This window comes from Schistocerca nitens, chromosome 2 (genome assembly GCF_023898315.1).
Source record: "Schistocerca nitens isolate TAMUIC-IGC-003100 chromosome 2, iqSchNite1.1, whole genome shotgun sequence".
NCBI classification, from domain to species: Eukaryota; Metazoa; Arthropoda; class Insecta; order Orthoptera; family Acrididae; genus Schistocerca; species Schistocerca nitens.
Genome location: NC_064615.1, coordinates 1,137,514,536 through 1,137,658,714, shown reverse-complemented (window position 1 = coordinate 1,137,658,714; position 144,179 = coordinate 1,137,514,536).

Below are 144,179 nucleotides of genomic sequence, written 5' to 3'. Positions count from 1 at the left end.
AAATCGAGATACGTTTCTACGGAAACGTTAGGATTTTCTTTGGTGTTCCGTGTATCGCTTATCCGATGCATTATTCCTCCTTTACTGCATCCCTCGCTCGCTCACATTGACGAATTAACAAACAATTTGCGTCCATATGGAATACTCTGGATTCCCTGCATTGTCCTTCTAAATCGAGATACGTTTCTACGGAAACGATAGGATTTTCTTTGGGGTTCCGAGTATCTCTTTTCCGATACATTATTCCCCCTTTACTGCATACCTCGCTCCCTCACATTGCCGAATTAACACACAATTTGCGTCCATATGAAATACTCTGGATTCCCTGCATTGTCCTTCTAAATCGAGATACGTTTCTACGGAAACGATAGGATTTTCTTTGTGGTTCCGAGTATCTCTTTTCCGAAGCATTATTCCTCCTTTACTTCATCCCTCGCTCCCTCACATTGACGAATTAAGACACAATTTGCGTCCATATAAATACTCTGGATTCCCTGCATACTCCTTCTAAATCGAGATACATTTCTACGGAAACGATAGGATTTTCTTTGGGGTTCCGAGTATCTCTTTTCCGAAGCATTTTTCCTCATCCACTGCATCCCTCGCTCCCTCACATTGACGAATTAACACACAATTTGCGTCCATATGAAATACTCTGGATTCCCTGCATTGTCCTTCTAAATCGAGGTACGTTTCTATGGAAACGATAGGATTTTCTTTGGGGTTCCGAGTATCTCTTTTCCGATGCATTATTCCTCCTTTACTGCATCCCTCGCTCCCTCACATTGACGAATTAAAACACAAATTGCGTCCATATGAAATACTCTGGATTCCCTGCATTGTCCTTCTAAATCGAGATACGTTTCTACGGAAACAATAGGATTTTCTTTTGGGAGTCGAGTATCTCTTTTCCGATGCATTATTCCTCCTTTACTGCATCCCTCGCTCCCTCACATAGACGAATTAACACACAATTTGCGTCCATATGATATACTCTGGATTCCCTGCATTGTCCTTCTAAATCGAGATACGTTTCTACGGAAACGATAGGATTTTCTTTGGGGTTCCGAGTATCTCTTTTCCAATGCATTATTCCTCCTTTACTGCATTTCTCGCTCCCTCACATTGACGAATTAACACACAATTTGCGTCCATATGAAATTCTCTGGATTCCCTGCATTGTCCTTCTAAATCGAGATACGTTTCTACGGAAACGATAGGATTTTCTTTGGGGTTCCGCGTATCGCTTATCCGATGCATTATTCCTCCTTTACTGCATCCCTCGCTCCCTCACATTGACGAATTAACAAACAATTTGCGTCCATATGGAATACTCTGGATTCCCTGCATTGTCCTTCTAAATCGAGATACGTTTCTACGGAAACGATAGGATTTTCTTTGGGGTTCCGAGTATCTCTTTTCCGATGCATTATTCCCCCTTTACTGCATACCTCGCTCCCTCACATTGACGAATTAACACACAATTTGCGTCCATATGTAATACTCTGGATTCCCTGCATTGTCCTTCTAAATCGAGATACGTTTCTACGGAAACGATAGGATTTTCTTTGGGGTTCCGAGTATCTCTTTTCCGAAGCATTATTCCTCCTTTACTTCATTCCTCGCTCCCTCACATTGACGAATTAACACACAATTTGCGTCCATATGAAATACTCTGGATTCCCTGCATTGTCCTTCTAAATCGAGATACGTTTCTACGGAAACTATAGGATTTTCTTTGGGGTTCCGAGTATCTCTTTTCCGATGCATTATTCCTCCTTTACTGCATCCCTCGCTCCCTCACATTGACGAATTAACGCACAATTTGCGTCCATATGAAATACTCAGGATTCCCTGCTTTGTCCTTCTAAATCGAGATACGTTTCTATGGAAACGATAGGATTTTCTTTGGGGTTCCGAGTATCTCTTTTCCGATGCATTATTCCTCCTTTACTGCATCCCTCGCTCCCTCACATTGACGAATTAACACACAATTTGCGTCCATATGAAATACTGTGGGTTCCCTGCATCGTCCTTCTAAATCGGGATTCGTTTCTACGGAAACGATAGGATTTTCTTTGGGGTTCCGAGTATCTCTTTTCCGATGCATTATTCCTCCTTTACTGCATCCCTCGCTCCCTCACATTGACGAATTAACACACAATTTGCGTCCATATGAAATACTCTGGGTTCCCTGCATCGTCCTTCTAAATCGGGATTCGTTTCTACGGAAACGATAGGATTTTCTTTGGGGTTCCGAGTATCTCTTTTCCGATGCATTATTCCTCCTTTACTGCATCCCTCGCTCCCTCACATTGACGAATTAAAACACAATTTGCGTCCATATGAAATACTCTGGATTCCCTGCATTGTCCTTCTAAATCGAGATACGTTTCTAAGGAAACGATAGGATTTTCTTTTGGGAGTCGAGTATCTCTTTTCCGATGCATTATTCCTCCTTTACTGCATCCCTCGCTCCCTCACATAGACGAATTAACACACAATTTGCGTCCATATGATATACTCTGGATTCCCTGCATTGTCCTTCTAAATCGAGATACGTTTCTACGGAAACGATAGGATTTTCTTTGGGGTTCCGAGTATCTCTTTTCCGATGCATTATTCCTCCTTTACAGCATCCCTCGCTCCCTCACATTGACGAATTAACACACAATTTGCGTCCATATGATATACTCTGGATTCCCTGCATTGTCCTTCTAAATCGAGATACGTTTCTACTGAAACGTTAGGAATTTCTTTGGTGTTCCGAGTATCTCTTTTCCGATGCATTATTCCTCCTTTACTGCATCGCTCACTCCCTCACATTGACGAATTAACACACAATTTGCGTCCATATGAAATACTCTGGATTCCCTGCATTGTCCTCCTAAATCGAGATACGTTTCTACGGAAACGATAGGATTTTCTTTGGGGTTCCGAGTATCTCTTTTCCGATGCATTATTCCTCCTTTACTGCATTCCTCGCTCCCTCACATTGACGAATTAACACACAATTTGCGTCCATATGAAATACTCAGGATTCCTTGCATTATCCTTCTAAATCGAGATACGTTTCTACGGAAACGATAGGATTTTCTTTGGGGTTCCGAGTATCTCTTTTCCGATGCATTATTCCTCCTTTACTGCATCCCTCGCTAACTCACATTGACGAATTAACACACAATTAGCATCCATATGAAATACTCTGGATTCCCTGCATTGTCCTTCTAAATTGAGATACGTTTCTACGGAATCGATAGGATTTTCTTTGGGGTTCCGCGTATCTCTTTTCCGATGCATTATTCCTCCTTTACTGCATCTCTCGCTTCCTCACATTGACTAATTAACACACAATTTGCGTCCATATGAAATACTCTGGATTCCCTGCATTGTCCTTCTAAATCGAGATACGTTTCTACGGAAACGATAGGATTTTCTTTTGGGAGTCGAGTATCTCTTTTCCGATGCATTATTCCTCCTTTACTGCATCCCTCGCTCCTTCACATTGACGAATTAACACACAATTTGCGTCCATATGAAATACTCCGGATTCCCTGCATTGTCCTTCTAAATCGAGATATGATTCTACGGAAACGATAGGATTTTCTTTGGGGTTCCGAGTATCTCTTTTCCGATGCATTATTCCTCCTTTACTGCATCCCTCGCTCCCTCACATTGACGAATTAACACACAATTTGCGTCCATATGATATACTCTGGATTCCCTGCATTGTCCTTCTAAATCGAGATACGTTTCTACGGAAACGATAGAATTTTCTTTGGGGTTCCGAGTATCTCTTTTCCGATGCATTATTCCTCCTTTACTGAATCCCTCGCTCCCTCACATTGACGAATTAACACACAATTTGCGTCCATATGAAATACTCTGGATTCCCTGCATTGTCCTTCTAAATCGAGATACGTTTCTACGGAAACGATAGGATTTTCTTTGGGGTTCCGCGAATCTCTTTTCCGATGCATTATTCCTCCTTTACTGCATCTCTCGCTTCCTCACATTGACGAATTAACTCACAATTTGCGTCCATATGAAATACTCTGGATTCCCTGCATTGTCCTTCTAAATCGAGATACGTTTCTACGGAAACGATAGGATTTTCTTTGGGGTTCCGAGTATTTCTTTTCCGATGTATTAATCCTCCCTTACTGCATCAATCGCTCCCTGACATTGACGAATTAACACACAATTTGCGTCCATATGAAATACTCTGGATTCCCTGCATTGTCCTTCTAAATCGAGATACGTTTCTACGGAAACGATAGGATTTTCTTTGGGGTTCCGAGTATCTCTTTTCCGATGCATTATTCCTCCTTTGCTGCATCCCTCGCTCCCTCACATTGACGAATTAACACACAATTTGCGTCCATATGAAATACTCTGGGTTCCCTGCATTATCTTTCTAAATCGAGATACGTTTCTACGGAAACGATAGGATTTTCTTTTGGGAGTCGAGTATCTCTTTTCCGATGCATTATTCCTCCTTTACTGCATCCCTCGCTCCCTCACATTGACGAATTAACACAATTTGCGTCCATATGAAATACTCTGGATTCCCTGCATTGTCCTTCTAAATCGAGATACGTTTCTACGGAAACGGTAGGATTTTCTTTGGGGTTCCGAGTATCTCTTTTCCGATGCATTATTCCTCCTTTACTGCATCCCTCGCTCCCTCACATTGCCGAATTAACACACAATTTGCGTCCATTTGAAATACTCTGCATTCCCTGCATTGTCCTTCTAAATCAAGATACGTTTCTACGGAAACGATAGGATTTTCTTTGGGGTTCCGAGTATCTCTTTTCCGATGCATTATTCCTCCTTTACTGCATCCCTCGCTCCCTCACATTGACGAATTAACACACAATTTGCGTCCATATGAAATACTCTGGATTCCCTGCATTGTCCTTCTAAATCGAGATACGTTTCTACGGAAACGATAGGATTTTCTTTGGGGTTCCCCGTATCTCTTTTCCGATGCATTATTCCTCCTTTACTGCATCCCTCGCTTCCTCACATTGACGAATTAACACACAATTTGCGTCCATATGAAATACTCTGGATTCCCTGCATTGTCCTTCTAAATCGAGATACGTTTCTACGGAAACGATAGGATTTTCTTTTGGGAGTCGAGTATCTCTTTTCCGATGCATTATTCCTCCTTTACTGCATCCCTCGTTCCCTCACATTGACGAATTAACACACAATTTGCGTCCATATGACATACTCTGGATTCCCTGCATTGTCCTTCTAAATCGAGATACGTTTCTACGGAAACGATAGGATTTTCTTTTGGGAGTCGAGTATCTCTTTTCCGATGCATTATTCCTCCTTTACTGCATCCCTCGCTCCCTCACATAGACGAATTAACACACAATTTGCGTCCATATGATATACTATGGATTCCCTGCATTGTCCTTCTAAATCGAGATACGTTTCTACGGAAACGATAGGATTTTCTTTGGTGTTCCGAGTATCTCTTTTCCAATGCATTATTCCTCCTTTACTGCATTTCTCGCTCCCTCACATTGACGAATTAACACACAATTTGCGTCCATATGAAATACTCTGGATTCCCTGCATTGTCCTTCTAAATCGAGATTCGTTTCTACGGAAACGATATGATTTTCTTTGGGGTTCCGTGTATGGCTCATCCGATGCATTATTCCTCCTTTACTGCATCCCTCGCTCCCTTACACTGACGAATTAACACACAATTTGCGTCCATATGGAATACTCTGGATTCCCTGCATTGTCCTTCTAAATCGAGATACGTTTCTACGGAAACGATAGGATTTTCTTTGGGGTTCCGAGTATCACTTTTCCGATGCATTATGCCCCCTTTACTGCATTCCTCGCTCCCTCACATTGACGAATTAACACACAATTCGCGTCCATATGAAATACTCTGGATTCCCTGCATTGTCCTTCTAAATCGAGATACGTTTCTACGGAAACGAAAGGATTTTCTTTGGGGTTCCGAGTATCTCTTTTCCGATGCCTTATTCCTCCTTTACTGCATGCCTCGGTCCCTCACACTGACGAATAAAGACACAATTTGCGTCTATATGAAATACTCTGGACTCCCTGCACAGTCCTTCTAAATCGAGATACGTTTCTACGAAAACAATAGGATTTTCTTTGGGGTTCCGAGTATCTCTTTTCCGAAGCATTATTCCTCCTTCACTGCATCCCTCGCTCCCTCACATTGACGAATTAACACACAATTTGCGTCCATATGAAATACTGTGGATTCCCTGCATTGTCCTTCTAAATCGAGATACGTTTCTACGGAAACGATAGGATTTTCTTTGGGGTTCCGAGTATCTCTTTTCCGATGCATTATTCCTCCTTTACTGCATCCCTCGCTCCCTCACATTGACGAATTAACACACAATTTGCGTCCATATGAAATACTCTGGATTCCCTGCATTGTCCTTCTAAATCGAGATACGTTTCTACGGAAACGAAAGGATTTTCTTTGGGGTTCCGCGAATCTCTTTTCCGATGCATTATTCCTCCTTTACTGCATCTCTCGCTTCCTCACATTGACGAATTAACTCACAATTTGCGTCCATATGAAATACTCTGGATTCCCTGCATTGTCCTTCTAAATCGAGATACGTTTCTACGGAAACGATAGGATTTTCTTTGGGGTTCCGAGTATTTCTTTTCCGATGTATTAATCCTCCCTTACTGCATCAATCGCTCCCTGACATTGACGAATTAACACACAATTTGCGTCCATATGAAATACTCTGGATTCCCTGCATTGTCCTTCTAAATCGAGATACGTTTCTACGGAAACGATAGGATTTTCTTTTGGGAGTCGAGTATCTCTTTTCCGATGCATTATTCCTCCTTTACTGCATCCCTCGCTCCCTCACATAGACGAATTAACACACAATTTGCGTCCATATGATATACTATGGATTCCCTGCATTGTCCTTCTAAATCGAGATACGTTTCTACGGAAACGATAGGATTTTCTTTGGGGTTCCGAGTATCTCTTTTCCAATGCATTATTCCTCCTTTACTGCATTTCTCGCTCCCTCACATTGACGAATTAACACACAATTTGCGTCCATATGAAATACTCTGGATTCCCTGCATTGTCCTTCTAAATCGAGATTCGTTTCTACGGAAACGATAGGATTTTCTTTGGGGTTCCGTGTATGGCTCATCCGATGCATTATTCCTCCTTTACTGCATCCCTCGCTCCCTCACACTGACGAATTAACACACAATTTGCGTCCATATGGAATACTCTGGATTCCCTGCATTGTCCTTCTAAATCGAGATACGTTTCTACGGAAACGATAAGATTTTCTTTGGGGTTCCGAGTATCTCTTTTCCGATGCATTATGCCCCCTTTACTGCATTCCTCGCTCCCTCACATTGACGAATTAACACACAATTCGCGTCCATATGAAATACTCTGGATTCCCTGCATTGTCCTTCTAAATCGAGATACGTTTCTACGGAAACGAAAGGATTTTCTTTGGGGTTCCGAGTATCTCTTTTCCGATGCCTTATTCCTCCTTTACTGCATGCCTCGGTCCCTCACACTGACGAATAAAGACACAATTTGCGTCCATATGAAATACTCTGGACTCCCTGCACAGTCCTTCTAAATCGAGATACGTTTCTACGGAAACAATAGGATTTTCTTTGGGGTTCCGAGTATCTCTTTTCCGAAGCATTATTCCTCCTTCACTGCATCCCTCGCTCCCTCACATTGACGAATTAACACACAATTTGCGTCCATATGAAATACTGTGGATTCCCTGCATTGTCCTTCTAAATCGAGATACGTTTCTACGGAAACGATAGGATTTTCTTTGGGGTTCCGAGTATCTCTTTTCCGATGCATTATTCCTCCTTTACTGCATCCCTCGCTCCCTCACATTGACGAATTAACACACAATTTGCGTCCATATGAAATACTCTGGATTCCCTGCATTGTCCTTCTAAATCGAGATACGTTTCTACGGAAACGATAGGATTTTCTTTGGGGTTCCGCGAATCTCTTTTCCGATGCATTATTCCTCCTTTACTGCATCTCTCGCTTCCTCACATTGACGAATTAACTCACAATTTGCGTCCATATGAAATACTCTGGATTCCCTGCATTGTCCTTCTAAATCGAGATACGTTTCTACGGAAACGATAGGATTTTCTTTGGGGTTCCGAGTATTTCTTTTCCGATGTATTAATCCTCCCTTACTGCATCAATCGCTCCCTGACATTGACGAATTAACACACAATTTGCGTCCATATGAAATACTCTGGATTCCCTGCATTGTCCTTCTAAATCGAGATACGTTTCTACGGAAACGATAGGATTTTCTTAGGGGTTCCGAGTATCTCTTTTCCGATGCATTATTCCTCCTTTGCTGCATCCCTCGCTCCCTCACATTGACGAATTAACACAATTTGCGTCCATATGAAATACTCTGGATTCCCTGCATTGTCCTTCTAAATCGAGATACGTTTCTACGGAAACGATAGGATTTTCTTTTGGGAGTCGAGTATCTCTTTTCCGATGCATTATTCCTCCTTTACTGCATCCCTCGTTCCCTCACATTGACGAATTAACACACAATTTGCGTCCATATGAAATACTCTGGATTCCCTGCATTGTCCTTCTAAATCGAGATACGTTTCTACGGAAAGGATAGGATTTTCTTTTGGGAGTCGAGTATCTCTTTTCCGATGCATTATTCCTCCTTTACTGCATCCCTCGCTCCCTCACATAGACGAATTAACACACAATTTGCGTCCATATGATATACTATGGATTCCCTGCATTGTCCTTCTAAATCGAGATACGTTTCTACGGAAACGATAGGATTTTCTTTGGGGTTCCGAGTATCTCTTTTCCAATGCATTATTCCTCCTTTACTGCATTTCTCGCTCCCTCACATTGACGAATTAACACACAATTTGCGTCCATATGAAATACTCTGGATTCCCTGCATTGTCCTTCTAAATCGAGATTCGTTTCTACGGAAACGATAGGATTTTCTTTGGGGTTCCGTGCATCGCTCATCCCATGCATTATTCCTCCTTTACTGCATCCCTCGCTCCCTCACACTGACGAATTAACACACAATTTGCGTCCATATGGAATACTCTGGATTCCCTGCATTGTCCTTCTAAATCGAGATACGTTTCTACGGAAACGATAGGATTTTCTTTGGGGTTCCGAGTATCTCTTTTCCGATGCATTATTCCTCCTTTACTGCATCCCTCGCTCCCTCACATTGACGAATTAACACAATTTGCGTCCATATGAAATACTCTGGATTCCCTGCATTGTCCTTCTAAATCGAGATACGTTTCTACGGAAACGGTAGGATTTTCTTTGGGGTTCCGAGTATCTCTTTTCCGATGCATTATTCCTCCTTTACTGCATCCCTCGCTCCCTCACATTGCCGAATTAACACACAATTTGCGTCCATTTGAAATACTCTGCATTCCCTGCATTGTCCTTCTAAATCAAGATACGTTTCTACGGAAACGATAGGATTTTCTCTGGGGGTTCCGAGTATCTCTTTTCCGATGCATTATTCCTCCTTTCCTGCATCCCTCGCTCCCTCACATTGACGAATTAACACACAATATGCGTCCATATGAAATACTCTGGATTCCCTGCATTGTCCTTCTAAATCGAGATACGTTTCTACGGAAACGATAGGATTTTCTTTGGGGTTCCCCGTATCTCTTTTCCGATGCATTATTCCTCCTTTACTGCATCCCTCGCATCCTCACATTGACGAATTAACACACAATTTGCGTCCATATGAAATACTCTGGATTCCCTGCATTGTCCTTCTAAATCGAGATACGTTTCTACGGAAACGATAGGATTTTCTTTTGGGAGTCGAGTATCTCTTTTCCGATGCATTATTCCTCCTTTACTGCATCCCTCGTTCCCTCACATTGACGAATTAACACACAATTTGCGTCCATATGAAATACTCTGGATTCCCTGCATTGTCCTACTAAATCGAGATACGTTTCTACGGAAAGGATAGGATTTTCTTTTGGGAGTCGAGTATCTCTTTTCCGATGCATTATTCCTCCTTTACTGCATCCCTCGCTCCCTCACATTGACGAATTAACACACTTAGCGTCCATATGAAATACTCTGGATTCCCTGCATTGTCCTTCTAAATCGAGATACGTTTCTACGGAAACGATAGGATTTTCTTTTAGGAGTCGGGTATCTCTTTTCCGATGCATTATTCCTCCTTTACTGCATCCCTCGTTCCCTCACATTGACGAATTAACACACAATTTGCGTCCGTATGAAATACTCTGGATTCCCTGCATTGTCCTTCTAAATCGAGATACGTTTCTACGGAAAGGATAGGATCTTCTTTTGGGAGTCGAGTATCTCTTTTCCGATGCATTATTCCTCCTTTACTGCATCCCTCGCTCCCTCACATAGACGAATTAACACACAATTTGCGTCCATATGATATACTATGGATTCCCTGCATTGTCCTTCTAAATCGAGATACGTTTCTACGGAAACGATAGGATTTTCTTTGGGGTTCCGAGTATCTCTTTTCCAATGCATTATTCCTCCTTTACTGCATTTCTCTCTCCCTCACATTGACGAATTAACACACAATTTGCGTCCATATGAAATACTCTGGATTCCCTGCATTGTCCTTCTAAATCGAGATTCGTTTCTATGGAAACGATAGGATTTTCTTTGGGGTTCCGTGTATCGCTCATCCGATGCATTATTCCTCCTTTACTGCATCCCTCGCTCCCTCACACTGACGAATTAACACACAATTTGCGTCCATATGGAATACTCTGGATTCCCTGCATTGTCCTTCTAAATCGAGATACGTTTCTACGGAAACGATAGGATTTTCTTTGGGGTTCCGAGTATCTCTTTTCCGATGCATTATTCCTCCTTTACTGCATCCCTCGCACACTCACATTGCCGAATTAACACACAATTTGCGTCCATTTGAAATACTCTGCATTCCCTGCATTGTCCTTCTAAATCAAGATACGTTTCTACGGAAACGATAGGATTTTCTTTGGGGTTCCGTGTATCTCTTTTCCGATGCCTTATTCCTCCTTTACTGCATGCCTCGGTCCCTCACACTGACGAATAAAGACACAATTTGCGTCCATATGAAATACTCTGGACTCCCTGCATAGTCCTTCTAAATCGAGATACGTTTCTACGGAAACAATAGGATTTTCTTTGGGGTTCCGAGTATCTCTTTTCCGTAGCACTATTCCTCCTTCACTGCATCCCTCACTCCCCCACATTGACGAATTAACACACAATTTGCGTCCATATGAAATACTCTGGATTCCCTGCATTGTCCTTCTAAATCGAGATACGTTTCTACGGAAACGAGAGTATTTTCTTTGGGGTTCAGAGTATCTCTTTTCCGATGCATTATTCCTCCTTTACTGCATCCCTCGCTCCCTCACATTGACGAATTAACACACAATTTGCGTCCATATGAAATACTCTGGATTCCCTGCATTGTCCTTCTAAATCGAGATACGTTTCTACGGAAACGATAGGATTTTCTTTGGGGTTCCGAGTGTCCCTTTTCCGATGCATTTTTCCTCCTTTACTGCATCCCTCGCTCCCTCACATTGACGAATTAACGCACAATTTGCGTCCATATGAAATACTCTGGATTCCCTGCATTGCCCTTCTAAATCGAGATACGTTTCTATGGAAACGATAAGATTTTCTTTGGGTTTGCGAGTATCTCTTTTCCGATGCATTATTCCTCCTTTACTGCATCCCTCGCTCCCTCACATTGACGAATTAACACACAATTTGCGTCCATATGAAATACTCTGGGTTCCCTGCATTGTCCTTCTAAATCGAGATACGTTTCTACGGAAACGATAGGATTTTCTTTGGGGTTCCGAGTATCTCTTTTCCGATGCATTATTCCTCCTTTACTGCATCTCTCGCTTCCTCACATTGACGAATTAACTCACAATTTGCGTCCATATGAAATACTCTGGATTCCCTGCATTGTCCTTCTAAATCGAGATACGTTTCTACGGAAACGATAGGATTTTCTTTGGGGTTCCGAGTATTTCTTTTCCGATGTATTAATCCTCCCTTACTGCATCAATCGCTCCCTGACATTGACGAATTAACACACAATTTGCGTCCATATGAAATACTCTGGATTCCCTGCATTGTCCTTCTAAATCGAGATACGTTTCTACGGAAACGATAGGATTTTCTTAGGGGTTCCGAGTATCTCTTTTCCGATGCATTATTCCTCCTTTGCTGCATCCCTCGCTCCCTCACATTGACGAATTAACACAATTTGCGTCCATATGAAATACTCTGGATTCCCTGCATTGTCCTTCTAAATCGAGATACGTTTCTACGGAAACGATAGGATTTTCTTTTGGGAGTCGAGTATCTCTTTTCCGATGCATTATTCCTCCTTTACTGCATCCCTCGTTCCCTCACATTGACGAATTAACACACAATTTGCGTCCATATGAAATACTCTGGATTCCCTGCATTGTCCTTCTAAATCGAGATACGTTTCTACGGAAAGGATAGGATTTTCTTTTGGGAGTCGAGTATCTCTTTTCCGATGCATTATTCCTCCTTTACTGCATCCCTCGCTCCCTCACATAGACGAATTAACACACAATTTGCGTCCATATGATATACTATGGATTCCCTGCATTGTCCTTCTAAATCGAGATACGTTTCTACGGAAACGATAGGATTTTCTTTGGGGTTCCGAGTATCTCTTTTCCAATGCATTATTCCTCCTTTACTGCATTTCTCGCTCCCTCACATTGACGAATTAACACACAATTTGCGTCCATATGAAATACTCTGGATTCCCTGCATTGTCCTTCTAAATCGAGATTCGTTTCTACGGAAACGATAGGATTTTCTTTGGGGTTCCGTGCATCGCTCATCCCATGCATTATTCCTCCTTTACTGCATCCCTCGCTCCCTCACACTGACGAATTAACACACAATTTGCGTCCATATGGAATACTCTGGATTCCCTGCATTGTCCTTCAAAATCGAGATACGTTTCTACGGAAACGATAGGATTTTCTTTGGGGTTCCGAGTATCTCTTTTCCGATGCATTATTCCTCCTTTACTGCATCCCTCGCTCCCTCACATTGACGAATTAACACAATTTGCGTCCATATGAAATACTCTGGATTCCCTGCATTGTCCTTCTAAATCGAGATACGTTTCTACGGAAACGGTAGGATTTTCTTTGGGGTTCCGAGTATCTCTTTTCCGATGCATTATTCCTCCTTTACTGCATCCCTCGCTCCCTCACATTGCCGAATTAACACACAATTTGCGTCCATTTGAAATACTCTGCATTCCCTGCATTGTCCTTCTAAATCAAGATACGTTTCTACGGAAACGATAGGATTTTCTCTGGGGGTTCCGAGTATCTCTTTTCCGATGCATTATTCCTCCTTTCCTGCATCCCTCGCTCCCTCACATTGACGAATTAACACACAATATGCGTCCATATGAAATACTCTGGATTCCCTGCATTGTCCTTCTAAATCGAGATACGTTTCTACGGAAACGATAGGATTTTCTTTGGGGTTCCCCGTATCTCTTTTCCGATGCATTATTCCTCCTTTACTGCATCCCTCGCATCCTCACATTGACGAATTAACACACAATTTGCGTCCATATGAAATACTCTGGATTCCCTGCATTGTCCTTCTAAATCGAGATACGTTTCTACGGAAACGATAGGATTTTCTTTTGGGAGTCGAGTATCTCTTTTCCGATGCATTATTCCTCCTTTACTGCATCCCTCGTTCCCTCACATTGACGAATTAACACACAATTTGCGTCCATATGAAATACTCTGGATTCCCTGCATTGTCCTACTAAATCGAGATACGTTTCTACGGAAAGGATAGGATTTTCTTTTGGGAGTCGAGTATCTCTTTTCCGATGCATTATTCCTCCTTTACTGCATCCCTCGCTCCCTCACATTGACGAATTAACACACTTAGCGTCCATATGAAATACTCTGGATTCCCTGCATTGTCCTTCTAAATCGAGATACGTTTCTACGGAAACGATAGGATTTTCTTTTAGGAGTCGGGTATCTCTTTTCCGATGCATTATTCCTCCTTTACTGCATCCCTCGTTCCCTCACATTGACGAATTAACACACAATTTGCGTCCGTATGAAATACTCTGGATTCCCTGCATTGTCCTTCTAAATCGAGATACGTTTCTACGGAAAGGATAGGATCTTCTTTTGGGAGTCGAGTATCTCTTTTCCGATGCATTATTCCTCCTTTACTGCATCCCTCGCTCCCTCACATAGACGAATTAACACACAATTTGCGTCCATATGATATACTATGGATTCCCTGCATTGTCCTTCTAAATCGAGATACGTTTCTACGGAAACGATAGGATTTTCTTTGGGGTTCCGAGTATCTCTTTTCCAATGCATTATTCCTCCTTTACTGCATTTCTCTCTCCCTCACATTGACGAATTAACACACAATTTGCGTCCATATGAAATACTCTGGATTCCCTGCATTGTCCTTCTAAATCGAGATTCGTTTCTACGGAAACGATAGGATTTTCTTTGGGGTTCCGTGTATCGCTCATCCGATGCATTATTCCTCCTTTACTGCATCCCTCGCTCCCTCACACTGACGAATTAACACACAATTTGCGTCCATATGGAATACTCTGGATTCCCTGCATTGTCCTTCTAAATCGAGATACGTTTCTACGGAAACGATAGGATTTTCTTTGGGGTTCCGAGTATCTCTTTTCCGATGCATTATTCCTCCTTTACTGCATCCCTCGCACACTCACATTGCCGAATTAACACACAATTTGCGTCCATTTGAAATACTCTGCATTCCCTGCATTGTCCTTCTAAATCAAGATACGTTTCTACGGAAACGATAGGATTTTCTTTGGGGTTCCGAGTATCTCTTTTCCGATGCCTTATTCCTCCTTTACTGCATGCCTCGGTCCCTCACACTGACGAATAAAGACACAATTTGCGTCCATATGAAATACTCTGGACTCCCTGCATAGTCCTTCTAAATCGAGATACGTTTCTACGGAAACAATAGGATTTTCTTTGGGGTTCCGAGTATCTCTTTTCCGTAGCACTATTCCTCCTTCACTGCATCCCTCACTCCCCCACATTGACGAATTAACACACAATTTGCGTCCATATGAAATACTCTGGATTCCCTGCATTGTCCTTCTAAATCGAGATACGTTTCTACGGAAACGAGAGTATTTTCTTTGGGGTTCAGAGTATCTCTTTTCCGATGCATTATTCCTCCTTTACTGCATCCCTCGCTCCCTCACATTGACGAATTAACACACAATTTGCGTCCATATGAAATACTCTGGATTCCCTGCATTGTCCTTCTAAATCGAGATACGTTTCTACGGAAACGATAGGATTTTCTTTGGGGTTCCGAGTGTCCCTTTTCCGATGCATTTTTCCTCCTTTACTGCATCCCTCGCTCCCTCACATTGACGAATTAACGCACAATTTGCGTCCATATGAAATACTCTGGATTCCCTGCATTGCCCTTCTAAATCGAGATACGTTTCTATGGAAACGATAAGATTTTCTTTGGGTTTGCGAGTATCTCTTTTCCGATGCATTATTCCTCCTTTACTGCATCCCTCGCTCCCTCACATTGACGAATTAACACACAATTTGCGTCCATATGAAATACTCTGGGTTCCCTGCATTGTCCTTCTACATCGGGATTCGTTTCTACGGAAACGATTGGATTTTCTTTGGGGTTCCGAGTATCTCTTTTCCGATGCATTATTCCTCCTTTACTGCATCCCTCGCTCCCTCACATTGACGAATTAACACACAATTTGCGTCCATATGAAATACTCTGGATTCCCTGCATTGTCCTTCTAAATCGAGATACGTTTCTACGGAAACGATAGGATTTTCTTAGGGGTTCCGAGTATCTCTTTTCTGATGCATTATTCCTCCTTTACTGCATATCTCGCTCCCTCACATTGACAAATTAACACAAAATTTGCGTCCATATGAAATTCTCTGGATTCCCTGCATTGTCCTTCTAAATCGGGATTCGTTTCTACGGAAACGAAAGGATATTCTTTGGGGTTCCGAGTATCTCTTTTCCGATGCATTATTCCTCCTTTACTGCATCCCTCGCTCCCTCACATTGACGAATTAACACACAATTTGCGTCCATATGAAATACTCTGGATTCCCTGCATTGTCCTTCTAAATCGAGATACGTTTCTACGGAAACGATAGGATTTTCTTAGGGGTTCCGAGTATCTCTTTTCTGATGCATTATTCCTCCTTTACTGCATATCTCGCTCCCTCACATTGACAAATTAACACAAAATTTGCGTCCATATGAAATTCGCTGGATTCCCTGCATTGTCCTTCTAAATCGGGATTCGTTTCTACGGAAACGATAGGATTTTCTTTGGGGTTCCGAGTATCTCTTTTCCGATGCATTATTCCTCCTTTACTGCATCCCTCGCTCCCTCACATTGACGAATTAACACAATTTGCGTCCATATGAAATACTCTGGATTCCCTGCATTGTCCTTCTAAATCGAGATACGTTTCTACGGAAACGGTAGGATTTTCTTTGGGGTTCCGAGTATCTCTTTTCCGATGCATTATTCCTCCTTTACTGCATCCCTCGCTCCCTCACATTGCCGAATTAACACACAATTTGCGTCCATTTGAAATACTCTGGATTCCCTGCATTGTCCTTCTAAATCAAGATACGTTTCTACGGAAACGATAGGATTTTCTTTGGGGTTCCGAGTATCTCTTTTCCGATGCATTATTCCTCCTTTACTGCATCCCTCGCTCCCTCACATTGGCGAATTAACACACAATTTGCGTCCATATGAAATACTCTGGATTCCCTGCATTGTCCTTCTAAATCGAGATACGTTTCTACGGAAACGATAGGATTTTCTTTGGGGTTCCCCGTATCTCTTTTCCGATGCATTATTCCTCCTTTACTGCATCCCTCGCTTCCTCACATTGACGAATTAACACACAATTTGCGTCCATATGAAATACTCTGGATTCCCTGCATTGTCCTTCTAAATCGAGATACGTTTCTACGGAAACGATAGGATTTTCTTTTGGGAGTCGAGTATCTCTTTTCCGATGCATTATTCCTCCTTTACTGCATCCCTCGTTCCCTCACATTGACGAATTAACACACAATTTGCGTCCATATGAAATACTCTGGATTCCCTGCATTGTCCTTCTAAATCGAGATACGTTTCTACGGAAAGGATAGGATTTTCTTTTGGGAGTCGAGTATCTCTTTTCCGATGCATTATTCCTCCTTTACTGCATCCCTCGCTCCCTCACATTGACGAATTAACACAATTTGCGTCCATATGAAATACTCTGGATTCCCTGCATTGTCCTTCTAAATCGAGATACGTTTCTACGGAAACGATAGGATTTTCTTTTGGGAGTCGGGTATCTCTTTTCCGATGCATTATTCCTCCTTTACTGCATCCCTCGTTCCCTCACATTGACGAATTAACACACAATTTGCGTCCATATGAAATACTCTGGATTCCCTGCATTGTCCTTCTAAATCGAGATACGTTTCTACGGAAAGGATAGGATTTTCTTTTGAGAGTCGAGTATCTCTTTTCCGATGCATTATTCCTCCTTTACTGCATCCCTCGCTCCCTCACATAGACGAATTAACACACAATTTGCGTCCATATGATATACTATGGATTCCCTGCATTGTCCTTCTAACTCGAGATACGTTTCCACGGAAACGATAGGATTTTCTTTGGGGTTCCGTGTATCTCTTTTCCAATGCATTATTCCTCCTTTACTGCATTTCTCGCTCCCTCACATTGACGAATTAACACACAATTTGCGTCCATATGAAATACTCTGGATTCCCTGCATTGTCCTTCTAAATCGAGATTCGTTTCTACGGAAACGATAGGATTTTCTTTGGGGTTCCGTGTATCGCTCATCCGATGCATTATTCCTCCTTTACTGCATCCCTCGCTCCCTCACACTGACGAATTAACACACAATTTGCGTCCATATGGAATACTCTGGATTCCCTGCATTGTCCTTCTAAATCGAGATACGTTTCTACGGAAACGATAGGATTTTCTTTGGGGTTCCGAGTATCTCTTTTCCGATGCATTATTCCTCCTTTACTGCATCCCTCGCTCCCTCACATTGACGAATTAACACAATTTGCGTCCATATGAAATACTCTGGATTCCCTGCATTGTCCTTCTAAATCGAGATACGTTTCTACGGAAACGGTAGGATTTTCTTTGGGGTTCCGAGTATCTCTTTTCCGATGCATTATTCCTCCTTTACTGCATCCCTCGCTCCCTCACATTGCCGAATTAACACACAATTTGCGTCCATTTGAAATACTCTGCATTCCCTGCATTGTCCTTCTAAATCAAGATACGTTTCTACGGAAACGATAGGATTTTCTTTGGGGTTTCGAGTATCTCTTTTCCGATGCCTTATTCCTCCTTTACTGCATGCCTCGGTCCCTCACACTGACGAATAAAGACACAATTTGCGTCCATATGAAATACTCTGGACTCCCTGCATAGTCCTTCTAAATCGAGATACGTTTCTACGGAAACAATAGGATTTTCTTTGGGGTTCCGAGTATCTCTTTTCCGAAGCATTATTCCTCCTTCACTGCATCCCTCGCTCCCTCACATTGACGAATTAACACACAATTTGCGTCCATATGAAATACTCTGGATTCCCTGCATTGTCCTTCTAAATCGAGATACGTTTCTACGGAAACGAGAGTATTTTCTTTGGGGTTCAGAGTATCTCTTTTCCGATGCATTATTCCTCCTTTACTGCATCCCTCGCTCCCTCACATTGACGAATTAACACACAATTTGCGTCCATATGAAATACTCTGGATTCCCTGCATTGTCCTTCTAAATCGAGATATGTTTCTACGGAAACGATAGGATTTTCCTTGGGGTTCCGAGTGTCCCTTTTCCGATGCATTGTTCCTCCTTTACTGCATCCCTCGCTCCCTCACATTGACGAATTAACGCACAATTTGCGTCCATATGAAATACTCTGGATTCCCTGCATTGCCCTTCTAAATCGAGATACGTTTCTATGGAAACGATAGGATTTTCTTTGGGTTTGCGAGTATCTCTTTTCCGATGCATTATTCCTCCTTTACTGCATCCCTCGCTCCCTCACATTGACGAATTAACACACAATTTGCGTCCATATGAAATACTCTGGGTTCCCTGCATTGTCCTTCTACATCGGGATTCGTTTCTACGGAAACGATAGGATTTTCTTTGGGGTTCCGAGTATCTCTTTTCCGATGCATTATTCCTCCTTTACTGCATCCCTCGCTCCCTCACATTGATGAATTAACACACAATTTGCGTCCATATGAAATACTCTGGATTCCCTGCATTGTCCTTCTAAATCGAGATATGTTTCTACGGAAACGAGAGGATTTTCTTAGGGGTTCCGAGTATCTCTTTTCTGATGCATTATTCCTCCTTTACTGCATATCTCGCTCCCTCACATTGACAAATTAACACAAAATTTGCGTCCATATGAAATTCTCTGGATTCCCTGCATTGTCCTTCTAAATCGGGATTCGTTTCTACGGAAACGATAGGATTTTCTTTGGGGTTCCGAGTATCTCTTTTCCGCTGCATTATTCCTCCTTTACTGCATCCCTCGCTCCCTCACATTGCCGAATTAACACACAATTTGCGTCCATATGAAATACTCTGGATTCCCTGCATTGTCCTTCTAAATCAAGATACGTTTCTACGGAAACGATAGGATTTTCTTTGGGGTTCCGAGTATCTCTTTTCCGATGCATTATTCCTCCTTTACTGCATCCCTCGCTCCCTCACATTAACGAATTAACACACAATTTGCGTCCATATGAAATACTCTGGATTCCCTGCATTGTCCTTGTAAATCGAGATACGTTTCTACGGAAACGATAGGATTTTCTTTGGGGTTCCGCGTATCTCTTTTCTGATGCATTATTCCTCCTTTACTGCATCCCTCGCTTCCTCACATTGACGAATTAACACACAATTTGCGTCCATATGAAATACTCTGGATTCCCTGCATTGTCCATTTAAATCGAGATACGTTTCTACGGAAACGATAGGATTTTCTTTGGGGTTCCGAGTATCTCTTTTCCGATGCATTATTCCTCCTTTACTGCATCCCTCGCTCCCTCACATTGACGAATTAACACACAATTTGCGTCCATATGAAATACGCTGGATTCCCTGCATTGTCCTTCTAAATCGCGATATGTTTCTACGGAAACGATAGGATTTTCTTTGGGGTTCCGAGTATCTCTTTTCCGATGCATTATTCCTCCTTTACTGCATCCCTCGCTCCCTCACATTGACGAATTAACACACAATTTGCGTCCATATGAAATACTCTGCATTCCTTGCATTATCCTTCTAAATCGAGATACGTTTCTACGGAAACGACAGGATTTTCTTTGGGGTTCCGAGTATCTCTTTTCCGATGCATTATTCCTCCTTTACTGCATCCCTCGGCCCCTCACATTGCCGAATTAACACACAATTTACGTCCATATGAAATACTCTGGGTTCCCTGCATTATCTTTCTAAAACGAGATACGTTTCTACGGGAACGATAGGATTTTCTTTTGGGAGCCGAGTATCTCTATTCCGATGCATTATTACTCCTTTTCTGCATCTATTCCTCCTTTACTGCATCCCTCGCTCCCTCACATTGACGAATTAACACACAATTTGCGTCCATATGAAATACTTCGGATTCCCTGCATTGTCCGTCTATATCGAGATACGTTTCTACGGAAACTATAGGATTTTCTTTGGGGTTCCGCGTATCTCTTTTCCGATGCATTATTCCACCTTTACTGCATCCCTCGCTTCCTCACATTGACGAATTAACACACAATTTGCGTCCATATGAAATACTCTGGATTCCCTGCATTGTCCTTTTAAATCGAGATACGTTTCTACGGAAACGATAGGATTTTCTTTGGGGTTCCGAGTATCTCTTTTCCGATGCATTATTCCTCCTTTACTGCATTCCTCGCTCCCTCACATTGACGAATTAACACACAATTTGCGTCCATATGAAATACTCTGGATTCCCTGCATTGTCCTTCTAAATCGAGATACGTTTCTACGGAAACGATAGGATTTTCTTTGGGGTTCCGCGTATCTCTTTTCCGATGCATTATTCCTCCTTTACTGCATCCCTCGCTTCCTCACATTGACGAATTAACATACAATTTGCGTCCATATGAAATACTCTGGATTCCCTGCATTGTCCTTTTAAATCGAGATACGTTTCTACGGAAACGATAGGATTTTCTTTGGGGTTCCGAGTATCTCTTTTCCGATGCATTATTCCTCCTTTACTGCATCCCTCGCTCCCTCACATTGACGAATTAACACACAATTTGCGTCCATATGAAATACTCTGGATTCCCTGCATTGTCCTTCTAAATCGAGATACGTTTCTACGGAAACGATAGGATTTTCTTTGGGGTTCCGAGTATCTCTTTTCCGATGCATTATTCCTCCTTTACTGCATCCCTCGCTCCCTCACATTGACGAATTAACACACAATTTGCGTCCATATGAAATACTCTGCATTCCTTGCATTGTCCTTCTAAATCGAGATACGTTTCTACGGAAACGATAGGATTTTCTTTGGGGTTCCGAGTATCTCTTTTCCGATGCATTATTCCTCCTTTACTGCATCCCTCGGTCCCTCACATTGACGAATTAACACAATTTGCGTCCATATGAAATACTCTGGATTCCCTGCATTGTCCTTCTAAATCGAGATACGTTTCTACGGAAACGATAGGATTTTCTTTTGGGAGTCGGGTATCTCTTTTCCGATGCATTATTCCTCCTTTACTGCATCCCTCGTTCCCTCACATTGACGAATTAACACACAATTTGCGTCCATATGAAATACTCTGGATTCCCTGCATTGTCCTTCTAAATCGAGATACGTTTCTACGGAAAGGATAGGATTTTCTTTTGGGAGTCGAGTATCTCTTTTCCGATGCATTATTCCTCCTTTACTGCATCCCTCGCTCCCTCACATAGACGAATTAACACACAATTTGCGTCCATATGATATACTATGGATTCCCTGCATTGTCCTTCTAAATCGAGATACGTTTCTACGGAAACGATAGGATTTTCTTTGGGGTTCCGAGTATCTCTTTTCCAATGCATTATTCCTCCTTTACTGCATTTCTCGCTCCCTCACATTGACGAATTAACACACAATTTGCGTCCATATGAAATACTCTGGATTCCCTGCATTGTCCTTCTAAATCGAGATTCGTTTCTACGGAAACGATAGGATTTTCTTTGGGGTTCCGTGTATCGCTCATCCGATGCATTATTCCTCCTTTACTGCATCCCTCGCTCCCTCACACTGACGAATTAACACACAATTTGCGTCCATATGGAATACTCTGGATTCCCTGCATTGTCCTTCTAAATCGAGATACGTTTCTACGGAAACGATAGGATTTTCTTTGGGGTTCCGAGTATCTCTTTTCCGATGCATTATTCCTCCTTTACTGCATCCCTCGCTCCCTCACATTGACGAATTAACACAATTTGCGTCCATATGAAATACTCTGGATTCCCTGCATTGTCCTTCTAAATCGAGATACGTTTCTACGGAAACGGTAGGATTTTCTTTGGGGTTCCGAGTATCTCTTTTCCGATGCATTATTCCTCCTTTACTGCATCCCTCGCTCCCTCACATTGCCGAATTAACACACAATTTGCGTCCATTTGAAATACTCTGCATTCCCTGCATTGTCCTTCTAAATCAAGATACGTTTCTACGGAAACGATAGGATTTTCTTTGGGGTTCCGAGTATCTCTTTTCCGATGCCTTATTCCTCCTTTACTGCATGCCTCGGTCCCTCACACTGACGAATAAAGACACAATTTGCGTCCATATGAAATACTCTGGACTCCCTGCATAGTCCTTCTAAATCGAGATACGTTTCTACGGAAACAATAGGATTTTCTTTGGGGTTCCGAGTATCACTTTTCCGAAGCATTATTCCTCCTTCACTGCATCCCTCGCTCCCTCACATTGACGAATTAACACACAATTTTCGTCCATATGAAATACTCTGGATTCCCTGCATTGTCCTTCTAAATCGAGATACGTTTCTACGGAAACGGGAGTATTTTCTTTGGGGTTCAGAGTATCTCTTTTCCGATGCATTATTCCTCCTTTACTGCATCCCTCGCTCCCTCACATTGACGAATTAACACACAATTTGCGTCCATATGATATACTCTGGATTCCCTGCATTGTCCTTCTAAATCGAGATACGTTTCTACGGAAACGATAGGATTTTCTTTGGGGTTCCGAGTGTCCCTTTTCCGATGCATTGTTCCTCCTTTACTGCATCCCTCGCTCCCTCACATTGACGAATTAACGCACAATTTGCGTCCATATGAAATACTCTGGATTCCCTGCATTGCCCTTCTAAATCGAGATACTTTTCTATGGAAACGATAGGATTTTCTTTGGGTTTGCGAGTATCTCTTTTCCGATGCATTATTCCTCCTTTACTGCATCCCTCGCTCCCTCACATTGACGAATTAACACACAATTTGCGTCCATACGAAATACTCTGGGTTCCCTGCATTGTCCTTCTACATCGGGATTCGTTTCTACGGAAACGATAGGATTTTCTTTGGGGTTCCGAGTATCTCTTTTCCGATGCATTATTCCTCCTTTACTGCATCCCTCGCTCCCTCACATTGACGAATTAACACACAATTTGCGTCCATATGAAATACTCTGGATTCCCTGCATTGTCCTTCTAAATCGAGATACGTTTCTACGGAAACGATAGGATTTTCTTAGGGGTTCCGAGTATCTCTTTTCTGATGCATTATTCCTCCTTTACTGCATATCTCGCTCCCTCACATTGACAAATTAACACAAAATTTGCGTCCATATGAAATTCTCTGGATTCCCTGCATTGTCCTTCTAAATCGGGATTCGTTTCTACGGAAACGAAAGGATTTTCTTTGGGGTTCCGAGTATCTCTTTTCCGCTGCATTATTCCTCCTTTACTGCATCCCTCGCTCCCTCACATTGCCGAATTAACACACAATTTGCGTCCATACGAAATACTCTGGATTCCCTGCATTGTCCTTCTAAATCAAGATACGTTTCTACGGAAACGATAGGATTTTCTTTGGGGTTCCGAGTATCTCTTTTCCGATGCATTATTCCTCCTTTACTGCATCCCTCGCTCCCTCACATTAACGAATTAACACACAATTTGCGTCCATATGAAATACTCTGGATTCCCTGCATTGTCCTTGTAAATCGAGATACGTTTCTACGGAAACGATAGGATTTTCTTTGGGGTTCCGCGTATCTCTTTTCTGATGCATTATTCCTCCTTAACTGCATCCCTCGCTTCCTCACATTTACGAATTAACACACAATTTGCGTCCATATGAAATACTCTGGATTCCCTGCATTGTCCTTTTAAATCGAGATACGTTTCTACGAAAACGATAGGATTTTCTTTGGGGTTTCGAGTATCTCTTTTCCGATGCATTATTCCTCCTTTACTGCATCCCTCGCTCCCTCACATTGACGAATTAACACACAATTTGCGTCCATATGAAATACTCTGGATTCCCTGCATTGTCCTTCTAAATCGCGATATGTTTCTACGGAAACGAAAGGATTTTCTTTGGGGTTCCGAGTATCTCTTTTCCGATGCATTATTCCTCCTTTACTGCATCCCTCGCTCCCTTACATTGACGAATTAACACACAATTTGCGTCCATATGAAATACTCTGCATTCCTTGCATTATCCTTCTAAATCGAGATACGTTTCTACGGAAACGACAGGATTTTCTTTGGGGTTCCGAGTATCTCTTTTCCGATGCATTATTCCTCCTTTACTGCATCCCTCGGTCCCTCACATTGCCGAATTAACACACAATTTGCGTCCATATGAAATACTCTGGGTTCCCTGCATTATCTTTCTAAAACGAGATACGTTTCTACGGGAACGATAGGATTTTCTTTTGGGAGTCGAGTATCTCTATTCCGATGCATTATTACTCCTTTACTGCATCTATTCCTCCTTTACTGCATCCCTCGCTCCCTCACATTGACGAATTAACACACAATTTGCGTCCATATGAAATACTTCGGATTCCCTGCATTGTCCGTCTATATCGAGATACGTTTCTACGAAAACGATAGGATTTTCTTTGGGGTTCCGCGTATCTCTTTTCCGATGCATTATTCCTCCTTTACTGCATCCCTCGCTTCCTCACATTGACGAATTAACACACAATTTGCGTCCATATGAAATACTCTGGATTCCCTGCATTGTCCTTTTAAATCGAGATACGTTTCTACGGAAACGATAGGATTTTCTTTGGGGTTCCGAGTATCTCTTTTCCGATGCATTATTCCTCCTTTACTGCATTCCTCGCTCCCTCACATTGACGAATTAACACACAATTTGCGTCCATATGAAATACTCTGGATTCCCTGCATTGTCCTTCTAAATCGAGATACGTTTCTACGGAAACGATAGGATTTTCTTTGGGGTTCCGCGTATCTCTTTTCCGATGCATTATTCCTCCTTTACTGCATCCCTCGCTTCCTCACATTGACGAATTAACATACAATTTGCGTCCATATGAAATACTCTGGATTCCCTGCATTGTCCTTTTAAATCGAGATACGTTTCTACGGAAACGATAGGATTTTCTTTGGGGTTCCGAGTATCTCTTTTCCGATGCATTATTCCTCCTTTACTGCATCCCTCGCTCCCTCACATTGACGAATTAACACACAATTTGCGTCCAAATGAAATACTCTGGATTCCCTGCCTTGTCCTTCTAAATCGAGATACGTTTCTACGGAAACGATTGGATTTTCTTTGGGGTTCCGAGTATCTCTTTTCCGATGCATTATTCCTCCTTTACTGCATCCCTCGCTCCCTCACATTGACGAATTAACACACAATTTGCGTCCATATGAAATACTCTGCATTCCTTGCATTGTCCTTCTAAATCGAGATACGTTTCTACGGAAACGATAGGATTTTCTTTGGGGTTTCGAGTATCTCTTTTCCGATGCATTATTCCTCCTTTACTGCATCCCTCGGTCCCTCACATTGACGAATTAACACAATTTGCGTCCATATGAAATACTCTGGATTCCCTGCATTGTCCTTCTAAATCGAGATACGTTTCTACGGAAACGATAGGATTTTCTTTTGGGAGTCGGGTATCTCTTTTCCGATGCTGTATTCCTCCTTTACTGCATCCCTCGTTCCCTCACATTGACGAATTAACACACAATTTGCGTCCATATGAAATACTCTGGATTCCCTGCATTGTCCTTCTAAATCGAGATACGTTTCTACGGAAAGGATAGGATTTTCTTTTGGGAGTCGAGTATCTCTTTTCCGATGCATTATTCCTCCTTTACTGCATCCCTCGCTCCCTCACATAGACGAATTAACACACAATTTGCGTCCATATGATATACTATGGATTCCCTGCATTGTCCTTCTAAATCGAGATACGTTTCTACGGAAACGATAGGATTTTCTTTGGGGTTCCGAGTATCTCTTTTCCAATGCATTATTCCTCCTTTACTGCATTTCTCGCTCCCTCACATTGACGAATTAACACACAATTTGCGTCCATATGAAATACTCTGGATTCCCTGCATTGTCCTTCTAAATCGAGATTCGTTTCTACGGAAACGATAGGATTTTCTTTGGGGTTCCGTGTATCGCTCATCCGATGCATTATTCCTCCTTTACTGCATCCCTCGCTCCCTCACACTGACGAATTAACACACAATTTGCGTCCATATGGAATACTCTGGATTCCCTGCATTGTCCTTCTAAATCGAGATACGTTTCTACGGAAACGATAGGATTTTCTTTGGGGTTCCGAGTATCTCTTTTCCGATGCATTATTCCTCCTTTACTGCATCCCTCGCTCCCTAACATTGACGAATTAACACAATTTGCGTCCATATGAAATACTCTGGATTCCCTGCATTGTCCTTTTAAATCGAGATACGTTTCTACGGAAACGATAGGATTTTCTTTGGGGTTCCAAGTATCTCTTTTCCGATGCATTATTCCTCCTTTACTGCATTCCTCGCTCCCTCACATTGACGAATTAACACACAATTTGCGTCCATATGAAATACTCTGGATTCCCTGCATTGTCCTTTTAAATCGAGATACGTTTCTACGGAAACGATAGGATTTTCTTTGGGGTTCCGAGTATCTCTTTTCCGATGCATTATTCCTCCTTTACTGCATTCCTCGCTCCCTCACATTGACGAATTAACACACAATTTGCGTCCATATGAAATACTCTGGATTCCCTGCATTGTCCTTCTAAATCGAGATACGTTTCTACGGAAACGATAGGATTTTCTTTGGGGTTCCGCGTATCTCTTTTCCGATGCATTATTCCTCCTTTACTGCATCCCTCGCTTCCTCACATTGACGAATTAACATACAATTTGCGTCCATATGAAATACTCTGGATTCCCTGCATTGTCCTTTTAAATCGAGATACGTTTCTACGGAAACGATAGGATTTTCTTTGGGGTTCCGAGTATCTCTTTTCCGATGCATTATTCCTCCTTTACTGCATCCCTCGCTCCCTCACATTGACGAATTAACACACAATTTGCGTCCAAATGAAATACTCTGGATTCCCTGCCTTGTCCTTCTAAATCGAGATACGTTTCTACGGAAACGATTGGATTTTCTTTGGGGTTCCGAGTATCTCTTTTCCGATGCATTATTCCTCCTTTACTGCATCCCTCGCTCCCTCACATTGACGAATTAACACACAATTTGCGTCCATATGAAATACTCTGCATTCCTTGCATTGTCCTTCTAAATCGAGATACGTTTCTACGGAAACGATAGGATTTTCTTTGGGGTTTCGAGTATCTCTTTTCCGATGCATTATTCCTCCTTTACTGCATCCCTCGGTCCCTCACATTGACGAATTAACACAATTTGCGTCCATATGAAATACTCTGGATTCCCTGCATTGTCCTTCTAAATCGAGATACGTTTCTACGGAAACGATAGGATTTTCTTTTGGGAGTCGGGTATCTCTTTTCCGATGCAGTATTCCTCCTTTACTGCATCCCTCGTTCCCTCACATTGACGAATTAACACACAATTTGCGTCCATATGAAATACTCTGGATTCCCTGCATTGTCCTTCTAAATCGAGATACGTTTCTACGGAAAGGATAGGATTTTCTTTTGGGAGTCGAGTATCTCTTTTCCGATGCATTATTCCTCCTTTACTGCATCCCTCGCTCCCTCACATAGACGAATTAACACACAATTTGCGTCCATATGATATACTATGGATTCCCTGCGTTGTCCTTCTAAATCGAGATACGTTTCTACGGAAACGATAGGATTTTCTTTGGGGTTCCGAGTATCTCTTTTCCAATGCATTATTCCTCCTTTACTGCATTTCTCGCTCCCTCACATTGACGAATTAACACACAATTTGCGTCCATATGAAATACTCTGGATTCCCTGCATTGTCCTTCTAAATCGAGATTCGTTTCTACGGAAACGATAGGATTTTCTTTGGGGTTCCGTGTATCGCTCATCCGATGCATTATTCCTCCTTTACTGCATCCCTCGCTCCCTCACACTGACGAATTAACACACAATTTGCGTCCATATGGAATACTCTGGATTCCCTGCATTGTCCTTCTAAATCGAGATACGTTTCTACGGAAACGATAGGATTTTCTTTGGGGTTCCGAGTATCTCTTTTCCGATGCATTATTCCTCCTTTACTGCATCCCTCGCTCCCTCACATTGACGAATTAACACAATTTGCGTCCATATGAAATACTCTGGATTCCCTGCATTGTCCTTCTAAATCGAGATACGTTTCTACGGAAACGGTAGGATTTTCTTTGGGGTTCCGAGTATCTCTTTTCCGATGCATTATTCCTCCTTTACTGCATCCCTCGCTCCCTCACATTGACGAATTAACACACAATTTGCGTCCATATGAAATACTTCGGATTCCCTGCATTGTCCGTCTATATCGAGATACGTTTCTACGAAAACGATAGGATTTTCTTTGGGGTTCCGCGTATCTCTTTTCCGATGCATTATTCCTCCTTTACTGCATCCCTCGCTTCCTCACATTGACGAATTAACACACAATTTGCGTCCATATGAAATACTCTGGATTCCCTGCATTGTCCTTTTAAATCGAGATACGTTTCTACGGAAACGATAGGATTTTCTTTGGGGTTCCGAGTATCTCTTTTCCGATGCATTATTCCTCCTTTACTGCATTCCTCGCTCCCTCACATTGACGAATTAACACACAATTTGCTTCCATATGAAATACTCTGGATTCCCTGCATTGTCCTTCTAAATCGAGATACGTTTCTACGGAAACGATAGGATTTTCTTTGGGGTTCCGCGTATCTCTTTTCCGATGCATTATTCCTCCTTTACTGCATCCCTCGCTTCCTCACATTGACGAATTAACATACAATTTGCGTCCATATGAAATACTCTGGATTCCCTGCATTGTCCTTTTAAATCGAGATACGTTTCTACGGAAACGATAGGATTTTCTTTGGGGTTCCGAGTATCTCTTTTCCGATGCATTATTCCTCCTTTACTGCATCCCTCGCTCCCTCACATTGACGAATTAACACACAATTTGCGTCCAAATGAAATACTCTGGATTCCCTGCATTGTCCTTCTAAATCGAGATACGTTTCTACGGAAACGATAGGATTTTCTTTGGGGTTCCGAGTATCTCTTTTCCGATGCATTATTCCTCCTTTACTGCATCCCTCGCTCCCTCACATTGACGAATTAACACACAATTTGCGTCCATATGAAATACTCTGCATTCCTTGCATTGTCCTTCTAAATCGAGATACGTTTCTACGGAAACGATAGGATTTTCTTTGGGGTTCCGAGTATCTCTTTTCCGATGCATTATTCCTCCTTTACTGCATCCCTCGGTCCCTCACATTGACGAATTAACACAATTTGCGTCCATATGAAATACTCTGGATTCCCTGCATTGTCCTTCTAAATCGAGATACGTTTCTACGGAAACGATAGGATTTTCTTTTGGGAGTCGGGTATCTCTTTTCCGATGCATTATTCCTCCTTTACTGCATCCCTCGTTCCCTCACATTGACGAATTAACACACAATTTGCGTCCATATGAAATACTCTGGATTCCCTGCATTGTCCTTCTACATCGAGATACGTTTCTACGGAAACGATAGGATTTTCTTTTGGGAGTCGAGTATCTCTTTTCCGATGCATTATTCCTCCTTTACTGCATCCCTCGCTCCCTCACATAGACGAATTAACACACAATTTGCGTCCATATGATATACTATGGATTCCCTGCATTGTCCTTCTAAATCGAGATACGTTTCTACGGAAACGATAGGATTTTCTTTGGGGTTCCGAGTATCTCTTTTCCAATGCATTATTCCTCCTTTACTGCATTTCTCGCTCCCTCACATTGACGAATTAACACACAATTTGCGTCCATATGAAATACTCTGGATTCCCTGCATTGTCCTTCTAAATCGAGATTCGTTTCTACGGAAACGATAGGATTTTCTTTGGGGTTCCGTGTATCGCTCATCCGATGCATTATTCCTCCATTACTGCATCCCTCGCTCCCTCACACTGACGAATTAACATACAATTTGCGTCCATATGGAATACTCTGGATTCCCTGCATTGTCCTTCTAAATCGAGATACGTTTCTACGGAAACGATAGGATTTTCTTTGGGGTTCCGAGTATCTCTTTTCCGATGCATTATTCCTCCTTTACTGCATCCCTCGCTCCCTCACATTGACGAATTAACACAATTTGCGTCCATATGAAATACTCTGGATTCCCTGCATTGTCCTTCTAAATCGAGATACGTTTCTACGGAAACGGTAGGATTTTCTTTGGGGTTCCGAGTATCTCTTTTCCGATGCGTTATTCCTCCTTTACTGCATCCCTCGCTCCCTCACATTGCCGAATTAACACACAATTTGCGTCCATTTGAAATACTCTGCATTCCCTGCATTGTCCTTCTAAATCAAGATACGTTTCTACGGAAACGATAGGATTTTCTTTGGGGTTCCGAGTATCTCTTTTCCGATGCCTTATTCCTCCTTTACTGCATGCCTCGGTCCCTCACACTGACGAATAAAGACACAATTTGCGTCCATATGAAATACTCTGGACTCCCTGCATAGTCCTTCTAAATCGAGATACGTTTCTACGGAAACAATAGGATTTTCTTTGGGGTTCCGAGTATCTCTTTTCCGAAGCATTATTCCTCCTTCACTGCATCCCTCGCTCCCTCACATTGACGAATTAACACACAATTTTCGTCCATATGAAATACTCTGGATTCCCTGCATTGTCCCTCTAAATCGAGATACGTTTCTACGGAAACGGGAGTATTTTCTTTGGGGTTCAGAGTATCTCTTTTCCGATGCATTATTCCTCCTTTACTGCATCCCTCGCTCCCTCACATTGACGAATTAACACACAATTTGCGTCCATATGAAATACTCTGGATTCCCTGCATTGTCCTTCTAAATCGAGATACGTTTCTACGGAAACGATAGGATTTTCTTTGGGGTTCCGAGTGTCCCTTTTCCGATGCATTGTTCCTCCTTTACTGCATCCCTCGCTCCCTCACATTGACGAATTAACGCACAATTTGCGTCCATATGAAATACTCTGGATTCCCTGCATTGCCCTTCTAAATCGAGATACGTTTCTATGGAAACGATAGGATTTTCTTTGGGTTTGCGAGTATCTCTTTTCCGATGCATTATTCCTCCTTTACTGCATCCCTCGCTCCCTCACATTGACGAATTAACACACAATTTGCGTCCATACGAAATACTCTGGGTTCCCTGCATTGTCCTTCTACATCGGGATTCGTTTCTACGGAAACGATAGGATTTTCTTTGGGGTTCCGTGTATCTCTTTTCCGATGCATTATTCCTCCTTTACTGCATCCCTCGCTCCCTCACATTGACGAATTAACACACAATTTGCGTCCATATGAAATACTCTGGATTCCCTGCATTGTCCTTCTAAATCGAGATACGTTTCTACGGAAACGATAGGATTTTCTTAGGGGTTCCGAGTATCTCTTTTCTGATGCATTATTCCTCCTTTACTGCATATCTCGCTCCCTCACATTGACAAATTAACACAAAATTTGCGTCCATATGAAATTCTCTGGATTCCCTGCATTGTCCTTCTAAATCGGGATTCGTTTCTACGGAAACGAAAGGATTTTCTTTGGGGTTCCGAGTATCTCTTTTCCGATGCATTATTCCTCCTTTACTGCATCCCTCGCTCCCTCATATTGCCGAATTAACACACAATTTGCGTCCATATGAAATACTCTGGATTCCCTGCATTGTCCTTCTAAATCAAGATACGTTTCTACGGAAACGATAGGATTTTCTTTGGGGTTCCGAGTATCTCTTTTCCGATGCATTATTCCTCCTTTACTGCATCCCTCGCTCCCTCACATTAACGAATTAACACACAATTTGCGTCCATATGAAATACTCTGGATTCCCTGCATTGTCCTTGTAAATCGAGATACGTTTCTACGGAAACGATAGGATTTTCTTTGGGGTTCCGCGTATCTCTTTTCCGATGCATTATTCCTCCTTTACTGCATCCCTCCCTCCCTCACATTGACGAATTAACACACAATTTGCGTCCATATGAAATACTCTGGATTCCCTGCATTGTCCTTCTAAATCGCGATACGTTTCTACGGAAACGATAGGATTTTCTTTGGGGTTCCGAGTATCTCTTTTCCGATGCATTATTCCTCCTTTACTGCATCCCTCGCTCCCTCACGTTGACGAATTAACACACAATTTGCGTCCATATGAAATACTCTGCATTCCTTGCATTATCCTTCTAAATCGAGATACGTTTCTACGGAAACGACAGGATTTTCTTTGGGGTTCCGAGTATCTCTTTTCAGATGCATTATTCCTCCTTTACTGCATCCCTCGGTCCCTCACATTGCCGAATTAACACACAATTTGCGTCCATATGAAATACTCTGGGTTCCCTGCATTATCTTTCTAAAACGAGATACGTTTCTACGGAAACGATAGGATTTTCTTTTGGGAGTCGAGTATCTCTATTCCGATGCATTATTCCTCCTTTACTGCATCTATTCCTCCTTTACTGCATCCCTCGCTCCCTCACATTGACGAATTAACACACAATTTGCGTCCATATGAAATACTTCGGATTCCCTGCATTGTCCGTCTATATCGAGATACGTTTATACGGAAACGATAGGATTTTCTTTGGGGTTCCGCGTATCTCTTTTCCGATGCATTATTCCTCCTTTACTGCATCCCTCGCTTCCTCACATTGACGAATTAACACACAATTTGCGTCCATATGAAATACTCTGGATTCCCTGCATTGTCCTTTTAAATCGAGATACGTTTCTACGGAAACGATAGGATTTTCTTTGGGGTTCCGAGTATCTCTTTTCCGATGCATTATTCCTCCTTTACTGCATTCCTCGCTCCCTCACATTGACGAATTAACACACAATTTGCGTCCATATGAAATACTCTGGATTCCCTGCATTGTCCTTCTAAATCGAGATACGTTTCCACGGAAACGATAGGATTTTCTTTGGGGTTCCGAGTATCTCTTTTCCGATGCATTATTCCTCCTTTACTGCATCTCTCGCTCCCGCACATTGACGAATTAACACACAATTTGCGTCCACATGAAATACTCTGGATTCCCTGCATTGTCCTTCTATATCGAGGTACGTTTCTACGGAAACGATAGGATTTTCTTTGGGGTTCCGAGTATCTCTTTTCCGATGCATTATTACTCCTTTACTGCATCGCTCGCTCCCTCACATTCACGAATTAACACACAATTTGCGTCCATATGAAATACACTTAATTCCCTTTATTGTCCTTCTAAATCGAGATACGTTTCTACGGAAACGATAGGATTTTCTTTGGGGTTCCGAGTATCTCTTTTCCGATGCATTATTCCTCCTATACTGCATCCCTCGCTCCCTCACATTGACGAATTAACATACAATTTGCGTCCATATGAAATACTCTGGATTCCCTGCATTGTCCTTCTAAATCGAGATACGTTTCTAAGGAAACGATAGGATTTTCTTTGGGGTTCCGAGTATCTCTTTTCCGATGCATTATTCCTCCTTTACTGCATCCCTCGCTCCCTCACATTGACGAATTAACACACAATTTGCGTCCATATGAAATACTCTGCATTCCTTGCATTGTCCTTCTAAATCGAGATACGTTTCTACGGAAACGATAGGATTTTCTTTGGGGTTCCGAGTATCTCTTTTCCGATGCATTATTCCTCCTTTACTGCATCCCTCGCTCCCTCACATTGCCGAATTAACACACAAATTGCGTCCATATGAAATACTCCGGGTTCCCTGCATTATCTTTCTAAAACGAGATACGTGTCTACGGAAACGATAGGATTTTCTTTTGGGAGTCGAGTATCTCTTTTCCGATGCATTATTCCTCCTTTACTGCATCCCTCGCTCCCTCACATTGACGAATTAACACACAATTTGCGTCCATATGAAATACTCTGGATTCCCTGCATTGTCCTTCTCAATCGAGATACGTTTCTACGGAAACGACAGGATTTTCTTTGGGGTTCCGAGTATCTCTTTTCTGATGCATTATTCCTCCTTTACTGCATCCCTCGCTAACTCACATTGACGAATTAACACACAATTTGCGTCCATATGAAATACTCTGGATTACCTGCATTGTCCTTCTAAATCGAGATACGTCTCTACGGAAACGATAGGATTTTCTTTGGGGTTCCCAGTATCTCTTTTCCGATGCATTATTCCTCCTTTACTGCATCCCTCGTTCCCTCACATTGACGAATTAACACACAATTTGCGTCCATATGAAATACTCTGGATTCCCTGCATTGTCCTTCTAAATCCGGATTCGTTTCTACGGAAACGATAGGATTTTCTTTGGGGTTCCGAGTATCTCTTTTCCGATGCATTATTCCTCCTTTACAGCATCCCTCGCTCCCTCACATTGACGAATTAACACACAATTTGCGTCCATATGATATACTCTGGATTCCCTGCATTGTCCTTCTAAATCGAGATACGTTTGTACGGAAACGTTAGGAATTTCTTTGGTGTTCCGAGTATCTCTTTTCCGATGCATTATTCCTCCTTTACTGCATCGCTCACTCCCTCACATTGACGAATTAACACACAATTTGCGTCCATATGAAATACTCTGGATTCCCTGCATTGTCCTCCTAAATCGAGATACGTTTCTACGGAAACGATATTATTTTCTTTGGGGTTCCGAGTATCTCTTATCCGATGCATTATTCCTCCTTTACTGCATTCCTCGCTCCCTCACATTGACGAATTAACACACAATTTGCGTCCATATGAAATACTCAGGATTCCTTGCATTATCCTTCTAAATCGAGATACGTTTCTACGGAAACGATAGGATTTTCTTTGGGGTTCCGAGTATCTCTTTTCTGATGCATTATTCCTCCTTTACTGCATCCCTCGCTAACTCACATTGACGAATTAACACACAATTTGCATCCATATGAAATACTCTGGATTCCCTGCATTGTCCTTCTAAATTGAGATACGTTTCTACGGAATCGATAGGATTTTCTTTGGGGTTCCGCGTATCTCTTTTCCGATGCATTATTCCTCCTTTACTGCATCACTCGCTTCCTCACATTGACGAATTAAAACACAATTTGCGTCCATTTGAAATACTCTGGATTCGTTGCATTGTCCTTCTAAATCGAGATACGTTTCTACGGAAGCGATAGGATTTTGTTTTGGGAGTCGAGTATCTCTTTTCCGATGCATTATTCCTCCTTTACTGCATCCCTCGCTCCCTCACATTGACGAATTAACACACAATTTGCGTCCATATGAAATACTCCGGATTCCCTGCATTGTCCTTCTAAATCGAGATACGTTTCTACGGAAACGATAGGATTTTCTTTGGGGTTCCGAGTATCTCTTTTCCGATGCATTATTCCTCCTTTACTGCATCCCTCGCTCCCTCACATTGACGAATTAACACACAATTTGCGTCCATATGATATACTCTCGATTCCCTGCATTGTCCTTCTAAATCGAGATACGCTTCTACGGAAACGATAGGATTTTCTTTGGGGTTCCGAGTATCTCTTTTCCGATGCATTATTCCTCCTTTACTGCATCCCTCACTCCCTCACATTGACGAATTAACACACAATTTGCGTCCATATGAAATACTCTGGATTCCCTGCATTGTCCTTCTAAATCGAGATAGGTTTCTACGGAAACGATAGTATTTTCTTTGGGGTTCCGCGAATCTCTTTTCCGATGCATTATTCCTCCTTTACTGCATCTATCGCTTCCTCACATTGACGAATTAACACACAATTTGCGTCCATATGAAATACTCTGGGTTCCCTGCATTATCTTTCTAAATCGAGATACGTTTCTACGGAAACGAAAGGATTTTCTTTGGGGTTCCGAGTATCTCTTTTCCGATGCCTTATTCCTCCTTTACTGCATCCCTCGCTCCCTCACATTGACGAATTAACACAATTTGCGTCCATATGAAATACTCTGGATTCCCTGCATTGTCCTTCTAAATCGAGATACGTTTCTACGGAAACGGTAGGATTTTCTTTGGGGTTCCGAGTATCTCTTTTCCGATGCATTATTCCTCCTTTACTGCATCCCTCGCTCCCTCACATTGCCGAATTAACACACAATTTGCGTCCATTTGAAATACTCTGCATTCCCTGCATTGTCCTTCTAAATCAAGATACGTTTCTACGGAAACGATAGGATTTTCTTTGGGGTTCCGAGTATCTCTTTTCCGATGCATTATTCCTCCTTTACTGCATCCCTCGCTCCCTCACATTGACGAATTAACACACAATTTGCGTCCATATGAAATACTCTGGATTCCCTGCATTGTCCTTCTAAATCGAGATACGTTTCTACGGAAACGATAGGATTTTCTTTGGGGTTCCCCGTATCTCTTTTCCGATGCATTGTTCCTCCTTTACTGCATCCCTCGCTTCCTCACATTGACGAATTAACACACAATTTGCGTCCATATGAAATACTCTGGATTCCCTGCATTGTCCTTCTAAATCGAGATACGTTTCTACGGAAACGATAGGATTTTCTATTGGGAGTCGAGTATCTCTTTTCCGATGCATTATTCCTCCTTTACTGCATCCCTCGGTCCCTCACATTGACGAATTAACACACAATTTGAGTCCATATGAAATACTCTGGATTCCCTGCATTGTTCTTCTAAATCGAGATACGTTTCTACGGAAAGGATAGGATTTTCTTTTGGGAGTCGAGTATCTCTTTTCCGATGCATTATTCCTCCTTTACTGCATCCCTCGCTCCCTCACATAGACGACTTAACACACAATTTGCGTCCATATGATATACTATGGATTCCCTGCATTGTCCTTCTAAATCGAGATACGTTTCTACGGAAACGATAGGATTTTCTTTGGGGTTCCGAGTATCTCTTTTCCAATGCATTATTCCTCCTTTACTGCATTTCTCGCTCCCTCACATTGACGAACTAACACACAATTTGCGTCCATATGAAATACTCTGGATTCCCTGCATTGTCCTTCTAAATCGAGATTCGTTTCTACGGAAACGATAGGATTTTCTTTGGGGTTCCGTGTATCGCTCATCCGATGCATTATTCCTCCTTTACTGCATCCCTCGCTCCCTCACACTGACGAATTAACACACAATTTGCGTCCATATGAAATACTCTGGATTCCCTGCATTGTCCTTCTAAATCGAGATACGTTTCTACGGAAACGATAGGATTTTCTTTGGGGTTCCGAGTATCCCTTTTCCGATGCATTGTTCCTCCGTTACTGCATCCCTCGCTCCCTCACATTGACGAATTAACGCACAATTTGCGTCCATATGAAATACTCTGGATTCCCTGCATTGCCCTTCTAAATCGAGATACGTTTCTATGGAAACGATAGGATTTTCTTTGGGTTTGCGAGTATCTCTTTTCCGATGCATTATTCCTCCTTTACTGCATCCCTCGCTCCCTCACATTGACGAATTAACACACAAATTGCGTCCATATGAAATACCCTGGGTTCCCTGCATTGTCCTTCTACATCGGGATTCGTTTCTACGGAAACGATAGGATTTTCTTTGGGGTTCCGAATATCTCTTTCCCGATGCATTATTCCTCCTTTACTGCATCCCTCGCTCCCTCACATTGACGAATTAACACACAATTTGCGTCCATATGAAATACTCTGGATTCCCTGCATTGTCCTTCTAAATCGAGTTACGTTTCTACGGAAACGATAGGATTTTCTTAGGGGTTCCGAGTATCTCTTTTCTGATGCATTATTCCTCCTTTACTGCATATCTCGCTCCCTCACATTGACAAATTAACACAAAATTTGCGTCCATATGAAATTCTCTGGATTCCCAGCATTGTCCTTCTAAATCGGGATTCGTTTCTACGGAAACGAAAGGATTTTCTTTGGGGTTCCGAGTATCTCTTTTCCGATGCATTATTCCTCCTTTACTGCATCCCTCGCTCCCTCACATTGCCGAATTAACACACAATTTGCGTCCATATGAAATACTCTGGATTCCCTCCATTGTCCTTCTAAATCAAGATACGTTTCTACGGAAACGATAGGATTTTCTTTGGGGTTCCGAGTATCTCTTTTCCGATGCATTATTCCTCCTTTACTGCATCCCTCGCTCCCTCACATTGACGAATTAACACACAATTTGCGTCCATATGAAATACTCTGGATTCCCTGCATTGTCCTTGTAAATCGAGATACGTTTCTACGGAAACGATAGGATTTTCTTAGGGGTTCCGAGTATCTCTTTTCTGATGCATTATTCCTCCTTTACTGCATCCCTCGCTAACTCACATTGACGAATTAACACACAATTTGCATCCATATGAAATACTCTGGAGTCCCTGCATTGTCCTTCTAAATTGAGATACGTTTCTACGGAATCGATAGGATTTTCTTTGGGGTTCCGCGTATCTCTTTTCCGATGCATTATTCCTCCTTTACTGCATCACTCGCTTCCTCACATTGACGAATTAAAACACAATTTGCGTCCATTTGAAATACTCTGGATTCGTTGCATTGTCCTTCTAAATCGAGATACGTTTCTACGGAAGCGATAGGATTTTCTTTTGGGAGTCGAGTATCTCTTTTCCGATGCATTATTCCTCCTTTACTGCATCCCTCGCTCCCTCACATTGACGAATTAACACACAATTTGCGTCCATATGAAATACTCCGGATTCCCTGCATTGTCCTTCTAAATCGAGATACGTTTCTACGGAAACGATAGGATTTTCTTTGGGGTTCCGAGTATCTCTTTTCCGATGCATTATTCCTCCTTTACTGCATCCCTCGCTCCCTCACATTGACGAATTAACACTCAATTTGCGTCCATATGATATACTCTCGATTCCCTGCATTGTCCTTCTAAATCGAGATACGTTTCTACGGAAACGATAGGATTTTCTTTGGGGTTCCGAGTATCTCTTTTCCGATGCATTATTCCTCCTTTACTGCATCCCTCACTCCCTCACATTGACGAATTAACACACAATTTGCGTCCATATGAAATACTCTGGATTCCCTGCATTGTCCTTCTAAATCGAGATAGGTTTCTACGGAAACGATAGTATTTTCTTTGGGGTTCCGCGAATCTCTTTTCCGATGCATTATTCCTCCTTTACTGCATCTATCGCTTCCTCACATTGACGAATTAACACACAATTTGCGTCCATATGAAATACTCTGGGTTCCCTGCATTATCTTTCTAAATCGAGATACGTTTCTACGGAAACGAAAGGATTTTCTTTGGGGTTCCGAGTATCTCTTTTCCGATGCCTTATTCCTCCTTTACTGCATCCCTCGCTCCCTCACATTGACGAATTAACACAATTTGCGTCCATATGAAATACTCTGGATTCCCTGCATTGTCCTTCTAAATCGAGATACGTTTCTACGGAAACGGTAGGATTTTCTTTGGGGTTCCGAGTATCTCTTTTCCGATGCATTATTCCTCCTTTACTGCATCCCTCGCTCCCTCACATTGCCGAATTAACACACAATTTGCGTCCATTTGAAATACTCTGCATTCCCTGCATTGTCCTTCTAAATCAAGATACGTTTCTACGGAAACGATAGGATTTTCTTTGGGGTTCCGAGTATCTCTTTCCCGATGCATTATTCCTCCTTTACTGCATCCCTCGCTCCCTCACATTGACGAATTAACACACAATTTGCGTCCATATGAAATACTCTGGATTCCCTGCATTGTCCTTCTAAATCGAGATACGTTTCTACGGAAACGATAGGATTTTCTTTAGGGTTCCCCGTATCTCTTTTCCGATGCATTGTTCCTCCTTTACTGCATCCCTCGCTTCCTCACATTGAAGAATTAACACACAATTTGCGTCCATATGAAATACTCTGGATTCCCTGCATTGTCCTTCTAAATCGAGATACGTTTCTACGGAAACGATAGGATTTTCTATTGGGAGTCGAGTATCTCTTTTCCGATGCATTATTCCTCCTTTACTGCATCCCTCGGTCCCTCACATTGATGAATTAACACACAATTTGCGTCCATATGAAATACTCTGGATTCCCTGCATTGTTCTTCTAAATCGAGATACGTTTCTACGGAAAGGATAGGATTTTCTTTTGGGAGTCGAGTATCTCTTTTCCGATGCATTATTCCTCCTTTACTGCATCCCTCGCTCCCTCACATAGACGAATTAACACACAATTTGCGTCCATATGATATACTATGGATTCCCTGCATTGTCCTTCTAAATCGAGATACGTTTCTACGGAAACGATAGGATTTTCTTTGGGGTTCCGTGTATCGCTCATCCGATGCATTATTCCTCCTTTACTGCATCCCTCGCTCCCTCACACTGACGAATTAACACACAATTTGCGTCCATATGAAATACTCTGGATTCCCTGCATTGTCCTTCTAAATCGAGATACGTTTCTACGGAAACGATAGGATTTTCTTTGGGGTTCCGAGTATCCCTTTTCCGATGCATTGTTCCTCCTTTACTGCATCCCTCGCTCCCTCACATTGACGAATTAACGCACAATTTGCGTCCATATGAAATACTCTGGATTCCCTGCATTGCCCTTCTAAATCGAGATACGTTTCTATGGAAACGATAGGATTTTCTTTGGGTTTGCGAGTATCTCTTTTCCGATGCATTATTCCTCCTTTACTGCATCCCTCGCTCCCTCACATTGACGAATTAACACACAAATTGCGTCCATATGAAATACCCTGGGTTCCCTGCATTGTCCTTCGACATCGGGATTCGTTTCTACGGAAACGATTGGATTTTCTTTGGGGTTCCGAATATCTCTTTTCCGATGCATTATTCCTCCTTTACTGCATCCCTCGCTCCCTCACATTGACGAATTAACACACAATTTGCGTCCATATGAAATACTCTGGATTCCCTGCATTGTCCTTCTAAATCGAGTTACGTTTCTACGGAAACGATAGGATTTTCTTAGGGGTTCCGAGTATCTCTTTTCTGATGCATTATTCCTCCTTTACTGCATATCTCGCTCCCTCACATTGACAAATTAACACAAAATTTGCGTCCATATGAAATTCTCTGGATTCCCAGCATTGTCCTTCTAAATCGGGATTCGTTTCTACGGAAACGAAAGGATTTTCTTTGGGGTTCCGAGTATCTCTTTTCCGATGCATTATTCCTCCTTTACTGCATCCCTCGCCCCCTCACATTGCCGAATTAACACACAATTTGCGTCCATATGAAATACTCTGGATTCCCTGCATTGTCCTTCTAAATCAAGATACGTTTCTACGGAAACGATAGGATTTTCTTTGGGGTTCCGAGTATCTCTTTTCCGATGCATTATTCCTCCTTTACTGCATCCCTCGCTCCCTCACATTGACGAATTAACACACAATTTGCGTCCATATGAAATACTCTGGATTCCCTGCATTGTCCTTGTAAATCGAGATACGTTTCTACGGAACCGATAGGATTTTCTTTGGGGTTCCGCGTATCTCTTTTCCGATGCATTATTCCTCCTTTACTGCATCCCTCGCTTCCTCACATTGACGAATTAACACACAATTTGCGTCCATATGATATACTCTGGATTCCCTGCATTGTCCTTTTAAATCGAGATACGTTTCTACGGAAACGATAGGATTTTCTTTGGGGTTCCGAGTATCTCTTTTCCGATGCATTATTCATCCTTTACTGCATCCCTCGCTCCCTCACATTGACGAATTAACACACAATTTGCGTCCATATGAAATACTCTGGATTCCCTGCATTGTCCTTCTAAATCGAGATACGTTTCTACGGAAACGATAGGATTTTCTTTGGGGTTCCGAGTATCTCTTTTCCGATGCATTATTCCTCCTTTACTGCATCCCTCGCTCCCTCACATTGACGAATTAACACACAATTTGCGTCCATATGAAATACTCTGCATTCCTTGCATTGCCCTTCTAAATCGAGATACGTTTCTACGGAAACGACAGGATTTTCTTTGGGGTTCCGAGTATCTCTTTTCCGATGCATTATTCCTCCTTTACTGCATCCCTCGGTCCCTCACATTGCCGAATTAACACACAATTTGCGTCCAAATGAAATACTCTGGGTTCCCTGCATTATCTTTCTAAAACGAGATACGTTTCTACGGAAACGATAGGATTTTCTTTTGGGAGTCGAGTATCTCTATTCCGATGCATTATTCCTCCTTTACTGCATCTATTCCTCCTTTACTGCATCCCTCGCTCCCTCACATTGACGAATTAACACACAATTTGCGTCCATATGAAATACTTCGGATTCCCTGCATTGTCCGTCTATATCGAGATACGTTTCTACGGAAACGATAGGATTTTCTTTGGGGTTCCGCGTATCTCTTTTCCGATGCATTATTCCTCCTTTACTGCATCCCTCGCTTCCTCACATTGACGAATTAACACACAATTTGCGTCCATATGAAATACTCTGGATTCCCTGCATTGTCCTTTTAAATCGAGATACGTTTCTACGGAAACGATAGGATTTTCTTTGGGGTTCCGAGTATCTCTTTTCCGATGCATTATTCCTCCTTTACTGCATCCCTCGCTCCCTCACATTGACGAATTAACACACAATTTGCGTCCATATGAAATACTCTGGATTCCCTGCATTGTCCTTGTAAATCGAGATACGTTTCTACGGAAACGATAGGATTTTCTTTGGGGTTCCGCGTATCTCTTTTCCGATGCATTATTCCTCCTTTACTGCATCCCTCGCTTCCTCACATTGACGAATTAACACACAATTTGCGTCCATATGATATACTCTGGATTCCCTGCATTGTCCTTTTAAATCGAGATACGTTTCTACGGAAACGATAGGATTTTCTTTGGGGTTCCGAGTATCTCTTTTCCGATGCATTATTCATCCTTTACTGCATCCCTCGCTCCCTCACATTGACGAATTAACACACAATTTGCGTCCATATGAAATACTCTGGATTCCCTGCATTGTCCTTCTAAATCGAGATACGTTTCTACGGAAACGATAGGATTTTCTTTGGGGTTCCGAGTATCTCTTTTCCGATGCATTATTCCTCCTTTACTGCATCCCTCGCTCCCTCACATTGACGAATTAACACACAATTTGCGTCCATATGAAATACTCTGCATTCCTTGCATTGCCCTTCTAAATCGAGATACGTTTCTACGGAAACGACAGGATTTTCTTTGGGGTTCCGAGTATCTCTTTTCCGATGCATTATTCCTCCTTTACTGCATCCCTCGGTCCCTCACATTGCCGAATTAACACACAATTTGCGTCCATATGAAATACTCTGGGTTCCCTGCATTATCTTTCTAAAACGAGATACGTTTCTACGGAAACGATAGGATTTTCTTTTGGGAGTCGAGTATCTCTATTCCGATGCATTATTCCTCCTTTACTGCATCTATTCCTCCTTTACTGCATCCCTCGCTCCCTCACATTGACGAATTAACACACAATTTGCGTCCATATGAGATACTTCGGATTCCCTGCATTGTCCGTCTATATCGAGATACGTTTCTACGGAAACGATAGGATTTTCTTTGGGGTTCCGCGTATCTCTTTTCCGATGCATTATTCCTCCTTTACTGCATCCCTCGCTTCCTCACATTGACGAATTAACACACAATTTGCGTCCGTATGAAATACTCTGGATTCCCTGCATTGTCCTTTTAAATCGAGATACGTTTCTACGGAAACGATAGGATTTTCTTTGGGGTTCCGAGTATCTCTTTTCCGATGCATTATTCCTCCTTTACTGCATCCCTCGCTCGCTCACATTGACGAATTAACACACAATTTGCGTCCATATGAAATACTCTGGATTCCCTGCATTGTCCTTCTAAATCGAGATACGTTTCTACGGAAACGATAGGATTTACTTTGGGGTTCCGTGTATCTCTTTTCCGATGCATTATTCCTCCTTTACTGCATCCCTCGCTTCCTCACATTGACGAATTAACACACAATTTGCGTCCATATGAAATACTCTGGATTCCCTGCATTGTCGTTTTAAATCGAGATACGTTTCTACGGAAACGATAGGATTTTCTTTGGGGTTCCGAGTATCTCTTTTCCGATGCGTTATTCCTCCTTTACTGCATCCCTCGCTCCCTCACATTGACGAATTAACACACAATTTGCGTACATATGAAATACTCTGGATTCCCTGCATTGTCCTTCTAAATCGAGATACGTTTCTACGGAAACGATAGGATTTTCTTTGGGGTTCCGAGTATCTCTTTTCCGATGCATTATTCCTCCTTTACTGCATCCCTCGCTCCCTCACATTGACGAATTAACACACAATTTGCGTCCATATGAAATACTCTGCATTCCTTGCATTGTCCTTCTAAATCGAGATACGTTTCTACGGAAACGACAGGATTTTCTTTGGGGTTCCGAGTATCTCTTTTCCGATGCATTATTCCTCCTTTACTGCATCCCTCGGTCCCTCACATTGCCGAATTAACACACAATTTGCGTCCATATGAAATACTCTGGGTTCCCTGCATTAACTTTCTATAACGAGATACGTTTCTACGGAAACGATAGGATTTTCTTTTGGGAGTCGAGTATCTCTATTCCGATGCATTATTCCTCCTTTACTGCATCTATTCCTCCTTTACTGCATCCCTCGCTCCCTCACATTGACGAATTAACACACAATTTGCGTCCATATGAAATACTTCGGATTCCCTGCATTGTCCGTCTATATCGAGATACGTTTCTACGGAAACGATAGGATTTTCTTTAGGGTTCCGAGTATCTCTTTTCCGATGCATTGTTCATCCTTTATTGCATCACTCGCTCCCTCACATTGACGAATTAACACACAATTTGCGTCCATATGAAATACTCTGAATTCCCTGCATTGTCCTTCTAAATCGAGATACGTTTCTACAGAAACGATAGGATTTTCTTTGGGGTTCCGAGTATCTCTTTTCCGATGCATTATTCCTCCTTTACTGCATCCCTCGCTCCCTCACATTGACGAATTAACACACAATTTGCGTCCATATCAAATACTCTGGATTCCCTGCATTGTCCTTCTAAATCGAGAAACGTTTCTACGGAAACGAAAGGATTTTCTTTGGGGTTCCGAGTATCTCTTTTCCGATGCCTTATTCCTCCTTTACTGCATGCCTCGGTCCCTCACACTGACGAATAAAGACACAATTTGCGTCCATATGAAATACTCTGGACTCCCTGCATAGTCCTTCTAAATCGAGATACGTTTCTACGGAAACAATAGGATTTTCTTTGGGGTTCCGAGTATCTCTTTTCCGAAGCATTATTCCTCCTTCACTGCATCCCTCGCTCCCTCACATTGACGAATTAACACACAATTTGCGTCCATATGAAATACTCTGGATTCCCTGCATTGTCCTTCTAAATCGAGATACGTTTCTACGGAAACGAGAGTATTTTCTTTGGGGTTCCGAGTATCTCTTTTCCGATGCATTATTCCTCCTTTACTGCATCCCTCGCTCCCTCACATTGACGAATTAACACACAAATTGCGTCCATATGAAATACTCTGGGTTCCCTGCATTGTCCTTCTACATCGGGATTCGTTTCTACGGAAATGATAGGATTTTCTTTGGGGTTCCGAGTATCTCTTTTCCGATGCATTATTCCTCCTTTACTGCATCCCTCGCTCCCTCACATTGACGAATTAACACACAATTTGCGTCCATATGAAATACTCTGGATTCCCTGCATTGTCCTTCTAAATCGAGATACGTTTCTACGGAAACGATAGGATTTTCTTAGGGGTTCGGAGTATCTCTTTTCTGATGCATTATTCCTCCTTTACTGCATATCTCGCTCCCTCACATTGACAAATTAACACAAAATTTGCGTCCATATGAAATTCTCTGGATTCCCTGCATTGTCCTTCTAAATCGGGATTCGTTTCTACGGAAACTAAAGGATTTTCTTTGGGGTTCCGAGTATCTCTTTTCCGATGCATTATTCCTCCTTTACTGCATCCCTCGGTCCCTCACATTGCCGAATTAACACACAATTTGCGTCCATATGAAATACTCTGGATTCCCTGCATTGTCCTTCTAAATCAAGATACGTATCTACGGAAACGATAGCATTTTCTTTGGGGTTCCGAGTATCTCTTTTCCGATGCATTATTCCTCCTTTACTGCATCCCTCGCTCCCTCACATTGACGAATTATCTCACAATTTGCGTCCATATGAAATACTCTGGATTCCCTGCATTGTCCTTGTAAATCGAGATACGTTTCTACGGAAACGATAGGATTTTCTTTGGGGTTCCGCGTATCTCTTTTCCGATCCATTATTCCTCCTTTACTGCATCCCTCGCTTCCTCACATTGACGAATTAACACACAATTTGCGTCCATATGAAATACTCTGCATTCCTTGCATTGTCCTTCTAAATCGAGATACGTTTCTACGGAAACGACAGGATTTTCTTTGGGGTTCCGAGTATCTCTTTTCCGATGCATTATTCCTCCTTTACTGCATCTCTCGGTCCCTCACATTGCCGAATTAACACACAATTTGCGTCCATATGAAATACTCTGGGTTCCCTGTATTATCTTTCTAAAACGAGATACGTTTCTACGGAAACGATAGGATTTTTTTTTGAGAGTCGAGTATCTCTATTCCGATGCATTATTCCTCCTTTACTGCATCTATTCCTCCTTTACTGCATCCCTCGCTCCCTCACATTGACGAATTAACACACAATTTGCGTCCATATGAAATACTTCGGATTCCCTGCATTGTCCTTTTAAATCGAGATACGTTTCTACGGAAACTATAGGATTTTCTTTGGGGTTCCGAGTATCTCTTTTCCGATGCATTATTCCTCCTTTACTGCATCCCTCGCTCCCTCACATTGACGAATTAACACACAATTTGCGTCCATATGAAATACTCTGGATTCCCTGCATTGTCCTTCTAAATCGAGATACATTTCTACGGAAACGATAGGATTTTCTTTGGGGTTCCGCGTATCTCTTTTCCGATGCATTATTCCTCCTTTACTGCATCCCTCGCTTCCTCACATTGACGAATTAACACACAATTTGCGTCCATATGAAATACTCTGGATTCCCTGCATTGTCCTTTTAAATCGAGATACGTTTCTACGGAAACGATAGGATTTTCTTTGGGGTTCCAAGTATCTCTTTTCCGATGCATTATTCCTCCTTTACTGCATCCCTCGCTCCCTCACATTGACGAATTAACACACAATTTGCGTCCATATGAAATACTCTGGATTCCCTGCATTGTCCTTCTAAATCGAGATACGTTTCTACGGAAACGATAGGATTTTCTTTGGGGTTCCGAGTATCTCTTTTCCGATGTATTATTCCTCCTTTACTGCATCCCTCGCTCCCTCACATTGACGAATTAACACACACTTTGCGTCCATATGAAATACTCTGCATTCCTTGCATTGTCCTTCTATATCGAGATACGTTTCTACGGAAACGACAGGATTTTCTTTGGGGTTCCGCGTATCTCTTTTCCGATGCATTATTCCTCCTTTACTGCATCCCTCGCTTCCTCACATTGACGAATTAACACACAATTTGCGTCCATATGAAATACTCTGGATTCCCTGCATTGTCCTTTTAAATCGAGATACGTTTCTACGGAAACGATAGGATTTTCTTTGGGGTTCCGAGTATCTCTTTTCCGATGCATTATTCCTCCTTTACTGCATCCCTCGCTCCCTCACATTGACGAATTAACACACAATTTGCGTCCATATGAAATACTCTGGATTCCCTGCAATGTCCTTGTAAATCGAGATACGTTTCTACGGAAACGATAGGATTTTCTTTGGGGTTGCGCGTATCTCTTTTCCGATGCATTATTCCTCCTTTACTGCATCCCTCGTTTCCTCACATTGACGAATTAACACACAATTTGCGTCCATATGAAATACTCTGGATTCCCTGCATTGTCCTTCTAAATCCGGATTCGTTTCTACGGAAACGATAGGATTTTCTTTGGGGTTCCGAGTATCTCTTTTCCGATGCATTATTCCTCCTTTACTGCATCCCTCGCTCCCTCACATTGCCGAATTAACACACAAATTGCGTCCATATGAAATACTCCGGGTTCCCTGCATTATCTTTCTAAAACGAGATACGTTTCTACGGAAACGATAGGATTTTCTTTTGGGAGTCGAGTATCTCTTTTCCGATGCATTATTCCTCCTTTACTGCATCCCTCGCTCCCTCACATTGACGAATTAACACACAATTTGCGTCCATATGAAATACTCTGCATTCCTTGCATTGTCCTTCTAAATCGAGATACGTTTCTACGGAAACGACAGGATTTTCTTTGGGGTTCCGAGTATCTCTTTTCCGATGCATTATTCCTCCTTTACTGCATCCCTCGCTTCCTCACATTGACGAATTAACACACAATTTGCGTCCACATGAAATACTCTGGATTCCCTGCATTGTCCTTTTAAATCGAGATACGTTTCTACGGAAACAATAGGATTTTCTTTGGGGTTCCGAGTATCTCTTTTCCGATGCATTATTCCTCCGTTACTGCATCCCTCGCTCCCTCACATTGACGAATTAACACACAATTTGCGTCCATATGAAATACTCTGGATTCCCTGCATTGTCCTTCTAAATCGAGATACGTTTCTACGGAAACGATAGGATTTTCTTTGGGGTTCCGCGTATCTCTTTTCCGATGCATTATTCCTCCTTTACTGCATCCCTCGCTTCCTCACATTGACGAATTAACACACAATTTGCGTCCATATGAAATAATCTGGATTCCCTGCATTGTCCTTTTAAATCGAGATACGTTTCTACGGAAACGATAGGATTTTCTTTGGGGTTCCGAGTATCTCTTTTCCGATGCATTATTCCTCCTTTACTGCATCCCTCGCTCCCTCACATTGACGAATTAACACACAATTTGCGTCCATATGAAATACTCTGGATTCCCTGCATTGTCCTTCTAAATCGAGATACGTTTCTACGGAAACGATAGGATTTTCTTTGGGGTTCCGAGTATCTCTTTTCCGATGCATTATTCCTCCTTTACTGCATCCCTCGCTCCCTCACATTGACGAATTAACACACAATTTGCGTCCATATGAAATACTCTGCATTCCTTGCATTGTCCTTCTAAATCGAGATACGTTTCTACGGAAACGACAGGATTTTCTTTGGGGTTCCGAGTATCTCTTTTCCGATGCATTATTCCTCCTTTACTGCATCCCTCGGTCCCTCACATTGCCGAATTAACACACAATTTGCGTCCATATGAAATACTATGGGTTCCCTGCATTATCTTTCTAAAACGAGATACGTTTCTACGGAAACGATAGGATTTTCTTTTGGGAGTCGAGTATCTCTATTCCGATGCATTATTCCTCCTTTACTGCATCTATTCCTCCTTTACTGCATCCCTCGCTCCCTCACATTGACGAATTAACACACAATTTGCGTCCATATGAAATACTTCGGATTCCCTGCATTGTCCGTCTATATCGAGATACGTTTCTACGGAAACGATAGGATTTTCTTTAGGGTTCCGAGTATCTCTTTTCCGATGCATTCTTCATCCTTTAATGCATCACTCGCTCCCTCACATTGACGAATTAACACACAATTTGCGTCCATATGAAATACTCTGAATTCCCTGCATTGTCCTTCTAAATCGAGATACGTTTCTACAGAAACGATAGGATTTTCTTTGGGGTTCCGAGTATCTCTTTTCCGATGCATTATTCCTCCTTTACTGCATCCCTCGCTCCCTCACATTGACGAATTAACACACAATTTGCGTCCATATGAAATACTCTGGATTCCCTGCATTGTCCTTCTAAATCGAGATACGTTTCTACGGAAACGATAGGATTTTCTTTGGGGTTCCGCGTATCTCTTTTCCGATGCATTATTCCTCCTTTACTGCATCCCTCGCTTCCTCACATTGACGAATTAACACACAATTTGCGTCCATATGAAATATTCTGGATTCCCTGCATTGTCCTTTTAAATCGAGATACGTTTCTACGGAAACGATAGGATTTTCTTTGGGGTTCCGAGTATCTCTTTTCCGATGCATTATTCCTCCTTTACTGCATCCCTCGCTCCCTCACATTGACGAATTAACACACAATTTGCGTCCATATGAAATACTCTGGATTCCCTGCATTGTCCTTCTAAATCGAGATACGTTTCTACGGAAACGATAGGATTTTCTTTGGGGTTCCGAGTATCTCTTTTCCGATGCATTATTCCTCCTTTACTGCATCCCTCGCTCCCTCACATTGACGAATTAACACACAATTTGCGTCCATATGAAATACTCTGCATTCCTTGCATTGTCCTTCTAAATCGAGATACGTTTCTACGGAAACGACAGGATTTTCTTTGGGGTTCCGAGTATCTCTTTTCCGATGCATTATTCCTCCTTTACTGCATCCCTCGGTCCCTCACATTGCCGAATTAACACACAATTTGCGTCCATATGAAATACTCTGGGTTCCCTGCATTATCTTTCTAAAACGAGATACGTTTCTACGGAAACGATAGGATTTTCTTTTGGGAGTCGAGTATCTCTATTCCGATGCATTATTCCTCCTTTACTGCATCTATTCCTCCTTTACTGCATCCCTCGCTCCCTCACATTGACGAATTAACACACAATTTGCGTCCATATGAAATACTTCGGATTCCCTGCATTGTCCGTCTATATCGAGATACGTTTCTACGGAAACGATAGGATTTTCTTTAGGGTTCCGAGTATCTCTTTTCCGATGCATTCTTCATCCTTTAATGCATCACTCGCTCCCTCACATTGACGAATTAACACACAATTTGCGTCCATATGAAATACTCTGAATTCCCTGCATTGTCCTTCTAAATCGAGATACGTTTCTACAGAAACGATAGGATTTTCTTTGGGGTTCCGAGTATCTCTTTTCCGATGCATTATTCCTCCTTTACTGCATCCCTCGCTCCCTCACATTGACGAATTAACACACAATTTGCGTCCATATGAAATACTCTGGATTCCCTGCATTGTCCTTCTAAATCGAGATACGTTTCTACGGAAACGATAGGATTTTCTTTGGGGTTCCGAGTATCTCTTTTCCGATGCATTATTCCTCCTTTACTGCATCCCTCGCTCCTTGACATTGACGAATTAACACACAATTTGCGTCCATATGAAATACTCTGGATTCCCTGCATTGTCCTTCTAAATCGAGATTCGTTTCTACGGAAACGATAGGATTTTCTTTGGGGTTCCCAGTATCTCTTTTCCGATGCATTATTCCTCCTTTACTGCATCCCTCGTTTCCTCACATTGACGAATTAACACACAATTTGCGTCCATATGAAATACTCTGGATTCCCTGCATTGTCCTTCTAAATCCGGATTCGTTTCTACGGAAACGATAGGATTTTCTTTGGGGTTCCGAGTATCTCTTTTCCGATGCATTATTCCTCCTTTACTGCATCCCTCGCTCCCTCACATTGCCGAATTAACACACAAATTGCGTCCATATGAAATACTCCGGGTTCCCTGCATTATCTTTCTAAAACGAGATACGTTTCTACGGAAACGATAGGATTTTCTTTTGGGAGTCGAGTATCTCTTTTCCGATGCATTATTCCTCCTTTACTGCATCCCTCGCTCCCTCACATTGACGAATTAACACACAATTTGCGTCCATATGAAATACTCTGGATTCCCTGCATTGTCCTTCTAAATCGAGATACGTTTCTACGGAAACGATAGGATTTTGTTTGGGGTTCCGAGTATCTCTTTTCCGATGCATTATTCCTCCTTTACTGCATCCCTCGCTCCCTCACATTGACGAATTAACACACAATTTGCGTCCATATGAAATACTCTGGATTCCCTGCATTGTCCTTCTAAATTGAGATACGTTTCTACGGAAACGATAGGATTTTCTTTGGGGTTCCGAGTATTCTTTTTCCGATGCATTATTCCTCCTTTACTGCATCCCTCGCTCCCTCACATTGACGAATTAACACACAATTTGCGTCCATATGAAATACTCTGGATTCCCTGCATTGTCCTTCTAAATCGAGATACGTTTCTACGGAAACGATAGGATTTTCTTTGGGGTTCCGAGTATCTCTTTTCCGATGCATTATTCCTCCTTTACTGCATCCCTCGCTCCCTCACATTGACGAATTAACACACAATTTGCGTCCATATGAAATACTCTGCATTCCTTGCATTGTCCTTCTAAATCGAGATACGTTTCTACGGAAACGACAGGATTTTCTTTGGGGTTCCGCGTATCTCTTTTCCGATGCATTATTCCTCCTTTACTGCATCCCTCGTTTCCTCACATTGACGAATTAACACACAATTTGCGTCCATATGAAATACTCTGGATTCCCTGCATTGTCCTTTTAAATCGAGATACGTTTCTACAGAAACGATAGGATTTTCTTTGGGGTTCCGAGTATCTCTATTCCGATGCATTATTCCTCCTTTACTGCATCCCTCGCTCCCTCACATTGACGAATTAACACACAATTTGCGTCCATATGAAATACTCTGGATTCCCTGCAATGTCCTTGTAAATCGAGATGCGTTTCTACGGAAACGATAAGATTTTCTTTGGGGTTCCGCGTATCTCTTTTCCGATGCATTATTCCTCCTTTACTGCAACCCTCGCTTCCTCACATTGACGAATTAACACACAATTTGCGTCCATATGAAATACTCTGGATTCCCTGCATTGTCCTTTTAAATCGAGATACGTTTCTACGGAAACGATAGGATTTTCTTTGGGGTTCCGAGTAATCTTTTCCGATGCATTATTCCTCCTTTACTGCATCCCTCGCTCCCTCACATTGACGAATTAACACACAATTTGCGTCCATATGAAATACTCTGGATTCCCTGCATTGTCCTTCTAAATCGAGATACGTTTCTACGGAAACGATAGGATTTTCTTTGGGGTTCCGAGTATCTCTTTTCCGATGCATTATTCCTCCTTTACTGCATCCCTCGCTCCCTCACATTGACGAATTAACACACAATTTGCGTCCATATGAAATACTCTGCATTCCTTGCATTGTCCTTCTAAATCGAGATACGTTTCTACGGAAACGACAGGATTTTCTTTGGGGTTCCGAGTATCTCTTTTCCGATGCATTATTCCTCCTTTACTGCATCCCTCGCTTCCTCACATTGACGAATTAACACACAATTTGCGTCCACATGAAATACTCTGAATTCCCTGCATTGTCCTTTTAAATCGAGATACGTTTCTACGGAAACGATAGGATTTTCTTTGGGGTTCCGAGTATCTCTTTTCCGATGCATTATTCCTCCGTTACTGCATCCCTCGCTCCCTCACATTGACGAATTAACACACAATTTGCGTCCATATGAAATACTCTGGATTCCCTGCATTGTCCTTCTAAATCGAGATACGTTTCTACGGAAACGATAGGATTTTCTTTGGGGTTCCGCGTATCTCTTTTCCGATGCATTATTCCTCCTTTACTGCATCCCTCGCTTCCTCACATTGACGAATTAACACACAATTTGCGTCCATATGAAATATTCTGGATTCCCTGCATTGTCCTTTTAAATCGAGATACGTTTCTACGGAAACGATAGGATTTTCTTTGGGGTTCCGAGTATCTCTTTTCCGATGCATTATTCCTCCTTTACTGCATCCCTCGCTCCCTCACATTGACGAATTAACACACAATTTGCGTCCATATGACATACTCTGGATTCCCTGCATTGTCCTTCTAAATCGAGATACGTTTCTACGGAAACGATAGGATTTTCTTTGGGGTTCCGAGTATCTCTTTTCCGATGCATTATTCCTCCTTTACTGCATCCCTCGCTCCCTCACATTGACGAATTAACACACAATTTGCGTCCATATGAAATACTCTGCATTCCTTGCATTGTCCTTCTAAATCGAGATACGTTTCTACGGAAACGACAGGATTTTCTTTGGGGTTCCGAGTATCTCTTTTCCGATGCATTATTCCTCCTTTACTGCATCCCTCGGTCCCTCACATTGCCGAATTAACACACAATTTGCGTCCATATGAAATACTCTGGGTTCCCTGCATTATCTTTCTAAAACGAGATACGTTTCTACGGAAACGATAGGATTTTCTTTTGGGAGTCGAGTATCTCTATTCCGATGCATTATTCCTCCTTTACTGCATCTATTCCTCCTTTACTGCATCCCTCGCTCCCTCACATTGACGAATTAACACACAATTTGCGTCCATATGAAATACTTCGGATTCCCTGCATTGTCCGTCTATATCGAGATACGTTTCTACGGAAACGATAGGATTTTCTTTAGGGTTCCGAGTATCTCTTTTCCGATGCATTCTTCATCCTTTAATGCATCACTCGCTCCCTCACATTGACGAATTAACACACAATTTGCGTCCATATGAAATACTCCGAATTCCCTGCATTGTCCTTCTAAATCGAGATACGTTTCTACAGAAACGATAGGATTTTCTTTGGGGTTCCGAGTATCTCTTTTCCGATGCATTATTCCTCCTTTACTGCATCCCTCACTCCCTCACATTGACGAATTAACACACAATTTGCGTCCATATGAAATACTCTGGATTCCCTGCATTGTCCTTCTAAATCGAGATACGTTTCTACGGAAACGATAGGATTTTCTTTGGGGTTCCGAGTATCTCTTTTCCGATGCATTATTCCTCCTTTACTGCATCCCTCGCTCCTTGACATTGACGAATTAACACACAATTTGCGTCCATATGAAATACTCTGGATTCCCTGCATTGTCCTTGTAAATCGAGATATGTTTCTACGGAAACGATAGGATTTTCTTTGGGGTTCCCAGTATCTCTTTTCCGATGCATTATTCCTCCTTTACTGCATCCCTCGTTCCCTCACATTGACGAATTAACACACAATTTGCGTCCATATGAAATACTCTGGATTCCCTGCATTGTCTTTCTAAATCCGGATTCTTTTCTACGGAAACGATAGGATTTTCTTTGGGGTTCCGAGTATCTCTTTTCCGATGCATTATTCCTCCTTTACTGCATCCCTCGCTCCCTCACATTGCCGATTTAACACACAAATTGCGTCCATATGAAATACTCCGGGTTCCCTGCATTATCTTTCTAAAACGAGATACGTTTCTAAGGAAACGATAGGATTTTCTTTTGGGAGTCGAGTATCTCTTTTCCGATGCATTATTCCTCCTTTACTGCATCCCTCGCTCCCTCACATTGACGAATTAACACACAATTTGCGTCCATATGAAATACTCTGGATTCCCTGCATTGTCCTTCTAAATCGAGATACGTTTCTACGGAAACGATAGGATTTTGTTTGGGGTTCCGAGTATCTCTTTTCCGATGCATTATTCCTCCTTTACTGCATCCCTCGCTCCCTCACATTGACGAATTAACACACAATTTGCGTCCATATGAAATACTCTGGATTCCCTGCATTGTCCTTCTAAATCGAGATACGTTTCTACGGAAACGATAGGATTTTCTTTGGGGTTCCGAGTATTCTTTTTCCGATGCATTATTCCTCCTTTACTGCATCCCTCGCTCCCTCACATTGACGAATTAACACACAATTTGCGACCATATGAAATACACAGGATTCCCTGCATTGTCCTTCTAAATCGAGATACGTTTCTACGGAAACGATAGGATTTTCTTTGGGGTTCCGAGTATCTCTTTTCCGATGCATTATTCCTCCTTTACTGCATCCCTCGCTCCCTCACATTGACGAATTAACACACAATTTGCGTCCATATGAAATACTCTGGATTCCTTGCATTGTCCTTCTAAATCGAGATACGTTTCTACGGAAACGATAGGATTTCCTTTGGGGTTCCGAGTATCTCTTTTCCGATGCATTATTCCTCCTTTACTGCATCCCTCGCTCCCTCACATTGCCGAATTAACACACAATTTGCGTCCTTATTAAATACTCTGGGTTCCCTGCATTATCTTTCTAAAACGAGATACGTTTCTACGGAAACGATAGGATTTACTTTTGGGAGTCGAGTATCTCTTTTCCGATGCATTATTCCTCCTTTACTGCATCCCTCGCTCCCTCACATAGACGAATTAACACACAATTTGCGTCCATATGATATACTCTGGATTCCCTGCATTGTCCTTCTAAATCGAGATTCGTTTCTACGGAAACGATAGGATTTTCTTTGGGGTTCCCAGTATCTCTTTTCCGATGCATTATTCCTCCTTTACTGCATCCCTCGTTTCCTCACATTGACGAATTAACACACAATTTGCGTCCATATGAAATACTCTGGATTCCCTGCATTGTCCTTCTAAATCCGGATTCGTTTCTACGGAAACGATAGGATTTTCTTTGGGGTTCCGAGTATCTCTTTTCCGATGCATTATTCCTCCTTTACTGCATCCCTCGCTCCCTCACATTGCCGAATTAACACACAAATTGCGTCCATATGAAATACTCCGGGTTCCCTGCATTATCTTTCTAAAACGAGATACGTTTCTACGGAAACGATAGGATTTTCTTTTGGGAGTCGAGTATCTCTTTTCCGATGCATTATTCCTCCTTTACTGCATCCCTCGCTCCCTCACATTGACGAATTAACACACAATTTGCGTCCATATGAAATACTCTGGATTCCCTGCATTGTCCTTCTAAATCGAGATACGTTTCTACGGAAACGATAGGATTTTGTTTGGGGTTCCGAGTATCTCTTTTCCGATGCATTATTCCTCCTTTACTGCATCCCTCGCTCCCTCACATTGACGAATTAACACACAATTTGCGTCCATATGAAATACTCTGGATTCCCTGCATTGTCCTTCTAAATTGAGATACGTTTCTACGGAAACGATAGGATTTTCTTTGGGGTTCCGAGTATTCTTTTTCCGATGCATTATTCCTCCTTTACTGCATCCCTCGCTCCCTCACATTGACGAATTAACACACAATTTGCGTCCATATGAAATACTCTGGATTCCCTGCATTGTCCTTCTAAATCGAGATACGTTTCTACGGAAACGATAGGATTTTCTTTGGGGTTCCGAGTATCTCTTTTCCGATGCATTATTCCTCCTTTACTGCATCCCTCGCTCCCTCACATTGACGAATTAACACACAATTTGCGTCCATATGAAATACTCTGGATTCCCTGCATTCTCCTTCTAAATCGAGATACGTTTCTACGGAAACGATAGGATTTTCTTTGGGGTTCCGAGTATCCCTTTTCCGATGCATTATTCCTCCTTTACTGCATCCCTCGCTCCCTCACATTGACGAATTAACGCACAATTTGCGTCCATATGAAATACTCTGGATTCCCTGCATTGCCCTTCTAAATCGAGATACGTTTCTACGGAAACGATAGGATTTTCTTTGGGGTTCCGAGTATCTCTTTTCCGATGCATTATTCCTCCTTTACTGCATCCCTCGCTCCCTCACATTGACGAATTAACACACAATTTGCGTCCATATGAAATACTCTGGATTCCTTGCATTGTCCTTCTAAATCGAGATACGTTTCTACGGAAACGACAGGATTTTCTTTGGGGTTCCGAGTATCTCTTTTCCGACGCATTATTCCTCCTTTACTGCATCCCTCGGTCCCTCACATTGCCAAATTAACACACAATTTGCGTCCATATGAAATACTCTGGGTTCCCTGCATTATCTTTCTAAAACGAGATACGTTTCTACGGAAACGATAGGATTTTCTTTTGGGAGTCGAGTATCTCTATTCCGATGCATTATTCCTCCTTTACTGCATCTATTCCTCCTTTACTGCATCCCTCGCTCCCTCACATTGACGAATTAACACACAATTTGCGTCCATATGAAATACTTCGGATTCCCTGCATTGTCCGTCTATATCGAGATACGTTTCTACGGAAACGATAGGATTTTCTTTAGGGTTCCGAGTATCTCTATCCGATGCATTGTTCATGCTTTAATGCATCACTCGCTCCCTCACATTGACGAATTAACACACAATTTGCGTCCATATGAAATACTCCGAATTCCCTGCATTGTCCTTCTAAATCGAGATACGTTTCTACAGAAACGATAGGATTTTCTTTGGGGTTCCAAGTATCTCTTTTCCGATGCATTATTCCTCCTTTACTGCATCCCTCGCTCCCTCACATTGACGAATTAACACACAATTTGCGTCCATATGAAATACTCTGGATTCCCTGCATTGTCCTTCTAAATCGAGATACGTTTCTACGGAAACGATAGGATTTTCTTTGGGGTTCCGAGTATCTCTTTTCCGATGCATTATTCCTCCTTTACTGCATCCCTCGCTCCTTGACATTGACGAATTAACACACAATTTGCGTCCATATGAAATACTCTGGATTCCCTGCATTGTCCTTGTAAATCGAGATATGTTTCTACGGAAACGATAGGATTTTCTTTGGGGTTCCCAGTATCTCTTTTCCGATGCATTATTCCTCCTTTACTGCATCCCTCGTTCCCTCACATTGACGAATTAACACACAATTTGCGTCCATATGAAATACTCTGGATTCCCTGCATTGTCTTTCTAAATCCGGATTCGTTTCTACGGAAACGATAGGATTTTCTTTGGGGTTCCGAGTATCTCTTTTCCGATGCATTATTCCTCCTTTACTGCATCCCTCGCTCCCTCACATTGCCGATTTAACACACAAATTGCGTCCATATGAAATACTCCGGGTTCCCTGCATTATCTTTCTAAAACGAGATACGTTTCTACGGAAACGATAGGATTTTCTTTTGGGAGTCGAGTATCTCTTTTCCGATGCATTATTCCTCCTTTACTGCATCCCTCGCTCCCTCACATTGACGAATTAACACACAATTTGCGTCCATATGAAATACTCTGCATTCCTTGCATTGTCCTTCTAAATCGAGATACGTTTCTACGGAAACGACAGGATTTTCTTTGGGGTTCCGAGTATCTCTTTTCCGATGCATTATTCCTCCTTTACTGCATCCCTCGCTTCCTCACATTGACGAATTAACACACAATTTGCGTCCACATGAAATACTCTGGATTCCCTGCATTGTCCTTTTAAATCGAGATACGTTTCTACGGAAACAATAGGATTTTCTTTGGGGTTCCGAGTATCTCTTTTCCGATGCATTATTCCTCCGTTACTGCATCCCTCGCTCCCTCACATTGACGAATTAACACACAATTTGCGTCCATATGAAATACTCTGGATTCCCTGCATTGTCCTTCTAAATCGAGATACGTTTCTACGGAAACGATAGGATTTTCTTTGGGGTTCCGCGTATCTCTTTTCCGATGCATTATTCCTCCTTTACTGCATCCCTCGCTTCCTCACATTGACGAATTAACACACAATTTGCGTCCATATGAAATATTCTGGATTCCCTGCATTGTCCTTTTAAATCGAGATACGTTTCTACGGAAACGATAGGATTTTCTTTGGGGTTCCGAGTATCTCTTTTCCGATGCATTATTCCTCCTTTACTGCATCCCTCGCTCCCTCACATTGACGAATTAACACACAATTTGCGTCCATATGAAATACTCTGGATTCCCTGCATTGTCCTTCTAAATCGAGATACGTTTCTACGGAAACGATAGGATTTTCTTTGGGGTTCCGAGTATCTCTTTTCCGATGCATTATTCCTCCTTTACTGCATCCCTCGCTCCCTCACATTGACGAATTAACACACAATTTGCGTCCATATGAAATACTCTGCATTCCTTGCATTGTCCTTCTAAATCGAGATACGTTTCTACGGAAACGACAGGATTTTCTTTGGGGTTCCGAGTATCTCTTTTCCGATGCATTATTCCTCCTTTACTGCATCCCTCGGTCCCTCACATTGCCGAATTAACACACAATTTGCGTCCATATGAAATACTATGGGTTCCCTGCATTATCTTTCTAAAACGAGATACGTTTCTACGGAAACGATAGGATTTTCTTTTGGGAGTCGAGTATCTCTATTCCGATGCATTATTCCTCCTTTACTGCATCTATTCCTCCTTTACTGCATCCCTCGCTCCCTCACATTGACGAATTAACACACAATTTGCGTCCATATGAAATACTTCGGATTCCCTGCATTGTCCGTCTATATCGAGATACGTTTCTACGGAAACGATAGGATTTTCTTTAGGGTTCCGAGTATCTCTTTTCCGATGCATTCTTCATCCTTTAATGCATCACTCGCTCCCTCACATTGACGAATTAACACACAATTTGCGTCCATATGAAATACTCTGAATTCCCTGCATTGTCCTTCTAAATCGAGATACGTTTCTACAGAAACGATAGGATTTTCTTTGGGGTTCCGAGTATCTCTTTTCCGATGCATTATTCCTCCTTTACTGCATCCCTCGCTCCCTCACATTGACGAATTAACACACAATTTGCGTCCATATGAAATACTCTGGATTCCCTGCATTGTCCTTCTAAATCGAGATACGTTTCTACGGAAACGATAGGATTTTCTTTGGGGTTCCGCGTATCTCTTTTCCGATGCATTATTCCTCCTTTACTGCATCCCTCGCTTCCTCACATTGACGAATTAACACACAATTTGCGTCCATATGAAATATTCTGGATTCCCTGCATTGTCCTTTTAAATCGAGATACGTTTCTACGGAAACGATAGGATTTTCTTTGGGGTTCCGAGTATCTCTTTTCCGATGCATTATTCCTCCTTTACTGCATCCCTCGCTCCCTCACATTGACGAATTAACACACAATTTGCGTCCATATGAAATACTCTGGATTCCCTGCATTGTCCTTCTAAATCGAGATACGTTTCTACGGAAACGATAGGATTTTCTTTGGGGTTCCGAGTATCTCTTTTCCGATGCATTATTCCTCCTTTACTGCATCCCTCGCTCCCTCACATTGACGAATTAACACACAATTTGCGTCCATATGAAATACTCTGCATTCCTTGCATTGTCCTTCTAAATCGAGATACGTTTCTACGGAAACGACAGGATTTTCTTTGGGGTTCCGAGTATCTCTTTTCCGATGCATTATTCCTCCTTTACTGCATCCCTCGGTCCCTCACATTGCCGAATTAACACACAATTTGCGTCCATATGAAATACTCTGGGTTCCCTGCATTATCTTTCTAAAACGAGATACGTTTCTACGGAAACGATAGGATTTTCTTTTGGGAGTCGAGTATCTCTATTCCGATGCATTATTCCTCCTTTACTGCATCTATTCCTCCTTTACTGCATCCCTCGCTCCCTCACATTGACGAATTAACACACAATTTGCGTCCATATGAAATACTTCGGATTCCCTGCATTGTCCGTCTATATCGAGATACGTTTCTACGGAAACGATAGGATTTTCTTTAGGGTTCCGAGTATCTCTTTTCCGATGCATTCTTCATCCTTTAATGCATCACTCGCTCCCTCACATTGACGAATTAACACACAATTTGCGTCCATATGAAATACTCTGAATTCCCTGCATTGTCCTTCTAAATCGAGATACGTTTCTACAGAAACGATAGGATTTTCTTTGGGGTTCCGAGTATCTCTTTTCCGATGCATTATTCCTCCTTTACTGCATCCCTCGCTCCCTCACATTGACGAATTAACACACAATTTGCGTCCATATGAAATACTCTGGATTCCCTGCATTGTCCTTCTAAATCGAGATACGTTTCTACGGAAACGATAGGATTTTCTTTGGGGTTCCGAGTATCTCTTTTCCGATGCATTATTCCTCCTTTACTGCATCCCTCGCTCCTTGACATTGACGAATTAACACACAATTTGCGTCCATATGAAATACTCTGGATTCCCTGCATTGTCCTTCTAAATCGAGATTCGTTTCTACGGAAACGATAGGATTTTCTTTGGGGTTCCCAGTATCTCTTTTCCGATGCATTATTCCTCCTTTACTGCATCCCTCGTTTCCTCACATTGACGAATTAACACACAATTTGCGTCCATATGAAATACTCTGGATTCCCTGCATTGTCCTTCTAAATCCGGATTCGTTTCTACGGAAACGATAGGATTTTCTTTGGGGTTCCGAGTATCTCTTTTCCGATGCATTATTCCTCCTTTACTGCATCCCTCGCTCCCTCACATTGCCGAATTAACACACAAATTGCGTCCATATGAAATACTCCGGGTTCCCTGCATTATCTTTCTAAAACGAGATACGTTTCTACGGAAACGATAGGATTTTCTTTTGGGAGTCGAGTATCTCTTTTCCGATGCATTATTCCTCCTTTACTGCATCCCTCGCTCCCTCACATTGACGAATTAACACACAATTTGCGTCCATATGAAATACTCTGGATTCCCTGCATTGTCCTTCTAAATCGAGATACGTTTCTACGGAAACGATAGGATTTTGTTTGGGGTTCCGAGTATCTCTTTTCCGATGCATTATTCCTCCTTTACTGCATCCCTCGCTCCCTCACATTGACGAATTAACACACAATTTGCGTCCATATGAAATACTCTGGATTCCCTGCATTGTCCTTCTAAATTGAGATACGTTTCTACGGAAACGATAGGATTTTCTTTGGGGTTCCGAGTATTCTTTTTCCGATGCATTATTCCTCCTTTACTGCATCCCTCGCTCCCTCACATTGACGAATTAACACACAATTTGCGTCCATATGAAATACTCTGGATTCCCTGCATTGTCCTTCTAAATCGAGATACGTTTCTACGGAAACGATAGGATTTTCTTTGGGGTTCCGAGTATCTCTTTTCCGATGCATTATTCCTCCTTTACTGCATCCCTCGCTCCCTCACATTGACGAATTAACACACAATTTGCGTCCATATGAAATACTCTGCATTCCTTGCATTGTCCTTCTAAATCGAGATACGTTTCTACGGAAACGACAGGATTTTCTTTGGGGTTCCGCGTATCTCTTTTCCGATGCATTATTCCTCCTTTACTGCATCCCTCGTTTCCTCACATTGACGAATTAACACACAATTTGCGTCCATATGAAATACTCTGGATTCCCTGCATTGTCCTTTTAAATCGAGATACGTTTCTACAGAAACGATAGGATTTTCTTTGGGGTTCCGAGTATCTCTATTCCGATGCATTATTCCTCCTTTACTGCATCCCTCGCTCCCTCACATTGACGAATTAACACACAATTTGCGTCCATATGAAATACTCTGGATTCCCTGCAATGTCCTTGTAAATCGAGATGCGTTTCTACGGAAACGATAGGATTTTCTTTGGGGTTCCGCGTATCTCTTTTCCGATGCATTATTCCTCCTTTACTGCATCCCTCGCTTCCTCACATTGACGAATTAACACACAATTTGCGTCCATATGAAATACTCTGGATTCCCTGCATTGTCCTTTTAAATCGAGATACGTTTCTACGGAAACGATAGGATTTTCTTTGGGGTTCCGAGTAATCTTTTCCGATGCATTATTCCTCCTTTACTGCATCCCTCGCTCCCTCACATTGACGAATTAACACACAATTTGCGTCCATATGAAATACTCTGGATTCCCTGCATTGTCCTTCTAAATCGAGATACGTTTCTACGGAAACGATAGGATTTTCTTTGGGGTTCCGAGTATCTCTTTTCCGATGCATTATTCCTCCTTTACTGCATCCCTCGCTCCCTCACATTGACGAATTAACACACAATTTGCGTCCATATGAAATACTCTGCATTCCTTGCATTGTCCTTCTAAATCGAGATACGTTTCTACGGAAACAACAGGATTTTCTTTGGGGTTCCGAGTATCTCTTTTCCGATGCATTATTCCTCCTTTACTGCATCCCTCGCTTCCTCACATTGACGAATTAACACACAATTTGCGTCCACATGAAATACTCTGAATTCCCTGCATTGTCCTTTTAAATCGAGATACGTTTCTACGGAAACGATAGGATTTTCTTTGGGGTTCCGAGTATCTCTTTTCCGATGCATTATTCCTCCGTTACTGCATCCCTCGCTCCCTCACATTGACGAATTAACACACAATTTGCGTCCATATGAAATACTCTGGATTCCCTGCATTGTCCTTCTAAATCGAGATACGTTTCTACGGAAACGATAGGATTTTCTTTGGGGTTCCGCGTATCTCTTTTCCGATGCATTATTCCTCCTTTACTGCATCCCTCGCTTCCTCACATTGACGAATTAACACACAATTTGCGTCCATATGAAATATTCTGGATTCCCTGCATTGTCCTTTTAAATCGAGATACGTTTCTACGGAAACGATAGGATTTTCTTTGGGGTTCCGAGTATCTCTTTTCCGATGCATTATTCCTCCTTTACTGCATCCCTCGCTCCCTCACATTGACGAATTAACACACAATTTGCGTCCATATGACATACTCTGGATTCCCTGCATTGTCCTTCTAAATCGAGATACGTTTCTACGGAAACGATAGGATTTTCTTTGGGGTTCCGAGTATCTCTTTTCCGATGCATTATTCCTCCTTTACTGCATCCCTCGCTCCCTCACATTGACGAATTAACACACAATTTGCGTCCATATGAAATACTCTGCATTCCTTGCATTGTCCTTCTAAATCGAGATACGTTTCTACGGAAACGACAGGATTTTCTTTGGGGTTCCGAGTATCTCTTTTCCGATGCATTATTCCTCCTTTACTGCATCCCTCGGTCCCTCACATTGCCGAATTAACACACAATTTGCGTCCATATGAAATACTCTGGGTTCCCTGCATTATCTTTCTAAAACGAGATACGTTTCTACGGAAACGATAGGATTTTCTTTTGGGAGTCGAGTATCTCTATTCCGATGCATTATTCCTCCTTTACTGCATCTATTCCTCCTTTACTGCATCCCTCGCTCCCTCACATTGACGAATTAACACACAATTTGCGTCCATATGAAATACTTCGGATTCCCTGCATTGTCCGTCTATATCGAGATACGTTTCTACGGAAACGATAGGATTTTCTTTAGGGTTCCGAGTATCTCTTTTCCGATGCATTCTTCATCCTTTAATGCATCACTCGCTCCCTCACATTGACGAATTAACACACAATTTGCGTCCATATGAAATACTCCGAATTCCCTGCATTGTCCTTCTAAATCGAGATACGTTTCTACAGAAACGATAGGATTTTCTTTGGGGTTCCGAGTATCTCTTTTCCGATGCATTATTCCTCCTTTACTGCATCCCTCACTCCCTCACATTGACGAATTAACACACAATTTGCGTCCATATGAAATACTCTGGATTCCCTGCATTGTCCTTCTAAATCGAGATACGTTTCTACGGAAACGATAGGATTTTCTTTGGGGTTCCGAGTATCTCTTTTCCGATGCATTATTCCTCCTTTACTGCATCCCTCGCTCCTTGACATTGACGAATTAACACACAATTTGCGTCCATATGAAATACTCTGGATTCCCTGCATTGTCCTTGTAAATCGAGATATGTTTCTACGGAAACGATAGGATTTTCTTTGGGGTTCCCAGTATCTCTTTTCCGATGCATTATTCCTCCTTTACTGCATCCCTCGTTCCCTCACATTGACGAATTAACACACAATTTGCGTCCATATGAAATACTCTGGATTCCCTGCATTGTCTTTCTAAATCCGGATTCGTTTCTACGGAAACGATAGGATTTTCTTTGGGGTTCCGAGTATCTCTTTTCCGATGCATTATTCCTCCTTTACTGCATCCCTCGCTCCCTCACATTGCCGATTTAACACACAAATTGCGTCCATATGAAATACTCCGGGTTCCCTGCATTATCTTTCTAAAACGAGATACGTTTCTACGGAAACGATAGGATTTTCTTTTGGGAGTCGAGTATCTCTTTTCCGATGCATTATTCCTCCTTTACTGCATCCCTCGCTCCCTCACATTGACGAATTAACACACAATTTGCGTCCATATGAAATACTCTGGATTCCCTGCATTGTCCTTCTAAATCGAGATACGTTTCTACGGAAACGATAGGATTTTGTTTGGGGTTCCGAGTATCTCTTTTCCGATGCATTATTCCTCCTTTACTGCATCCCTCGCTCCCTCACATTGACGAATTAACACACAATTTGCGTCCATATGAAATACTCTGGATTCCCTGCATTGTCCTTCTAAATCGAGATACGTTTCTACGGAAACGATAGGATTTTCTTTGGGGTTCCGAGTATTCTTTTTCCGATGCATTATTCCTCCTTTACTGCATCCCTCGCTCCCTCACATTGACGAATTAACACACAATTTGCGACCATATGAAATACACAGGATTCCCTGCATTGTCCTTCTAAATCGAGATACGTTTCTACGGAAACGATAGGATTTTCTTTGGGGTTCCGAGTATCTCTTTTCCGATGCATTATTCCTCCTTTACTGCATCCCTCGCTCCCTCACATTGACGAATTAACACACAATTTGCGTCCATATGAAATACTCTGGATTCCTTGCATTGTCCTTCTAAATCGAGATACGTTTCTACGGAAACGATAGGATTTCCTTTGGGGTTCCGAGTATCTCTTTTCCGATGCATTATTCCTCCTTTACTGCATCCCTCGCTCCCTCACATTGCCGAATTAACACACAATTTGCGTCCTTATTAAATACTCTGGGTTCCCTGCATTATCTTTCTAAAACGAGATACGTTTCTACGGAAACGATAGGATTTACTTTTGGGAGTCGAGTATCTCTTTTCCGATGCATTATTCCTCCTTTACTGCATCCCTCGCTCCCTCACATAGACGAATTAACACACAATTTGCGTCCATATGATATACTCTGGATTCCCTGCATTGTCCTTCTAAATCGAGATTCGTTTCTACGGAAACGATAGGATTTTCTTTGGGGTTCCCAGTATCTCTTTTCCGATGCATTATTCCTCCTTTACTGCATCCCTCGTTTCCTCACATTGACGAATTAGCACACAATTTGCGTCCATATGAAATACTCTGGATTCCCTGCATTGTCCTTCTAAATCCGGATTCGTTTCTACGGAAACGATAGGATTTTCTTTGGGGTTCCGAGTATCTCTTTTCCGATGCATTATTCCTCCTTTACTGCATCCCTCGCTCCCTCACATTGCCGAATTAACACACAAATTGCGTCCATATGAAATACTCCGGGTTCCCTGCATTATCTTTCTAAAACGAGATACGTTTCTACGGAAACGATAGGATTTTCTTTTGGGAGTCGAGTATCTCTTTTCCGATGCATTATTCCTCCTTTACTGCATCCCTCTCTCCCTCACATTGACGAATTAACACACAATTTGCGTCCATATGAAATACTCTGGATTCCCTGCATTGTCCTTCTAAATCGAGATACGTTTCTACGGAAACGATAGGATTTTGTTTGGGGTTCCGAGTATCTCTTTTCCGATGCATTATTCCTCCTTTACTGCATCCCTCGCTCCCTCACATTGACGAATTAACACACAATTTGCGTCCATATGAAATACTCTGGATTCCCTGCATTGTCCTTCTAAATTGAGATACGTTTCTACGGAAACGATAGGATTTTCTTTGGGGTTCCGAGTATTCTTTTTCCGATGCATTATTCCTCCTTTACTGCATCCCTCGCTCCCTCACATTGACGAATTAACACACAATTTGCGTCCATATGAAATACTCTGGATTCCCTGCATTGTCCTTCTAAATCGAGATACGTTTCTACGGAAACGATAGGATTTTCTTTGGGGTTCCGAGTATCTCTTTTCCGATGCATTATTCCTCCTTTACTGCATCCCTCGCTCCCTCACATTGACGAATTAACACACAATTTGCGTCCATATGAAATACTCTGGATTCCCTGCATTCTCCTTCTAAATCGAGATACGTTTCTACGGAAACGATAGGATTTTCTTTGGGGTTCCGAGTATCCCTTTTCCGATGCATTATTCCTCCTTTACTGCATCCCTCGCTCCCTCACATTGACGAATTAACGCACAATTTGCGTCCATATGAAATACTCTGGATTCCCTGCATTGCCCTTCTAAATCGAGATACGTTTCTACGGAAACGATAGGATTTTCTTTGGGGTTCCGAGTATCTCTTTTCCGATGCATTATTCCTCCTTTACTGCATCCCTCGCTCCCTCACATTGACGAATTAACACACAATTTGCGTCCATATGAAATACTCTGGATTCCTTGCATTGTCCTTCTAAATCGAGATACGTTTCTACGGAAACGACAGGATTTTCTTTGGGGTTCCGAGTATCTCTTTTCCGACGCATTATTCCTCCTTTACTGCATCCCTCGGTCCCTCACATTGCCAAATTAACACACAATTTGCGTCCATATGAAATACTCTGGGTTCCCTGCATTATCTTTCTAAAACGAGATACGTTTCTACGGAAACGATAGGATTTTCTTTTGGGAGTCGAGTATCTCTATTCCGATGCATTATTCCTCCTTTACTGCATCTATTCCTCCTTTACTGCATCCCTCGCTCCCTCACATTGACGAATTAACACACAATTTGCGTCCATATGAAATACTCTGGATTCCCTGCATTGTCCTTCTAAATCGAGATACGTTTCTACGGAAACGATAGGATTTTCTTTGGGGTTCCGAGTATCTCTTTTCCGATGCATTATTCCTCCTTTACTGCATCCCTCGCTCCTTGACATTGACGAATTAACACACAATTTGCGTCCATATGAAATACTCTGGATTCCCTGCATTGTCCTTGTAAATCGAGATATGTTTCTACGGAAACGATAGGATTTTCTTTGGGGTTCCCAGTATCTCTTTTCCGATGCATTATTCCTCCTTTACTGCATCCCTCGTTCCCTCACATTGACGAATTAACACACAATTTGCGTCCATATGAAATACTCTGGATTCCCTGCATTGTCTTTCTAAATCCGGATTCGTTTCTACGGAAACGATAGGATTTTCTTTGGGGTTCCGAGTATCTCTTTTCCGATGCATTATTCCTCCTTTACTGCATCCCTCGCTCCCTCACATTGCCGATTTAACACACAAATTGCGTCCATATGAAATACTCCGGGTTCCCTGCATTATCTTTCTAAAACGAGATACGTTTCTACGGAAACGATAGGATTTTCTTTTGGGAGTCGAGTATCTCTTTTCCGATGCATTATTCCTCCTTTACTGCATCCCTCGCTCCCTCACATTGACGAATTAACACACAATTTGCGTCCATATGAAATACTCTGGATTCCCTGCATTGTCCTTCTAAATCGAGATACGTTTCTACGGAAACGATAGGATTTTGTTTGGGGTTCCGAGTATCTCTTTTCCGATGCATTATTCCTCCTTTACTGCATCCCTCGCTCCCTCACATTGACGAATTAACACACAATTTGCGTCCATATGAAATACTCTGGATTCCCTGCATTGTCCTTCTAAATCGAGATACGTTTCTACGGAAACGATAGGATTTTCTTTGGGGTTCCGAGTATTCTTTTTCCGCTGCATTATTCCTCCTTTACTGCATCCCTCGCTCCCTCACATTGACGAATTAACACACAATTTGCGACCATATGAAATACTCAGGATTCCCTGCATTGTCCTTCTAAATCGAGATACGTTTCTACGGAAACGATAGGATTTTCTTTGGGGTTCCGAGTATCTCTTTTCCGATGCATTATTCCTCCTTTACTGCATCCCTCAATCCCTCACATTGACGAATTAACACACAATTTGCGTCCATATGAAATACTCTGGATTCCTTGCATTGTCCTTCTAAATCGAGATACGTTTCTACGGAAACGATAGGATTTCCTTTGGGGTTCCGAGTATCTCTTTTCCGATGCATTATTCCTCCTTTACTGCATCCCTCGCTCCCTCACATTGCCGAATTAACACACAATTTGCGTCCTTATTAAATAATCTGGGTTCCCTGCATTATCTTTCTAAAACGAGATACGTTTCTACGGAAACGATAGGATTTTCTTTTGGGAGTCGAGTATCTCTTTTCCGATGCATTATTCCTCCTTTACTGCATCCCTCGCTCCCTCACTTAGACGAATTAACACACAATTTGCGTCCATATGATATACTATGGATTCCCTGCATTGTCCTTCTAAATCGAGATACGTTTCTACGGAAACGATAGGTTTATCTTTGGGGTTCCGAGTATCTCTTTTCCAATGCATTATTCCTCCTTTACTGCATTTCTCGCTCCCTCACATTGACGAATTAACACACAATTTGCGTCCATATGAAATACTCTGGATTCCCTGCATTGTCCTTCTAAATCGAGATTCGTTTCTACGGAAACGATAGGATTTTCTTTGGGGTTCCGTGTATCGCTCATCCCATGCATTATTCCTCCGTTACTGCATCCCTCGCTCCCTCACATTGACGAATTAACACACAATTTGCGTCCATATGGAATACTCTGGATTCCCTGCATTGTCCTTCTAAATCGAGATACGTTTCTACGGAAACGATAGGATTTACTTTGTGGTTCCGAGTATCTCTTTTCCGATGCATTGTTCCCCCTTTACTGCATACCTCGCTCCCTCACATTGACGAATTAACACACAATTTGCGCCCATATGAAATACTCTGGATTCCCTGCATTGTCCTTCTAAATCGAGATACGTTTCTACGGAAATGAAAGGATTTTCTTTGGGGTTCCGAGTATCTCTTTTCCGATGCATTATTCCTCCTTTACTGCATCCCTCGCTCCCTCACATTGACGAATAAAGACACAATTTGCGTCCATATGAAATACTCCGGACTCCCTGCATACTCCTTCTAAATCGAGATACGTTTCTACGGAAACAATAGGATTTTCTTTGGGGTTCCGAGTATCTCTTTTCCGAAGCATTATTCCTCCTTCACTGCATCCCTCGCTCCCTCACATTGACGAATTAACACACCATTTGCGTCCATATGAAAAACTCTGGATTCCCTGCATTGTCCTTCTAAATCGAGATACGTTTCTACGGAAACGAGAGTATTTTCTTTGGCGTTCCGAGTATCTCTTTTCCGATGCATTATTCCTCCTTTACTGCATCCCTCGCTCCCTCACATTGACGAATTAACACACAATTTGCGTCCATATGAAATACTCTGGATTCCCTGCATTGTCCTTCTAAATCGAGATACGTTTCTACGGAAACGATAGGATTTTCTTTGGGGTTCCGAGTATCCCTTTTCCGATGCATTATTCCTCCTTTACTGCATCCCTCGCTCCCTCACATTGACGAATTAACGCACAATTTGCGTCCATATGAAATACTCTGGATTCCCTGCATTGCCCTTCTAAATCGAGATACGTTTCTACGGAAACGATAGGATTTTCTTTGGGGTTCCGAGTATCTCTTTTCCGATGCATTATTCCTCCTTTACTGCATCCCTCGCTCCCTTACATTGACGAATTAACACACAATTTGCGTCCATATGAAATACTCTGGATTCCTTGCATTGTCCTTCTAAATCGAGATACGTTTCTACGGAAACGACAGGATTTTCTTTGGGGTTCCGAGTATCTCTTTTCCGACGCATTATTCCTCCTTTACTGCATCCCTCGGTCCCTCACATTGCCAAATTAACACACAATTTGCGTCCATATGAAATACTCTGGGTTCCCTGCATTATCTTTCTAAAACGAGATACGTTTCTACGGAAACGATAGGATTTTCTTTTGGGAGTCGAGTATCTCTATTCCGATGCATTATTCCTCCTTTACTGCATCTATTCCTCCTTTACTGCATCCCTCGCTCCCTCACATTGACGAATTAACACACAATTTGCGTCCATATGAAATACTTCGGATTCCCTGCATTGTCCGTCTATATCGAGATACGTTTCTACGGAAACGATAGGATTTTCTTTAGCGTTCCGTGTATCTCTTTTCCGATGCATTGTTCATCCTTTACTGCATCACTCGCTCCCTCACATTGACGAATTAACACACAATTTGCGTCCATATGAAATACTGTGAATTCCCTGCATTGTCCTTCTAAATCGAGATACGTTTCTACAGAAACAATAGGATTTTCTTTGGGGTTCCGAGTATCTCTTTTCCGATGCATTTTTCATCCTTTACTGCATCCCTCGCTCCCTCACATTGACGAATTAACACACAATTTGCGTCCATATGAAATACTCTGGATTCCCTGCATTGTCCTTCTAAATCGAGATACGTTTCTACGGAAACGATAAGATTTTGTTTGGGGTTCCGAGTATCTCTTTTCCGATGCATTATTCCTCCTCTACTGCATCCCTCGCTCCCTCACATTGACGAATTAACACACAATTTGCGTCCATATGAAATACTCTGGATTCCCTGCATTGTCCTTCTAAATCGAGATACGTTTCTACGGAAACGATAGGATTTTCTTTGGGGTTCCGAGTATTCTTTTTCCGATGCATTATTCCTCCTTTACTGCATCCCTCGCCCCCTCACATTGACGAATTAACACACAATTTGCGTCCATATGAAATACTCAGGATTCCCTGCATTGTCCTTCTAAAACGAGATACGTTTCTATAGAAACGATAGGATTTTCTTTGGGGTTCCGAGTATCTCTTTTCCGATGCATTGTTCATCCTTTACTGCATCAGTCGCTCCCTCACATTGACGAATTAACACACAATTTGCGTCCATATGAAATACTCTGAATTCCCTGCATTGTCCTTCTAAATCGAGATACGTTTCTACAGAGACAATAGGATTTTCTTTGGGGTTCCGAGTATCTCTTTTCCGATGCATTATTCATCCTTTACTGTATCCCTCGCTCCCTCACATTGACGAATTAACACACAATTTGCGTCCATATGAAATACTCTGGATTCCCTGCATTGTCCTTCTAAATCGAGATACGTTTCTACGGAAACGATAAGATTTTGTTTGGGGTTCCGAGTATCTCTTTTCCGATGCATTATTCCTCCTTTACTGCATCCCTCGCTCCCTCACATTGACGAATTAACACACAATTTGCGTCCATATGAAATACTCTGGATTCCCTGCATTGTCCTTCTAAATCGAGATACGTTTCTACGGAAACGATAGGATTTTCTTTGGGGTTCCGAGTATTCTTTTTCCGATGCATTATTCCTCCTTTACTGCATCCCTCGCTCCCTCACATTGACGAATTAACACACAATTTGCGTCCATATGAAATGCTCAGGATTCCCTGCATTGTCCTTCTAAAACGAGATACGTTTCTATAGAAACGATAGGATTTTCTTTGGGGTTCCGAGTATCTCTTTTCCGATGCATTATTCCTCCTTTACTGCATCCCTCGCTCCCTCACATTGACGAATTAACACACAATTTGCGTCCATATGAAATACTCTGGATTCCCTGCATTGTCCTTCTAAATCGAGATACGTTTCTACGGAAACGATAGGATTTTCTTTGGGGTTCCGAGTATCTCTTTTCCGATGCATTATTCCTCCTTTACTGCATCCCTCGCTCCCTCACATTGACGAATTAACACACAATTTGCGTCCATATGAAATACTCTGGATTCCCTGCATTGTCCTTCTAAATCGAGATTCGTTTCTACGGAAACGATAGGATTTTCTTTGGGGTTCCGTGTATCGCTCATCCGATGCATTATTCCTCCGTTACTGCCTCCCTCGCTCCCTCACATTGACGAATTAACACACAATTTGCGTCCATATGGAATACTCTGGATTCCCTGCATTGTCCTTCTAAATCGAGATACGTTTCTACGGAAACGATAGGATTTTCTTTGGGGTTCCGAGTATCTCTTTTCCGATGCATTATTCCCCCTTTACTGCATACCTCGCTCCCTCACATTGACGAATTAACACACAATTTGCGTCCATATGAAATACTCTGGATTCCCTGCATTGTCCTTCTAAATCGAGATACGTTTCTACGAAAATGAAAGGATTTTCTTTGGGGTTCCGAGTATCTCTTTTCCGATGCATTATTCCTCCTTTACTGCATCCCTCGCTCCCTCACATTGACGAATAAAGACACAATTTGCGTCCATATGAAATACTCCGGACTCCCTGCATACTCCTTCTAAATAGAGATACGTTTCTACGGAAACAATAGGATTTTCTTTGGGGTTCCGAGTATCTCTTTTCCGAAGCATTATTCCTCCTTCACTGCATCCCTCGCTCCCTCACATTGACGAATTAACACACAATTTGCGTCCATATGAAATACTCTGGATTCGCTGCATTGTCCTTCTAAATCGAGATACGTTTACGGAAACGAGAGTATTTTCTTTGGGGTTCCGAGTATCTCTTTCCGATGCATTATTCCTCCTTTACTGCATCCCTCGCTCCCTCACATTGACGAATTAACACACAATTTGCGTCCATATGAAATACTCTGGATTCCCTGCATTGTCCTTCTAAATCGAGATACGTTTCTACGGAAACGATAGGATTTTCTTTGGGGTTCCGAGTTTCTCTTTTCCGATGCATTATTCCTCCTTTACTGCATCCCTCGCTCCCTCACATTGACGATTTAACACACAAATTGCGTCCATATGAAATACTCTGGGATCCCTGCATTGTCCTTCTACATCGGGATTCGTTTCTACGGAAACGATAGGATTTTCTTTGGGGTTCCGAGTATCTCTTTTCCGATGCATTATTCCCCCTTTACTGCATACCTCGCTCCCTCACATTGACGAATTAACACACAATTTGCGTCCATATGAAATACTCTGGATTCCCTGCATTGTCCTTCTAAATCGAGATACGTTTCTACGGAAATGAAAGGATTTTCTTTGGGGTTCCGAGTATCTCTTTTCCGATGCATTATTCCTCCTTTACTGCATCCCTCGCTCCCTCACATAGACGAATAAAGACACAATTTGCGTCCATATGAAATACTCCGGACTCCCTGCATACTCCTTCTAAATCGAGATACGTTTCTACGGAAACAATAGGATTTTCTTTGGGGTTCCGAGTATCTCTTTTCCGAAGCATTATTCCTCCTTCACTGCATCCCTCGCTCCCTCAGATTGACGAATTAAAACACAATTTTCGTCCATATGAAATACTCTGGATTCGCTGCATTGTCCTTCTAAATCGAGATACGTTTACGGAAACGAGAGTATTTTCTTTGGGGTTCCGAGTATCTCTTTTCCGATGCATTATTCCTCCTTTACTGCATCCCTCGCTCCCTCACATTGACGAATTAACGCACAATTTGCGTCCATATGAAATACTCTGGATTCCCTGCATTGCCCTTCTAAATCGAGATACGTTTCTATGGAAAAGATAGGATTTTCTTTGGGGTTCCGAGTATCTCTTTTCCGATGCATTATTCCTCCTTTACTGCATCCCTCGCTCCCTCACATTGACGATTTAACACACAAATTGCGTCCATATGAAATACTCTGGGATCCCTGCATTGTCCTTCTACATCGGGATTCGTTTCTACGGAAATGATAGGATTTTCTTTGGGGTTCCGAGTATCTCTTTTCCGATGCATTATTCCTCCTTTACTGCATCCCTCGCTCCCTCACATTGACGATTTAACACACAAATTGCGTCCATATGAAATACTCTGGGATCCCTGCATTGTCCTTCTACATCGGGATTCGTTTCTACGGAAACGATAGGATTTTCTTTGGGGTTCCGAGTATCTCTTTTCCGATGCATTATTCCTCCTTTACTGCATCCCTCGCTCCCGCACATTGACGAATTAACACACAATTTGCGTCCATATGAAATACTCTGGATTCCCTGCATTGTCCTTCTAAATCGAGATACGTTTCTACGGAAACGATAGGATTTTCTTAGGGGTTCCGAGTATCTCTTTTCTGATGCATTATTCCTCCTTTACTGCATATCTCGCTCCCTCACATTGACAAATTAACACAAAATTTGCGTCCATATGAAATACTCTGGATTCCCTGCATTGTCCTTCTAAATCGAGATACGTTTCTACGGAAACGATAGGATTTTCTTTGGGGTTCCGAGTATCTCTTTTCCGATGCATTATTCCTCCTTTACTGCATCCCTCGCTCCCTCACATTGACGAATTAATACACAATTGGCGTCCATATTAAATACTCTGGGTTCCCTGCATTATCTTTCTAAAACGAGATACGTTTCTACGGAAACGATAGGATTTTCTTTTGGGATTCGAGTATCTCTTTTCCGATGCATTATTCCTCCTTTACTGCATCCCTCGCTCCCTCACATAGACGAATTAACACACAATTTGCGTCCATATGATATACTATGGATTCCCTGCATTGTCCTTCTAAATCGAGATACGTTTCTACGGAAACGATATGTTTTTCTTTGGGGTTCTGAGTATCTCTTTTCCAATGCATTATTCCTCCTTTACTGCATTTCTCGCTCCCTCACATTGACGAATTAACACACAATTTGCGTCCATATGAAATACTCTGGATTCCCTGCATTGTCCTTCTAAATCGAGATTCGTTTCTACGGAAACGATAGGATTTTCTTTGGGGTTCCGTGTATCGCTCATCCGATGCATTATTCCTCCGTTACTGCCTCCCTCGCTCCCTCACATTGACGAATTAACACACAATTTGCGTCCATATGGAATACTCTGGATTCCCTGCATTGTCCTTCTAAATCGAGATACGTTTCTACGGAAACGATAGGATTTTCTTTGGGGTTCCGAGTATCTCTTTTCCGATGCATTATTCCCCCTTTACTGCATACCTCGCTCCCTCACATTGACGAATTAACACACAATTTGCGTCCATATGAAATACTCTGGATTCCCTGCATTGTCCTTCTAAATCGAGATACGTTTCTACGAAAATGAAAGGATTTTCTTTGGGGTTCCGAGTATCTCTTTTCCGATGCATTATTCCTCCTTTACTGCATCCCTCGCTCCCTCACATTGACGAATAAAGACACAATTTGCGTCCATATGAAATACTCCGGACTCCCTGCATACTCCTTCTAAATAGAGATACGTTTCTACGGAAACAATAGGATTTTCTTTGGGGTTCCGAGTATCTCTTTTCCGAAGCATTATTCCTCCTTCACTGCATCCCTCGCTCCCTCACATTGACGAATTAACACACAATTTGCGTCCATATGAAATACTCTGGATTCGCTGCATTGTCCTTCTAAATCGAGATACGTTTACGGAAACGAGAGTATTTTCTTTGGGGTTCCGAGTATCTCTTTTCCGATGCATTATTCCTCCTTTACTGCATCCCTCGCTCCCTCACATTGACGAATTAACACACAATTTGCGTCCTTATGAAATACTCTGGATTCCCTGCATTGTCCTTCTAAATCGAGATACGTTTCTACGGAAACGATAGGATTTTCTTTGGGGTTCCGAGTTTCTCTTTTCCGATGCATTATTCCTCCTTTACTGCATCCCTCGCTCCCTCACATTGACGATTTAACACACAAATTGCGTCCATATGAAATACTCTGGGATCCCTGCATTGTCCTTCTACATCAGGATTCGTTTCTACGGAAACGATAGGATTTTCTTTGGGGTTCCGAGTATCTCTTTTCCGATGCATTATTCCCCCTTTACTGCATACCTCGCTCCCTCACATTGACGAATTAACACACAATTTGCGTCCATATGAAATACTCTGGATTCCCTGCATTGTCCTTCTAAATCGAGATACGTTTCTACGGAAATGAAAGGATTTTCTTTGGGGTTCCGAGTATCTCTTTTCCGATGCATTATTCCTCCTTTACTGCATCCCTCGCTCCCTCACATTGACGAATAAAGACACAATTTGCGTCCATATGAAATACTCCGGACTCCCTGCATACTCCTTCTAAATCGAGATACGTTTCTACGGAAACGATAGGATTTTCTTAGGGGTTCCGAGTATCTCTTTTCTGATGCATTATTCCTCCTTTACTGCATATCTCGCTCCCTCACATTGACAAATTAACACAAAATTTGCGTCCATATGAAATTCTCTGGATTCCCTGCATTGTCCTTCTAAATCGGGATTCGTTTCTACGGAAACGATAGGATTTTCTTTGGGGTTCCGAGTACCTCTTTTCCGATGCATTATTCCTCCTTTACTGCATCCCTCGCTCCCTCACATTGACGAATTAACACACAATTTGCGTCCATATGATCTACTATGGATTCCCTGCATTGTCCTTCTAAATCGAGATACGTTTCTACGGAAACGATATGTTTTTCTTTGGGGATCCGAGTATCTCTTTTCCAATGCATTATTCCTCCTTTACTGCATTTCTCGCTCCCTCACATTGACGAATTAACACACAATTTGCGTCCATATGAAATACTCTGGATTCCCTGCATTGTCCTTCTAAATCGAGATTCGTTTCTACGGAAACGATAGGATTTTCTTTGGGGTTCCGTGTATCGCTCATCCGATGCATTATTCCTCCGTTACTGCCTCCCTCGGTCCCTCACATTGACGAATTAACACACAATTTTCGTCCATATGGAATACTCTGGATTCCCTGCATTGTCCTTCTAAATCGAGATACGTTTCTACGGAAACGATAGGATTTTCTTTGGGGTTCCGAGTATCTCTTTTCCGATTCATTATTCCCCCTTTACTGCATACCTCGCTCCCTCACATTGACGAATTAACACACAATTTGCGTCCATATGAAATACTCTGGATTCCCTGCATTGTCCTTCTAAATCGAGATACGTTTCTACGAAAATGAAAGGATTTTCTTTGGGGTTCCGAGTATCTCTTTTCCGATGCATTATTCCTCCTTTACTGCATCCCTCGCTCCCTCACATTGACGAATAAAGGCACAATTTGCATCCATATGAAATACTCCAGACTCCCTGCATACTCCTTCTAAATCGAGATACGTTTCTATGGAAACAATAGGATTTTCTTTGTGGTTCCGAGTATCTCTTTTCCGAAGCATTATTCCTCCTTCACTGCATCCCTCGCTCCCTCACATTGACTAATTAACACACAATTTGCGTCCATATGAAATACTCTGGATTCGCTGCATTGTCCTTCTAAATCGAGATACGTTTACGGAAACGAGAGTATTTTCTTTGGGGTTCCGAGTATCTCTTTTCCGATGCATTATTCCTCCTTTACTGCATCCCTCGCTCCCTCACATTGACGAATTAACACACAATTTGCGTCCATATGAAATACTCTGGATTCCCTGCATTGTCCTTCTAAATCGAGATACGTTGCTACGGAAACGATAGGATTTTCTTTGGGGTTCCGAGTATCCCTTTTCCGATGCATTATTCCTCCTTTACTGCATCCCTCGCTCCCTCACATTGACGAATTAACGCACAATTTGCGTCCATATGAAATACTCTGGATTCCCTGCATTGCCCTTCTAAATCGAGATACGTTTCTATGGATACGATAGGATTTTATTTGGGGTTCCGAGTATCTCTTTTCCGATGCATTATTCCTCCTTTACTGCATCCCTCGCTCCCTCACATTGACGATTTAACACACAAATTGCGTCCATATGAAATACTCTGGGATCCCTGCATTGTCCTTCTACATCGGGATTCGTTTCTACGGAAACGATAGGATTCTCTTTGGGGTTCCGAGTATCTCTTTTCCGATGCATTATTCCCCCTTTACTGCATACCTCGCTCCCTCACATTGACGAATTAACACACAATTTGCGTCCATATGAAATACTCTGAATTCCCTGCATTGTCCTTCTAAATCGATATACGTTTCTACAGAAATGAAAGGATTTTCTTTGGGGTTCCGAGTATCTCTTTTCCGATGCATTATTCCTCCTTTACTGCATCCCTCGCTCCCTCACATAGACGAATAAAGACACAATTTTCGTCCATATGAAATACTCTGGATTCGCTGCATTGTCCTTCTAAATCGAGATACGTTTACGGAAACGAGAGTATTTTCTTTGGGGTTCCGAGTATCTCTTTTCCGATGCATTATTCCTCCTTTACTGCATCCCTCGCTCCCTCACATTGACGAATTAACGCACAATTTGCGTCCATATGAAATACTCTGGATTCCCTGCATTGCCCTTCTAAATCGAGAAACGTTTCTATGGATACGATAGGATTTTCTTTGGGGTTCCGAGTCTCTTTTCCGATGCATTATTCCTCCTTTACTGCATCCCTCGCTCCCTCACATTGACGATTTAACACACAAACTGCGTCCATATGAAATACTCTGGGATCCCTGCATTGTCCTTCTACATCGGGATTCGTTTCTACGGAAACGATAGGATTTTCTTTGGGGTTCCGAGTATCTCTTTTCCGATGCATTATTCCTCCTTTACTGCATCCTTCGCTCCCTCACATTGACGATTTAACACACAAATTTCGTCCATATGAAATACTCTGGGATCCCTGCATTGTCCTTCTACATCGGGATTCGTTTCTACGGAAACGATAGGATTTTCTTTGGGGTTCCGAGTATCTCTTTTCCGATGCATTATTCCTCCTTTACTGCATCCCTCGCTCCCGCACATTGACGAATTAACACACAATTTGCGTCCATATGAAATACTCTGGATTCCCTGCATTGTCCTTCTAAATCGAGATACGTTTCTACGGAAACGATAGGATTTTCTTAGGGGTTCCGAGTATCTCTTTTCTGATGCATTATTCCTCCTTTACTGCATATCTCGCTCCCTCACATTGACAAATTAGCACAAAATTTGCGTCCATATGAAATTCTCAGGATTCCCTGCATTGTCCTTCTAAATCGGGATTCGTTTCTACGGAAACGATAGGATTTTCTTTGGGGTTCCGAGTATCTCTTTTCTGATGCATTATTCCTCCTTTACTGCATCCCTCGCTCCCTCACATTGACGAATTAACACACAACTTGCGTCCATACGAAATACTCTGTATTCCCTGCATTGTCCTTCTAAATCGGGATACGTTTCTACGGAAACGATAGGATTTCGTTTGGGGTTCCGAGTATCTCTTTTCCGATGCATTATTCCTCCTTTACTGCATCCCTCGATCCCTCACATAGACGAATTAACACACAATTTGCGTCCATATGAAATACTCTGGATTCCCTGCATTGTCCTTCTAAATCGAGATACGTTTCTACGGAAACGATAGGATTTTCTTTGGGGTTCCGAGTATCTCTTTTCCGATGCATTATTCCTCCTTTACTGCATCCCTCGCTCCCTCACATTGACGAATTAACACACAATTTGCGTCCATATGAAATACTCTGGATTCCTTGCATTGTCCTTCTAAATCGAGATACGTTTCTACGGAAACGATAGGATTTTCTTTGGGGTTCCGAGTATCTCTTTTCCAATGCATTATTCCTCCTTTACTGCATCCCTCGCTCCCTCACATTGACGAATTAACACACAATTTGCGTCCATATTAAATACTCTGGGTTCCATGCATTATCTTTCTAAAACGAGATACGTTTCTACGGAAACGATAGGATTTTCTATTGGGAGTCGAGTATCTCTTTTCAGATGCATTATTCCTCCTTTACTGCATCCCTCGCTCCCTCACATAGACGAATTAACACACAATTTGCGTCCATATGATATACTATGGATTCTCTGCATTGTCCTTCTAAATCGAGATACGTTTCTACGGAAACAATATGTTTTTCTTTGGGGTTCCGTGTATCTCTTTTCCAATGCATTATTCCTCCTTTACTGCATTTCTCGCTCCCTCACATTGACGAATTAACACACAATTTGCGTCCATATGAAATACTCTGGATTCCCTGCATTGTCCTTCTAAATCGAGATTCGTTTCTACGGAAACGATAGGATTTTCTTTGGGGTTCCGTGTATCGCTCATCCGATGCATTATTCCTCCGTTACTGCATCCCTCGCTCCCTCACATTGACGAATTAACACACAATTTGCGTCCATATGGAATACTCTGGATTCCCTGCATTGTCCTTCTAAATCGAGATACGTTTCTACGGAAACGATATTATTTTCTTTGGGTTTCCGAGTATCTCTTTTCCGATGCATTATTCCCCCTTTACTGCATACCTCCCTCCCTCACATTGACGAATTAACACACAATTTGCGTCCATATGAAATACTCTGGATTCCCTGCATTGTCCTTCTAATTCGAGATACGTTTCTACGGAAATGAAAGGATTTTCTTTGGGGTTCCGAGTATCTCTTTTCCGATGCATTATTCCTCCTTTACAGCTTCCCTCGCTCCCTCACATTGACGAATAAAGACACAATTTGCGTCCATATGAAATACTCCGGACTCCCTGCATACTCCTTCTAAATCGAGATACGTTTCTACGGAAACAATAGGATTTTCGTTGGGGTTCCGAGTATCTCTTTTCCGAAGCATTATTCCTCCTTCACTGCATCCCTCGCTCCCTCACATTGACGAATTAACACACAATTTGCGTCCATATGAAATACTCTGGATTCCCTGCATTGTCCTTCTAAATCGAGATACGTTTACGGAAACGAGAGTATTTTCTTTGGGGTTCCGAGTATCTCTTTTCCGATGCATTATTCCTCCTTTACTGCATCCCTCGCTCCCTCACATTGACGAATTAACACACAATTTGCGTCCATATGAAATACTCTGGATTCCCTGCATTGTCCTTCTAAATCGAGATACGTTTCTACGGAAACGATAGGATTTTCTTTGGGGTTCCGAGTATCCCTTTTCCGATGCATTATTCCTCCATTACTGCATCCCTCGCTCCCTCACATTGACGAATTAACGCACAATTTGCGTCCATATGAAATACTCTGGATTCCCTGCATTGCCCTTCTAAATCGAGATACGTTTCTATGGAAACGATAGGATTTTCTTTGGGGTTCCGAGTATCTCTTTTCCGATGCATTATTCCTCCTTTACTGCATCCCTCGCTCCCTCACTTTGACGATTTAACACACAAATTGCGTCCATATGAAATACTCTGGGATCCCTGCATTGTCTTTCTACATTGGGATTCGTTTCTACGGAAACGATAGGATTTTCTTTGGGGTTCCGAGTATCTCTTTTCCGATGCATTATTCCTCCTTTACTGCATCCCTCGCTCCCGCACATTGACGAATTAACACACAATTTGCGTCCATATGAAATACTCTGGATTCCCTGCATTGTCCTTCTAAATCGAGATACGTTTCTACGGAAACGATAGGATTTTCTTAGGGGTTCCAAGTATCTCTTTTCTGATGCATTATTCCTCCTTTACTGCATATCTCGCTCCCTCACATTGACAAATTAACACAAAATTTGCGTCCATATGAAATTCTCTGGATTCCCTGCATTGTCCTTCTAAATCGGGATTCGTTTCTACGGAAACGATAGGATTTTGTTTGGGGTTCCGAGTATCTCTTTTCCGATGCATTATTCCTCCTTTACTGCATCCCTCGTTCCCTCACATTGACGAATTAACACACAATTTGCGTCCATATGAAATACTCTGGATTCCCTGCATTGTCCTTCTAAATCGAGATACGTTTCTACGGAAACGATAGGATTTTCTTTGGGGTTCCGAGTATCTCTTTTCCGATGCATTATTCCTCCTTTACTGCATCCCTCGCTCCGTCACATTGCCGAATTAACACACAATTTGCGTCTATATTAAATACTCTGGGTTCCCTGCATTATCTTTCTAAAACGAGATACGTTTCTACGGTAACGATAGGATTTTCTTTTGGGAGTCGAGTATCTCTTTTCCGATGCATTATTCCTCCTTTACTGCATCCCTCGCTCCCTCACATAGACGAATTAACACACAATTTGCGTCCATATGATATACTCTGGATTCCCTGCATTGTCCTTCTAAATCGAGATACGTTTCTACGGAAACGATAGGATTTTCTTTGGGGTTCCGAGTATCTCTTTTCCAATGCATTATTCCTCCTTTACTGCATTTCTCGCTCCCTCACATTGACGAATTAACACACAATTTGCGTCCATATGGAATACTCTGGATTCCCTGCATTGTCCTTCTAAATCGAGATACGTTTCTACGGAAACGATAGGATTTTCTTTGGGGTTCCGAGTATCTCTTTTCCGATGCATTATTCCCCCTTTACTGCATACCTCGCTCCCTCACATTGACGAATTAACACACAATTTGCGTCCATATGAAATACTCTGGATTCCTTGCATTGTTTTTCTAAATCGAGATACGTTTCTATGGAAACGATTGGATTTTCTTTGGGGTTCCGAGTATCTCTTTTCCGATGCATTATTCCTCCTTTACTTCATCCCTCGCTCCCTCACATTGACGAATTAAGACACAATTTGCGTCCATATAAATACTCTGGATTCCCTGCATACTCCTTCTAAATCGAGATACATTTCTACGGAAACGATAGGATTTTCTTTGGGGTTCCGAGTATCACTTTTCCGAAGCATTTTTCCTCCTTCACTGCATCCCTCGCTCCCTCACATTGACGAATTAACACACAATTTGCGTCCATATGAAATACTCTGGATTCCCTGCGTTGTCTTTCTAAATCGAGATACGTTTCTACGGAAACGAGAGTATTTTCTTTGGGGTTCCGAGTATCTCTTTTCCGATGCATTATTCCTCCTTTACTGCATCCCTCGCTCCCTCACATTGACGAATTAACACACAATTTGCGTCCATATGAAATACTCTGGATTCCCTGCATTGTCCTTCTAAATCGAGATACGTTTCTACGGAAACGATAGGATTTTCTTTGGGGTTCCGAGTATCTCTTTTCCGATGCATTATTCCTCCCTTACTGCAACCCTCGCTCCCTCACATTGACGAATTAACGCACAATTTGCGTCCATATGAAATACTCTGGATTCCCTGCATTGTCCTTCTAAATCGAGATGCGTTTCTATGGAAACGATAGGATTTTCTTTGGGGTTCCGAGTATCTCTTTTCCGATGCATTATTCCTCCTTTACTGCATCCCTCGCTCCCTCACATTGACGAATTAACACACAAATTGCGTCCACATGAAATACTCTGGGTTCCCTGCATCGTCCTTCTAAATCGGGATTCGTTTCTACGGAAACGATAGGATTTTCTTTGGGGTTCCGAGTATCTCTTTTCCGATGCATTATTCCTCCTTTACTGCATCCCTCGCTCCCTCACATTGACGAATTAAAACACAATTTGCGTCCATATGAAATACTCTGGATTCCCTGCATTGTCCTTCTAAATCGAGATACGTTTCTACGGAAACGATAGGATTTTCTTAGGGGTTCCAAGTATCTCTTTTCTGATGAATTATTCCTCCTTTACTGCATACCTCGCTCCCTCACATTGACAAATTAACACACAATTTGCGTCCATATGAAATTCTCTGGATTCTCTGCATTGTCCTTCTAAATCGTGATTCGTTTCTACGGAAACGATAGGAATTTCTTTGGGGTTCCGAGTATCTCTTTTCCGATGCATTATTCCTCCTTTACTGCATCCCTCGCTCCCTCACATTGACGAATTAACACACAACTTGCGTCCATATGAAATACTCTGGATTCCCTGCATTGTCCTTCTAAATCGAGATACGTTTCTACGGAAACGATAGGATTTTCTTTGGGGTTCCGAGTATCTATTTTCCGATGCATTATTCCTCCTTTACTGCATCCCTCGCTCCCCCACATTGAAGAATTAACACACAATTTGCATCTATATGAAATACTCTGGATTCCCTGCATTGTCCTTCTAAATCGAGATACGTTTTTACGGAAACGGTAGGATTTTCTTTGGGGTTCCGAGTATCTCTTTTCCGATGCATTATTCCTCCTTTACTGCATCCCTCGCTCCCTCACATTGACGAATTAACACACAATTTGCGTCCATATGAAATACTCTGGATTCCCTGCATTGTCCTTCTAAATCGAGATACGTTTCTACGGAAACGATAGGATTTTCTTTGGGGTTCCGAGTATCTCTTTTCCGATGCATTATTCCTCCTTTACTGCATCCCTCGCTCCCTCACATTGACGAATTAACACACAATTTGCGTCCATATGAAATACTCTGGATTCCCTGCATTGTCCTTCTAAATCGAGATACGTTTCTACAGAAACGACAGGATTTTCTTTGGGGTTCCGAGTATCTCTTTTCCGATGCATTATTCCTCCTTTACTGCATCCCTCGCTCCCTCACATTGCCGAATTAACACACAATTTGCGTCTATATTAAATACTCTGGGTTCCCTGCATTATCTTTCTAAAACGAGATACGTTTCTACGGAAACGATAGGATTTTCTTTGGGGTTCCGAGTATCTCTTTTCCAATGCATTATTCCTCCTTTACTGCATTTCTCGCTCCCTAACATTGACGAATTAACACACAATTTGCGTCCATATGAAATTCTCTGGATTCCCTGCATTGTCCTTCTAAATCGAGATACGTTTCCACGGAAACGATAGGATTTTCTTTGGGGTCCGTGTATCGCTTATCCGATGCATTATTCCTCCTTTACTGCATCCCTCGCTCCCTCACATTGACGAATTAACAAACAATTTGCGTCCATATGGAATACTCTGGATTCCCTGCATTGTCCTTCTAAATCGAGATACGTTTCTACGGAAACGATAGGATTTTCTTTGGGGTTCCGTGTATCTCTTTTCCGATGCATTATTCCCCCTTTACTGCATACCTCGCTCCCTCACATTGCCGAATTAACACACAATTTGCGTCCATATGAAATACACTGGATTCCCTGCATTGTCCTTCTAAATCGAGATACGTTTCTACGGAAACGATAGGATTTTCTTTGGGGTTCCGAGTATCTCTTTTCCGAAGCATTATTCCTCCTTTACTTCATCCCTCGCTCCCTCACATTGACGAATTAAGACACAATTTGCGTCCATATAAATACTCTGGATTCCCTGCATACTCCTTCTAAATCGAGATACATTTCTACGGAAACGATAGGATTTTCTTTGGGGTTCCGAGTATCTCTTTTCCGAAGCATTTTTCCTCCTTCACTGCAACCCTCGCTCCCTCACATTGACGAATTAACACACAATTTGCGTCCATATGAAATACTCTGGATTCCCTGCATTGTCTTTCTAAATCGAGATACGTTTCTACGGAAACGAGAGTATTTTCTTTGGGGTTCCGAGTATCTCTTTTCCGATGCATTATTCCACCTTTACTGCATCCCTCGCTCCCTCACATTGACGAATTAACACACAATTTGCGTCCATATGAAATATTCTGGATTCCCGGCATTGTCTTTCTAAATCGAGATACGTTTCTACGGAAACGATAGGATTTTCTTTGGGGTTCCGAGTATCTCTTTTCCGATGCATTATTCCTCCTTTACTGCATCCCTCGCTCCCTCACATTGACGAATTAACACACAATTTGCGTCCATATGAAATACTCTGGATTCCCTGCATTGTCCCTCTAAATCGAGATACGTTTCTACGGAAACGATAGGATTTTCTTTGGGGTTCCGAGTATCTCTTTTCCGATGCATTATTCCTCCTTTACTGCATCCCTCGCTCCCTCACATTGACGAATTAACACACAATTTGCGTCCATATGAAATACTCTGGATTCCCTGCATTGTCGTTCTAAATCGAGATACGTTTCTACGGAAACGATAGGATTTTCTTTGGGGTTCCGAGTATCTCTTTTCCGATGCATTATTCCTCCTTTACTGCATCCCTCGCTCCCTCACATTGACGAATTAACACACAATTTGCGTCCATATGAAATACTCTGGATTCCTTGCATTGTCCTTCTAAATCGAGATACGTTTCTACGGAAACGATAGGATTTTCTTTGGGGTTCCGAGTATCTCTTTTCCGATGCATTATTCCTCCTTTACTGCATCCCTCGCTCCGTCACATTGCCGAATTAACACACAATTTGCGTCTATATTAAATACTCTGGGTTCCCTGCATTATCTTTCTAAAACGAGATACGTTTCTACGGAAACGATAGGATTTTCTTTTGGGAGTCGAGTATCTCTTTTCCGATGCATTATTCCTCCTTTACTGCATCCCTCGCTCCCTCACATAGACGAATTAACACACAATTTGCGTCCATATGATATACTCTGGATTCCCTGCATTGTCCTTCTAAATCGAGATACGTTTCTACGGAAACGGTAGGATTTTCTTTGGGGTTCCGAGTATCTCTTTTCCAATGCATTATTCCTCCTTTACTGCATTTCTCGCTCCCTCACATTGACGAATTAACACACAATTTGCGTCCATATGAAATACTCTGGATTCCCTGCATTGTCCTTCTAAATCGAGATACGTTTCTACGGTAACGATAGGATTTTCTTTGGGGTTCCGTGTATCGCTTATCCGATGCATTATTCCTCCTTTACTGCATCCCTCGCTCCCTCACATTGACGAATTAACAAACAATTTGCGTCCATATGGAATACTCTGGATTCCCTGCATTGTCCTTCTAAATCGAGATACGTTTCTACGGAAACGATAGGATTTTCTTTGGGGTTCCGAGTATCTCTTTTCCGATGCATTATTCCCCCTTTACTGCATTCCTCGCTCCCTCACATTGACGAATTAACACACAATTTGCGTCCATATGAAATACTCTGGATTCCCTGCATTGTTTTTCTAAATCGAGATACGTTTCTACGGAAACGATTGGATTTTCTTTGGGGTTCCGAGTATCTCTTTTCCGATGCATTATTCCTCCTTTACTTCATCCCTCGCTCCCTCACATTGACGAATTAAGACACAATTTGCGTCCATATAAATACTCTGGATTCCCTGCATACTCCTTCTAAATCGAGATACATTTCTACGGAAACGATAGGATTTTCTTAGGGGTTCCAAGTATCTCTTTTCTGATGAATTATTCCTCCTTTACTGCATACCTCGCTCCCTCACATTGACAAATTAACACACAATTTGCGTCCATATGAAATTCTCTGGATTCTCTGCATTGTCCTTCTAAATCGTGATTCGTTTCTACGGAAACGATAGGATTTTCTTTGGGGTTCCGAGTATCTCTTTTCCGATGCATTATTCCTCCTTTACTGCATCCCTCGCTCCCTCACATTGACGAATTAACACACAACTTGCGTCCATATGAAATACTCTGGATTCCCTGCATTGTCCTTCTAAATCGAGATACGTTTCTACGGAAACGATAGGATTTTCTTTGGGGTTCCGAGTATCTATTTTCCGATGCATTATTCCTCCTTTACTGCATCCCTCGCTCCCCCACATTGAAGAATTAACACACAATTTGCGTCTATATGAAATACTCTGGATTCCCTGCATTGTCCTTCTAAATCGAGATACGTTTCTACGGAAACGGTAGGATTTTCTTTGGGGTTCCGAGTATCTCTTTTCCGATGCATTATTCCTCCTTTACTGCATCCCTCGCTCCCTCACATTGACGAATTAACACACAATTTGCGTCCATATGAAATACTCTGGATTCCCTGCATTGTCCTTCTAAATCGAGATACGTTTCTACGGAAACGATAGGATTTTCTTTGGGGTTCCGAGTATCTCTTTTCCGATGCATTATTCCTCCTTTACTGCATCCCTCGCTCCCTCACATTGACGAATTAACACACAATTTGCGTCCATATGAAATACTCTGGATTCCCTGCATTGTCCTTCTAAATCGAGATACGTTTCTACAGAAACGACAGGATTTTCTTTGGGGTTCCGAGTATCTCTTTTCCGATGCATTATTCCTCCTTTACTGCATCCCTCGCTCCCTCACATTGCCGAATTAACACACAATTTGCGTCCATATTAAATACTCTGGGTTCCCTGCATTATCTTTCTAAAACGAGATACGTTTCTACGGAAACGATAGGATTTTCTTTGGGGTTCCGAGTATCTCTTTTCCAATGCATTATTCCTCCTTTACTGCATTTCTCGCTCCCTTACATTGACGAATTAACACACAATTTGCGTCCATATGAAATTCTCTGGATTCCCTGCATTGTCCTTGTAAATCGAGATACGTTTCTACGGAAACGATAGGATTTTCTTTTGGGAGTCGAGTATCTCTTTTCCGATGCATTATTCCTCCTTTACTGCATCCCTCGCTCCCTCACATAGACGAATTAACACACAATTTGCGTCCATATGATATACTAGGATTCCCTGCATTGTCCTTCTAAATCGAGATACGTTTCTACGGAAACGATAGGATTTTCTTTGGGGTTCCGTGTATCTCTTTTCCGATGCATTGTTCCCCCTTTACTGCATACCTCGCTCCCTCACATTGCCGAATTAACACACAATTTGCGTCCATATGAAATACACTGGATTCCCTGCATTGTCCTTCTAAATCGAGATACGTTTCTACGGAAACGATAGGATTTTCTTTGGGGTTCCGAGTATCTCTTTTCCGAAGCATTATTCCTCCTTTACTTCATCCCTCGCTCCCTCACATTGACGAATTAAGACACAATTTGCGTCCATATAAATACTCTGGATTCCCTGCATACTCCTTCTAAATCGAGATACATTTCTACGGAAACGATAGGATTTTCTTTGGGGTTCCGAGTATCTCTTTTCCGAAGCATTTTTCCTCCTTCACTGCAACCCTCGCTCCCTCACATTGACGAATTAACACACAATTTGCGTCCATATGAAATACTCTGGATTCCCTGCATTGTCTTTCTAAATCGAGATACGTTTCTACGGAAACGAGAGTATTTTCTTTGGGGTTCCGAGTATCTCTTTTCCGATGCATTATTCCACCTTTACTGCATCCCTCGCTCCCTCACATTGACGAATTAACACACAATTTGCGTCCATATGAAATACTCTGGATTCCCTGCATTGTCTTTCTAAATCGAGATACGTTTCTACGGACACGATAGGATTTTCTTTGGGGTTCCGAGTATCTCTTTTCCGATGCATTATTCCTCCTTTACTGCATCCCTCGCTCCCTCACATTGACGAATTAACACATAATTTGCGTCCATATGAAATACTCTGGATTCCTTGCATTGTCCTTCTAAATCGAGATACGTTTCTACGGAAACGATAGGATTTTCTTTGGGGTTCCGAGTATCTCTTTTCCGATGCATTATTCCTCCTTTACTGCATCCCTCGCTCCCTCACATTGACGAATTAACACATAATTTGCGTCCATATGAAATACTCTGGATTCCTTGCATTGTCCTTCTAAATCGAGATACGTTTCTACGGAAACGATAGGATTTTCTTTGGGGTTCCGAGTATCTCTTTTCCGATGCATTATTCCTCCTTTACTGCATCCCTCGCTCCGTCACATTGCCGAATTAACACACAATTTGCGTCTATATTAAATACTCTGGGTTCCCTGCATTATCTTTCTAAAACGAGATACGTTTCTACGGAAACGATAGGATTTTGTTTTGGGAGTCGAGTATCTCTTTTCCGATGCATTATTCCTCCTTTACTGCATCCCTCGCTCCCTCACATAGACGAATTAACACACAATTTGCGTCCATATGATATACTCTGGATTCCCTGCATTGTCCTTCAAAATCGAGATACGTTTCTACGGAAACGGTAGGATTTTCCTTGGGGTTCCGAGTATCTCTTTTCCAATGCATTATTCCTCCTTTACTGCATTTCTCGCTCCCTCACATTGACGAATTAACACACAATTTGCGTCCATATGAAATACTCTGGATTCCCTGCATTGTCCTTCTAAATCGAGATACGTTTCTACGGTAACGATAGGATTTTCTTTGGGGTTCCGTGTATCGCTTATCCGATGCATTATTCCTCCTTTACTGCATCCCTCGCTCCCTCACATTGACGAATTAACAAACAATTTGCGACCATATGGAATACTCTGGATTCCCTGCATTGTCCTTCTAAATCGAGATACGTTTCTACGGAAACGATAGGATTTTCTTTGGGGTTCCGAGTATCTCTTTTCCGATGCATTATTCCCCCTTTACTGCATACCTCGCTCCCTCACATTGACGAATTAACACACAATTTGCGTCCATATGAAATACTCTGGATTCCCTGCATTGTTTTTCTAAATCGAGATACGTTTCTACGGAAACGATTGGATTTTCTTTGGGGTTCCGAGTATCTCTTTTCCGATGCATTATTCCTCCTTTACTGCATCCCTCGCTCCCTCACATTGACGAATTAAGACACAATTTGCGTCCATATAAATACTCTGGATTCCCTGCATACTCCTTCTAAATCGAGATACATTTCTACGGAAACGATAGGATTTTCTTAGGGGTTCCAAGTATCTCTTTTCTGATGAATTATTCCTCCTTTACTGCATACCTCGCTCCCTCACATTGACAAATTAACACACAATTTGCGTCCATATGAAATTCTCTGGATTCTCTGCATTGTCCTTCTAAATCGTGATTCGTTTCTACGGAAACGATAGGATTTTCTTTGGGGTTCCGAGTATCTCTTTTCCGATGCATTATTCCTCCTTTACTGCATCCCTCGCTCCCTCACATTGACGAATTAACACACAACTTGCGTCCATATGAAATACTCTGGATTCCCTGCATTGTCCTTCTAAATCGAGATACGTTTCTACGGAAACGATAGGATTTTCTTTGGGGTTCCGAGTATCTCTTTTCCGATGCATTATTCCTCCTTTACTGCATCCCTCGCTCCCTCACATTGACGAATTAACACACAACATGCGTCCATATGAAATACTCTGGATTCCCTGCATTGTTCTTCTAAATCGAGATACGTTTCTACGGAAACGATAGGATTTTCCTTGGGGTTCCGAGTATCTATTTTCCGATGTATTATTCCTCCTTTACTGCATCCCTCGCTCCCCCACATTGAAGAATTAACACACAATTTGCGTCTATATGAAATACTCTGGATTCCCTGCATTGTCCTTCTAAATCGAGATACGTTTCTACGGAAACGGTAGGATTTTCTTTGGGGTTCTGAGTATCTCTTTTCCGATGCATTATTCCTCCTTTACTGCATCCCTCGCTCCCTCACATTGACGAATTAACACACAGTTTGCGTCCATATGAAATACTCTGGATTCCCTGCATTGTCCTTCTAAATCGAGATACGTTTCTACGGAAACGATAGGATTTTCTTTGGGGTTCCGTGTATCTCTTTTCCGATGCATTATTCCCCCTTTACTGCATACCTCGCTCCCTCACATTGCTGAATTAACACACAATTCGCGTCCATATGAAATACTCTGGATTCCCTGCATTGTCCTTCTAAATCAAGATACGTTTCTACGGAAACGATAGGATTTTCTTTGGGGTTCCGAGTATCTCTTTTCCGAAGCATTATTCCTCCTTTACTTCATCCCTCGCTCCCTCACATTGACGAATTAAGACACAATTTGCGTCCATATAAATACTCTGGATTCCCTGCATACTCCTTCTAAATCGAGATACATTTCTACGGAAACGATAGGATTTTCTTTGGGGTTCCGAGTATCTCTTTTCCGAAGCATTTTTCCTCCTTCACTGCAACCCTCGCTCCCTCACATTGACGAATTAACACACAATTTGCGTCCATATGAAATACTCTGGATTCCCTGCATTGTCTTTCTAAATCGAGATACGTTTCTACGGAAACGAGAGTATTTTCTTTGGGGTTCCGAGTATCTCTTTTCCGATGCATTATTCCTCCTTTACTGCATCCCTCGCTCCCTCACATTGACGAATTAACACACAATTTGCGTCCATATGAAATACTCTGGATTCCCTGCATTGTCTTTCTAAATCGAGATACGTTTCTACGGAAACGATAGGATTTTCTTTGGGGTTCCGAGTATCTCTTTTCCGATGCATTATTCCTACTTTACTGCATCCCTCGCTGTCTCACATTGACGAATTAACACACAATTTGCGTCCATATGAAATACTCTGGATTCCCTGCATTGTCCTTCTAAATCGAGATACGTTTCTACAGAAACGATAGGATTTTCTTTGGGGTTCCGAGTATCTCTTTTCCGATGCATTATTCCTCCTTTACTGCATCCCTCGCTTCCTCACATTGACGAATTAACATACAATTTGCGTCCATATGAAATACTCTGGATTCCTTGCATTGTCCTTCTAAATCGAGATATGTTTCTACGGAAACGAGAGGATTTTCTTTGGGGTTTCGAGTATCTCTTTTCCGATGCATTATTCCTCCTTTACTGCATCCCTCGCTCCCTCACATTGCCGAATTAACACACAATTTGCGTCTATATTAAATACTCTGGGTTCCCTGCATTATCTTTCTAAAACGAGATACGTTTCTACGGAAACGATAGGATTTTCTTTTGGGAGTCGAGTATCTCTTTTCCGATGCATTATTCCTCCTTTACTGCATCCCTCGCTCCCCCACATAGACGAATTAACACACAATTTGCGTCCATATGATATACTCTGGATTCCCTGCATTGTCCTTCTAAATCGAGATACGTTTCTACGGAAACGATAGGATTTTCTTTGGGGTTCCGAGTATCTCTCTTCCAATGCATTATTCCTCCTTTACTGCATTTCTCGCTCCCTCACATTGACGAATTAACACACAATTTGCGTCCATATGAAATTCTCTGGATTCCCTGCATTGTCCTTCTAAATCGAGATACGTTTCTACGGAAACGATAGGATTTTCTTTGGGGTTCCGTGTATCGCTTATCCGATGCATTATTCCTCCTTTACTGCATCCCTCGCTCCCTCACATTGACGAATTAACAAACAATTTGCGTCCATATGGAAAACTCTGGATTCCCTGCATTGTCCTTCTAAATCGAGATACGTTTCTATGGAAACGATAGGATTTTCTTTGGGGTTCCGTGTATCGCTTTTCCGATGCATTATTCCCCCTTTACTGCATACCTCGCTCCCTCACATTGACGAATTAACACACAATTTGCGTCCATATGAAATACTCTGGATTCCCTGCATTGTCCTTCTAAATCGAGATACGTTTCTACGGAAACGATAGGATTTTCTTTGGGGTTCCGAGTATCTCTTTTCCGATGCATTATTCCTCCTTTACTTCATCCCTCGCTCCCTCACATTGACGAATTAAGACACAATTTGCGTCCATATAAATACTCTGGATTCCCTGCATACTCCTTCTAAATCGAGATACATTTCTACGGAAACGATAGGATTTTCTTTGGGGTTCCGAGTATCTCTTTTCCGAAGCATTTTTCCTCCTTCACTGCAACCCTCGCTCCCTCACATTGACGAATTAACACACAATTTGCGTCCATATGAAATACTCTGGATTCCCTGCATTGTCTTTCTAAATCGAGATACGTTTCTACGGAAACGAGAGTATTTTCTTTGGGGTTCCGAGTATCTCTTTTCCGATGCATTATTCCTCCTTTACTGCATCCCTCGCTCCCTCACATTGACGAATTAACACACAATTTGCGTCCATATGAAATACTCTGGATTCCCTGCATTGTCCTTCTAAATCGAGATACGTTTCTACGGAAACGATAGGATTTTCTTTGGGGTTCCGAGTATCTCTTTTCCGATGCATTATTCCTCCTTTACTGCATCCCTCGCTCCCTCACATTGACGAATTAACGCACAATTTGCGTCCATATGAAATACTCTGGATTCCCTGCATTGTCCTTCTAAATCGAGATACGTTTCTATGGAAACGATAGGATTTTCTTTGGGGTTCCGAGTATCTCTTTTCCGATGCATTATTCCTCCTTTACTGCATCCCTCGCTCCCTCACATTGACGAATTAACACACAATTTGCGTCCATATGAAATACTCTGGGTTCCCTGCATCGTCCTTCTACATTGGGATTCGTTTCTACGGAAACGATAGGATTTTCTTTGGGGTTCCGAGTATTTCTTTTCCTATGCATTATTCCTCCTTTACTGCATCCCTCGCTCCCCCACATTGCCGAATTAACACACAATTTGCGTCCATATGAAATACTCTGGGTTCCCTGCATCGTCCTTCTACATCGGGATTCGTTTCTACGGAAACGATAGGATTTTCTTTGGGGTTCCGAGTATCTCTTTTCCGATGCATTATTCCTCCTTTACTGCATCCCTCGCTCCCCCACATTGAAGAATTAACACACAATTTGCGTCTATATGAAATACTCTGTATTCCCTGCATTGTCCTTCTAAATCGAGATACGTTTTTACGGAAACGGTAGGATTTTCTTTGGGGTTCCGAGTATCTCTTTTCCGATGCATTATTCCTCCTTTACTTCATCCCTCGCTCCCTCACATTGACGAATTAACACACAATTTGCGTCCATATGAAATACTCTGGATTCCCTGCATTGTCCTTCTAAATCGAGATACGTTTCTACGGAAACGATAGGATTTTCTTTGGGGTTCCGAGTATCTCTTTTCCGATGCATTATTCCTCCTTTACTGCATCCCTCGCTCCCTCACATTGACGAATTAACACACAATTTGCGTCCATATGAAATACTCTGGATTCCCTGCATTGTCCTTCTAAATCGAGATACGTTTCTACAGAAACGATAGGATTTTCTTTGGGGTTCCGAGTATCTCTTTTCCGATGCATTATTCCTCCTTTACTGCATCCCTCGCTTCCTCACATTGACGAATTAACACACAATTTGCGTCCATATGAAATACTCTGGATTCCTTGCATTGTCCTTCTAAATCGAGATATGTTTCTACGGAAACGATAGGATTTTCTTTGGGGTTCCGAGTATCTCTTTTCCGATGCATTATTCCTCCTTTACTGCATCCCTCGCTCCCTCACATTGCCGAATTAACACACAATTTGCGTCTATATTAAATACTCAGGGTTCCCTGCATTATCTTTCTAAAACGAGATACGTTTCTACGGAAACGATAGGATTTTCTTTTGGGAGTCGAGTATCTCTTTTCCGATGCATTATTCCTCCTTTACTGCATCCCTCGCTCTCCCACATAGACGAATTAACACACAATTTGCGTCCATATGATATACTCTGGATTCCCTGCATTGTCTTTCTAAATCGAGATGCGTTTCTACGGAAACGATAGGATTTTCTTTGGGGTTCCGAGTATCTCTTTTCCAATGCATTATTCCTCCTTTACTGCATTTCTCGCTCCCTCACATTGACGAATTAACACACAATTTGCGTCCATATGAAATTCTCTGGATTCCCTGCATTGTCCTTCTAAATCGAGATACGTTTCTACGGAAACGATAGGATTTTCTTTGGGGTTCCGAGTATCTCTTTTCCGAAGCATTATTCCTCCTTTACTTCATCCCTCGCTCCCTCACATTGACGAATTAAGACACAATTTGCGTCCATATAAATACTCTGGATTCCCTGCATACTCCTTCTAAATCGAGATACATTTCTACGGAAACGATAGGATTTTCTTTGGGGTTCCGAGTATCTCTTTTCCGAAGCATTTTTCCTCCTTCACTGCAACCCTCGCTCCCTCACATTGACGAATTAACACACAATTTGCGTCCATATGAAATACTCTGGATTCCCTGCATTGTCTTTCTAAATCGAGAGACGTTTCTACGGAAACGAGAGTATTTTCTTTGGGGTTCCGAGTATCTCCTTTCCGATGCATTATTCCTCCTTTACTGCATCCCTCGCTCCCTCACATTGACGAATTAACACACAATTTGCGTCCATATGAAATACTCTGGATTCCCTGCATTGTCCTTCTAAATCGAGATACGTTTCTATGGAAACGACAGGATTTTCTTTGGGGTTCCGAGTATCTCTTTTCCGATGCATTATTCCTCCTTTACTGCATCTCTCGCTCCCTCACATTGACGAATTAACACACAATTTGCGTCCATATGAAATACTCTGGGTTCCCTGCATCGTCCTTCTACATCGGGATTCGTTTCTACGGAAACGATAGGATTTTCTTTGGGGTTCCGAGTATCTCTTTTCCGATGCATTATTCCTCCTTTACTGCATCCCTCGCTCCCCCACATTGAAGAATTAACACACAATTTGCGTCTATATGAAATACTCTGGATTCCCTGCATTGTCCTTCTAAATCGAGATACGTTTTTACGGAAACGGTAGGATTTTCTTTGGGGTTCCGAGTATCTCTTTTCCGTTGCATTATTCCTCCTTTACTGTATCCCTCGCTGCCTCACATTGACGAATTAACACACAATTTGCGTCCATATGAAATACTCTGGATTCCCTGCATTGTCCTTCTAAATCGAGATACGTTTCTACGGAAACGATAGGATTTTCTTTGGGGTTCCGAGTATCTCTTTTCCGATGCATTATTCCTTCTTTACTGCATCCCTCGCTCCCTCACATTGACGAATTAACACACAATTTGCGTCCATATGAAATACTCTGGATTCCCTGCATTGTCCTTCTAAATCGAGATACGTTTCTACAGAAACGATAGGATTTTCTTTGGGGTTCCGAGTATCTCTTTTCCGATGCATTATTCCTCCTTTACTGCATCCCTCGCTTCCTCACATTGACGAATTAACACACAATTTGCGTCCATATGAAATACTCTGGATTCCTTGCATTGTCCTTCTAAATCGAGATATGTTTCTACGGAAACGATAGGATTTTCTTTGGGGTTCCGAGTATCTCTTTTCCGATGCATTATTCCTCCTTTACTGCATCCCTCGCTCCCTCACATTGCCGAATTAACACACAATTTGCGTCTATATTAAATACTCTGGGTTCCCTGCATTATCTTTCTAAAACGAGATACGTTTCTACGGAAACGATAGGATTTTCTTTTGGGAGTCGAGTATCTCTTTTCCGATGCATTATTCCTCCTTTACTGCATCCCTCGCTCCCCCACATAGACGAATTAACACACAATTTGCGTCCATATGATATACTCTGGATTCCCTGCATTGTCCTTCTAAATCGAGATACGTTTCTACGGAAACGATAGGTTTTTCTTTGGGGTTCCGAGTATCTCTTTTCCAATGCATTATTCCTCCTTTACTGTATTTCTCGCTCCCTCACATTGACGAATTAACACACAATTTGCGTCCATATGAAATTCTCTGGATTCCCTGCATTGTCCTTCTAAATCGAGATACGTTTCTACGGAAACAATAGGATTTTCTTTGGGGTTCCGTGTATCGCTTATCCGATGCATTATTCCTCCTTTACTGCATCCCTCGCTCCCTCACATTGATGAATTAACAAACAATTTGCGTCCATATGGAATACTCTGGATTCCCTGCATTGTCCTTCTAAATCGAGATACGTTTCTACGGAAACGATAGGATTTTCTTTGGGGTTCCGTGTATCTCTTTTCCGATGCATTATTCCCCCTTTACTGCATACCTCGCTCCCTCACATTGACGAATTAACACACAATTTGCGTCCATATGAAATACTCTGGATTCCCTGCATTGTCCTTCTAAATCGAGATACGTTTCTACGGAAACGATAGGATTTTCTTTGGGGTTCCGAGTATCTCTTTTCCGAAGCATTATTCCTCCTTTACTTCATCCCTCGCTCCCTCACATTGACGAATTAAGACACAATTTGCGTCCATATAAATACTCTGGATTCCCTGCATACTCCTTCTAAATCGAGATACATTTCTACGGAAACGATAGGATTTTCTTTGGGGTTCCGAGTATCTCTTTTCCGAAGCATTTTTCCTCCTTCACTGCAACCCTCGCTCCCTCACATTGACGAATTAACACACAATTTGCGTCCATATGAAATACTCTGGATTCCCTGCATTGTCTTTCTAAATCGAGATACGTTTCTACGGAAACGAGAGTATTTTCTTTGGGGTTCCGAGTATCTCTTTTCCGATGCATTATTCCTCCTTTACTGCATCCCGCGCTCCCTCACATTGACGAATTAACACACAATTTGCGTCCATATGATATACTCTGGATTCCCTGCATTGTCCTTCTAAATCGAGATACGTTTCTACGGAAACGATAGGATTTTCTTTGGGGTTCCGTGTATCTCTTTTCCGATGCATTATTCCCCCTTTACTGCATACCTCGCTCCCTCACATTGACGAATTAACACACAATTTGCGTCCATATGAAATACTCTGGATTCCCTGCATTGTCCTTCTAAATCGAGATACGTTTCTACGGAAACGATAGGATTTTCTTTGGGGTTCCGAGTATCTCTTTTCCGAAGCATTATTGCTCCTTTACTTCATCCCTCGCTCCCTCACATTGACGAATTAAGACACAATTTGCGTCCATATAAATACTCTGGATTCCCTGCATACTCCTTCTAAATCGAGATACATTTCTACGGAAACGATAGGATTTTCTTTGGGGTTCCGGGTATCTCTTTTCCGAAGCATTTTTCCTCCTTCACTGCAACCCACGCTCCCTCACATTGACGAATTAACACACAATTTGCGTCCATATGAAATACTCTGGATTCCCTGCATTGTCTTTCTAAATCGAGATACGTTTCTACGGAAACGAGAGTATTTTCTTTGGGGTTCCGAGTATCTCTTTTCCGATGCATTATTCCTCCTTTACTGCATCCCTCGCTCCCTCACATTGACGAATTAACACACAATTTGCGTCCATATGAAATACTCTGGATTCCCTGCATTGTCCTTCTAAATCGAGATACGTTTCTACGGAAACGATAGGATTTTCTTTGGGGTTCCGAGTATCTCTTTTCCGATGCATTATTCCTCCTTTACTGCATCCGTCGCTCCCTCACATTGACGAATTAACGCACAATTTGCGTCCATATGAAATACTCTGGATTCCCTGCATTGTCCTTCTAAATCGAGATACGTTTCTATGGAAACGATAGGATTTTCTTCGGGGTTCCGAGTATCTCTTTTCCGATGCATTATTCCTCCTTTACTGCATCCGTCGCTCCCTCACATTGACGAATTAACACACAATTTGCGTCCATATGAAATACTCTGGGTTCCCTGCATTGTCCTTCTACATCGGGATTCGTTTCTACGGAAACGATAGGATTTTCTTTGGGGTTACGAGTATCTCTTTTCCGATGCATTATTCCTCCTTTACTGCATCCCTCGCTCCCTCACATTGACGAATTAAAACACAATTTGCGTCCATATGAAATACTATGGATTCCCTGCATTGTCCTTCTAAATCGAGATACGTTTCTACGGAAACGATAGGATTTTCTTAGGGGTTCCAAGTATCTCTTTTCTGATGAATTATTCCTCCTTTACTGCATACCTCGCTCCCTCACATTGACAAATTAACACACAATTTGCGTCCATATGAAATTCTCTGGATTCCCTGCATTGTCCTTCTAAATCGGGATTCGTTTCTACGGAAACGACAGGATTTTCTTTGGGGTTCCGAGTATCTCTTTTCCGATGCATTATTCCTCCTTTACTGCATCCCTCGCTCCCTCACATTGACGAATTAACACACAACTTGCGTCCATATGAAATACTCTGGATTCCATACATTGTCCTTCTAAATCGAGATACGTTTCTACGGAAACGATAGGATTTTCTTTGGGGTTCCGAGTATCTCTTTTCCGATGCATTATTCCTCCTTTACTGCATCCCTCGCTCCCCCACATTGAAGAATTAACACACAATTTGCGTCTATATGAAATACTCTGGATTCCCTGCATTGTCCTTCTAAATCGAGATACGTTTTTACGGAAACGGTAGGATTTTCTTTGGGGTTCCGAGTATCTCTTTTCCGATGCATTATTCCTCCTTTACTGCATCCCTCGCTCCCTCACATTGACGAATTAACACACAATTGGCGTCCATATGAAATACTCAGGATTCCCTGCATTATCCTTCTAAATCGAGATACGTTTCTACGGAAACGATAGGATTTTCTTTGGGGTTCCGGGTATCTCTTTTCCGATGCATTATTCCTCCTTTACTGCATCCCTCGCTAACTCACATTGACGAATTAACACACAATTTGCGTCCATATGAAATACTCTGGATTCCCTGCATTGTCCTTCTAAATCGAGATACGTTTCTATGGAAACGATAGGATTTTCTTTGGGGTTCCGAGTATCTCTTTTCCGATGCATTATTCCTCCTTTACTTCATCCCTCGCTCCCTCACATTGATGAATTAACACACAATTTGCGTCCTTATGAAATACTCTGGATTCCCTGCATTGTCCTTCTAAATCGAGATACGTTTCTACGGAAACGATAGGATTTTCTTTGGGGTTCCGAGTATCTCTTTTCCGATGCATTATTCCTCCTTTACTGCATCCCTCGCTCCCCCACATTGAAGAATTAACACACAATTTGCGTCCATATGAAATACTCTCGATTCCCTGCATTGTCCTTCTAAATCGAGATACGTTTTTACGGAAACGGTAGGATTTTCTTTGGGGTTCCGTGTATCTCTTTTCCGATGCATTATTCCTCCTTTACTGCATCTCTCGCTCCCTCACATTGCCGAATTAACACACAATTTGCGTCCATATGAAATACTCTGGGTTCCCTGCATTGTCCTTCTAAATCGAGATACGTTTCTACGGAAACGATAGGATTTTCTTTGGGGTTCCGAGTATCTCTTTTCCGATGCATTATTCCTCCTTTACTGCATCCCTCGCTCCCTCACATTGACGAATTAACACACAATTTGCGTCCATATGAAATACTCTGGATTCCTTGCATTGTCCTTCTAAATCGAGATACGTTTCTACGGAAACGACAGGATTTTCTTTGGGGTTCCGAGTATCTCTTTTCCGATGCATTATTCCTCCTTTACTGCATCCCTCGCTCCCTCACATTGAGGAATTAACACACAATTTGCGTCCATATGAAATACTCTGGGTTCCCTGCATTATCTTTCTAAAACGAGATACGTTTCTACGGAAACGATAGGATTTTTTTTTGGGAGTCGAGTATCTCTATTCCGATGCATTATTCCTCCTTTACTGCATCTATTCCTCCTTTACTGCATCCCTCGCTCCCTCACATTGACGAATTAACACACAATTTGCGTCCATATGATATACTTCGGATTCCCTGCGTTGTCCGTCTATATCGAGATACGTTTCTACGGAAACGATAGGATTTTCTTTAGGGTTCCGAGTATCTCTTTTCCGATGCATTGTTCATCCTTTACTGCATCCCTCGCTCCCTCACATTGACGAATTAACACACAATTTGCGTCCATATGAAATACTCTGGATTCCCTGCATTGTCTTTCTAAATCGAGATACGTTTCTACGGAAACGAGAGTATTTTCTTTGGGGTTCCGAGTATCTCTTTTCCGATGCATTATTCCTCCTTTACTGCATCCCGCGCTCCCTCACATTGACGAATTAACACACAATTTGCGTCCATATGAAATACTCTGGATTCCCTGCATTGTCCTTCTAAATCGAGATACGTTTCTACGGAAACGATAGGATTTTCTTTGGGGTTCCGAGTATCTCTTTTCCGATGCATTATTCCTCCTTTACTGCATCCCTCGCTCCCTCACATTGACGAATTAACACACAATTTGCGTCCATATGAAATACTCTGGATTCCCTGCATTGTCCTTATAAATCGAGATACGTTTCTACAGAAACGATAGGATTTTCTTTGGGGTTCCGAGTATCTCTTTTCCGATGCATTATTCCTCCTTTACTGCATCCCTCGCTTCCTCACATTGACGAATTAACACACAATTTGCGTCCATATGAAATACTCTGGATTCCTTGCATTGTCCTTCTAAATCGAGATATGTTTCTACGGAAACGATAGGATTTTCTTTGGGGTTCCGAGTATCTCTTTTCCGATGCATTATTCCTCCTTTACTGCATCCCTCGCTCCCTCACATTGCCGAATTAACATACAATTTGCGTCTATATTAAATACTCTGGGTTCCCTGCATTATCTTTCTAAAACGAGATACGTTTCTACGGAAACGATAGGATTTTCTTTTGGGAGTCGAGTATCTCTTTTCCGATGCATTATTCCTCATTTACTGCATCACTCGCTCCCCCACATAGACGAATTAACACACAATTTGCGTCCATATGATATACTCTGGATTCCCTGCATTGTCCTTCTAAATCGAGATACGTTTCTACGGAAACGATAGGATTTTCTTTGGGGTTCCGTGTATCTCTTTTCCGATGCATTATTCCCCCTTTACTGCATACCTCGCTCCCTCACATTGACGAATTAACACACAATTTGCGTCCATATGAAATACTCTGGATTCCCTGCATTGTCCTTCTAAATCGAGATACGTTTCTACGGAAACGATAGGATTTTCTTTGGGGTTCCGAGTATCTCTTTTCCGAAGCATTATTGCTCCTTTACTTCATCCCTCGCTCCCTCACATTGACGAATTAAGACACAATTTGCGTCCATATAAATACTCTGGATTCCCTGCATACTCCTTCTAAATCGAGATACATTTCTACGGAAACGATAGGATTTTCTTTGGGGTTCCGGGTATCTCTTTTCCGAAGCATTTTTCCTCCTTCACTGCAACCCACGCTCCCTCACATTGACGAATTAACACACAATTTGCGTCCATATGAAATTCTCTGGATTCCCTGCATTGTCCTTCTAAATCGAGATACGTTTCTACGGAAACGATAGGATTTTCTTTGGGTTCCGTGTATCGCTTATCCGATGCATTATTCCTCCTTTACTGCATCCCTCGCTCCCTCACATTGACGAATTAACAAACAATTTGCGTCCATATGGAATACTCTGGATTCCCTGCATTGTCCTTCTAAATCGAGATACGTTTCTACGGAAACGATAGGATTTTCTTTGGGGTTCCGTGTATCTCTTTTCCGATGCATTATTCCCCCTTTACTGCATACCTCGCTCCCTCACATTGACGAATTAACACACAATTTGCGTCCATATGAAATACTCTGGATTCCCTGCATTGTCCTTCTAAATCGAGATACGTTTCTACGAAAACGATAGGATTTTCTTTGGGGTTCCGAGTATCTCTTTTCCGAAGCATTATTCCTCCTTTACTTCATCCCTCGCTCCCTCACATTGACGAATTAAGACACAATTTGCGTCCATATGAAATACTCTGGATTCCCTGCATTGTCTTTCTAAATCGAGATACGTTTCTACGGAAACGAGAGTATTTTCTTTGGGGTTCCGAGTATCTCTTTTCCGATGCATTATTCCTCCTTTACTGCATCCCTCGCTCCCTCACATTGACGAATTAACACACAATTTGCGTCCATATGAAATACTCTGGATTCCCTGCATTGTCCTTCTAAATCGAGATACGTTTCTACGGAAACGATAGGATTTTCTTTGGGGTTCCGAGTATCTCTTTTCCGATGCATTATTCCTCCTTTACTGCATCCGTCGCTCCCTCACATTGACGAATTAACGCACAATTTGCGTCCATATGAAATACTCTGGATTCCCTGCATTGTCCTTCTAAATCGAGATACGTTTCTATGGAAACGATAGGATTTTCTTCGGGGTTCCGAGTATCTCTTTTCCGATGCATTATTCCTCCTTTACTGCATCCCTCGCTCCCTCACATTGACGAATTAACACACAATTTGCGTCCATATGAAATACTCTGGGTTCCCTGCATTGTCCTTCTACATCGGGATTCGTTTCTACGGAAACGATAGGATTTTCTTTGGGGTTACGAGTATCTCTTTTCCGATGCATTATTCCTCCTTTACTGCATCCCTCGCTCCCTCACATTGACGAATTAAAACACAATTTGCGTCCATATGAAATACTATGGATTCCCTGCATTGTCCTTCTAAATCGAGATACGTTTCTACGGAAACGATAGGATTTTCTTAGGGGTTCCAAGTATCTCTTTTCTGATGAATTATTCCTCCTTTACTGCATACCTCGCTCCCTCACATTGACAAATTAACACACAATTTGCGTCCATATGAAATTCTCTGGATTCCCTGCATTGTCCTTCTAAATCGGGATTCGTTTCTACGGAAACGACAGGATTTTCTTTGGGGTTCCGAGTATCTCTTTTCCGATGCATTATTCCTCCTTTACTGCATCCCTCGCTCCCTCACATTGACGAATTAACACACAACTTGCGTCCATATGAAATACTCTGGATTCCATACATTGTCCTTCTAAATCGAGATACGTTTCTACGGAAACGATAGGATTTTCTTTGGGGTTCCGAGTATCTCTTTTCCGATGCATTATTCCTCCTTTACTGCATCCCTCGCTCCCCCACATTGAAGAATTAACACACAATTTGCGTCTATATGAAATACTCTGGATTCCCTGCATTGTCCTTCTAAATCGAGATACGTTTTTACGGAAACGGTAGGATTTTCTTTGGGGTTCCGAGTATCTCTTTTCCGATGCATTATTCCTCCTTTACTGCATCCCTCGCTCCCTCACATTGACGAATTAACACACAATTGGCGTCCATATGAAATACTCAGGATTCCCTGCATTATCCTTCTAAATCGAGATACGTTTCTACGGAAACGATAGGATTTTCTTTGGGGTTCCGAGTATCTCTTTTCCGATGCATTATTCCTCCTTTACTGCATCCCTCGCTAACTCACATTGACGAATTAACACACAATTTGCGTCCATATGAAATACTCTGGATTCCCTGCATTGTCCTTCTAAATCGAGATACGTTTCTATGGAAACGATAGGATTTTCTTTGGGGTTCCGAGTATCTCTTTTCCGATGCATTATTCCTCCTTTACTTCATCCCTCGCTCCCTCACATTGATGAATTAACACACAATTTGCGTCCTTATGAAATACTCTGGATTCCCTGCATTGTCCTTCTAAATCGAGATACGTTTCTACGGAAACGATAGGATTTTCTTTGGGGTTACGAGTATCTCTTTTCCGATGCATTATTCCTCCTTTACTGCATCCCTCGCTCCCCCACATTGAAGAATTAACACACAATTTGCGTCCATATGAAATACTCTCGATTCCCTGCATTGTCCTTCTAAATCGAGATACGTTTTTACGGAAACGGTAGGATTTTCTTTGGGGTTCCGTGTATCTCTTTTCCGATGCATTATTCCTCCTTTACTGCATCTCTCGCTCCCTCACATTGCCGAATTAACACACAATTTGCGTCCATATGAAATACTCTGGGTTCCCTGCATTGTCCTTCTAAATCGAGATACGTTTCTACGGAAACGATAGGATTTTCTTTGGGGTTCCGAGTATCTCTTTTCCGATGCATTATTCCTCCTTTACTGCATCCCTCGCTCCCTCACATTGACGAATTAACACACAATTTGCGTCCATATGAAATACTCTGGATTCCTTGCATTGTCCTTCTAAATCGAGATACGTTTCTACGGAAACGACAGGATTTTCTTTGGGGTTCCGAGTATCTCTTTTCCGATGCATTATTCCTCCTTTACTGCATCCCTCGCTCCCTCACATTGAGGAATTAACACCCAATTTGCGTCCATATGAAATACTCTGGGTTCCCTGCATTATCTTTCTAAAACGAGATACGTTTCTACGGAAACGATAGGATTTTTTTTTGGGAGTCGAGTATCTCTATTCCGATGCATTATTCCTCCTTTACTGCATCTATTCCTCCTTTACTGCATCCCTCGCTCCCTCACATTGACGAATTAACACACAATTTGCGTCCATATGATATACTTCGGATTCCCTGCGTTGTCCGTCTATATCGAGATACGTTTCTACGGAAACGATAGGATTTTCTTTAGGGTTCCGAGTATCTCTTTTCCGATGCATTGTTCATCCTTTACTGCATCCCTCGCTCCCTCACATTGACGAATTAACACACAATTTGCGTCCATATGAAATACTCTGGATTCCCTGCATTGTCCTTCTAAATCGAGATACGTTTCTACAGAAACGATAGGATTTTCTTTGGGGTTCCGAGTATCTCTTTTCCGATGCATTATTCCTCCTTTACTGCATCCCTCGCTCCCTCACATTGACGAATTAACACACAATTTGCGTCCATATGAAATACTCTGGATTCCCTGCATTGACCTTCTAAATCGAGATACGTTTCTACGGAAACGACAGGATTTTCTTTGGGGTTCCGAGTATCTCTTTTCTGATGCATTATTCCTCCTTTACTGCATCCCTCGCTAACTCACATTGACGAATTAACACACAATTTGAGTCCATATGAAATACTCTGGATTCCCTGCATTGTCCTTCTAAATCGAGGTACGTTTCTACGGAAACGATAGGATTTTCTTTGGGGTTCCGAGTATCTCTTTTCCGATGCATTATTCCTCCTTTACTGCATCCCTCGTTCCCTCACATTGACGAATTAACACACAATTTGCGTCCATATGAAATACTCTGGATTCCCTGCATTGTCCTTCTAAATCGGGATTCGTTTCTACGGAAACGATAGGATTTTCTTTGGGGTTCCGAGTATCTCTTTTCCGATGCATTATTCCTCCTTTACTGCATCCCTCGCTCCCTCACATTGCCGAATTAACACACAAATTGCGTCCATATGAAATACTCCGTGTTCCCTGCATTATCTTTCTAAAACGAGATACGTTTCTACGGAAACGATAGGATTTTCTTTTGGGAGTCGAGTATCTCTTTTCCGATGCATTATTCCTCCTTTACTGCATCCCTTGCTCCCTCACATTGACGAATTAACACACAATTTGCGTCCACATGAAATACTCTGGATTCCCTGCATTGTCCTTCTAAATCGAGATACGTTTCTACGGAAACGATAGGATTATCTTTGGGGTTCCGAGTATCTCTTTTCCGATGCATTATTCCTCCTTTACTGCATACCTCGCTCCCTCACATTGACGAATTAACACACAATTTGTGTCCATATGAAATACTCAGGATTCCCTGCAATGTCCTTCTAAATCGAGATACGTTTCTACGGAAACGATAGGATTTTCTTTGGGGTTCCGAGTATCTCTTTTCCGATGCATTATTCCTCCCTTACTGCATCCCTCGCTCCCTCACATTGACGAATTAACACACAATTTGCGTCCGTATGAAATACTCTGGATTCCTTGCATTGTCCTTCTAAATCGAGATACGTTTCTACGGAAACGATAGGATTTTCTTTGGGGTTCCAAGTATCTCTTTTCCGATGCATTATTCCTCCTTTACTGCATCCCTCGCTCCCTCACATTGCCGAATTAACACACAATTTGCGTCCATATTAAATACTCTGGGTTCCCTGCTTTATCTTTCTAAAACGAGATACGTTTCTACGGAAACGATAGGATTTTCTTTTGGGAGTCGAGTATCTCTTTTCCGATGCATTATTCCTCCTTTACTGCATCCCTCGCTCCCTCACATAGACGAATTAACACACAATTTGCGTCCATATGATATACTATGGATTCCCTGCATTGTCCTTCTAAATCGAGATACGTTTCTACGGAAACGATAGGATTTTCTTTGGGGTTCCGAGTATCTCTTTTCCAATGCATTATTCCTCCTTTACTGCATTTCTCGCTCCCTCACATTGACGAATTAACACACAATTTGCGTCCATATGAAATACTCTGGATTCCCTGCATTGTCCTTCTAAATCGAGATTCGTTTCTACGGAAACGATAGGATTTTCTTTGGGGTTCCGTGTATCGCTCATCCGATGCATTATTCCTCCTTTACTGCATCCCTCGCTCCCTCACACTGACGAATTAACACACAATTTGCGTCCATATGGAATACTCTGGATTCCCTGCATTGTCCTTCTAAATCGAGATACGTTTCTACGGAAACGATAGGATTTTCTTTGGGGTTCCGAGTATCTCTTTTCCGATGCATTATTCCCCTTTACTGCATTCCTCGCTCCCTCACATTGACGAATTAACACACAATTTGCGTCCATATGAAATACTCTGGATTCCCTGCATTGTCCTTCTAAATCGAGATACGTTTCTACGGAAACGAGAGTATTTTCTTTGGGGTTCCGAGTATCTCTTTTCCGATGCATTATTCCTCCTTTACTGCATCCCTCGCTCCCTCACATTGACGAATTAACACACAATTTGCGTCCATATGATATACTCTGGATTCCCTGCATTGTCCTTCTAAATCGAGATACGTTTCTACGGAAACGATAGGATTTTCTTTGGGGTTCCGTGTATCGCTTATCCGATGCATTATTCCTCCTTTACTGCATCCCTCGCTCCCTCACATTGACGAATTAACAAACAATTTGCGTCCATATGGAATACTCTGGATTCCCTGCATTGTCTTTCTAAATCGAGATACGTTTCTACGGAAACGAGAGTATTTTCTTTGGGGTTCCGAGTATCTCTTTTCCGATGCATTATTCCCCCTTTACTGCATACCTCGCTCCCTCACATTGACGAATTAACACACCATTTCCGTCCATATGAAATACTCTGTATTCCCTGCATTGTCCTTCTAAATTGAGATACGTTTCTACGGAAACGATAGGATTTTCTTTGGGGTTCCGAGTATCTCTTTTCCGAAGCATTATTCCTCCTTTACTTCATCCCTCGCTCCCTCACATTGACGAATTAAGACACAATTTGCGTCCATATGAAATACTCTGGATTCCCTGCATTGTCCTTCTAAATCGAGATACGTTTCTACAGAAACGATAGGATTTTCTTTGGGGTTCCGAGTATCTCTTTTCCGATGCATTATTCCTCCTTTACTGCATCCCTCGCTCCCTCACATTGACGAATTAACACACAATTTGCGTCCATATGAAATACTCTGGATTCCCTGCATTGACCTTCTAAATCGAGATACGTTTCTACGGAAACGATAGGATTTTCTTTGGGGTTCCGAGTATCTCTTTTCCGATGCATTATTCCTCCTTTACTGCATCCCTCGCTCCCTCACATTGCCGAATTAACACACAAATTGCGTCCATATGAAATACTCCGGGTTCCCTGCATTATCTTTCTAAAACGAGATACGTTTCTACGGAAACGATAGGATTTTCTTTTGGGAGTCGAGTATCTCTTTTCCGATGCATTATTCCTCCTTTACTGCATCCCTTGCTCCCTCACATTGACGAATTAACACACAATTTGCGTCCACATGAAATACTCTGGATTCCCTGCATTGTCCTTCTAAATCGAGATACGTTTCTACGGAAACGAAAGGATTTTCTTTGGGGTTCCGAGTATCTCTTTTCCGATGCATTATTCCTCCTTTACTGCATACCTCGCTCCCTCACATTGACGAACTAACACACAATTTATGTCCATATGAAATACTCAGGATTCCCTGCATTGTCCTTCTAAATCGAGATACGTTTCTACGGAAACGATAGGATTTTCTTTGGGGTTCCGAGTATCTCTTTTCCGATGCATTATTCCTCCCTTACTGCATCCCTCGCTCCCTCACATTGACGAATTAACACACAATTTGCGTCCGTATGAAATACTCTGGATTCCTTGCATTGTCCTTCTAAATCGAGATACGTTTCTACGGAAACGATAGGATTTTCTTTGGGGTTCCGAGTATCTCTTTTCCGATGCATTATTCCTCCTTTACTGCATTCCTCGCTCCCTCACATTGCCGAATTAACACACAATTTGCGTCCATATTAAATACTCTGGGTTCCCTGCTTTATCTTTCTAAAACGAGATACGTTTCTACGGAAACGATAGGATTTTCTTTTGGGAGTCGAGTATCTCTTTTCCGATGCATTATTCCTCCTTTACTGCATCCCTCGCTCCCTCACATAGACGAATTAACACACAATTTGCGTCCATATGATATACTATGGATTCCCTGCATTGTCCTTCTAAATCGAGATACGTTTCTACGGAAACGATAGGATTTTCTTTGGGGTTCCGAGTATCTCTTTTCCAATGCATTATTCCTCCTTTACTGCATTTCTCGCTCCCTCACATTGACGAATTAACACACAATTTGCGTCCATATGAAATACTCTGGATTCCCTGCATTGTCCTTCTAAATCGAGATTCGTTTCTACGGAAACGATAGGATTTTCTTTGGGGTTCCGTGTATCGCTCATCCGATGCATTATTCCTCCTTTACTGCATCCCTCGCTCCCTCACACTGACGAATTAACACACAATTTGCGTCCATATGGAATACTCTGGATTCCCTGCATTGTCCTTCTAAATCGAGATACGTTTCTACGGAAACGATAGGATTTTCTTTGGGGTTCCGAGTATCTCTTTTCCGATGCATTATTCCCCTTTACTGCATTCCTCGCTCCGTCACATTGACGAATTAACACACAATTTGCGTCCATATGAAATACTCTGGATTCCCTGCATTGTCCTTCTAAATCGAGATACGTTTCTACGGAAACGAAAGGATTTTCTTTGGGGTTCCGAGTATCTCTTTTCCGATGCATTATTCCTCCTTTACTGCATCCCTCGGTCCCTCACATTGACGAATAAAGACATAATTTGCGTCCATATGAAATACTCTGGACTCCCTGCATAGTCCTTCTAAATCGAGATACGTTTCTACGGAAACAATAGGATTTTCTTTGGGGTTCCGAGTATCTCTTTTCCGAAGCATTATTCCTCCTTCACTGCATCCCTCGCTCCCTCACATTGACGAATTAACACACAATTTGCGTCCATATGAAATACTCTGGATTCCCTGCATTGTCCTTCTAAATCGAGATACGTTTCTACGGAAACGAGAGTATTTTCTTTGGGGTTCCGAGTATCTCTTTTCCGATGCATTATTCCTCCTTACTGCATCCCTCGCTCCCTCACATTGACGAATTAACACACAATTTGCGTCCATATGATATACTCTGGATTCCCTGCATTGTCCTTCTAAATCGAGATACGTTTCTACGGAAGCGATAGGATTTTCTTTGGGGTTCCGTGTATCGCTTATCCGATGCATTATTCCTCCTTTACTGCATCCCTCGCTCCCTCACATTGACGAATTAACAAACAATTTGCGTCCATATGGAATACTCTGGATTCCCTGCATTGTCCTTCTAAATCGAGATACGTTTCTACGGAAACGATAGGATTTTCTTTGGGGTTCCGAGTATCTCTTTTCCGATGCATTATTCCCCCTTTACTGCATACCTCGCTCCCTCACATTGACGAATTAACACACCATTTCCGTCCATATGAAATACTCTGTATTCCCTGCATTGTCCTTCTAAATTGAGATACGTTTCTACGGAAACGATAGGATTTCATTTGGGGTTCCGAGTATCTCTTTTCCGAAGCATTATTCCTCCTTTACTTCATCCCTCGCTCCCTCACATTGACGAATTAAGACACAATTTGCGTCCATATAAATACTCTGGATTCCCTGCATACTCCTTCTAAATCGAGATACATTTCTACGGAAACGATAGGATTTTCTTTGGGGTTCCGAGTATCTCTTTTCCGAAGCACTTTTCCTCCTTCACTGCATCCCTCGCTCCCTCACATTGACAAATTAACACACAATTTGCGTCCATATGAAATACTCTGGATTCCCTGCATTGTCTTTCTAAATCGAGATACGTTTCTACGGAAACGAGAGTATTTTCTTTGGGGTTCCGAGTATCTCTTTTCCGATGCATTATTCCTCCTTTACTGCATCCCTCGCTCCCTCACATTGACGAATTAACACACAATTTGCGTCCATATGAAATACTCTGGATTCCCTGCATTGTCCTTCTAAATCGAGATACGTTTCTACGGAAACGATAGGATTTTCTTTGGGGTTCCGAGTATCTCTTTTCCGATGCATTATTCCTCCTTTACTGCATCCCTCGCTCCCTCACATTGACGAATTAACGCACAATTTGCGTCCATATGAAATACTCTGGCTTCCCTGCATTGTCCTTCTAAATCGAGATACGTTTCTATGGAAACGATAGGATTTTCTTTGGGGTTCCGAGTATCTCTTTTCCGATGCATTATTCCTCCTTTACTGCATCCCTCGCTCCCTCACATTGACGAATTAACACACAATTTGCGTCCATATGAAATACTCTGGGTTCCCTGCATCGTCCTTCTACATCGGGATTCGTTTCTACGGAAACGATAGGATTTTCTTTGGGGTTCCGAGTATCTCTTTTCCGATGCATTATTCCTCCTTTACTGCATCCCTCGCTCCCTCACATTGACGAATTAAAACACAATTTGCGTCCATATGAAATACTCTGGATTCCCTGCATTGTCCTGCTAAATCGAGATACGTTTCTACGGAAACAATAGGATTTACTTAGGGGTTCCAAGTATCTCTTTTCTGATGAATTATTCCTCCTTTACTGCATAGCTCGCTCCCTCACATTGACAAATTAACACACAATTTGCGTCCATATGAAATTCTCTTGATTCCCTGCATTGTCCTTCTAAATCGGGATTCGTTTCTACGGAAACGACAGGATTTTCTTTGGGGTTCCGAGTATCTCCTTTCCGATGCATTATTCCTCCTTTACTGCATCCCTCGCTCCCTCACATTGACGAATTAACACACAACTTGCGTCCATATGAAATACTCTGGATTCCATACATTGTCCTTCTAAATCGAGATACGTTTCTACGGAAACGACAGGATTTTCTTTGGGGTTCCGAGTATCTCTTTTCCGATGCATTATTCCTCCTTTACTGCATCCCTCGCTCCCCCACATTGAAGAATTAACACACAATTTGCGTTTATATGAAATACTCTGGATTCCCTGCATTGTCCTTCTAAATCGAGATACGTTTTTACGGAAACGGTAGGATTTTCTTTGGGGTTCCGAGTATCTCTTTTCCGATGCATTATTCCTCCTTTACTGCATCCCTCGCTCCCTCACATTGACGAATTAACACACAATTTGCGTCCATATGAAGTACTCTGGATTCCCTGCATTGTCCTTCTAAATCGAGATACGTTTCTACGGAAACGATAGGATTTTCTTTGGGGTTCCGAGTATCTCTTTTCCGATGCATTATTCCTCCTTTACTGCATCCCTCGCTCCCTCACATTGACGAATTAACACACAATTTGCGTCCATATGATATAGTCTGGATTCCCTGTATTGTCCTTCTAAATCGAGATACATTTCTACGGAAACGTTAGGATTTTCTTTGGTTTTCCGAGTATCTCTTTTCCGATGCATTATTCCTCCTTTACTGCATCGCTCACTCCCTCACATTGACGAATTAACACAGAATTTGCGTCCATATGAAATACTCTGGATTCCCTGCATTGTCCTCCTAAATCGAGATACGTTTCTACGGAAACGATAGGATTTTCTTTGGGGTTCCGAGTATCTCTTTTCCGATGCATTATTCCTCCTTTACTGCATTCCTCGCTCCCTCACATTGACGAATTAACACACAATTGGCGTCCATATGAAATACTCAGGATTCCCTGCATTATCCTTCTAAATCGAGATACGTTTCTACGGAAACGATAGGATTTTCTTTGGGGTTCCGAGTATCTCTTTTCCGATGCATTATTCCTCCTTTACTTCATCCCTTGCTCCCTCACATTGACGAATTAAGACACAATTTGCGTCCATATAAATACTCTGGATTCCCTGCATACTCCTTCTAAATCGAGATACTGTACAGGATGGCGGGTATGGGCAGGCGGTGGGCGTTGTGGAATAATAGGGTAATTTTAGAGAAAGGCTATTTATTGGCTAAAGCATGATGAAAAGGGGCTACATAGGCCTAGGGAGGTGAGGGTGAGCCAGAGCTTACAATTTGGCGAACATTGTTCGCGAAGCTACCGAAAGTGGTTGTCTGCCAAAACTCAGTCCACAGTGCCGGAGCACCGGGAGAAGCGGGAGAGGTTCACTGCTACAGGGCGCGCATCCGACTCGCGGGTGAGCAAGAATGCAAGAGAGCGGGCCCGGCGACGGGCGGCCGGGTATATTCGACGCGCCTCGCGGCTTCCTCCGCCCTGATTGGTCAGGACCGAGCAAACCGTGCGGGCGGCATGGAACTTTCCAGAGCGTTGCCTGCTAAGCGACGCCTGGGGCGGCGTTACCTCGTAAGCTCACGAGAGAGGCGCGTGATCAAGGTGCCCTTCCTCGGTGCTGACTTCCTGTTACTAGACCATGGGACGAAAAAATTTACAGGCAGCTAACACTGCCGGCCGTGGCTTGGCCGCAATGGAAAAATGAAGTTACCGGTTGGAGGCTCATATAATAAAGTAAAATCCCTTATTGTCTGGCTCATCCTTTACATTCCTCCCCCTTCCGTGGGAGCGGAGAACGTACGTGAATTCGCTCAATGTAATTATTATTTGAATGTAAACAAATTTATCTTGCAAAAGAAAGTGAACATCACTTGATTAAGAATGGCCCTCACGGAAGACGGCAGGGGTCTTAATCTATGGGAGGGTAAAGAGACTCTAAAGACCTCCTAAGGGTCGCAAGGGGACTTACACATGTCAACAATATTGTGTGTATACAAGAATCATTATAAAACATCAAAACATCATCAAACATCAAAACGTACAGTGTGAGTTAGGTAAAAATGCCTTTTTTTTAAATAAGTTGAAAATGTAAACATATCACCACTGATGAGTCACTGCGGGGGCGAGTGGCTCGAGGCGGCGTTGCGTTGTGTTGTCCTCAGCGGGCAGCGCGCAGGCTGCCGGCGGAAAGGGGGCGTGGCCGTGGCCAGGTCCGTGCACTGGAACTCAGCGCAGGGGGGGGTATGAGGGGAGGTCCACATGTTTCAAAACACAGTTGAAAAGGGAGTTATGACTAAGGGAACACTTCACTACACTACGCTAGTTTTTCCACATTAACTGATATCTCAGTTTCACTCTTAAAACTAAGGGAGGGCACATGCCTGATAGGTTTTTGTTTTCTCTTTTTTTTTTGGGTTGAGTTTGTGGCTGTTTGTCATTCGTTTAAGTGTGCCAACAGGCGAGGGTAAGAAATTTGTCCTTTTTCTATGTTTTAGAAAGTCATCAATTGACGATAGGAGATGAACATTTGATTTATTAGATAAAGCTGGAAAGTTAGCTGAAAAGGGATCACGAATAAGCTTTCAGGTATAAAATACTAAGTGAGTAAGCCGTAGAGGCAGAAAAGGTTATAAGTGGTGTTCCAACAGGAACCGTTTGCTGAAGATCTGCGCGGAGCCTACGGCAGAGTGGCAGCTGACTACAAGGCCGAATCTCGCGCTGCGTCAGAAAGGCGCGCGGCAGATAAATTCCAAGGCCAGCGCGGCGTCAGGGCTGCACGCGGCAGCTGAGAAGCGGAGTCGAGGCCGCTACGTGCACACGCAGAGCGCACGTGCGCGGCTCAGGAAGCATGCGTCAGATGTAAGAGCGAGAGAGAGAGCGATGAAGCTTACCGACGCTGTTCACTGCGCTGTCTGTATTTTACGCTCTCACCAAAGGGAAATAGATATGCATAATCGATATGGTTTATTCACTGATGACAAACAAAATAGAAGTGGGATTATGCGTGTCATCACGCTAGACTCGTTGTTACAGTAGGTTCTGTTTAAAATTACATAAACATACGTAAATGTAGAAATGAGGCACACAAGTATCATATCAAGTTGTTGCAAATGCCATATCAATAACAAACAAAAAAGTTAAATGTCTCCTTGGGCTAACCATCCAAGTGTAATAACATTCACATTTTGAGAAGAATTTTCTCGTAATTCAATATATTTGCTGAACACCATAAATGGAGACTGACCAAGAAAAATGACACCAGTTTGGTGCAGGTGGGGCGTAGATTGTGTCGTTGGATGTCAAGGCTGTTGCTAACGAGAGGGGGGAAACAAAACTCGACAAGAATCTAGAGATTTCCATAGTGGAAACAGAAAGCGTAAGGAATTGGATTAGAAAAGACTAAGTTGAGCGTAATTTCTGAAGGACTTTCCCTTTATGAAGGTACAGTGCAAGGCGCATCGTTTACACGACGTTATCGCCTACTTAACTGTGTAAACGACAATTCTGCGATTCCAAAATAGCTGCTTCATACTTCTTCCTCAAACTCGACATCTCTTACATAAAAAAAAAACTTTACTGTGCTACCAAATTCGCCGTCTTTAACCTCTCAACATCTTGCGACTAACTTTACTTTGCGGCCAAATTCGCCGTCTTCATCCTCTCAACATCTTGCGACTAACTTTACTTTGCGACCAAATTCGCAGTCTTCATCCTCTCAACATCTTGCGACTAACTTTACTTTGCGACCAAATTCGCCGTCTTCATCCTCTCAACATCTTGCGACTAACTTTACTTTGCGACCAAATTCGCCGTCTTCATCCTCTCAACATTTTGCGACTAAACTCGCCGTCTCTGTAACTCCGTAGTGCTGGCCTCCTCGGGCCCAGCTGGTTGCTTAAAACTCCATCTATCCTTGCTTGTATCGCAGTGTCCTGGGACACGTCATACAGTTAAATGCTACTACATCAATAATCGGTATTCCTTCGGAAAATACAATGGGGAAACAAAGAAGGCTCAAGGTTTTGAACAGAGATTTTCGCTTACTGGCGTTTAGCTGCGGGCTAGACGCGGTTCGCGTCTGACGTTGAATGATCAGCTGTCGTCAGAGAGCACGGAACACTGTTCTCGTGAACTCTTCTTCGACATGGAAGATCAAAGTCTGGGCTGAATAGTTTTGTGCCTGTTGAAATTTGACAGATGAAAGTGGGTAGGATGGACTATGTCGCGAAACGGAAAAGTGAAGGAACGACACAGTCAGCTGAGGGACCGCGCGGGTGCCAGCCGCGTCACGTCAGGTACGTGTCCTCGCGGGTGCTGTATTGCTTTTCATGTGTTGTTCTGTTGAGAGAGGAATGATGAAAGTGGTTAGAACGGACTATGTCGCGAAACGGAAAAGTGAAGAAACGACACAGACAGCTGAGGGACCGCGCGGGTGACAGCCGCGTCACGTAAGATACGTGCCCTTGCGGGTTGTTCATAACTCTTCATGTGTTATGTTGAGAGAGGAAAGATGAAAGTGGCTAGAACAGACTATGTCGCGGAACGGAAAAGTGAAGAAACGACACAGACAGCTAGGGTTCCGCGCGATCGCCATTCGCGTCACGTCAGGTACGTGCCCCTGGGGGTGGTTCTCTTGTTCATCCAACAGACTAGGTATATGGCCAAAGCTTACTCGTTCTGTGGGTGTGATTCACTCTGTTTACGTTATCTATCACGGGGGTAGGCATGTGGTATGTCCCTCCAAATAAACATTCAAATACAAATCAAAATAAAGCATGGTTACATCCTAAACTACTCTTCCAAAACAATTTATCACCTAAGACATCATTATTATTAAACAAATAATTGGCAGTACTCGGGAACTTACTCTAGCATACTTGAAATCCTACAAAATGATTATTCTCATCAATATAGTAACACAGTGACACATGAAAACACTAGGTTGATACAAATACTAAATTACTGGTGCTGGCCAAACTTTGCAAAATTCTCTAAATAGGTAGTAATAAAACAGTCAAAATGAACAACAATAAGATAATACATGGACTTAAGTAATTGGACACAAGTAATTAGACATAAGTAATTGGCAACTCGTCATAGTGATACAAGACATGGCAAAACCGCAACAAAAGCAAAAGTTTAAAATATTATTTCTTTCAAACAAAACTTCCTTATCCTCCAGTTACATTTCGTAGCAAAATGAGAGTAAGTATCCCTTGGTATTCCTTTATGCCCTCGTTTGCATCTCCATACCAACTGATCTTTGGTACTTCTATCCACAAGAAAACTGTCATTAAGTAATGGCAATGTTGTGTGTAATGCTGTGGAATAGTGTGATGTCACGTTAATACTTCCTTTAACAAGACTCTGATGAAAAGTGGTTTTGTGTCGCCCTCAATGAACAGACCAATAATTACTAAACATGTGGTATGCTGTTTGCTGTGTTGATTTGTTTTTGCAAATATTTGTGATTATCAGTCACCCAGTCAATCGTTCAAGGATATGATTGTTGTTCCTTTTGTTAATTCTCTCACTTACCTGCTTCCATATAATCAATATTGGCGGCTCGACGAAGCTGGTTGCATCTCGAAGACGTCGATATGACTTACCTGTCGGTGCTTTGGTTTTTAATAAAATTAGAGTTCATTTGTCATATAAAAAGCGTGTAGGGAGCAAAGTAAGTTCTTGACTATTGAAAATGTGCATAAAGTTATTCATAGGGTTCGTTATATAATGGTTAAGAATTTCTGTGTTGAGATTCAGTGCAGCTTGAGGTGCTAAGGTGCGACACGCGTCGCGCTCGTGAGATTGTAAGTTGCTGACAGCACAGCTGACAGTACGGCTGCGTCCGGTTTCACTGGCTCGGTGGCATAACTGGCGTCCACTCTGGGTCCGTCCTCTTACTACGCGTGGAGTTTAGTCTCTCGGTACTGTCACAAAATTTCCTTCCAGAGTTATCTTATGTTGTTCACGACAGTTATGCATGGAGGATGTTCTTTTCTAAGGGACTCTAATAACTTAAATCGCTAGAGGTCGCAAAACTATCGGGTTCCAATTATTTTACTTAAACACTCTGTTCTTCCAAAATTTAGGTAACTGGCAGGTGTTAGGCTTCTACATAAACTGTATTTTGCGATGGCATTCCAAACCCAACTCCTTGGCTAACGCGTTTCCCACATAGCGGTCGTTTACAGGACAGATATAGAGACAAGTGTCGGCTTGCTTGACGCCATATAGATCCGTTTATTAACCGTGGTGGTGATGCAACATAGCCGGAGATCGATCTGAAATTCCAACGTTTGCTAAGCCTGATGGTTTAGACAATACGTACCAGGAAAAAGTTCTCTCACGATTTTTGTTCCATACTGAAAACACGGATAGACATCACAAATAGATTCCCGTCTTTAGATAAGACTAATAAAATCTGTAGGGCAATATTAAGCTGGTGATTTTATTTCTATAACTATCACTTTAGGTTTGCTGTTTAAACTGCAACGTGCGAATGTACGAATGTGTAGCGTGGTTGACGCACGTGGCGTGCAGGGCGAATGGTGGGTGATGAGGAGGGGCGAGGGGAAAGGTGCAGATGCTGTATGCGCCAAAGACAGAGGCGGTGGGTGGGGAAGTGGGAACTGCAATGGCCGCTCTCTCGGCAGGCCGCTGAGAGGGAAGGGAAGGGGGCCGCGTCGCCAGCTGACAGGGAGGGGCGGGACTCGCCGCATGTGAACAGCTGTAGACAACAGCGGCGGTATTTACGCGACTCCTTCCGTGGCATTTAATATACAGAAATACGTGGTACCAAGAAAACTTACCTTGTCTGTTCACATCGCATCATGAAAACAATAAAACAGCACTTGAGGAAGACTCCTTTTCTTTAGAGTAACATTTTGGTTGTTTAACTTGGACGTATTTATTCTTGTTATTATCGTTGTGTGATCATTTAGCAAGACATACACGTAATTGGGCGTATTTCAAAGGACAGGTAGACGGCTGCATGTAGTCACTGATCTACTGGCAGTTACGAAGGCGTATTAGTATCATGTTTTTATGGTAAAGCTTTAATACCTGTGTTCGTGCACTATTCACTAAATTAACAAGTGAAATGTGAATCCCTTTGAAATATACAAGATTAACTGATTCTTTCTCTACGTGTTCTTTTGACAAGCACAACTTTCCCCTTAATTCCATGATTAAAGAATGTTTGTGTTTTAATTCTCGACTGCTACGATAACATTACTGGAGACATTAAAAGACAAGACAAAATGATTACATAACTTCAATCACTTCCATTAACATGTGACGTCATAAATTCTATTACCAGTTACCAACAGTTGCCAATTCTTATATCTACTTATAACTAACATGCACACTTCAATAATTGTATAATAACTACGGTGTTTTCCGTCAATTAATTCTCTTGTTGCATGCAGGACTTTTCCAACTGTTTACATACCATTTCAGACCTACTTTCTGGAACGCAAATCATGGGGGTTTGACCTTAGAGCATATCTACGTTGCTGTCTAGGCGGTTGTATTACCTTCTTTCTTGCTTTTTTGGGTGGAACTACTGGCGTAATAGGCCCGGTTTCACTGTTAGGTGGGGGTGGCTCGGGTCCATTATACAGTTTCAATCTGTCAAAATGAACGATCACTGTCCGTTCCGCTAACTGAATTTCCGCATGTACTGATGAAGTAAGCCGGATGATACGGTACGGTCCTTCGTAAGTAGGTGTAAACTTTTTGGTTCTTCCCTTTTTAACTACTGGATTGCTCAACATTACTAGGTCTCCTACCTTGTACTCAGGCATTTTTGCTTTTTGATTACTTCTCTTTAACTGTTGGGCGGTGGCTCGGGCATTGTTCCCTCTTACTTTTTTCCAAATGGATTTTAGACGTCGAGCTAGACCTTGCACATCTTTGGATTTAATTCCAGGGGGCAGTTTGTCAATTTCAAAAGGCGAATTCATAGGGCGGCCATATACTGCTTCATAAGGTGAGTACCCTGTAGCTTCATGGACACGGCTGTTATATGCTGACGTAACGTATTGAACATACTTGTCCCAGTCAGAGTGATGTTTATTAACATAGTAAGACAGCATGCGCATAACGGTGCGGTGGACTCGCTCCAGGCGACCGTTTGCTTTTGGGTGGAACGGCGTCGTTCGCCACTTTTTAATTCGCAATAACCGACAAACTTCGGTAAATACCGCAGACATGAAATTCGTACCCTGGTCTGTGAGTACAGCTTCAGGGCTTCCGTATGGTAACACCAAATTGGTGACAAAAGCACGCGCTACTGTTTCAGCGGACATATCTGGTATAGGAATGAGAATCAAGAACCTAGAGAAATGATCTATAAGGGACAGAATATACCGATGGTTTTGGGGGCTCACAGGGAAAGGACCGACAATATCTGCTGCTACTACTGCCCAGGGATAAGTGGCTTCTGGTACCTGCTGTAAAGGCACTCTCGTTCGAGGTGGTAATGACCTCTTAACACAAGGTAGACAATTTTGTATATACTTTTGCACGTCTTTCCGTCTTCCTGCCCAGAAATAACGGGCGGCTATTCGGCAGTTTGTGGCCCGAAGGCCGTTATGACATGCCTGCAGGCTATCGTGACACTGTGCGATAATCTTGGAACGTAATTCTTTCGGGATTACTGCCTGTTTACCCAAGTGGGTCTTTCGATATAAAATTCCATCTTCAACTGAAAACTCAGGCAAAGCCACATATTTCTGACATTCGACGTCTCTTTGCTGTGCCTCCCTTAATTCTTCAATAGAAACGTCATTAGCTACGATCACTCTGACTTTTCGGCTTAATGCGTCGGCGTTTTGATGTAACTTGCCCGGTTTGTGTTTCACCTCATACTCAAATTCGCTCAATTTCAAAGCCCAACGAGTGAGCCTACTACTAGGGTCTTTTAAGCTCAACATCCATTGTAACGCGGCGTGATCAGTGATGACAGTGAATTTTCTCCCATACAAATAACATCGGAAATAAGTTACACCAAACATGAGTGCTAGAAGTTCCTTCTCAGTTGTGCTATAATTTGACTCTGCTTTATTTAGCTGTCGAGACGCATAACCAATTGGTCGTTCTTCGCCATCTATCTCTTGTGACAGGATGGCTCCTACAGCATAATCTGAGGCGTCCACTGACAGTATGAATGGTTTTTCAAAATCCGGGTACGCTAGTACAGGGGCTCTAGTTAAAACATGTTGAATTTGTTGCATAGCTTTATCACATTCTTTGGTCCAAATAAAACTAACTCCTTTTTTCAATAAATTAGTCAGGGGCTTAGCAAGGGTGGCATAATTATTCACAAAACTTCTGTAGTAGTTTGCAAGGCCTAAAAATGACTGTAGTTCTTTGACATTTGTCGGTGTTGGAAATTCCTTTACTGCGGTGGTCAAACGGGGGTCCGGTTTGACACCTTCTCCACTTATTATATGACCTAAATATTGTACTTGTGACTGGGCGAAAGCACACTTTTCTAATTTTACACTCAAATGAGCTCCTTTTAACCTTTGCAAAACATCCCTCAGTCTTTCTGCATGTTCTTTTATCGTTTTAGAAAAAATAATAATGTCATCTAAATACACCAAGCATGTTGTAGGTTTCAACCCACGCAGCAGCAAGTCTGCAAATCTTTGAAAAGTGGCAGGGGCGTTTCTCAATCCAAATGGCATCCTTACAAATTCATACAATCCTGTAGGTACAACAAAAGCAGTTTTATGGCGGTCCTGGGGTGCAACAGGGATTTGATGGTACCCAGAACGCAAATCAAGGGTGGTAAAATACTTACAGTTGCCCAATCGGTCCAATGTTTCATCAATGCGCGGTAACGGATATGTATCTGGTGTCGTTACCCGATTTACTGCCCGCATATCGACACATAGGCGATAGGCTTTCTCCCCATTTACTGATTTCTTTGGCACAACGACCACGGGAGACGCCCACGCACTCGAGGAGGGTTGTATGATTCCTGCAGCTAATTGCTGCTGAATCGTATCTTCAACTACAGACTGCAAATGATATGGTATACGGTAAGGTTTTTGTGCAATGGGCCGAGCTTCTCCGGTCGGAATTTCGTGCTGAACCAAATCCGTAGCCGGTAGAAACTGCCTCTCTTCAAACAACCACGAAAATTCCTCTAATACTGGCTGCAACATTCTTTTCTCCTCACTGTTTAAATGACCTAACTTCTCTGCAAACTGACTCCTTATCGTCGACGCGACATATCGCACTTCTCTAACTGAACATTTCTTTCCTCTCCTTCCTTTCTCATCTTTATCTCGCTGCTTCTCAGTTCCTCTTATTTCCTCAAAAATTTCCTGACCACTGGCAACAATAGTACCCTTCGGTATCACAACATCTTCTACACCAAAATTATCTATACTTACTGGTATCGCAAAACCCTTCTGTCTCCTCTCCGGTCGGCAGATACTTCTCTTTATATGTACTGACTTACGATCTAAAACATCATTCTGGGTGAGCGGGTCAACCAGAATGTCTGTCTTGGGCTGTTCTTGATTTTTGACATCTATCCAGAGAATCTTTCCACTTCCGCCTTTTATCCTCACAGGGTCAGTGGTTTTTATCGCCCACATCTGCGGTTTTATGGGAGACTGTGAACGGCGCCTTTCGCAGCTCCCTCGCGTCTGACGGGGGTGCGCACTGGCAAATCGGTGAATTGCTTCGCCGAACTGCACAGTTCGCGTTCGATAATCCACTATCCCCTGATAACGGTGCAGGAAGTCATTCCCTAGTATGATGTCAAATTCACCCTTCTTTAGCCTTACTACCTCCATCCTCTGACTGTATTTACCCTCGTCGATTTGCAGATTCACTACACACGAACCTGCAGGGACAATTACTTCCTCTCCAAGGCCACTGATATGGTACCGGGGTGGCTGTAACACCCTTCGATCATTTTTCTCCACAAACAATACACTAACTTCAGCACCAGTATCAACTAAAATTCTAACTAATTTGTTCCCGAGTACGCCAACTAGACTAACGTGTTCCACCTCTTTACATTTTCCAGTCCTAACCGGGTGTATCATTTTTGTCGGGGGCGCGGGTGGGTGGCGGAACCTGCCCCCCAAGCGTTTCCCTGATTCGACCCCACGTTGCGGCGGTGGCCGCGCATCTGATTAGAAAATGGAGACTTTGTGGGGCAAACATTATTAGCATGACCTACTGTCTGGCAAATAGTGCAATACGGCGCGCGACAGCGCATTGCCGTATGGTTGGGCTTCCCACAACGCTGACAAAATACTTCTTTTGCTGGGATCGGTACTGGGTCCGATGGGCGCGGGGCGGCAGCGCAGAAACGCAATACCTCTTCGCGAAGCATTGCCAAACGAACAGCTTCAAACAGAGAAGTGGGGGAGGCTGCTTTGACTTCTCCTCCGATGCGGGGGTCAATACCGCGAACAAATGCATCAATTGCACGCGCTTCCGCTTCTGAGCGCAAAATTCTGTTTTCACTGGCATTTTCACCTAGCTTATAGGTACGACAAGATAATGCTCGTATGCGATCTGCAAAGGCATCAAAATCCTCATTAGGCTTCTGCCTAAGAGTTGATAATTGATGTCTGTAATATGCGGTACCTCTGGTATCGGAATAACGCGTAGTCAATCCGCGGGCCAATACTCCGAATTCGTGCGTGTCACGCAATTCGTCCACCGTTTCTATGAACATTCGGGCTTCCCCTGTCAACTTCAGTCTGGCTACATTGACCAACAGATCATCCGACCAGGCACACGTGCGACCCACATCACGAATATTTTGTAAAAACATAGCCACATTTTCGTGGGACTTCCCAGAAAACGTGGGAATGAAATCAGCTGCAGGAAAATTACTTACAGTCGCCATGTTAGCAGAAAGTGTGGCGTTTGTATTAGAAACAGAATTAGTGTTACTTGCCTCCGTTTGAGCATTTGTTACAGGGGTGGAGCTAGCCACAGGTATGGAAGTTCGCGCACTAGCTTCCAGCGTCTGTTTCAAGACGCGGTTTTGCTCAAGTAGCTCCTGATTTTGTGCGAATAACTGGCGCATTTGCAAATTTATGGCCTCGAGCGTGTCTTGCGAGGCGGGTGCCTCTACGGGGGTATCCCGTTCCGTCGCTCGTGTTCCCATCGGCATGTTTACAATTTTATGGGACGCTAGTGACCGGAAAAAAGTAATGATCGTTACAAAAAAAAGACGGCCACAAATATTCTCAATCCAGCGGCGGAAGATCGTCGAAGCTATAGTTGTAAGCATCGCGGCGACTTACATGGCGATGGAGGCGGTGCGACGCAGTGGTGGCGGCGACGGCGTGGTGCAGTGGCTGCGGCAGCGACGGCGGCGGCGGCGTCCGGACCCTCGGGCGGCGGCAAATGTGTTGGCGGCGGACGGCGCTGGCTCGGCCGGTCGGCGATGGCGGCAGCCCTGGCGCGTCGGTGACAGCGGCGGGCGGCGGCGGCGTGGCGGATGACGGCGGCGGATGACGGCGGCCCGGCCGGTCGCGCAGCGCAGCGCAGGCCCATCGAACTCAGGCAGCGGGCAGCGCGGCGGCGTCCGGCTCACGTGGCTGACTAGCGTGGGCTGCCTCGCTGCAGCGCGCGCCCTGTGCGTGTTTAGTGGAGCAGCCACGGCCCACGTGGAGCAAACGTGGCGGCCGGTTGGCGCATTCCATGCGCGAAGTGTACAGCGTCTTGCCGGGAAAAACTTAGTGTAGCGACAAAGTCACTACGGGAACGCAATCCAAACTTCTGACACCAATTTGTACAGGATGGCGGGTATGGGCAGGCGGTGGGCGTTGTGGAATAATAGGGTAATTTTAGAGAAAGGCTATTTATTGGCTAAAGCATGATGAAAAGGGGCTACATAGGCCTAGGGAGGTGAGGGTGAGCCAGAGCTTACAATTTGGCGAACATTGTTCGCGAAGCTACCGAAAGTGGTTGTCTGCCAAAACTCAGTCCACAGTGCCGGAGCACCGGGAGAAGCGGGAGAGGTTCACTGCTACAGGGCGCGCATCCGACTCGCGGGTGAGCAAGAATGCAAGAGAGCGGGCCCGGCGACGGGCGGCCGGGTATATTCGACGCGCCACGCGGCTTCCTCCACCCTGATTGGTCAGGACCGAGCAAACCGTGCGGGCGGCATGGAACTTTCCAGAGCGTTGCCTGCTAAGCGACGCCTGGGGCGGCGTTACCTCGTAAGCTCACGAGAGAGGCGCGTGATCAAGGTGCCCTTCCTCGGTGCTGACTTCCTGTTACTAGACCGTGGGACGAAAGAATTTACAGGCAGCTAACACTGCCGGCCGTGGCTTGGCCGCAATGGAAAAATGAAGTTACCGGTTGGAGGCTCATATAATAAAGTAAAATCCCTTATTGTCTGGCTCATCCTTTACAATACATTTCTACGGAAACGATAGGATTTTCTTTGGGGTTCCGAGTATCTCTTTTCCGAAGCATTTTTCCTCCTTCACTGCATCCCTCGCTCCCTCACATTGACGAATTAACACACAATTTGCGTCCATACGAAATACTCTGGATTCCCTGCATTGTCTTTCTAAATCGAGATACGTTTCTACGGAAACGATAGGATTTTCTTTGGCGTTCCGAGTATCTCTTTTCCGATGCATTATTCCTCCTTTACTGCATCCCTCGCTCCCTCACATTGACGAATTAACACACAATTTGTGTCCATATGAAATACTCTGGATTCCCTGCATTGTCCTTCTAAATCGAGATACGTTTCTACGGAAACGATAGGATTTTCTTTGGGGTTCCGAGTATCTCTTTTCCGATGCATTATTCCTCCTTTACTGCATCCCTCGCTCCCTCACATTGACGAATTAACGCACAATTTGCGTCCATATGAAATACTCTGGATTCCCTGCATTGTCCTTCTAAATCGAGATACGTTTCTATGGAAACGATAGGATTTTCTTTGGGGTTCCGAGTATCTCTTTTCCGATGCATTATTCCTCCTTTACTGCATCCCTCGCTCCCTCACATTGACGAATTAACACACAATTTGCGTCCATATGAAATACTCTGGTTTCCCTGCATCGTCCTTCTACATCGGGATTCGTTTCTACGGAAACGATAGGATTTTCTTTGGGGTTCCGAGTATCTCTTTTCCGATGCATTATTCCTCCTTTACTGTATCCCTCGCTCCCTCACATTGACGAATTAAAACACAATTTGCGTCCATATGAAATACTCTGGATTCCCTGCATTGTCCTTCTATATCGAGATACGTTCCTACGGAAACGATAGGATTTTCTTAGGGGTTCCAAGTATCTCTTTTCTGATGAATTATTCCTCCTTTACTGCATACCTCGCTCCCTCACATTGACAAATTAACACACAATTTGCGTCCATATGAAAGTCTCAGGATTCCCTGCATTGTCCTTCTAAATCGGGATTCGTTTCTACGGAAACGACAGGATTTTCTTTGGGGTTCCGAGTATCTCTTGTCCGATGCATTATTCCTCCTTTACTGCATCCCTCGCTCCCTCACATTGACGAATTAACTCACAACTTGCGTCCATATGAAATACTCTGGATTCCATACATTGTCCTTCTAAATCGAGATACGTTTCTACGGAAACTATAGGATTTTCTTTGGGGTTCCGAGTATCTCTTTTCCGATGCATTATTCGCCCTTTACTGCATCCCTCGCTCCCCCACATTGAAGAATTATCACACAGTTTGCGTCTATATGAAATACTCTGGATTCCCTGCATTGTCCTAAATCGAGATACGTTTTTACGGAAACGGTAGGATTTTCTTTGGGGTTCCGAGTATCTCTTTTCCGATGCATTATTCCTCCTTTACTGCATCCCTCGCTCCCTCACATTGACGAATTAACACACAATTTGCGTCCATATGAAATACTCTGGATTCCCTGCATTGTCCTTCTAAATCGAGATACGTTTCTACGGAAACGATAGGATTTTCTTTGGGGTTCCGAGTATCTCTTTTCCGATGCATTATTCCTCCTTTACTGCATCCCTCGCTCCCTCACATTGACGAATTAACACACAATTTGCGTCCATATGATATACTCTGGATTCCCTGCATTGTCCTTCTAAATCGAGATACGTTTCTACGGAAACGTTAGGATTTTCTTTGGTGTTCCGAGTATCTCTTTTCCGATGCATTATTCCTCCTTTACTGCATCGCTCACTCCCTCACATTGACGAATTAACACAGAATTTGCGTCCATATGAAATACTCTGGATTCCCTGCATTGTCCTCCTAAATCGAGACACGTTTCTACGGAAACGATAGGATTTTCTTTGGGGTTCCGAGTATCTCTTTTCCGATGCATAATTCCTCCTTTACTGCATTCCTCGCTCCCTCACATTGACGAATTAACACACAATTGGCATCCATATGAAATACTCAGGATTCCCTGCATTATCCTTCTAAATCGAGATACGTTTCTACGGAAACGATAGGATTTTCTTTGGGGTTCCGAGTATCTCTTTTCCGATGCATTATTCCTCCTTTACTGCATCCCTCGCTAACGCACATTGACGAATTAACACACAATTTGCGTCCATTTGAAATACTCTGGATTCCCTGCATTGTTCTTCTAAATCGAGATACGTTTCTACGGAAACGATTGGATTTTCCTTGGGGTTCCGAGTATCTCTTTTCCGATGCATTATTCCTCCTTTACTGCATCCCTCGCTCCCTCACATTGATGAATTAACACACAAACTGCGTCCTTATGAAATACTCTGGATTCCCTGCATTGTCCTTCTAAATCGAGATACGTTTCTACGGAAACGATAGGATTTTCTTTGGGGTTCCGAGTATCTCTTTTCCGATGCATTATTCCTCCTTTACTGCATCCCTCGCTCCCCCACATTGAAGAATTAACACACAATTTGCGTCTATATGAAATACTCTGGATTACCTGCATTGTCCTTCTAAATCGAGATACGTTTTTACGGAAACGGTAGGATTTTCTTTGGGGTTCCGAGTATCTCTTTTCCGATGCATTATTCCTCCTTTACTGCATCCCTCGCTCCCTCACATTGACGAATTAACACACAATTTGCGTCCATATGAAATACTCTGGATTCCCTGCATTGTCCTTCTAAATCGAGATACGTTTTTACGGAAACGATATGATTTTCTTTGGGGTTCCGAGTATCTCTTTTCTATGCATTATTCCTCCTTTACTGCATCCCTCGCTCCCTCACATTGCCGAATTAACACACAATTTGCGTCTATATTAAATACTCTGGGTTCCCTGCATTATCTTTCTAAAACGAGATACGTTTCTACGGAAAAGATAGGATTTTCTTTTGGGAGTCGAGTATCTCTATTCCGATGCATTATTCCTCCTTTACTGCATCTATTCCTCCTTTACTGCATCCCTCGCTCCCTCACATTGACGAATTAACACACAATTTGCGTCCATATGATATACTTCGGATTCCCTGCATTGTCTGTCTATATCGAGATACATTCTACGGAAACGATAGGATTTTCTTTAGGGTTCCGAGTATCTCTTTTCCGATGCATTGTTCATCCTTTACTGCATCCCTCGCTCCCTCACATTGACGAATTAACACACAATTTGCGTCCATATGAAATACTCTGGATTCCCTGCATTGTCCTTCTAAATCGAGATACGTTTCTACAGAAACGATAGGATTTTCTTTGGGGTTCCGAGTATCTCTTTTCCGATGCATTATTCCTCCTTTACTGCATCCCTCGCTCCCTCACATTGCCGAATTAACACACAAATTGCGTCCATATGAAATACTCCGGGTTCCCTGCATTATCTTTCTAAAACGAGATACGTTTCTACGGAAACGATAGGATTTTCTTTTGGGAGTCGAGTATCTCTTTTCCGATGCATTATTCCTCCTTTACTGCATCCCTCGCTCCCTCACATTGACGAATTAACACACAATTTGCGTCCATATGAAATGCTCTGGATTCCCTGCATTGTCCTTCTAAATCGAGATACGTTTCTACGGAAACGACAGGATTTTCTTTGGGGTTCCGAGTATCTCTTCTCCGATGCATTATTCCTCCTTTACTGCATCCCGCGCTCCCTCACATTGACGAATTAACACACAATTTGTGTCCATATGAAATACTCAGGATTCCCTGCATTGTCCTTCTAAATCGAGATACGTTTCTACGGAAACGATAGAATTTTCTTTGGGGTTCCGAGTATCTCTTTTCCGATGCATTATTCCTCCCTTACTGCATCCCTCGCTCCCTCACATTGACGAATTAACACAATATTTGCGTCCGTATGAAATACTCTGAATTCCTTGCATTGTCCTTCTAAATCGAGATACGTTTCTACGGAAACGATAGGATTTTCTTTGGGGTTCCGAGTATCTCTTTTCCGATGCATTATTCCTCCTTTACTGCATCCCTCGCTCCCTCACATTGCCGAATTAACACACAATTTGCGTCCATATTAAATACTCTGGGTTCCCTGCATTATCTTTCTAAAACGAGATACGTTTCTACGGAAACGATAGGATTTTCTTTTGGGAGTCGAGTATCTCTTTTCCGATGCATTATTCCTCCTTTACTGCATCCCTCGCTCCCTCACATTGACGAATTAACACACAATTTGCGTCCATATGAAATACTCTGGATTCCCTGCATTGTCCTTCTAAATCGAGATACGTTTCTACGGAAACGATAGGATCTTCTTTGGTGTTCCGAGTATCTCTTTTCGGATGCATTATTCCTCCTTTACTGCATCCCTCGCTCCCTCACATTGCCGAATTAACACACAATTTGCGTCCATATTAAATACTCTGGGTTCCCTGCATTATCTTTCTAAAACGAGATACGTTTCTACGGAAACGATAGGATTTTCTTTTGGGAGTCGAGTATCTCTTTTCCGATGCATTATTCCTCCTTTACTGCATCCCTCGCTCCCTCACATTGACGAATTAACACACAATTTGCGTCCATATGAAATACTCTGGATTCCCTGCATTGTCCTTCTAAATCGAGATACGTTTCTACGGAAACGATAGGATTTTCTTTGGGGTTCCGAGTATCTCTTTTCCGATGCATTATTCCCCCTTTACTGCATTCCTCGCTCCCTCACATTGACGAATTAACACACAATTTGCGACCATATGAAATACTCTGGATTCCCTGCATTGTCCTTCTAATTCGAGATACGTTTCTACGGAAACGAAAGGATTTTCTTTGGGGTTCCGAGTATCTCTTTTCCGATGCATTATTCCTCCTTTACTGCATGCCTCGGTCCCTCACATTGACGAATAAAGACACAATTTGCGTCCATATGAAATACTCTGGACTCCCTGCATAGTCCTTCTAAATCGAGATACGTTTCTACGGAAACAATAGGATTTTCTTTGGGGTTCCGAGTATCTCTTTTCCGAAGCATTATTCCTCCTTCACTGCATCCCTCGCTCGCTCACATTGACGAATTAACACACAATTTGCGTCCATATGAAATACTCTGGATTCCCTGCATTGTCCTTCTAAATCGAGATACGTTTCTACGGAAACGAGAGTATTTTCTTTGGGGTTCCGAGTATCTGTTTTCCGATGCATTATTCCTCCTTTACTGCATCCCTCGCTCCCTCACATTGACGAATTAACACACAATTTGCGTCCATATGAAATACTCTGGATTCCCTGCATTGTCCTTCTAAATCGAGATACGTTTCTACGGAAACGATAGGATTTTCTTTGGGGTTCCGAGTATCCCTTTTCCGATGCATTGTTCCTCCTTTACTGCATCCCTCGCTCCCTCACATTGACGAATTAACGCACAATTTGCGTCCATATGAAATACTCTGGATTCCCTACATTGCCCTTCTAAATCGATATACGTTTCTACGGAAACGATAGGATTTTCTTTGGGGTTGCGAGTATCTCTTTTCCGATGCATTATTCCTCCTTTACTGCATCCCTCGCTCCCTCACATTGACGAATTAACACACAAATTGCGTCCATATGAAACACTCTGGGTTCCCTGCATTGTCCTTCTACATCGGGATTCGTTTCTACGGAAACGATAGGATTTTCTTTGGGGTTCCGAGTATCTCTTTTGCGATGCATTATTCCTCCTTTACTGCATCCCTCGCTCCCTCACATTGCCGAATTAACACACAATTTGCGTCCATATTAAATACTCTGGGTTCCCTGCATTATCTTTCTAAAACGAGATACGTTTCTACGGAAACGATAGGATTTTCTTTTGGGAGTCGAGTATCTCTTTTCCGATGCATTATTCCTCCTTTACTGCATCCCTCGCTCCCTCACATAGACAAATTAACACACAATTTGCGTCCATATGATATACTATGGATTCCCTGCATTGTCCTTCTAAATCGAGATACGTTTCTACGGAAACGATAGGATTTTCTTTGGGGTTCCGAGTATCTCTTTTCCAATGCATTATTCCTCCTTTACTGCATCCCTCGCTCCCTCACATTGACGAATTAACACACAATTTGCGTCCATATGAAATGCTCTGTATTCCCTGCATTGTCCTTCTAAATCGAGATACGTTTCTACGGAAACGACAGGATTTTCTATGGGGTTCCGAGTATCTCTTTTCTGATGCATTATTCCTCCTTTACTGCATCCCTCGCTAACTCACATTGACGAATTAACACACAATTTGCGTCCATATGAAATACTCTGGATTCCCTGCATTGTCCTTCTAAATCGAGGTACGTTTCTACGGAAACGATAGGATTTTCTTTGGGGTTCCGAGTATCTCTTTTCCGAAGCATTATTCCTCCTTTACTGCATCCCTCGCTCCCTCACATTGACGAATTAACACACAATTTGCGTCCATATGAAATACTCTGGATTCCCTGCATTGTCCTTCTAAATCGAGATACGTTTCTACGGAAACGATAGGATTTTCTTTGGGGTTCCGAGTATGTCTTTTCCGATGCATTATTCCTCCTTTACTGCATCCCTCGCTCCCTCACACTGACGAATTAACACACAATTTGCGTCCATATGGAATACTCTGGATTCCCTGCATTGTCCTTCTAAATCGAGATACGTTTCTACGGAAACGATAGGATTTTCTTTGGGGTTCCGAGTATCTCTTTTCCGATGCATTATTCCCCCTTTACTGCATTCCTCGCTCCCTCACATTGACGAATTAACACACAATTTGCGACCATATGAAATACTCTGGATTCCCTGCATTGTCCTTCTAATTCGAGATACGTTTCTACGGAAACGAAAGGATTTTCTTTGGGGTTCCGAGTATCTCTTTTCCGATGCATTATTCCTCCTTTACTGCATGCCTCGGTCCCTCACATTGACGAATAAAGACACAATTTGCGTCCATATGAAATACTCTGGACTCCCTGCATAGTCCTTCTAAATCGAGATACGTTTCTACGGAAACAATAGTATTTTCTTTGGGGTTCCGAGTATCTCTTTTCCGAAGCATTATTCCTCCTTCACTGCATCCCTCGCTCCCTCACATTGACGAATTAACACACAATATGCGTCCATATGAAATACTCTGGATTCCCTGCATTGTCCTTCTAAATCGAGATACGTTTCTACGGAAACGAGAGTATTTTATTTGGGGTTCCGAGTATCTCTTTTCCGATGCATTATTCCTCCTTTACTGCATCCCTCGCTCCCTCACATTGACGAATTAACACACAATTTGCGTCCATATGAAATACTCTGGATTCCCTGCATTGTCCTTCTAAATCGAGATACGTTTCTACGGAAACGATAGGATTTTCTTTGGGGTTCCGAGTATCTCTTTTCCGATGCATTGTTCCTCCTTTACTGCATCCCTCGCTCCCTCACATTGACGAATTAACGCACAATTTGCGTCCATATGAAATACTCTGGATTCCCTGCATTGCCCTTCTAAATCGAGATACGTTTCTACGGAAACGATAGGATTTTCTTTGGGGTTGCGAGTATCTCTTTTCCGATGCATTATTCCTCCTTTACTGCATCCCTCGCTCCCTCACATTGACGAATTAACACACAAATTGCGTCCATATGAAACACTCTGGGTTCCCTGCATTGTCCTTCTACATCGGGATTCGTTTCTACGGAAACGATAGGATTTTCTTTCGGGTTCCGAGTATCTCTTTTGCGATGCATTATTCCTCCTTTACTGCATCCCTCGCTCCCTCACATTGCCGAATTAACACACAATTTGGGTCTATATTAAATACTCTGGGTTCCCTGCATTATCTTTCTAAAACGAGATATGTTTCTACGGAAACGATAGGATTTTCTTTTGGGAGTCGAGTATCTCTTTTCCGATGCATTATTCCTCCTTTACTGCATCCCTCGCTCCCTCACATAGACAAATTAACACACAATTTGCGTCCATATGATATACTATGGATTCCCTGCATTGTCCTTCTAAATCGAGATACGTTTCTACGGAAACGATAGGATTTTCTTTGGGGTTCCGAGTATCTCTTTTCCAATGCATTATTCCTCCTTTACTGCATTTCTCGCTCCCTCACATTGACGAATTAACACACAATTTGCGTCCATATGAAATACTCTGGATTCCCTGCATTGTCCTTCTAAATCGAGATACGTTTCTACGGAAACGACAGAATTTTCTTTGGGGTTCCGAGTATCTCTTTTCTGATGCATTATTCCTCCTTTACTGCATCCCTCGCTAACTCACATTGACGAATTAACACACAATTTGCGTCCATATGAAATACTCTGGATTCCCTGCATTGTCCTTCTAAATCGAGGTACGTTTCTACGGAAACGATAGGATTTTCTTTGGGGTTCCGAGTATCTCTTTTCCGATGCATTATTCCTCCTTTACTGCATCCCTCGCTCCCTCACATTGACGAATTAACACACAATTTGCGTCCATATGAAATACTCTGGATTCCCTGCATTGTCCTTCTAAATCGAGGTACGTTTCTACGGAAACGATAGGATTTTCTTTGGGGTTCCGAGTATCTCTTTTCCGATGCATTATTCCTCCTTTACTGCATCCCTCGCTCCCTCACATTGACGAATTAACACACAATTTGCGTCCATATGAAATACTCTGGATTCCCTGCATTGTCCTTCTAAATCGAGATACGTTTCTACGGAAACGATAGGATTTTCTTTGGGGTTCCGAGTATGTCTTTTCCGATGCATTATTCCTCCTTTACTGCATCCCTCGCTCCCTCACATTCACGAATTAACACACTATTTGTGTCCATATGAAATACTCAGGATTCCCTGCATTGTCCTTCTAAATCGAGATACGTTTCTACGGAAACGATAGGATTTTCTTTGGGGTTCCGAGTATCTCTTTTCCGATGCATTATTCCTCCTTTACTGCATCCCTCGCTCCCTCACATTGACGAATTAACACCCAATTTGCGTCCGTATGAAATACTCTGGATTCCTTGCATTGTCCTTCTAAATCGAGATACCTTTCTACGGAAACGATAGGATTTTCTTTCAGGTTCCGAGTATCTCTTTTCCGATGCATTATTCCTCCTTTACTGCATCCCTCGCTCCCTCACATTGCCGAATTAACACACAATATGCGTCCATATTAAATACTCTGGATTCCCTGCATTATCTTTCTAAAACGAGTTACGTTTCTACGGAAACGATAGGATTTTCTTTTGGGAGTCGAGTATCTCTTTTCCGATGCATTATTCCTCCTTTACTGCATCCCTCGCTCCCTCACATAGACGATTTAACACACAATTTGCGTCCATATGATATACTATGGATTCCCTGCATTGTCCTTCTAAATCGAGATACGTTTCTACGGAAACGATAGGATTTTCTTTGGGGTTCCGAGTATCTCTTTTCCAATGCATTATTCCTCCTTTACTGCATTTCTCGCTCCCTCACATTGACGAATTAACACACAATTTGCGTCCATATGAAATACTCTGGATTCCCTGCATTGTCCTTCTAAATCGAGATTCGTTTCTACGGAAACGATAGGATATTCTTTGGGGTTCCGTATATCGCTCATCCGATGCATTATTCCTCCTTTACTGCATCCCTCGCTCCCTCACACTGACGAATTAACACACAATTTGCGTCCATATGGAATACTCTGGATTCCCTGCATTGTCCTTCTAAATCGAGATACGTTTCTACGGAAACGATAGGATTTTCTTTGGGGTTCCGAGTATCTCTTTTCCGATGCATTATTCCTCCTTTACTGCATCCCTCGCTCCCTCACATTGACGAATTAACACACAATTTGCGTCCATATGAAATACTCTGGATTCCCTGTATTGTCCTTCTAAATCGAGATACGTTTCTACGGAAACGATAGGATTTTCTTTGGGGTTCCGAGTATCTCTTTTCCGCTGCATTATTCCTCCTTTACTGCATCCCTCGCTTCCTCACATTGACGAATTAACACACAATTTGCGTCAATATGAAATACTCTGGATTCCTTGCATTGTCCTTCTAATTCGAGATACGTTTCTACGGAAACGATAGGATTTTCTTTGGGGTTCCGAGTATCTCTTTTCCGATGCATTATTCCTCCTTTACTGCATCCCTCGCTCCCTCACATTGACGAATTAACACACAATTTGCGTCTATATTAAATACTCTGGGTCCCTGCATTATCTTACTAAAACGAGATACGTTTCTACGGAAACGATAGGATTTTCTTTTGGGAGTCGAGTAGCTCTTTTCCGATGCATTATTCCTCCTTTACTGCATCCCTCGCTCCCTCACATAGACGAATTAACACACAATTTGCGTCCATATGATATACTCTGGAATCCCTGCATTGTCCTTCTAAATCGAGATACGTTTCTACGGAAACGATAGGATTTTCTTTGGGGTTCCGTGTATCGCTTATCCGATGCATTATTCCTCCTTTACTGCATCCCTCGCTCCCTCACATTGACGAATTAACAAACAATTTGCGTCCATATGAAATACTCTGGATTCCCTGCATTGTCCTTCTAAATCGAGATACGTTTCTACGGAAACGATAGGATTTTCTTTGGGGTTCCGAGTATCTCTTTTCCGATGCATTATTCCCCCTTTACTGCATACCTCGCTCCCTCACATTGACGAATTAACACACAATTTGCGTCCATATGAAATACTCTGGATTCCCTGCATTGTCCTTCTAAATCGAGATACGTTCCTACGGAAACGAGAGTATTTGCTTTGGGGTTCCGAGTATCTCTTTTCCGATGCATTATTCCCCCTTTACTGCATCCCTCGCTCCCTCACATTGACGAATTAACACACAATTTGCGTCCATATGAAATACTCTGGGTTCACTGCATTGTCCTTCTAAATCGAGATACGTTTCTACGGAAACGATAGGATTTTCTTTGGGGTTCCGAGTATCTCTTTTGCGATGCATTATTCCTCCTTTACTGCATCCCTCGCTCCCTCACATTGACGAATTAACACACAATTTGCGTCCATATGAAATACTCTGGATTCCTTGCATTGTTCTTCTAAATCGAGATACGTTTCTACGGAAACGATAGGATTTTCTTTGGGGTTCCGAGTATCTCTTTTCCTATGCATTATTCCTCCTTTACTGCATTTCTCGCTCCCTCACATTGACGAATTAACACACAATTTGCGTCCATATGAAATACACTGTATTCCCTGCATTGTCCTTCTAAATCGAGATACGTTTCTACGGAAACGACAGGATTTTCTATGGGGTTCCGAGTATCTCTTTTCTGATGCATTATTCATCCTTTACTGCATCCCTCGCTAACTCACATTGACGAATTAACACACAATTTGCGTCCATATGAAATACTCTGGATTCCCTGCATTGTCCTTCTAAATCGAGGTACGTTTCTACGGAAACGATAGGATTTTCTTTGGGGTTCCGAGTATCTCCTTTCCGACGCATTATTCCTCCTTTACTGCATCCATCGTTCCCTCACATTGACGAATTAACACACAATTAGCGTCCATATGAAATACTCTGGATTCCCTGCATTGTCCCTCTAAATCAGGATTCGTTTCTACGGAAACGATAGGATTTTCTTTGGGGTTCCGAGTATCTCTATTCCGATGCATTATTCCTCCTTTACTGCATACCTCGCTCCATCACATTGCCGAATTAACAGACAAATTGCGTCCATATGAAATACTCCGGGTTCCCTGCATTATCTTTCTAAAACGAGATACGTTTCTACGGAAACGATAGGATTTTCTTTTGGGAGTCGAGTATCTCTTTTCCGATGCATTATTCCTCCCTTACTGCATCCCTCGCTCCCTCACATTGACGAATTAACACACAATTTGCGTCCATATGAAATACTCTGGATTCCCTGCATTGTCCTTCTAAATCGAGATTCGTTTCTACGGAAACGATAGGATTTTCTTTGGGGTTCCGAGTATGTCTTTTCCGATGCATTATTCCTCCTTTACTGCATCCCTCGCTCCCTCACACTGACGAATTAACACTCAATTTGCGTCCATATGGAATACTCTGGATTCCCTGCATCGTCCTTCTAAATCGAGATACGTTTCTACGGAAACGATAGGATTTTCTTTGGGGTTCCGAGTATCTCTTTTCCGATGCATTATTCCTCCTTTACTGCATCCCTCGCTCCCTCACATTGACGAATTAACACACAATTTGCGTCCATATGAAATACTCTAGATTCCCTGCATTGTCCTTCTAAATCGAGATACGTTTCTACGGAAACGATAGGATTTTCTTTGGGGTTCCGAGTATCTCTTTTCCGATGCATTGTTCCTCCTTTACTGCATCCCTCGCTCCCTCACATTGACGAATTAACGCACAATTTGCGTCCATATGAAATACTCTGGATTCCCTGCATTGCCCTTCTAAATCGAGATACGTTTCTACGGAAACGATAGGATTTTCTTTGGGGTTGCGAGTATCTCTTTTCCGATGCATTATTCCTCCTTTACTGCATCCCTCGCTCCCTCACATTGACGAATTAACACACAAATTGCGTCCATATGAAACACTCTGGGTTCCCTGCATTGTCCTTCTACATCGGGATTCGTTTCTACGGAAACGATAGGATTTTCTTTGGGGTTCCGAGTATCTCTTTTGCGATGCATTATTCCTCCTTTACTGCATCCCTCGCTCCCTCACATTGCCGAATTAACACACAATTTGCGTCTATATTAAATACTCTGGGTTCCCTGCATTATCTTTCTAAAACGAGATACGTTTCTACGGAAACGATAGGATTTTCTTTTGGGAGTCGAGTATCTCTTTTCCGATGCATTATTCCTCCTTTACTGCATCCCTCGCTCCCTCACATAGACAAATTAACACACAATTTGCGTCCATATGATATACTATGGATTCCCTGCATTGTCCTTCTAAATCGAGATACGTTTCTACGGAAACGATAGGATTTTCTTTGGGGTTCCGAGTATCTCTTTTCCAATGCATTATTCCTCCTTTACTGCATTTCTCGCTCCCTCACATTGACGAATTAACACACAATTTGCGTCCATATGAAATACTCTGGATTCCCTGCATTGTCCTTCTAAATCGAGATACGTTTCTACGGAAACGACAGGATTTTCTTTTGGGTTCCGAGTATCTCTTTTCTGATGCATTATTCCTCCTTTACTGCATCCCTCGCTAACTCACATTGACGAATTAACACACAATTTGCGTCCATATGAAATACTCTGGATTCCCTGCATTGTCCTTCTAAATCGAGGTACGTTTCTACGGAAACGAAAGGATTTTCTTTGGGGTTCCGAGTATCTCCTTTCCGACGCATTATTCCTCCTTTACTGCATCCCTCGTTCCCTCACATTGACGAATTAACACACAATTAGCGTCCATATGAAATACTCTGGATTCCCTGCATTGTCCCTCTAAATCAGGATTCGTTTCTACGGAAACGATAGGATTTTCTTTGGGGTTCCGAGTATCTCTTTTCCGATGCATTATTCCTCCTTTACTGCATACCTCGCTCCATCACATTGCCGAATTAACAGACAAATTGCGTCCATATGAAATACTCCGGGTTCCCTGCATTATCTTTCTAAAACGAGATACGTTTCTACGGAAACGATAGGATTTTCTTTTGGGATTCGATTATCTCTTTTCCGATGCATTATTCCTCCTTTACTGCATCCCTCGCTCCCTCACATTGACGAATTAACACACAATTTGCGTCCATATGAAATACTCTGGATTCCCTGCATTGTCCTTCTAAATAGAGATACGTTTCTACGGAAACGATAGAATTTTCTTTGGGGTTCCGAGTATGTCTTTTCCGATGCATTATTCCTCCTTTACTGCATCCCTCGCTCCCTCACATTCACGAATTAACACACTATTTGTGTCCATATGAAATACTCAGGATTCCCTGCATTGTCCTTCTAAATCGAGATACGTTTCTACGGAAACGATAGGATTTTCTTTGGGGTTCCGAGTATCTCTTTTCCGATGCATTATTCCTCCTTTACTGCATCCCTCGCTCCCTCACATTGACGAATTAACACACAATTTGCGTCCGTATGAAATACTCTGGATTCCTTGCATTGTCCTTCTAAATCGAGATACCTTTCTACGGAAACGATAGGATTTTCTTTGGGGTTCCGAGTATCTCTTTTCCGATGCATTATTCCTCCTTTACTGCATCCCTCGCTCCCTCACATTGCCGAATTAACACACAATATGCGTCCATATTAAATACTCTGGGTTCCCTGCATTATCTTTCTAAAACGAGATACGTTTCTACGGAAACGATAGGATTTTCTTTTGGGAGTCGAGTATCTCTTTTCCGATGCATTATTCCTCCTTTACTGCATCCCTCGCTCCCTCACATAGACGATTTAACACACAATTTGCGTCCATATGATATACTATGGATTCCCTGCATTGTCCTTCTAAATCGAGATACGTTTCTACGGAAACGATAGGATTTTCTTTGGGGTTCCGAGTATCTCTTTTCCAATGCATTATTCCTCCTTTACTGCATTTCTCGCTCCCTCACATTGACGAATTAACACACAATTTGCGTCCATATGAAATACTCTGGATTCCCAGCATTGTCCTTCTAAATCGAGATACGTTTCTACGGAAACGACAGGATTTTCTTTTGGGTTCCGAGTATCTCTTTTCTGATGCATTATTCCTCCTTTACTGCATCCCTCGCTAACTCACATTGACGAATTAACACACAATTTGCGTCCATATGAAATACTCTGGATTCCCTGCATTGTCCTTCTAAATCGAGGTACGTTTCTACGGAAACGAAAGGATTTTCTTTGGGGTTCCGAGTATCTCCTTTCCGACGCATTATTCCTCCTTTACTGCATCCCTCGTTCCCTCACATTGACGAATTAACACACAATTAGCGTCCATATGAAATACTCTGGATTCCCTGCATTGTCCCTCTAAATCAGGATTCGTTTCTACGGAAACGATAGGATTTTCTTTGGGGTTCCGAGTATCTCTTTTCCGATGCATTATTCCTCCTTTACTGCATACCTCGCTCCATCACATTGCCGAATTAACAGACAAATTGCGTCCATATGAAATACTCCGGGTTCCCTGCATTATCTTTCTAAAACGAGATACGTTTCTACGGAAACGATAGGATTTTCTTTTGGGATTCGAGTATCTCTTTTCCGATGCATTATTCCTCCTTTACTGCATCCCTCGCTCCCTCACATTGACGAATTAACACACAATTTGCGTCCATATGAAATACTCTGGATTCCCTGCATTGTCCTTCTAAATAGAGATACGTTTCTACGGAAACGATAGGATTTTCTTTGGGGTTCCGAGTATGTCTTTTCCGATGCATTATTCCTCCTTTACTGCATCCCTCGCTCCCTCACATTCACGAATTAACACACTATTTGTGTCCATATGAAATACTCAGGATTCCCTGCATTGTCCTTCTAAATCGAGATACGTTTCTACGGAAACGATAGGATTTTCTTTGGGGTTCCGTGTATCTCTTTTCCGATGCATTATTCCTCCTTTACTGCATCCCTCGCTCCCTCACATTGACGAATTAACACACAATTTGCGTCCGTATGAAATACTCTGGATTCCTTGCATTGTCCTTCTAAATCGAGATACCTTTCTACGGAAACGATAGGATTTTCTTTGGGGTTCCGAGTATCTCTTTTCCGAAGCATTATTCCTCCTTCACTGCATCCCTCGCTCCCTCACATTGACGAATTAACACACAATTTGCGTCCATATGAAATACTCTGGATTCCCTGCATTGTCCTTCTAAATCGAGATACGTTTCTACGGAAACGAGAG